At 37.9% G+C, this 138,534-nt stretch overlaps 22 protein-coding genes and 1 pseudogene across 28 annotated transcripts in view; 9 read left to right on the top strand and 14 right to left on the bottom strand.

Annotated features, from left to right (window-relative positions):
- Positions 1-8,716, bottom strand: part of LOC126796871 (F-box/kelch-repeat protein At1g57790-like) — an 8,873-nt gene extending 157 nt beyond the window's left edge. The window contains 4 exon segments of the mRNA XM_050523588.1: positions 1-462; positions 464-864; positions 6,079-6,239; positions 8,400-8,716. The exon segment at positions 1-462 is cut by the window's left edge and continues 157 nt beyond it. Of these exon segments, the coding sequence (XP_050379545.1) occupies positions 1-462; positions 464-864; positions 6,079-6,239; positions 8,400-8,716 (1,341 nt within the window).
- A 698-nt stretch (positions 8,717-9,414) lies between these two features.
- Positions 9,415-11,040, bottom strand: LOC126799697 (uncharacterized protein At3g28850). Its single transcript, XM_050526944.1, has one exon. It carries the CDS (start codon positions 10,876-10,878, stop codon positions 9,721-9,723), a length of 1,158 nt encoding a protein of 385 aa, XP_050382901.1. The 5' UTR covers positions 10,879-11,040; the 3' UTR covers positions 9,415-9,720.
- A 7,608-nt stretch (positions 11,041-18,648) lies between these two features.
- LOC126798265 (uncharacterized) lies at positions 18,649-20,147 on the top strand. Its single transcript, XM_050525180.1, has one exon. The coding sequence runs from the start codon at positions 18,718-18,720 to the stop codon at positions 19,594-19,596; it is 879 nt and encodes a 292-aa protein (XP_050381137.1). The 5' UTR covers positions 18,649-18,717; the 3' UTR covers positions 19,597-20,147.
- A 3,677-nt stretch (positions 20,148-23,824) lies between these two features.
- On the bottom strand, positions 23,825-26,166 carry LOC126798266 (alpha carbonic anhydrase 1, chloroplastic). The gene is made up of 6 exons (XM_050525182.1): positions 26,011-26,166; positions 25,466-25,677; positions 24,910-25,019; positions 24,613-24,715; positions 24,193-24,375; positions 23,825-23,978 (listed from the first exon to the last, which is right to left on the bottom strand). The coding sequence occupies exons 1-6, from the start codon at positions 26,084-26,086 to the stop codon at positions 23,850-23,852; spliced, it is 813 nt and encodes a 270-aa protein (XP_050381139.1). The 5' UTR covers positions 26,087-26,166; the 3' UTR covers positions 23,825-23,849.
- A 1,847-nt stretch (positions 26,167-28,013) lies between these two features.
- On the bottom strand, positions 28,014-34,962 carry LOC126798757 (uncharacterized). 2 transcript variants are annotated; one of them, XM_050525806.1, is made up of 13 exons: positions 34,609-34,962; positions 34,276-34,340; positions 33,908-33,980; positions 33,759-33,777; positions 33,228-33,347; positions 32,040-32,109; positions 31,683-31,726; positions 31,567-31,608; positions 31,294-31,353; positions 31,017-31,084; positions 30,597-30,654; positions 30,351-30,457; positions 28,014-28,574 (listed from the first exon to the last, which is right to left on the bottom strand). In XM_050525806.1, exons 1-12 carry the CDS (start codon positions 34,893-34,895, stop codon positions 30,365-30,367), a joined length of 999 nt encoding a protein of 332 aa, XP_050381763.1. In that variant the 5' UTR covers positions 34,896-34,962; the 3' UTR covers positions 28,014-28,574; positions 30,351-30,364. The 2 variants fall into 2 exon arrangements, with proteins under 2 accessions (XP_050381763.1, XP_050381762.1); XM_050525805.1 differs by lacking the exon at positions 28,014-28,574 and having other exon boundaries at positions 30,086-30,457.
- Positions 34,963-54,232: 19,270 nt separating this feature from the next.
- Positions 54,233-54,810, top strand: LOC126799914 (uncharacterized). Its single transcript, XM_050527174.1, has one exon. It carries the CDS (start codon positions 54,266-54,268, stop codon positions 54,746-54,748), a length of 483 nt encoding a protein of 160 aa, XP_050383131.1. The 5' UTR covers positions 54,233-54,265; the 3' UTR covers positions 54,749-54,810.
- A 1,832-nt stretch (positions 54,811-56,642) lies between these two features.
- Positions 56,643-58,846, bottom strand: LOC126799633 (heme-binding-like protein At3g10130, chloroplastic). The gene is made up of 8 exons (XM_050526870.1): positions 58,588-58,846; positions 58,386-58,472; positions 58,219-58,289; positions 58,013-58,114; positions 57,804-57,908; positions 57,542-57,677; positions 57,135-57,244; positions 56,643-57,018 (listed from the first exon to the last, which is right to left on the bottom strand). The coding sequence occupies exons 1-8, from the start codon at positions 58,790-58,792 to the stop codon at positions 56,941-56,943; spliced, it is 894 nt and encodes a 297-aa protein (XP_050382827.1). The 5' UTR covers positions 58,793-58,846; the 3' UTR covers positions 56,643-56,940.
- Positions 58,847-61,049: 2,203 nt separating this feature from the next.
- On the bottom strand, positions 61,050-62,659 carry LOC126796870 (putative B3 domain-containing protein Os03g0621600). Its single transcript, XM_050523587.1, has 4 exons — positions 62,564-62,659; positions 61,744-62,095; positions 61,534-61,664; positions 61,050-61,295 (listed from the first exon to the last, which is right to left on the bottom strand). The coding sequence occupies exons 1-4, from the start codon at positions 62,657-62,659 to the stop codon at positions 61,050-61,052; spliced, it is 825 nt and encodes a 274-aa protein (XP_050379544.1).
- Positions 62,660-63,786: 1,127 nt separating this feature from the next.
- On the bottom strand, positions 63,787-69,895 carry LOC126799004 (histidine--tRNA ligase, cytoplasmic). Its single transcript, XM_050526108.1, has 7 exons — positions 68,575-69,895; positions 67,978-68,157; positions 67,507-67,764; positions 66,912-67,046; positions 65,659-65,940; positions 65,086-65,226; positions 63,787-64,264 (listed from the first exon to the last, which is right to left on the bottom strand). The coding sequence occupies exons 1-7, from the start codon at positions 69,877-69,879 to the stop codon at positions 63,965-63,967; spliced, it is 2,601 nt and encodes an 866-aa protein (XP_050382065.1). The 5' UTR covers positions 69,880-69,895; the 3' UTR covers positions 63,787-63,964.
- Positions 69,896-77,794: 7,899 nt separating this feature from the next.
- LOC126797528 (1-(5-phosphoribosyl)-5-[(5-phosphoribosylamino)methylideneamino] imidazole-4-carboxamide isomerase, chloroplastic) lies at positions 77,795-81,319 on the bottom strand. Of its 3 annotated transcripts, none has more exons than XM_050524165.1 (8): positions 81,187-81,319; positions 81,040-81,101; positions 80,736-80,943; positions 80,279-80,364; positions 80,073-80,174; positions 79,618-79,751; positions 78,725-78,773; positions 77,795-78,252 (listed from the first exon to the last, which is right to left on the bottom strand). In XM_050524165.1, the coding sequence occupies exons 1-8, from the start codon at positions 81,281-81,283 to the stop codon at positions 78,076-78,078; spliced, it is 915 nt and encodes a 304-aa protein (XP_050380122.1). In that variant the 5' UTR covers positions 81,284-81,319; the 3' UTR covers positions 77,795-78,075. The 3 variants fall into 3 exon arrangements, with proteins under 3 accessions (XP_050380122.1, XP_050380124.1, XP_050380123.1); XM_050524166.1 differs by having other exon boundaries at positions 78,111-78,525; positions 78,722-78,773; XM_050524167.1 differs by lacking the exon at positions 80,073-80,174.
- LOC126797527 (pentatricopeptide repeat-containing protein At2g36240) lies at positions 81,312-82,971 on the top strand. The gene has a single exon (XM_050524164.1). The coding sequence runs from the start codon at positions 81,428-81,430 to the stop codon at positions 82,865-82,867; it is 1,440 nt and encodes a 479-aa protein (XP_050380121.1). The 5' UTR covers positions 81,312-81,427; the 3' UTR covers positions 82,868-82,971.
- Positions 82,972-84,142: 1,171 nt separating this feature from the next.
- LOC126796869 (uncharacterized) lies at positions 84,143-90,275 on the top strand. Its single transcript, XM_050523586.1, is given in 15 exon segments — positions 84,143-85,429; positions 85,770-86,150; positions 86,415-86,522; positions 86,608-86,726; positions 86,813-86,923; positions 87,026-87,105; positions 87,192-87,256; positions 87,887-87,976; positions 88,461-88,526; positions 88,806-88,915; positions 89,007-89,093; positions 89,177-89,240; positions 89,577-89,648; positions 89,650-89,721; positions 90,153-90,275. Coding segments are annotated over 15 exon segments (2,835 nt in total).
- Positions 90,276-91,227: 952 nt separating this feature from the next.
- On the top strand, positions 91,228-91,813 carry LOC126800483 (uncharacterized protein At5g03900, chloroplastic-like). Its single transcript, XM_050527853.1, has 2 exons — positions 91,228-91,401; positions 91,643-91,813. The coding sequence occupies exons 1-2, from the start codon at positions 91,273-91,275 to the stop codon at positions 91,790-91,792; spliced, it is 279 nt and encodes a 92-aa protein (XP_050383810.1). The 5' UTR covers positions 91,228-91,272; the 3' UTR covers positions 91,793-91,813.
- A 4,561-nt stretch (positions 91,814-96,374) lies between these two features.
- LOC126798284 (uncharacterized protein At5g03900, chloroplastic-like) lies at positions 96,375-107,818 on the top strand. Its single transcript, XM_050525203.1, has 14 exons — positions 96,375-96,803; positions 96,922-97,029; positions 97,113-97,216; positions 97,317-97,397; positions 97,517-97,589; positions 97,672-97,737; positions 98,521-98,604; positions 99,182-99,247; positions 99,599-99,741; positions 99,822-99,908; positions 100,007-100,070; positions 105,902-106,045; positions 106,895-107,058; positions 107,351-107,818. The coding sequence occupies exons 1-13, from the start codon at positions 96,432-96,434 to the stop codon at positions 107,036-107,038; spliced, it is 1,536 nt and encodes a 511-aa protein (XP_050381160.1). The 5' UTR covers positions 96,375-96,431; the 3' UTR covers positions 107,039-107,058; positions 107,351-107,818.
- A 575-nt stretch (positions 107,819-108,393) lies between these two features.
- Positions 108,394-111,792, bottom strand: LOC126799624 (uncharacterized). The gene is made up of 5 exons (XM_050526861.1): positions 111,566-111,792; positions 110,959-111,094; positions 110,139-110,867; positions 108,978-109,176; positions 108,394-108,585 (listed from the first exon to the last, which is right to left on the bottom strand). Exons 1-5 carry the CDS (start codon positions 111,640-111,642, stop codon positions 108,560-108,562), a joined length of 1,167 nt encoding a protein of 388 aa, XP_050382818.1. The 5' UTR covers positions 111,643-111,792; the 3' UTR covers positions 108,394-108,559.
- Positions 111,793-112,362: 570 nt separating this feature from the next.
- Positions 112,363-113,840, bottom strand: LOC126799493 (glucosamine 6-phosphate N-acetyltransferase). Of its 4 annotated transcripts, none has more exons than XM_050526704.1 (3): positions 113,736-113,840; positions 113,427-113,608; positions 112,363-113,010 (listed from the first exon to the last, which is right to left on the bottom strand). In XM_050526704.1, exon 3 carries the CDS (start codon positions 112,980-112,982, stop codon positions 112,521-112,523), a length of 462 nt encoding a protein of 153 aa, XP_050382661.1. In that variant the 5' UTR covers positions 112,983-113,010; positions 113,427-113,608; positions 113,736-113,840; the 3' UTR covers positions 112,363-112,520. The 4 variants fall into 4 exon arrangements, with proteins under 4 accessions (XP_050382661.1, XP_050382662.1, XP_050382659.1 ...); XM_050526705.1 differs by having other exon boundaries at positions 113,427-113,615; positions 113,736-113,828; XM_050526702.1 differs by lacking the exon at positions 113,427-113,608 and having other exon boundaries at positions 113,736-113,839.
- Positions 113,841-113,981: 141 nt separating this feature from the next.
- On the top strand, positions 113,982-116,404 carry LOC126799579 (iron-sulfur assembly protein IscA-like 2, mitochondrial). The gene is made up of 4 exons (XM_050526809.1): positions 113,982-114,275; positions 114,841-114,968; positions 115,099-115,207; positions 116,241-116,404. The coding sequence occupies exons 1-4, from the start codon at positions 114,093-114,095 to the stop codon at positions 116,304-116,306; spliced, it is 486 nt and encodes a 161-aa protein (XP_050382766.1). The 5' UTR covers positions 113,982-114,092; the 3' UTR covers positions 116,307-116,404.
- A 1,088-nt stretch (positions 116,405-117,492) lies between these two features.
- LOC126796650 (60S ribosomal protein L10a-2) lies at positions 117,493-119,675 on the bottom strand. The gene is made up of 5 exons (XM_050523376.1): positions 119,551-119,675; positions 119,102-119,321; positions 118,846-119,011; positions 117,823-118,028; positions 117,493-117,707 (listed from the first exon to the last, which is right to left on the bottom strand). Exons 1-5 carry the CDS (start codon positions 119,553-119,555, stop codon positions 117,654-117,656), a joined length of 651 nt encoding a protein of 216 aa, XP_050379333.1. The 5' UTR covers positions 119,556-119,675; the 3' UTR covers positions 117,493-117,653.
- LOC126796868 (NDR1/HIN1-like protein 10) lies at positions 119,574-120,821 on the top strand (annotated as a pseudogene).
- An 891-nt stretch (positions 120,822-121,712) lies between these two features.
- LOC126796651 (cytochrome b-c1 complex subunit 9) lies at positions 121,713-124,444 on the bottom strand. The gene is made up of 3 exons (XM_050523377.1): positions 124,213-124,444; positions 123,049-123,096; positions 121,713-121,921 (listed from the first exon to the last, which is right to left on the bottom strand). The coding sequence occupies exons 1-3, from the start codon at positions 124,330-124,332 to the stop codon at positions 121,871-121,873; spliced, it is 219 nt and encodes a 72-aa protein (XP_050379334.1). The 5' UTR covers positions 124,333-124,444; the 3' UTR covers positions 121,713-121,870.
- A 1,423-nt stretch (positions 124,445-125,867) lies between these two features.
- Positions 125,868-129,917, top strand: LOC126796649 (protein CIA1). The gene is made up of 10 exons (XM_050523375.1): positions 125,868-126,214; positions 126,301-126,447; positions 126,532-126,750; positions 126,853-126,917; positions 127,192-127,257; positions 127,367-127,438; positions 128,276-128,338; positions 128,541-128,616; positions 128,871-128,954; positions 129,484-129,917. The coding sequence occupies exons 1-10, from the start codon at positions 126,041-126,043 to the stop codon at positions 129,583-129,585; spliced, it is 1,068 nt and encodes a 355-aa protein (XP_050379332.1). The 5' UTR covers positions 125,868-126,040; the 3' UTR covers positions 129,586-129,917.
- Positions 129,918-130,629: 712 nt separating this feature from the next.
- On the bottom strand, positions 130,630-131,429 carry LOC126799921 (protein BIC1). The gene has a single exon (XM_050527184.1). It carries the CDS (start codon positions 131,277-131,279, stop codon positions 130,773-130,775), a length of 507 nt encoding a protein of 168 aa, XP_050383141.1. The 5' UTR covers positions 131,280-131,429; the 3' UTR covers positions 130,630-130,772.
- Positions 131,430-135,393: 3,964 nt separating this feature from the next.
- Positions 135,394-136,952, bottom strand: LOC126796867 (uncharacterized). The gene is made up of 3 exons (XM_050523584.1): positions 136,220-136,952; positions 135,916-136,127; positions 135,394-135,822 (listed from the first exon to the last, which is right to left on the bottom strand). Exons 1-3 carry the CDS (start codon positions 136,950-136,952, stop codon positions 135,394-135,396), a joined length of 1,374 nt encoding a protein of 457 aa, XP_050379541.1.
- Positions 136,953-138,534: the final 1,582 nt, after the last annotated feature.

The raw sequence follows: 138,534 nt of genomic DNA, 5'->3' as shown, positions 1-138,534 counted from the left end.
TCTTCCATCTTCGAGTGAGTATGATATGCAGTGCCTTCCATAAAAACGAATTTTAGAGAAGTAGATACTGTTTCTCTTTATTGCAGGTAGGTTGACGTTTGTAAGAGTTGTAAGGAAACTAGCAAAAACAGTTGCACCATCTAGGTTTCCTAGCTGTTCCCAGACCATATTTTTCTCGTCCAACTTGAACGCAATTGGATTTTCAGTAGAGCATGTATATATAACTAATATACTTCCATGCTTCTCAGACAAAAAGTTACCTTTCCACCAATTCTTAGCGAGAAATCTGTCAGGGCATTTGGGAGGAGGAACTGAAAGGACAGTCCAAGTTCGTTCATGTGGGTTGAATACGCCCACCCAACCTGTGAGGCTTTGACAATAAAAGAGGTCATTGCAGAAAACAAGCTTGTTCCAAATGCTACTCACAAAGGGCAAACGGTTTTGATATTGAACAGTAGTCATCCTCTTTTGCCCCAGGACGACAAGTTGAAATATTAACAGATGTGGAACTGACATGCTTTATGGTAAAAACAATACAGCTTGTAAAAGTTGGGGGAGCAGAGAATGCAACAATCTGATGATCCAAATCATATGTTGGTAACTTGACCTCGTCCTGAGTAAAAGGATTGAAAAAGAACGCACGGATATATGTGGGGTTGTATAGCAACAACCAACCATCTTTACTGCAGCATACTTTAGAGTACACCAGCTGAGGAAACTTCACAGGCTGGATTCTACGCTGTGATGGATCATAGAATTTGAATTTTTCACCATCTCTTGAGCAGAACATGAGTAATGGTGGTCTGTTGACTACCCGCATAGCATTGGCAGCTAAATGCCATCTTTTAGAAGAATAGACCGATGCTTGTTGTATATTACTTGATTTATTTTTACACTAAAATGTTTTATAAATAGGCTAATAAAAATACAATTTACACAAATTACCCCTTAATTAGCTCTCTTTGAATCAACCCTTAATTGGCTCTTCGAATCACGCTAACACTCCTCCTCAAGTTGGCGCATACACATCAACCATGCCAAACTTGCTAAGTGAGTCATAAAATGTTTTCTTAAAAACTCATTTTGTGAGTATATCGGCAAGTTGCTCTTCTGTATGAACAAAATGAAAGCTAATGATTTTGGCGTCTAGCTTCTCCTTTATAAAGTAACAATCAACCTCCACATGTTTTGTACGATTATGTTGCACATGATTATGTGAAATATCAATAGTTGTCTTGTTGTCACAGTATAGCTGCATAGCACACTTAGGTTTAATACCCAAATCTTGTAGCAAATTTCTAAGCCATAACAATTCGCACACTCCCTGAGTCATACCTTCATACTCTGCTTCAGCACTAGATCGAGCTATCATCTTTTGTTTCTTATTATTCCACGTAACAAGATTATCCCCAAGAAAGGCAAAGTACCCTGATGTGAATTTCTTATCTGTAATATTTCAAGCCCAATCTGCATCTATGAAGCCATAAACCTCAAGGATATTATTGTGATTAGAAAACATTACTCCTCTCCCTGGAGTTGACTTCAAGTACCTCAAAATCCTTACAACAGCATCCATGTGGTCCACACTGGGATTATGCATGAACTGACTCACTACACTTACTGCATACGCAACATCTGGTTTGGTATGTGATAAATAAATCAGGCGTCCAACTAGCCTCTGATAACGAGTTTTTTCAGTAGGCACTTGATCTGAATACTCTGCTAACCGATGGTTCTGCTCAATAGGAGTATCAATGGGAGTGCAATCCAACATACATGTCTCTGTTAGTAGATCAATGATGTACTTCCTCTGACACAGATATATACCATCACTTCTCCGGGCTACTTCAATGCCCAAGAAGTACTTGAGTGTACCTAGATCTTTCATCTCAAACTCTGTGGCTAGCTATTTCTATAATCTATCCACCTCATAAGTATCATTCTCAGTAACTACCATATCATCAACATATATAATTAGGGCTGTTACCTTCCCATGTTGGTGTCTAAGAAATAATGTGTGGTCTGAATTACTTGGTCTGTAGCCAATTTTCCTTATGAATTGTGAAAATCTTCCAAACCAAGCACGAGGTGACTGTTTAAGACCATACTTGGAGAAGCGGCCACATATCTAGGCGGAAGATCCATGTATATTTCCTCTGTAAGTTTTCCATGAAGGAATGCATTCTTAACATCAAACTATCTAAGTGGCCAGTTTAAGCTAACAGCAAAATAAAGCAATACCCGAATAATATTTATCTTTGCAACAGGTGCAAATGTTTCATCATAGTGTATTCCATATGGCTGGGTGAACCCATTTGCTACTAGGTGTGCTTTATACCGGCTCACTGACCCATCTGGATTATGTTTCACTGTAAACACCCAACGACATCCCACAACCTTCTTGCCATGTGGTGGAGATACAAGCTCCCAAGTATTGTTCTTTGGTAATACTTCCATTTCTTCCTCCATTGCTTTCCTCCATTTTGGATCTCCCAATGCATCCTGCACTTTGTTAGATACGATACAATAGATATTTGATTCACAATTGATTCATATGACTTAGACAATATTTTGTTAGACATAAAGTTTGCCACATGATACTTAGCTTTAGCCTGAGGGGTAGGTTCATATTTTTTTGTTGGTTGACCCCGAGTAGACCTATTTGGCAAGACATATTGTCTACTATTAACTTCACTAGTATTAGCCCCAATAGAATGACTAACCTTAGTTGAGTGATCTTCTGTACCAGGAGAGCATTGGTCAGGTGTATAAACAATAGTACGGGAGACATGAGGGGCAGTTGTGTGTCATCTTCGAGTACCTGAATCTCAGGAGTGACTACATCAGAATCATCTAGTGGTGCCTGTGTAGCGGACACATTGGTAATCTCAACTGAACCGGTCACCATATCGACTGGCTCACTTGTCTCCCCCTCTCCATGATATAGCTCTTCAAAATATGAATTCTCCCCCGGAAGAGCAGTATCAGAAGAGGTAAAATAGTTCATGTCCTCAAAAAAAGTAACATCCAGAGTGACATAGTACTTCTTGATAGGTGGATGATAGCACTGGTACCCCATCTGATGTCCACCATACCCAAAAAACACACATTTAACTGCCCAGGCATCTAACTTAGACCTCTGATGTTGTGGAAGATGGACAAAAGCAATAGAACCGAAAAGAGGGTAATGAGACATGAGATACAAGCACCTCATATGAAACTTTTTCCTAAAGGACACGAGATGGAAGACGATTAATGAGGTGGGCGGAAGTTATGACAGCATCACCCCAAAGGTATTTATGCATATGGGCACTAAAAAGAATACACTGAGCCATGTCAAGTAAATGACGATTTTTCCATTTAGAAACTCCATTCTGCTCAAGTGTGTAAGGACACGTTGTTTGATGAACAATTCCGTGTGTGTTAAAGAACTCCTGAATGACACGATTCACATATTCCCACTCCCCCCATTATTAGAACGAATAACTCTAATTGTGGCATTATATTGTGCTTTGACAGTGGTATAGAAAGCTTGAAAAGCCGAAAAAACCTCATCTTTAGTTTTAAGGGGAATAATCCATGAAAAACGTGTGCAATCATCAATAAATGACACATAATACCGCATTCTTGACACAGTCGACTGTTTGGAGGGTCCCCAAACATTAGAATTAATTAATTCAAAATGAATAATACTTTTATTAGAAGTATTAGGGGAAAAAGTAGATCGATGACTCTTACCTAAAACACATGTCTCACTACGTAAAAAAGACGCATCCACACTAATAAATAAAGTAGGCATTCATTTTTTCATAACACTAAAAGATGGATGTCCTAAGCGACGATGCCATAACCAAACTTCATTTAGCTTGTCAGAAGTGGAGATTAAAGCGGTCCGGGACTGTGTCCCTGGTTTCTCCCCCGCATATGTCGGATCCAAATGAAACAATCTGCCCCTTAGATATTCCCGACAAATTAACTCTCCGGTGAGAAGATCCTGAAAGATCACATACATAGGAAAAAATGTCACAGAACACTTTGCGTCATTGTTCAATTGTGTGACATATATCAAATGATGAGATAAAGCAGGTACATATAGCACATTGTGAAACTCTATTGTGGGAGTAATACGAACTGACCCTTTCCCTAATACGGGGAAAGCCTCACCATTAGCATTAGTAACATAGAGTACTAGTAGAGGGGACAATATGGTAAAATAAGATTTGTCAAAAGTCATATAATCAGACGCACCAGAATCAATAATCCATGTATCAAAACCAACAAAGTTAAAAATATTTAAAGCCATACTAATTTTACCACGACCAACTATGGATATGGTAGGTGTTGCTCCTCCTGCTGTATGATGATCATGTACAACCACACCATAGATATCTCGTTCCTGGACGAATTAAATAGCTGCTTTTGCCTTGGGACGATAATTAGGCCTCTTAAGCCTAAGGTGTGGATACAACTTCCAACAAGTCGTACGAGCATGGTTAGTATCATGACAATAAGAGCAAGGAGGGCGGGGCTGATTCCCGAAGCCTGGTGGTGGTCCTTGCTGATTAAGTGGAGCTGAAGTTACCTCTTGAAGGGGTGCTCGAGATCTAGCATGAACAGTAAGACTCGAAACTTCAACTCGTGCCTAATGAAGACTCTCCTACTGGGACTCATCCTTACAGATATATGTGAAAGCTGTGATTAGGCTAGGGGGTTCGGCCTTTCGGAGTAATTCTCCTTTCGCACTGTTATGCTTTGCATCAAGACCTTTCAGGAAATGGTTAACTCACTCAAGCTCCTTCTCTTGTTGGTACCAAACAATATCCTCCTTATTTTTGATCATGCAAGGATGTTTCACATCAATATCAGCCCAAATATTTTTTAGTTTAGTGAATTATTGCGCCACCGGTTGCCCATCTTGTTGCATCGCCAAAGCTGTGCACATTAATTCATGAACATGTATGAAATCAGAGTCATTACTACGCAGTGTCACATGTCTCCACCAGATCAACTATCTCTTCATTCATAGCTTTCCACAAGACCATCATCGTCGTCCCACTTAGTGTAGGCAACAATATCATCTATACTAGGAGCCTTAGTTATTCCGGTTACATGCCCCATCTTGTTCATTCCTCAAAGATGAGCTGTCATAATTCTCTTCCATTTACTGAAATTAGTCCCATTGAGTTTGGCTCCCCCGAATGAACTACTTTCAGAATTCTTGACAGATACTTCAAACTTCTGAATGTCAGTAATCTGAGAACTTTCTTCGTCATTTCCAAAACCCATTGTAAAATAATCAACAAATTAGTAGTTATGCAGCGGAAACAAAAACAAAACTGAAAGGAACCTGCCTCGGGTGCACTTGAACTGTCTATGGTGCACTTGCACTGGCGGTTCACTCGTACGGTCGATGCACTTGTACTATCGGTGCACTTGCACCGTTGGTAAATGTGCACTGATGAACAAAAAAAAGGACACGAAACCGGGTCGGGCTGATGCCTCCGCCGATTCTCGAAGCTCCAATCCCAATGGAAATGCCCGCTAGGAGATCGAACTACACGCCTCTGAGTCAGCTCCCTGTCGGCAGAGGCTATGACTGGGAGACCGGAGGAGACTACATGGTGGCAAATCGGATCAGGAGCATGCATGTTCTCGTCCGTCGAATTGCAGCAGCAGTCGAATGGGAGCAGCGGCGGAGGAGTGCGTCATTCGGGAGTGCGCCGGTGTGACAGAGGCAGTCGACCTAGCCAAGAGGGAGGTGGCAGGCGGGTTTGCTGTGTGGAGACGAGGTAGCTACCGGGGCCGGGTGTGGGTTTGCTGTGTGGAGAAGACCATGGTGAAGAGGTGATCCTTCGATGAGGTCACTGCTGCAAAATACAAACCCAGAAAAAACAGGGGATGAAAGCAATGGCTATAATGCCAAGAAGAATAGACCGATGCTTGTTGTATATTACTTGATTTATTCTTACACTGAAATGTTCTATAAATAGGCTAACAAAAGTACAATTCACACAAATTACTCATTAATTGGCTCTCCTTGAATCAAGTTTTAATTGGCTCCTTGAATCACGCTAACACATTTGCATACACCAGATGTTCGAATATTGTCATGTAGAGATAAACGAGACACCATGACTTCCAAAAGATCTTTAGGAAGCTCTGACCAAGTTTGAAGCTCGAACTTTTCGTTAGTCATGTTTCTAGCTCTTCTTGTACTAGTTGACGCTGTTTCAGTTAACCTATAGCATAAAACTGTTAGTGCTAATAATTAACACATAAAACTCAGGATCGGTCAATTCATCAGAGAATGAGTTGCAAAATATACATTATATTATAATATTAGAGAACCATCATCAACTTCATATTCAAATGCCTTTTATTGCAAATTCAAGTTATGTTCTAAGGTGCCCAAAAGATCTTAATTAGCCTCATATTCTATGAAGCATGGATATGGGAAAAATTGGGTAAGTCTGTATCGTACCCGTGTCAGATACGGGTACGGTCTGGATACGCCATATACACGTATCCATGACCGAAAAAAACGTATCATAACTATGTAGTGTAAAGTCAACTCAGTGAATACGGTCCGGACACGATTTAGATACGTTTCAGACTCTTCACAAAGCTAATAAAAGGAAATTTTAAATTGGAGATGTAAGAGTAGAACTGGGCTCACCTTAAAGGATGAATTGAGTTTACTGGAACTCCAAAATGATGCCGAGGAGGAAGGAGAACATCAACGGTGACACGGCGGTGGTGAAAGGAAACTCGAGTTAAGCATCAATTAATGGAACTGAGGGTAGAATCGAAATGAAAGGAAGAAATAGAAATTAATCTTACCAGTAATGGCCTGAGAAGATCGTGGGAGGCATGGAAGCTCCGCTCTGCTTCACTCACCAATTTGGAGAAAACACGAACAAGTGTATGGTTTGCTGGTATGGTTGGAAAGAAAAGATTGAGATAGAGGTGGTGGTGGGAAAATGAAGTAAAGAGGTTGAGATCGTCTTATAAGATGCAGGGTAGTTTGAGATCGTCTAATCAGGAGCAGGTGTCAATTTTATGATGGAGAAGCTTGAGGGTAATAAGTTGGCTACATATATATATAATGTAAAGGGTAGAAGGGTAGTCTAGTAGATGAGCTCTAGTAGATGAGCTGTCCTTATCTTCTAAATCGGCAGAGCCTCATAGTAGCCTTCATGATGTCTCTTTGTAATCCATTAGCATTATATGAGTGCTTGATCATAATCCCCTATTTTTACTTGATCTGACTAATTGTTTCAATTAATGCTTTCACAATTTGGTCTTGTTTTTATTGTTTTGTGAAGTTGTGGTTATCACAATGTTGTTCTGTCCGGTTGCCAATTCAGACCCATAATTATGCTATAATTGAAAAATATAGCTACCAATCCTATCATAGCCAAGTAGTCATTGCAATTGATCCAAGTCATCTAAAAAGACAATCTTAGAGGGCTAGTTGGGCACTGTGACCTTTCAACAACTTGTTTTATGCATAGCTTTTGGATGTATTAAGGCTCATTTGCCTACTTGGGTGATTTGAAAGAGTAATTAGTCATTTAATAGTCTATTCTCTTGTGTTGAGCACGGACATACCCAATTTTTCCCGTATCCATGCTTCATAGGATTTCATGAGTCAGACTTGTCTTGGCGGCGGTGCTAGGGAGTGCTGAAGACATTGATGGTGGTTCGGTGGGAGAGAAAAGTGAGACTCTCTCTCTCTCTCTCTCTCTCTCTCTCTCTCTCTCTCTCTCTCTCTCTCTCTCTCTCTCTCTCTCTCTCTCTCTCTCTCTCTCTCTCTCTCTCTTGTGTAGAAGAGAAGAAGAGGAAGTGATGACGTGGCCATCTTGACATTAAATAAATGGATTTTAGGTTGAAAACTTGGGCTCGGGTCAAAAAGAGAGAAGATTTGGGCTTCTCCCAATTGGTTTTGGGCAACCCAAGACTAAAAAATAGTTTTAGAAAATTTTAAATCAAATTCTAGAATATATATATATATATATATATATATTTATATATTAAACCATATTTTACAAAACGTATCTAAAACGCTACATACTAAAAAAAGCGTATCCCCGTATCATGTCGTACCTGTACCCGTGTTCCGTACCCATACTAGTGCATCATAGCTCATATTGCACCAAATTATCCATCACAGTATACTAAGCAACAATATAACCCCCTATCTCACAGAACCCATGTAACCAGTCCTAATGATTAGTCTTGATTTTAACAACCTAAATTGCTTCAAATTCTCTAAAACCCTTAGTTCAGTTTCATTTTCAACAATTAAACATTTTTCCCGACAAGTGTAGTTTCAAAATACTTTCTAAAACCTACGACTGATCAAAATTAACATTATATACAATCATCTCCAGACCAACCAATAAATCACAGCTGAAAAGAAACAGAACCAAATTGATGACATGCGAATCGCAAATGTGAAGTAGAAAAAATCAAATCTTACAAATTGAGCTTCCTCCTCCTCCCACTCCCAGTCATGATGAACACCCAGTTGCAGCTTCCCCCACAGGCAGATAGGGGAGACAGGAGAGATGAGAAGAGCTGCGAACTGTGGGAAGCTATTTAACCACTTCCCATTACTGCACGTGTAATTTGATCCCTCAGGGTAAAATAGGGGAGCAATGCTCTCCAAAATGTCGCAGTATAGTTTTCGGAATTTTGAATCATGAAAATACATGTGGCAGGTTCTTATTGGGCATTCTTATATTTCTTTAGGGTTTTGCAGAGACAGTAAACTGAGGTAAAAGATTAATTCAAGACAGTAAAAACTAAAAACACGGGTCAGTGAAACATGAATAGCGTGGTTCAAAATAGTCTTCACATAAGCGGGAAAAGGGCAGGAATGTTACGTTCACACCAGCCTATGGACAAGTTAAAAGCATCGTAAAATCCCAAAGGATGGCAAATGGGAATGATCTAATTTTTCAAGAGGAAGAAAATTGCAAACCAAGGAGGGCTACACGCTTTCAATTTCTTCTTCGAGCATAATTTTCTATGAAGTTCCAAGATAAACCATGAGAAACATTCTCATTTTTTAGACTAATCCACGAAGACCCCCATACTTGTAACAACCGGCTGTGGAGGATAGAAAGACTTCTACTGTTCTACATCACAAGGATACCAGAATTTGAGTTCTCTAAGTCATCTTTCTTGTGAAGGTAGAGAGCCAGGTACTCTGGACGATCGATTTGCAATGATTCCGGTGAATTAGAGGCAGCTGGAATCAATTATTAGCTACTAGATTGGTCCAATAAATCCGGTGAAATGGGGGCAACTGGAATCAATTGCCGACTTTCTAACAGAATGCCCATAAGAACTAACAGAATGAGATACATCACCCAAAAAGAACCGCATCCATGTTGTTAATCAAAAATAAATAAAATTTATAAAGAAGCATAAATAAAGATACAATTGTCATCAACCACATTGTCATGTATAGAACACAAATCAGTCTTACCGAATTAAAGAAACCAATTCTAAGTTGCCAGGCATACTGCAGAAGAGGCCCTAAAATCAACTTTAGAACCAACCTACATTAATTTCCTAAACTGAAACACCCTGCTGAAATGCTGATTCTTAGTTCAAAATCCTTGTTCTGCCTTCAGAAACCAAAGATTACCCGAAACATCCTAAAAAAGCTCAAGCAAGCACTACTCAATCTGTCCATTTCATTACACATATTTAGCAACAGAGTGGGCAATGAATCAAACCATTCTCATTGCACTCATCGCATTTGACCATCTTCTTCTGCCCCTCATCCAAAACCTTGCAGCTTCCATTGCACTCCACGCACATCACAAACCTCATTCCAGCACAACCTTGGCACCCAACAAGCGCTTTCGGAATCCCATCGAACAAAACCCCAAGCTTCCCTTCCTCTTCCAACTTCACAATCTCATCAGCTCCACCAATCAACCTCCCCTTTACAAACACAAGCGGCACTCTAACATCTTTGCTCCCCATTAGCCCCCTTATCTCCTCCTTAAACCCCGAATCCATCGATATATCCCTTTCGAGCACACGAACAAGGTGCGACTCCACAATTGACCTCACATTGTTGCAATCCTCATAAGTCTTCCTAATCCCCCTCAATGTAGTCGTGTAAATCACAATCGCATTTTCGCCAGCAGGAGGGCATTTCTTCTCAAACAACTTCAGCATAGACTCCGAATCTCGGTTCGAATACCTCATCTTTCGTGTCTTAGGCGAAGGCAGGACAATCCTCTTGATCTGCTCTTCCTCTTCAGACAGTTCCTTCTCATATTCAGCAACCAGCTCCGGATCAAACAGGGGACTAAAACTCTTCCTCCTGCATGAATCACTCCCAAAACTCCTCCTTTTCGCAGAAATCGGAGACCCTTTCACCACCGGACTCAGATTCAGCGCCTTCTTGCAAGAATCCTCCGCCCCAATATTCGACTTCACCCCACCTTTGGGACTATACCCTCTCCCCACCTTATTCTCCTTCCCCCCAACTCTTCTCCCCTTCATCGGCGACCCAAACTGGTTCAGCAACTTCAACGGACTCCTCGCATCAAAATCCGCGAACCCCCGAAGAACAGACCTTGACTTAGGACTACTCTTCTTCACCGGCACCGCCTCCTCCAGCCCCTCCATCAGTTCCCACGCATTGATAACCTCCGGATCTTCCTTTTTCGGAGACAATTTCTTGAAGTTCAAATTCTCGGAAACAACAACTGGGTCTTTATCCAGACTGAGAAGGCCATAAGTGCTGGAAGTGAGGGAGACCACATGGTTGAGGCACTGGCCGGCGCCGTGGGTGATAATCACTTCTTCTCTGAGATCATTCTTGAACAGTTTGGAAGAAACACAGCCCATTTGAGTCTCCGATGTTGTATGTGGATTGTTTGGTTTCGGTGATTGGATTCCAAGGAGTAAGGAAGGAGAATGAGTGGGGAGGTTACTACTTTTTCTCTGTGTCTCTCCAACGGTTATCTTCTCTGGTTTTTCCAACGGGCTTCAACGGTCTGAAAAATTCGAATCCTGATCCAGGGGATTGATTCCGATTTTTGTTTATTAGGTTTTTGTGCCCGTTACTTTTTTTTAATTTTTTAATTTTTAATTTGGCCCCATTTTCCTTGTGTTTTGCTCGTTGCTTATTTTCTATAATAGAGAGAGAAGAGAGTCAAGAGACACACGTAAGAATCCATTATCTTGCTCTTTTATTTGAACCCAAAACTATTATCTTGCTCTACATAAGAAAGGTTGCACCATATCATTACAGAACATGTATAATAAGATCGAGTGCATATATATGATTAATAATCACTAGACGTTGTATGGTCAACTAGCTAGGATTGATTCAATTTAATTCTCTAGGATTCAAATTAGTGTTACCATGTACTTACAGGCATGTATAGAGAAGTAGACACAGCAATTCAAGACCCAATGGCTTCATATATGCTGGACGAGACTCCATCCAAGGACGTATACAAGTAATTCAACCCGATCTTATTCCGGTGAATCATCATGTCTAATTGATGAGTCTCACAAATTTGCTAGCATATATGGTAGCGTGATGAAATCTAGAAATCCACAGATCATTTGAGTTGGATGAAGATGATACCTTATACAGTTATACACTTCTTGTCATGCACTCACGCTTATATGTCTTGCAAGATCAATATATAGCTAGCCTATATCCAGCAACATTCGACACAACTATATCATTATATGCGTCTTTTTCTTTTGTTAGTGCCTTGTTGTAATGTTGAATTTGCAATAACATATCATGATTCTTAGTTTGAATGTTAAATTACATATTTATAATGCATGCACACAATTACTGGCCGAGTTTCGTACGTATCTTAAATTCTTAATTGATTTGAAATCTTTTAAGTTGCTTGACATTGCAATGGATTATGAATTTATGATGATGTTGGGAACGACATTGCACCTGGAGTAGTTGGTATAAACATAATCAGGAGTGGATAGAAAGATATGCAAACAAAAACAAAGGGGAAAAAAGGGATTAACTAAAGAACTGATCTTATATCACACGAGTCTTAGGTTTTCCAAAGGTCCCAGCATTGCATGATGTTTAATTTTCCTCAAGAGTCGTTTTCTCCTTTTACGAATAGCATAACCATTTTGATGTGAAACACATCCGCAATATATGAATGCATGATGGATCATCTAGAAACCTTTATGATACTTGTGGTATACTTGATGCGACGTACTGTATAACGAATGTTCTTAAAGTGTAGTGTGCCACTACGTACTTTTGACGTATGTGCCTGATCGAGAAACATCATGTTTGATATTCGATCTCTTGTTCTCTAATTCTTAGGGTTAACAGTATGTACCTTGCTGTTGTTAAACTCTACGTACCAATACGAGTCAAGTTATCATGCATGCATGTCTTATATATTCAGAATACACTTTATATGTTACCCCCGACTACTTAATACGTACTCGGATGGAAAAAATCTCAATTTAAATCTAGTGTGTACGTACATGATGAGTCCCCTAGTCCCTACCCCGTGTTTGAAGCTAAACGTTTTTGAAATTAGTATTGAAGTACTAAACGTAAACGAGCTCGACTATCCTAGTTAATTAACTTCACCTTTGACCTCAAGCATGTCGGCCAACGTATCACAAATTCACAATCGATTAGTATAACATGTAGTACTTTGTTTTTTTTTTTCATAAAAGAATAGAAAAAACCATGAAGTTGGCAAGTTTTTCTCAACTTTCTAATTGTATATCCATCTGTGTTTTTCAAATGCACAATATAGAACCCTGAGGGCCTGAGCAGTCTAAGCAGACAAACACGTTGCTCCATATTCGTGTTCCTAATTAAGAGATCAAAGAAAAGTAATTGATGGTTTAATTTTTGTTACTGCATATGCATGTGTTTGTTCTTATACGGAGCACAGTAAACTAACATAGAGACTAGCTGATCAAATTAATTACTTTTATATATAAAGCTAAGCTTCGAATTGATCCATCTTCTGGAAGAAAGAAGATATGAAGACGAAGCTTCATGATGTATCATTGCTCAAGTCACGTATAAAAACTTAATTCATAAATGGCGGCTTTCTTCTGCTTTATTCAGATTAGGGCTCATAACCCGGAAGAAACCATTACGTAATATCTTAATCTTTAGGTCTATTTCTTCTTCGTCTTCATCTCATCTCCAAAACCAGAAAGTCTTCTACGACACCGCACATCGGCAACTTACAGACCCCACTCGTTCAACTTTCCATTACTATAATCTATTGGCTCGGCCGGGTTTAGTGCAGCTCTGGTAAGCCTAATTTTAATTAATCCAGGCACTAATTAAGGATTAAGTCAGCTATTATTAGTAATTGTTTACCCTAGCTAAAATAACTTGATGCTTAATCATTGTCTACATGAGGTAGTTAATTATTTAATTAAGCTGGGGTTTCAACTTTCATCGTATAGGTTGTTACGTACTCATGCAGTTACTCTTGCAATTAAAAAGTTTCTCGTGTTTCTTGTATGTATCTTGAAATAGTATATATACTCGAGATCTATCACATAAATAATGAATTTTATTTTCTATATAAACTAGAGAGAATCAGACGTCAATTGGTAAGTTATACTTTTAGATGAGAAGGTCCCAAATAGGGGATTTAGGTTTAACAACCAGCTGCTCACTCTCTCCCTAGTATATTTGGTGGTTGATTATATATTTAAGTAGTGCTGGGATTAATTGTTCAGTTTAATTTGTAGTTTTCCCTTTGGAGAAGACCGCCTTCTTTCACTCTTATATATTTATGAGGAGACGATCGATACATTGCCATTGTAAAGCAATATATATTATGTATCGCGCGTCACGTAGGTTCGACCGATCATACCAATCATGTAAGCTTTAATTTTTTTTGGTATTGAAATGGTTGCTCGAACACCGTGATATTTGGTAGGTTATATATATTTAGTTGCGCAGCATCTCAAACCAATCTTGGGATCTTTATAATTATTCCCTAAAGAACTAGGGTGGTTGCGAACCAGTCCATATATAGTTGTTAGTTATTGCTGGAAATTAGCTATATACATTCTCTTTACTAAGAGCTAACATTCGATCTCCTGATTGTTCATAAGATATATACGTACAGGAAGCACATGAAATTTAAAAACCAATAAACATATGATTATATATAGTACTACTGATCAACCTCTACCAATCAATTGAATGATGGATGACGTACATTTTATCAAACATCCACGAATCCACGATCGGCTAGAAACCCTTGAAAGCCTGAAGGTACGTTTTGTCATTTTTAACTACTGTATGTGCATCTTTGGTGTTCATTATTTTTAATTAACTACTGCTGTTATACGTACGTCAAATGTCATTCAAGAATTCTTACGCGCGGTACCCTAATCATGCTATTGATCAATTACTTAGTCGATTAACAAAATTGAAAAAAAATGAATAAGTAAGGGTAAATAGTTGTAAAGGAGTAATTTCATCGATCGACTTCACCGACTGAATCATGTACCTACGATTTTACGTACATAAAAAATGGATCGGAAATAAATAAGCAATGATCCTTATATGTGTTCTGATGATGTGATAGTTCGATCATATATATGCAACATGGCAAACTACATGATCGATAAAATTGAAGGCAGACATGAAAATCTAACACATGCAATCATTGATGGATGCTCGTTCAAGTAAATTGGTTATATATGCCACTAATTTTTTCATGATTCTGATTTTCCCTGATTTTAGGGCAACCATATAGAGATCCATGCCATTATGCCACAAATCGACCAACCATCTCCATCCCGGGCTCACTCCATGTTTTAGAGATTTGTCTGTTCATCATATATAGTTAAAGTTTTCATACACATGATCGAGCTTGTACCCTAGCTAGCTAATATGTTTACATACCCTGTAGTCCTGTACGTCGTGTTCTTTCATTTCTTCCTTTTCTTTTTCACCCTAGCTAGCTAAAAAAACAAATTTCTTAAAATTCTTTCAATCAAGATCCTCATTTCAATGACTGTAAATAATCGTGCTTAATTTGTTTAGCTGAACTGCAGAGCAATCCAATTGTCATTATCTATAAGAAGGCGGTGGCATATATGTCCAAGCAGCTCAAATCTATTGGAGTTAGCCCTGGGAACAACCGGACAAGATTGCACATCTGACTTGAATTGCTACAGTTGTTGAAAAAATATATATATATATATATATTGCGACTAGCTGTCATGGATTATAGCTGCCATGCCCATATATATTTGCAAGATAGAAATATACTTGAAATTGAACTATTGAAATGATCATGCAAGTAATCTTTTGATTCACCTACCATTGCTACAATTGAAATGGTTGAATTGATATTGTTGAAGAAGAGAGATCCACGTCTAAAATATAACAAATAATATATAACTTGTAAGTGAATGAATAATACTTAATTGTATTAAGACTTTTTGAAATTAAAACTCAACACCTTAAGGGTGGTTAAGTTAAGATAATATCGGTATATTGGTAATCTATGAGCCACGCTTGTCTCTGTTCAACATGGTATCAAAATGAGTCATTCTCCAATTACTTCTCTAACCATATGGGGATTCCCCAAGCATTATGTATCCAAATTTGGGTTCATCAAATTTCATACCAAGTGTTCGCAGTGGGTCTTGGACTGTAGTGCTGATTTTCAAAATGGGAATTAGAGTAAACCACCAAATCACATATACCAATTTCCGATGTGGAAATTGGACCGAGCAAATTACACGTACAAACCTAAAAATGGATGAATAATACCCAATTGTATCGAGATTTTTTAATTTAAAACCCAACACCTTAAAAACGGTTACGTTTGGACAATATCGGTACGTTAGTGATCCACGGGTCACGTTTGTTCATGTTCAACAGATATCTTCTTGGAGTTCAAGTGCAGTAGTTTCATGTTTATATATTGATCTTTTATTCAAGTTATTTGTATCCTATATATTAGGTACGTACTTACTCCCGATCCGATCCTACTGTGAATAAGCTAGTTTAGGTCTTTAGGAATACAAACAATTAAAATATTATCGTCTTTGATGCAAACCTCGTCTCAATTGTTATAAATTTTCATGCAGCTGCAAATTCTAATAGAAATGTTTATGCACATTCCATTCTAAACAATTCACGATGATGATGCACTTATGATATATGAGTAGTAATGTAGTATCCTATGAGCCCCGATTCTTCGAAATAATAGTTCTGAGTTTTGTTCTTCCGATCTTTAATTTTATAAGTAAAGGAACTAATTTAGGTTGAATACTCAACTCAAAGCTTCCGTAAGCAGATCGACCTTAATTAGTAAGAATTGATGTCTCAAAACTTTGTAGTGAAGTCTCTGATATCTTGCGTTTCGCTTCCTGGTAGATGGCATTTGTCTACATCAATTTATGCATTGATCGCTGATTAGAAATTAATGAATGTTTTAAAATGTCCTATTAATTCCGACCAGATTTAAGAGATTATGTCTTTGCGGCAAGCTAGCTAGCTATTTTGCAACCATTTATCTGTATAGATACGTAGGGACGTCATGGATATTGTCATATTTCTCAAATAAAATTTAAAGTCGATGATGAAGTTACAAAAACAGTATATATCTTCTTATCTTGTATCTTTTACCTCTAAATTTCGTCATTATGTGTGTTGCTCTCGTAGGTTAAATCACAAGTCAAAAGTTTATTACCAAGTTTACAAGCACTATATATCACGCGTTACAAAACTATTATCTTTAACTAAGGATCAGTGTTCTAAATATCGGGATATATCGGGGATATATCGGTGATATTTAGAAACCGATAGGATAAATGCCATATCGCCTTAATATATCGGTCAACTCAAAATATCGGGTCAACATGCGATATATCGGGATATATCGGTGGATTTTTTTTCGTTTGACTTTTTTTTTGGTGGACTTTTTTTTTCCGTGGACTTTTTTTTTCGGAGACTTTTTTTTCGATGATTTTTTTCGTTGACTTTTTTTTTGGTGACTTTTTTTCTTGTTATTTTTTTTCGGTGATTTTTTTTAAGGAGACGATGTCGTTTTGAGGAATTTCAACGCAAATAGACAGAAGGTGATTTATGAAGATGATTTTATCTCAAAAGATGAGGATGAAGATAATGGAGAAGATGATTTTGACTTTGATTCTGATGATGAGAGAATTTATAATGGATGAATGCATAATCAATATCTCAATCTATCTTTTGTGCACCTATTTTTGTTCAATTAGTACTTAGTAGTTAATATTATTTGGTATATTTTGAATATTTTGAAGTATATGTTTATAAATATATTAAATTTAAATTAAAATTTAATAAAAACGATAAATCTGATATAATCCGATATATCTCGATATATCCCCGTTATATCCTTATTTTACAAAACCGATACGATGCCGATAACCGATATTTAGACCATTGCTAAGGATTACCATTATTGCTGAGATTTATCCGGTATCCAGAATCCATACTTTTATAACCCAAATTGGACTTGATAGCCAAAATAGATTTTTTTTCACCTTTTTACCCTTTTGATATTAAATAACTTTCAAAAATTAAGGACAACCATGTCAAATTACATAAAAGAAAAAAAATTAAAGAAAAAGAATGAAAGAATATAATCTTATTTTACAACACAACACATTTATCTCTCCCCCACATTTTCCATTTTTCTCTCCTCTCACATTAACTGCTAAATTTTATTTTTCACACTCATATGGTGTGTGTGTTTGGGGCTAGTTTTAATTAACTAAAAGAAGAAGTGAACAACCCCGCAAATGAGTCATGTCCAATTATTGATCGAGGAAATCGAGTGATTGATAAAAGTTGCAAGGTGCAACGTTCTAAGCTAAGTCGTGTACGTACGGGAACAAAAAACAAAATATGACATCATATGTATCAACATGCACGTGGTAAATTTACGGAACTTTTTAGTACGAAAAAACCAACATGTATGTTCATCCATTAAATATGTAAGAAATGAAATCTTGATATAATGAAAGATAAACATTATGGACTGAATAATTTTACTGTCAAAATACTATGCTCTATCAGTTTCAATTGTATCAACAAAAGAAGAAGAAAAACATTTAACTCTCACAAATCACAATAGAAGACTAGCTTCAAAACCATATATGGTCACACTAGCACAAAGGCATCAATGCGTAAGAACTGAAGTTGTTAGTAACAATTAACTACTGACTACCTTCGCTAATCTTGCTCATCAGTAAGATAACTAACAACTCAATGCAAGCCGATTTGAAGCCAAGCTAAGCCGATGCCAATCACATTGACTTAAACATAGACTTCCATTAATTTCTCTGAGAAATACAAAAAACAAAGTCGTGATTAAAGCAATAATCTCGTACGTAAAGCAAATCAATGTTATTATTTTGACGAACCAAAAAAAAAAATCTCTCCTTTCTACCCCACATGGCAGGTAGAAGAGTCAACCGGTTAAACAGTAAAAAAGGTAACCCGAAAAATAACCACTCCTTTCTACTCTCAAGTCGAACCTTCCAAAAAAAAAAAACACAACTACCGCTCTCCCTCTTATATATAAGAACCCTTCTCTTTCACACCCACCATCTTCTTGTTCTTCTTCAACCTCCTCCTCCTCTCTCTCTCTCTCTCTCTCTCTCACTCACATTTTCTCTGCTCTTTAAATCACCGGCGACATGCCACAAGTCGATTTAGAAACTCTAGTAAGCGCCTGCGCCGGCGGTTCCATAGACCGAAAAATCGCCTGCGAGACCCAGGCCGATCCTGACCGACCGGAAGACGACGACGACGCCAACCCCGACGAGCCGGTTTTACATGCGGATTTCCCGCCTGAGTCGTTCTGGCTCTCCAAAGACGCCGAGTACGACTGGTTCGACCGGAACGCCTTCTTCGAGCGAAAAGACTCCACCAAAGGAACCAACTCCAACTCCACCAACCTCCATCCCAACTCTAACAACAACTCCCAGCGATTCTCTATAAACTTGAAGTCCAAGGCGTCGATGATTGGCCTCCCCAAGCCGCAGAAGACAAACTACGCCGATACGAAGCACCGGAGGAACTGTAAGGCCGTCAATGGGAGGTTGTTCCCCAAGAGATCCGGATCGGTTGGGAAATCGACGGACGGGTCGATGATCGAGCCGTCGTCGCCCAAGGTGTCGTGTATGGGGAGAGTCAGATCGAAGCGCGACCGGAAGCGGCGGTGGAGGAACCGCCAGCAGCGGTCGATCAACGACACGTCGTCGTCGATGGAGAAGTCGGTTAAGCCGGTGGAGAGACGGAAGTTCGGGTTTCTCGCGAGTTTTCGGGGGCTGTTTCGACACGGGAGACGTGATAAGTCTAAGGGTGAGAAGCACGCGCCGCTGTTTGCGGACTCGCCTCCGCGGCGGAGCAGCGTGGCGAGGAGGGCGGCGTTCGATTACGAGACGGCGTCGTGCGACTCGCTGCCGAGGCAGAGCACGGAGAGCGAGCCACCCGGTATTGGCGGGATGAAGCGGTTCGTGTCGGGTCGGAGGTCCGGGTCGTGGGTCGAGGAGCACGGCATCGACGTTGCGTAAAAGAAAGCGGGCCGGGCTCGGGAATCGAGATTTCTAGATCCGACGGCGATCTGTGGGGCCCCCGAGAGCGGACTCGGAGGAACGAAGCAAGGCGCGTGCGTGGTTGTCGTGAATGGCAGGCAATGTACGTTGAAACCTCCGTCAGGGTTTGAGGTAAAAAGGGTCGCATTTTACCACAGTACCGTTTTCGATACATTTCGATTTTCATTTTATCAGACTACATATGAGGTTTTGTAAATAGATATGTTTTGCAAGTGAGCATGCAGTTGTAAATTTGCTTTGTAATTTTGGGTAGTGAGAAATGCCGGGTAATTTAGAAGTTTTAGATTGGTGTGAGAATCATTTTTTACCATAAGATAAATATATGCAGACACCAGCACAGTGGTAAAACCTGTTTCTGTCATGTGGTCTTGAAGGGAGGTTTTCTCGCCTACCGCAGTACAAGTCGAGTTGTCTTTACTCGCTTTTTAAGATATGGATGCTTTTCTTCATTATTGTACTAAGGGGTCATGAGATGGAGATGGAAATGGAGACCTAACCTTTTAAAATTATACTTGGCATTTTTTATTTAAAGCAGAGGCAGAATCAATTGCCTCATATACATTCTTGCTGTTCTGTATATGGTCTGCATATACAAAAGAAAAAAGATTTTAGTAACACAATATTCCCACAATATTAGTGCCGACTTTCATACAATTTTTTTAGCGAGTCTGACAAAAATCTTATGAGTAAAGATGATACTCATACCACATAGCTCAGTATCATTTGATTTAATTACTGTAAGTTTTTTTTATATATAAGAGATTGTCGGTTCGACTAGTTCTGACTGACGACAGATTCGTTGTTTCATATTAGTTGTTAATTTAATAAAATAAAAAAAATGATACAGCATTGGAAAAACAAAAGATGGTAGCAAACTTGTAAAAATGTGCTCATACCCTCATAGGGCTCATGAGTAGAATTGATGAATATAAATGCCCCATAAATCGCCATTCCTTTTGGGCTACAAATGATCAGCATATCACAAGAGACTCGATTCTTCGTTACAAATGGCATGCCTAAAATGTTCCAACATGTGGAAAATTCATATTGTATTGACGTTGATAGCAAAAAATGATCGAAAAAATGTTATAAGAAAGCGAACAAGACATGACATGTGAACGTTTATTTACTAATTGCAGCCTCATGGATGATATATCCCTCTAATATCATACGTTTTTAATGACTTTTTAACTCTGTTCCAATTGTTGGAGCTCAGTTTCATGGCTTAATCATCGCCTGCAACAAGTCACCTAGTTCTTGCGGCGAACCACCAATTAGTACCCATCATCACTCCCTGTGAATAGACAAAAACATCTCACTACCACCCCGAACCAGACCACCACTCACCGAGGAAATTTAAGCTAGCCGAGCCATAACATCATACATCCATGAGGCCGGAAGCCACCATCGCCGGGCGGATGCCCTCAGACCAGCATTATAACTCGCATCGTGTTTTTCTAAAATTTAAATTCCGAAAAAGGTTTACTACAAACACTTAATTAGTCTCTATGCTAATTTTTTGAGTAATAGTCTCTATGCTAATTAGTAAACTAGTAGATTGTCAAATTGTCACACATTTGCAATGCACCGACACAAACCCATATTTTCCAATACGACTCTTCTTCTTGTTTCTTTTTTAAATGAACAAGCATTTGAACTTGGAACATTATATGATTTTATTGGACCTAGAATGTTTCGTTATCTAATTATATAATGACATGACAAGATCTACAGTGTAAAAGTAACCATTCCAAGAGTTCCAAGTTGTTTTAAACATATATACTGAGAATTTAAGTAACCATTCCTCTAACTCTTTGTGCTTAAAATAAAACCATTCCTCTGATGTGAAGTTTGTACAGTGTCTAAATTAATAATTTGAAGACTTTTGGAAGAAAGCACCAAGATGTTTATATCATTGGGTCGTAGAATTATGGAGTTTGCCCAGTCTGGTCATCTATTTGGACATTGTGCTCTGTTGACTCGAAATGTGAAGGTGGAACAATTCACAATTTCATCTGAGATCATAATCACTCTCATTGAAAATGTCCACCCTGCCAATTAGTATAGAATGTTATGTGAGTGGAAAATGTTGATCCCAAAACTAAGTAAACCAAACCTATTCACACGTTTTTCAACCCTTTTGAGTCCTCCAACCCACATTTTTTCTCTTTGTAAACATTCCACTTGCTTATTAAACGTTACACTATATTTGTTTGTTTGGGTTTTCGTTGAAATAGACTTAATAAGTCGTAATTCAAGATATTAAAAGTCGCAGATTAGTGTTACTATATTTTAAAAAATGAAACAGATGCTCCGTGAATTGCGGAGTGTTCTCCAGAGACAAAACCAAGGTTTGGCATCATGAGCGGTGGGCTTCTAGCTCTTTTGGTCAAATCATGGCGAATTCGTGGAGATGAGAGCTAGGAGCGGCGATGGCTTCTCAGGCGAAGCCACATAGATTTCAATCTAGTTGCTTCAAGGACCCCGATTGGGTCAAAAAACTAGTATTCAGGAATGGAGGAAGACCGGTTTAATCCAGGGAAGATGATTCTACTTCTAGTCGGAATCAAAGATGGTTGCCATGCAGTGGCCTCAGAAATGCCGGGGTTGCTGGTGAGAATGACCATGACATTGACTACTCTGGATTCGAGGTGGTTACCGCCAAGGAAGATGTAGGTGCTTCGCAGGCATGGAAGAGACACAAGCCTACTAGGGTTTGGATGTGGGCTCGGGCTCCTGGGCCTGGGTCTAGACTCAAACTTAAGTGGGTTCAATTTGGGGATTGGGTTTGTAGGCCTGATCTCCAAAAAACGTTGTTTAGCCCTGACAAGGGTAAATGAGTCGATTAGATCTCAGTGTCCCTCCTAAGTTATGCGGGGTGAATCATTTTATTTTACTCTGGATACTATTTGTTGCACACCAATTGAGGTCCTAGGTAACGATAATATCTTCTACATGAGTTTAATAGACTGCTCAGTTCATCATTGCTAGTTTAGGTTTATTTGTGCGTAATCTATAATGAAAGTTACCTATCATGAGATTAATACTTCTATCGGGTGGTTTTGTTACCACCTATTTTATCTAGGTTTAAGACAACTTATGATGTACGTGTCTTTTGGCTAATTAATAGAACTATCTCTTTCTTAAAAAATAAAAAATATTAAAGTCGCAATTATAATCAAATTATACTAACCTCTCAACACAAGCTAAAGTGTGTGTCGATTTGCTTCTACTCTTTCTGTTGTCTCTGATAGAGCCTGTAGGAGAAAATGGATTTTTATGGTCCTTTTACACTTCCATTATTTATTAGACAAATGTTCTCTAATTAAGGGCAATTGGGGTTTGAGGATCGTCCATTCTATAAGGCTGCCCTAATAAATAAAGATGTGCTCCATAGGACACCTAAATAGCACACTGGCATTTCGGTATAACAGTTTCAGGTGATCAATATATTTATCCATTGTACTTTGTGTTCTATGACAATTCAGCCAGTCTGTTAAACAGCATAGATGATCGAATCCAGTTGCTATAATTGTATGACCAAAATTAGGGAGGATAATTAGGAGTTGGAGTAGTTGTCACTTGTCAGATTAATAATTAGTCACACAATTGGTTGTTTTAGGTCCTGAATGCAACCTTTACATTGTCAAAACTGAAAGGGAAAGGCATCCACCCCAAACGAACACCATCCCGGCTGTATCATACATTTCATGTTGAAATGGATAGATGTATATAGATGAGGTCGATTTTCTTTCAAAGTTTCAAACATGAATGTTCTAGCTGATCACCCTGTCATAATGCTGACATATGTTCATCAAACGGTCGATTCAGAGGTTGTACAAACATAATTTTCACTCGCTAAAGATGATATACTGTTTCAATAAACATTTAAAATGATCGATAAAATACATAAATTTCAAAAATCGCTATTTTTGTTTCATTTTCTCTGAAGATGATCTTTGAGAAAGAAATTAATAGACTAGGATTATGTGATCTCATTGCTTACTAAGCCTAAATGTTTCATTTAAAAAAAACCTACAGCTTAAATCAGTAGTTATATATCAACATGAGCTAGAGCGAAGAAAAAAAAAGTTGAGGCAAGCATAAGCAGACTTATTTTTTCTCTTCTATTCATCACAAAATTAGTGCACTCATTATTGACATATTATCAGCTAGATATGGTGATCTCTATCAGTACTTATACTTCTTTTCTAGCTAAGCTCCTCGAAGAGCTCAATTTTGCGTCCATTAAGAGGCTGCAGTGGTCTCGCGTTGTTCTTGTAATCCACTCCCAGTGGTGCTCTTATAGCCTCTACCTGAGCCTTGGAAATGTACCTCACCTGCACATATGTTCCATGACTTTCATTCACACTACAGTTGTATATATGAACATTATCATGTTTTCTGAGTTCAAACAGGCAATCTGCTAGCCGCGGCATTCTACAGTAGTAAATCGATACTAGTAGTCCAGATGCAGGTCTGTGTTTATGGTGCTGGACTGTTTTTAAGAGAGCACTTTTGATATGTGCTACAAGGAAATGAGTAATTAGGTACCTTTCCAAGGATATTCCAGATGACATTCTCAGTACATGGAGGAGAAGAGAGAGAGCCAGCATATCTCCAATATTTGCGTGTTCTTTTATCAAACTCCTTCATGTCTATATGTCCGAGGGGGACATGAGCATCCTTATCTCTTCTACATACCTCCTCGTTCAACTCTGCCAGCTTATCCTTGATCTGTAAAATCATCAATTGTAGTTATATACGCCCAATTTGTGCAACTACTATAATGTGAAAATGAATCCCTTGCATCCTTGTGCAAATTTGGCATGCGGTTTAGTGTAATGGAATAAAGTTTACCATGGAATCGTCATGTGAAATAATATTCAATCATTTGATTAGTACATGGCTTGTATCCAATGGTTTTTCTTCTTCATTTAGACAACTATTCGCCTTAAAACTATATATATGTACCTGAGAGATGAAGACATCTTCTTTGCCATATTGGAAAAGAACTGCAACAACTGCGATGCTATTGTCATCTGCCAGGTGAACTAAATGAAGCTCCGCTGGAAATCTGTAAAACACAATGAAATGGCAAGCTCAATAGTTTTGCTTGTATAATCACTTCTTTCTTTTCCGAGACTTACTGCTAGATTTCATCTGTCTGTAGTACCCTTATGTGCTAATCTATTCTTATTTGTAATTTAAAGTATCAGTAAATTAAGAAAGAGAAGCTTGTAGGCAGAGAGACACAGAGCGAGCACATACTGGACTCCATTAATACGATGTTCAGAGGGAGTATGCCAGTGCAGCTGCTTCAGGTTGTAGTTCTTACCATCTATGACAAATGTTCCGGCAATTTGTCCATCGAAATGCACCTGCACACAACAAAATCCGTCCCAAGTGACAATATCAGGGAATGAGGATTGCAGTACACACTTGTTGTAAATTAGGGTGCTAATACCATGTTAGGCAACCACTAACCCCAAACGTCTAAGTAGTACTGGGAAGGACAAACACTGTACATCGATATCAAGCAAAACTACAACTTGTGGATCATATAAAAAACAGAACCTGTATAGGTGTGGATGATGAGAATGGTTACATCACCACATTTTCAATCTGACACTCCACACAAATCAAGAATCCATGGATAACAGTTATGTTGTCAGTCCAACAGTCACCGACTTGTAATATATATAGTCAAGTGATCACCTCACCAATGGAGTAAAAGAAGTTTCTAAAACATAATCCTACCAAAATAGCAATATTAATAGTTTAACTATAAGATGCACAAATGATGGAGAAGTTGAGGAACAAGTACCCCAATGTTAAAGTTATTGTTGTATAATGTGGCATTCAACGCAAGGTAGTTTCGGTTTAATGGCTTGAAATTCCTCATAAGAACAAACTTGTCCTTGACAAGGTTCAATGGAGACTGCCTCTTTCCATTACATGCTGAGAAATATGGACCCAATCTTCCCCATCTCTGAGGTCCAGTTGTACCCGAGTAAGTGAATCCAAGCGACTTCACCTCTGGTGCATAAGCAGATATGCATTCAAACAGAAATGATTAGCAACAATTTCAATCATTGTTTTTTGACAAGAATTAATGAACTCAAACTCATTTAAATGCATGAAAGATAACTCAACACAATTGACAGCAGAATTCCAGCAAGCTTAGTCTGCACTTTACAATGAGAATTGGGGGAGAAACTGATAGAGAAGATTGAAGAAAACAAAAGGGAAAGGAAATTACAGTTGTATAGATTACTAAAGGTAACTAAGAGCTCAAGAAGTTGGACATGAAATATGAACTTGTGCATATGCTAACTTGCTAAAAGGGTCTGAGGGAGAGAGATATCATACCTTCTACAAAGCAAGCTGAAGAACCAACGATCAGCAATGTCACCATGAGCACCAACAGTGAAATTCTAGGAGCCATTTAATCAGTTCAATGAATTCTAACTTCTAAGTTCGTCCGACCTTTAGATCGGAAATCAAGGAAGGGTGGCCGGGGCTAAGTTTTGATCCAACTTGTGGGGTTTTGCTAGAGCAGTAGAGTACCTAAACCACTCCTGTGCTTATGATAGCCGTTATAACTGGACACTCCTGGAGCACCTTACATTATATGTCTCTACCTATTTATACACTTTCAGCTAGTAAATATTCTATTATCTACAGTTGATTGATTGGCTTGCTAATTAGTGCTACACTACTAAAATGTGCTTAATCAAAGAGTTAAGATGTGTCTGTCTCCTTTGTTCATCTATAGTGGCCTTAAATGTAAAGCATATACGTATCTTTTCCAGTTTTGAAAAAGACTTGGCAAGCAGAAAGCGGAGACAGATCGGATTGCAATATTGCAAGTTCATGATTGTTCCGGCCTTCAGCCCTGAACTGGTCCTCTAGGCTCTAGGAAAGGAGAAGCAACTACCTCCCTCACATCCTACCGGGAAGGCAATTCATCGAACACATTTACATTCACCTCAGGAAACATCCCACTTGCTCCAACATAGATCCACCGAAAGCCATTGGCTTCTGAACATATTTCACATTTGGATTCTATGGTTGTCTCAGCTTGCTAGATGTAAAACAAGTAGTCACAACTCAAAATCCAAGAAAAACTCAAATATGGGTTGGTCCTTTTGGCTTATTTTAGCACAGTTGAGCAGTCATGCTTGAAAAATGATGATAGTAATCATGTAAACTGGAGGCATTTGCGTTAATAAACTACTCAGTGGCATTCACGTTAATAATTCGGAAAACATGGGCTCTCAGACAGAATCCTTGTGAACAGTACCGACCTATAGCGCGTCTAATATATAGTAAATGAATACAAGGGTAGGACATAACGTCTAAATCGAAAGTTACTGTAACTGTTGACATAAATTGGGAATTATATGAAGAGCTTCCGCTAAACCTGTTTGTTCAAATGATGGAATTAGTATGTTTACACACTCCTTCATGCATATGGATTGGACAAGATTGAAGCAAACATGGTTTTCTTAGGGACTAACAGTTATACCACTACCTCTGGCCCATGTGCCTCCATCATCCACCATTTTTACTGTGTTTGTAGGCAGCATGATGATATTGGCAATATAAATAGGTTTGAGTAGCATCTGGCATTCAAATCCTAGGAAAATAATCCTATTCCGACACTATTTTGAGCAGGCTTCTAGTTTCTTCATCCTCCAATAATGTTTTAATTGCATTGTCTAATGTAAGTTTACATGATGCAACTTCAGAATATCTTCAAGAAATCTCCACTGATATGGGCAATGGTATCAAATGGGGATATCCTTTTATCCCTACTGATGGTGTTCTGTTAGCCAAGCACTAAGCGGTTCCAAAGCTCAAGTCATTGGCTACTAAAAATGAGTGCTCAATTCTAACCATAACGAATGGTCTACTTTAGCGAGAGAGACCGAAAGATTCGAAAAAGGAAGGATGTGCTCTACTAAAACTGCAGAAGTCTCTACAGCCACGGGGCTTAACCAAGTTTTAGGAGCTGAACCAAATCTCCATCAATTTGTGTGGCTGAGTTTAGGAATAAGTTCCAACAATTTATGTAAGTCATAAACAAAAAATCAGGAAAAACCAGTAACACACAAAGTGAAAGCTTTTCTGTAGAAGCTTCATGATAGAGAACACAGAATAAAGAAGAATGTGACTAGCAGATGCCCCTACTCACATTTGTGGACCATCTAACACAGATGACTAAACCAAACACAATGGCTAGAGCACCAAACACGATTGCGATCAACAAGTGCTTTTGCACACCAGAATTTATCACTAAAGTCATGATTGAATCAAAACAAAAGGGAGTAAGTTCAAGAGAGGATTGTGCTCTTGATGTCAAGGACCATGAACCTACAATAATAGCGAACCTACATCCCCAGTTTAGACATTTGCTAGGACATGATGAATAGCCAATTCAGATTGGGTATCATGAACATGTTATCCTTTGCTAGGAGAGCACAAAGGATGAAAGGATGTCATTGTTCCTCAACAGCTTAACCCACACAAGCCTAAAATACAAGGCTATATGCACATGTATCCATGTATCACCGGTACAAACAATTATATGCTCAAAGCCATTCCCCCTTCAGCTTTATTCTTCAAGACAAATACTACCTTCCATTGCTACACATGGTTTGGTTCCCAACTCATGGACACCAATATGCAAGGCTATGTCCTGTTCTGGTGCTTGTGATGGGTTTCTGGGGCCAGTTCAGAAGATATAAACTAGGTCTGGTCCCTAGTTCAGAAGATGAGATCTTTAATGTGTTGTCCCTTGTTCGGAAGATGAGATTTCTAATGTGTTGTCCCAACAGCCCACCGAAATAATTTATTTAGTATGGAGATAAACATATGAAATATTACAATAGACGCTCTTCTATATCCCCTCATCCATTGTGATTCTCAACCTAAAAAGGAGAAAAAATAGGATCCTTTTAGCTATGAAGTTCAGATGCTGGATCTATAGATTGCTGCAACACACAAACAGACTCTAGCCAAGCTATCTCCATACAGCCTACATCTAGAACATAAAAGTGACTATAAAGACAGAATAGAGAGATAGCAAGACAGTATCAAACAAGCTCAATTGTTACCTGCCAAGACTTGAACAGTTAAACACTGCAAATAATCAGAAAACTTAAATAACTAACTATTAAGTCTATTAGAAAACAAAACAAGCACCGTAGAGGTAAAAATGATTTCAAATGTGTAGTTGAGCGCATACGATAAATGTAAAGTAATTAATATTCATTATCCATTATTTTAGAGGATAATACCTTAAGTATTATAAGATATCTGTAAGTTTAGTTTAGTACTGGCTTTGTATCTAATTGCCTACCAATCAGATACTTCATGGACATGAAACATTAATACATTTAGAACTAAGGCAAGGAGTTCCGAAATGAAAGTGAAAAGGAACAAAAATGCATGGAAACAAAATTAATCGTGATGAAGAACAAAGCAAACAAGAATGCATGACGACAAAGAAAGCCACAATTTTCCTTTTAAAATGTTGCCCGACAATGATGTGAATGACTGGACTGGACATACAAATTGAAGCTTGTTTGTGTAAGATAAAGTGAAGAATCAAATGCTTTACTGACCATCACAACTCACAAGCACTTGGATTCAAATCTCTTTGTGAAAGGGAAGTGTCTGGTACTCTGGTATTATCTCATGATCAATCATGTAACATTCCCAAGTTGCCACAAAAAATGGCTACATTAGTGGTTAACTATTGACAACTCTTTTCTTCTCGGTTTCAAAACAGAGATAGAGATTCTTCAACTTAATACAGGCTCCATTTAAATATACATCAGTCACCTATGTCTGACGTCTGAAATAAAATGACACTCCTCTTCTGGTACTGCATTCTATTTTAGATGAACTTCAAAGCTTGGTTTTCAATCTTCCGCTAAGTCAAAAATTTTGGTGTTTAATTAAATAGAGGAGAAGTTATAGCAACAACAGTTCCCTTGGGAAGGCACCAGTACTCACAAGATCTAATAATATCAACCATATTCTCAGGGAGAGTTGCGGAAGCATACCTCATTGGCTCAGTCCTATGTATTTAGGGGTAGGTATGAAGATATCTATTCCTAGAGTCAACAGTGAATGCAGTGTATAGTTTTTCTTGGTTAAGTAAGATTTTGCAGCATCCATTCTTGTCGGTTAATATTCCTAATCAAATAAGTTAAGGACTGCAACTCTCAGCTAACAATGAAAAATACCTGGTTGAATTACTTCTACAGTTCTACATATTCAAGCAACAGCATTTAAAAATTTATTTCACATTACAGAGTGAACATAAATGAAAAGGAATTGTAATAACCAATACGGAAAAATGTAAAGGAGAAATGCCATGTTTTTTTCTTTCAAGAGCAGCCTAGCTATCATCCCTTTCATAAAAAAAAAGTAAGAAAAATAAAAAGCAGCATATCATTTGCCAACTGAACATCAAGTTCTATTACAATTATCTTCCTCGGAGGGAACTACAGTACGGAAAAAATTTACTAGTAAAACCTAAGATGAAGTCGGGGTTTAAGCAAAGGCACTTTATTCTACTAGAATTACATCTAAAAATCTGTCTACTCCGGTATGAGAGCAGGGCAAATATATATACTTATATATGTGATAAAATATACAAAAGAAAATTATTAAAATGAAAAGAGAAACCCACATGCCTTTAATATATTGCTCATGGAAGAGCATAAGTTGCTTTTAGATATTCGATAATTTCTGCACTTTCAAACATTTGCACCCCAGTATTGGGATCTTCTAAGTAAGGTGCCTGTCAAACACCATTGATATAAGGTTAGTTTTTGTCTCTTCTCACTACATTGTACATACCACACAGAAGTAATTTTCATCATCAGATGATCAAAAATTCAAAATCAAACTTCAGGCTGACTGCATAACATTTGAAGTACCTGAAAACGTCCGGTTTTCTGATATAGTATCTGTCGTTTTGGGCTGCCACGTGCACAGCTGAAATGAGGAATTGATATTCTCTCAGTTACAAATTGTATACCTTTGTACAAAAATACAGAAACAGATTGTACTAAAAATAGGGGCTAAACAAAAAGCTCCCAGAAAAGGTGGCAGATTGCTTCACATCAGTATAAGCCATGAGGCACATGCAAATATATTTTACACCACAAACGAAAATATTATTATTCACTTATTCAGCAAGTTTCGAGATAAGAGGCCTGATAAGATTGCAGAGGTAAACATGATAAGCCCCTCAGCGGGAAAAGACATGGAACACTTTTTAGAAGACTGAGAAATAGATGATCACACCGGACTACCAGAGATAATTATAATATCAAATAGTCGATGCTCAAATTTACCTAACGTATAAGTGAGGCAGTTCCAACTCTACGAGGACTTCACGTACAAGTTTGCAGAAAGGCGATCCCTAAAAGTGAAAAAAATTTAGAACTAGAACTCAGGAATCACGAGTGTTTGTACAGATGTACCTATGAGAGAAAAAGTTCAGATAATGGTTGAAGCAGTGTACATATCTGTGAAACAGATAAAGTCATATGCATCTAGTATCTACCGAGGGACCTCATCACAAAATTATGATCTAAAGTTAAGCTACAAAGATCATCACAGTAGTATAACCTCGTACGCCCATACTTCTAATGGTTTCGGTGGTAGTCTTGATGGAGTATAGATACTTCCCTGAATAGAGAGAGAGAGAGAGAGAATACACATCAGACTGGTTAAAGGAGTTTATAATAGGATTTGCATATAGTAGCAAAATCTCTATGTACTAGCATATTTATTCCATGAAGATAAACTAGTATATGAGAAACAATCTTGGAGATCACCCACTAAGGAAGATAAGTTTTAAAGAAAAAGTTGGCATCCTAAAAGCAAATGAAACAATCTAACCTTTCCTGACCGACCAAGCAGAGCAAAGCCGGCAGTCAGAGTCTGCAATAGACAATATAACTAGTAATCTGAACATAGTTTGAGAAAACCTACTAACAAAAGAGTCAAATGCTAACCGTCAATAAACCAAGTGACAATGCAATAGGAACATTTCCATCACCTGCACACAATTTTTTTTTGGGGGGGGGGGGGAGTAAATAACTATTAGGAGAATCTGAGATAAACGTCAGATAAATGATAAGAAACCAAAAAGAAACAAAATTGCTAAAAGTCAAAAATAACTTCCACCAACAAATAAACAAGGGAAAACTGATCATCATGAATTCATGAGAGTATAGAAAAGCCAAATTTGTAAAAATTTTCAAAAGGCCAGTCTCTAATTCCTTTGCAAAAAATAAAAAAAAAATCTGTTGCATTCAGAAGCACTAACATGAGAAAACATATCAATCATAGTCAAATATGTGATCACATACCATACTTCCCAACCAAGTACTTGATTATGTCATCAGATTCGTACATTGAAACTCCGGTGTTTGGATCAACCTGCAACCAGACACAAAGTTTTAAGCACAGCTGCAACTCTAAGCCATTGCAAAAATCACAATAAGCTGAGAAAAATTATAACATTCCAATAGACATAAGAAGAAAACTAGAGACTTATGCTAGAGATTTATATATATATATATAGAGGATCAGGAGCGGATGTTTGCATGGTGTGGATTTGCCAGTTCCGGCGACCGGCGACACACAACGACAGTGCGGATAGTGCCGGCCATGCTCCTCCCCTCCTGGTGCTCCTGTCTGTGCCAGTCGGAGCTCCAAAGTCGGCCCACGGCGACTAGAATCTGCAAATTTCTAGAAATTTCCCACAAGCGTGAAATTAATAGATTCTGGCTACCGTGGGCTGGCGCTAGAGCTCCGGCCAGCACTAACGGAGCACCGGAAGGAGGGAGTGCGACGGGCACCATCCGCGCCGTCGTTGTGCGTCGCTGGTTGCCGGAATCGCTGACGTCTGCACTTTTGGTGCACTGCAGACGTCCGCTCTCTAACCGACATATATATATATATATAGAAAAAAACTCTAAATTTTAATATTAAAAAATTGTGAAGGTTCTTAGCATCTTTGTCAGAATGAAATTCAATGCGAAAAGCTTGAAAGAAAATCTATATACACTATATTAACAAGTATTTCTATGTATAAAAGATTTATCTAATTATGAAGTTTATATATATATATCTATATATATATATTCCTACATGTGTGTTTATTCACTATCTGCCTCCACCCTTATCTTGGACATATTTTTGTCAGCTTTTGACATAAATGAATTTCAAACGAGGACAAGATATTCTAAGCTTATCTGAAGCTATTACAATAAAAAAAAACATAATAATTTGATTAATTTCATAATGGAAAGGGTAGACAGACTCAGAGGTTGAAGAGCACTGGAGAAACTGGAGAAGAGAGGAAATCTATATAGTGAAATTTTATGAACAATAGGGGAAGCTATTTAAATCCAGTCTAATTTCCAACAACCACTGTATAGAAAGGAACGAAAGAAAAAAAGATTGCTCTTTCTTCAATATTATTTTCAGTTGTTCCCCACAGAAGAGAAGATAAGCTAGGAAACCAGTAACTAGAGAAAGCTATGATATCTGACCATGTAAGGGAACTGCTTTTTTCCGCCCATCTCCCCAACCTTTGGACGGAAGTTTGGACCATTTCTTGGGCACGGATAAAATATAACATCAAGGTCCAGTACTGCAACAATTTCCCTAACCTGCACAGACTTAGAATGTCATACAACAAAACACAAAAAGTGCAACAGTTACAGTCAGTGATATACCACCATTACAATTCTCAATTGATAAACACATGTTGAACTCCAGGTTTAAACTACAATATGTTTGTGGACCTTAAACACCAGAAAAACACAGTTTTAACCACCATGTTGACTATCAGAGCACTCTCTTGGTTACTATTTGTTCTATCAATATGCCCAAACCTAAAGGCTTGGTGTAAAATTAAACATCTAATCAGATTTTATTCGAAGTTGGAACGCATTTTAACATGATAGTGTTTATGCATATGAATGGTTTATGGAAAGAATTCCAGTGGAACATTTTGTTTCATCAGGTATTATATGAAAAATCTTCAGAAATAAAGATAATTCCTTTGTTGTTCAAGTTACCTTCCGGCAGAATGGACAGCTGTACATCATCCGTTGTAATTTGTACATGTGGAGAGCAAATAAAAATACATGCAGTCAGTTTTATGACAGAATAGATCAAAGAAGGGGCGAGGGCAAGAAAATTTATTTAAGTAAGGGAAATGAAATACCCTTCAAACTCGTATATCTCAATAGGCTTCTCAGGACGGGGTCCTAATTTTGAAGTTTCCTTGACCTTGGAATCTGTCATATGAATAAGGAAAAGGAAAGCTCTTGAAACTGATAATCAGGTGATACTGAAAATTACCACTCTTTTGGTCATTCTCTTAAAAGGCTAATATACAATAAAACAAGACTTTATAATAAAATGTTTAATGCATATGATGGATCAAAGTTCGATCAATTCTCCACTTCATTATAGTTACTCCCCCTTCTGATTGATACTTACACTATCATTATTTCACCAGTCTACATAAACTACAAAGATCAATTTCCATCAACAATGCCATAGCAGGACATTAATCAGATTAGCATCTACCATTAAAATCGAGAGCATACTGGTCTGAAGGAATTTCATCCTTTGAAACAATCGAAAACGAATACCTGCCATTGTACATCCAAAAATTGAAACATAGAATGTCAGAAACCAATTAAAACATCTACATTTCTACATTATAAACGGAGCTTAGAAACCTAGAGGCAATAATTCAGTAATTCTAGCTGATTGAATCATCTACCTTTCTACACCCACCTACTTTCTGTAACAAATTAAGGAAAAAGGAACTCAATTTACTACTAATACAAATAAAACTTACTTAAAAGAAGAAGATGAACAAAGATGAGATATATGAGAAAGATAAAAGGGAAGTACCCAGAAACAAAAACGCCACAACCCAAACGAAAGAATATGGCAAGAGAAGCACCCAAGACGTCCAAAGTCTTATCGGGTCGGACTCCGAACCGCTTGGGCTCCGGAGGCTTGAAATCGGGTGGAGGAGCAAATGTTAAAGGTTCAGTCTTTACTTGAACTGAGCTTGTGGGTGTCTCTGGGGACTCTGTTGTGGCTCTAACAGACAATAATCTCCTGCTGGGTAGTCTCCTGGGGCATGAAAATGGCGGGAAAGTTGAGGTGGGTATCAAGTTTAGAGCTTTAGCCATGGTTTCAGAAGAGACAAGTAGTTGCAGTTGGTTACTGTAACTCCCAACTCTTGAAACACATTGACTGGTTTTGAGACTATGACGGGCTATGCTTGAAACAAATTTCTTTTATTCTTCTTTCATTTATTTAGAAAAATGTGATTGGTTAGTGTGTAGCCATGTGTGGGTATGGTTATCTATCAAAGACATGTGATTGGGTAGAGAAATCATCCTTGTGCATAAGAAATGAGGATCGTGTCTATTGTTGGTGGAAATATCTTGAACTCAATGTGACAAATGTGATACTTAACTTGTGCACTTGTCAATTCCATTCATTTTCCAGTTTTGAGGGAAAGAGAAATTGAAGCTTGTTGTTTTGCATTTGAGGTTGCAATGGAGTTTTCCTCTTCTAATCGACCTGCCCTGGTCTGCTTCTTGGGGCTGGACCAGACGGCCAGACCTTGTATGGTAGTACAAGCTACCCTACTCTTTTCTTAATTTATTGAATGTTTTGGTTTATTTAGCTTTGGTAGATTTTGGGAGCAAGTGAAATGATGGAACTTGGACATGATAATTGATGATCGGCCAATAAAAAACGAAGAAATGAAATTGGAGAAACACAAATAATGGTTTGAAGTTGCTACTTGCCGGAAGCTTAGAACTTGGAACATTGATTTTAGTATACCAAAATGAGGTTCTATGCATCTGCACAGCTGCGGATCTATGTCTTCCAATTTGTTTTTCTAATTTTGGTGATACTCTATTAAATATTTATCTTATAGCCTCTTCTCAGATATATATACATTTCTAAAATTACGAAATTCAGAAGTTCTGGAAGAGGTAGATGAAACTTTAGCTCCAGGAAAGAGTTGGCACAGTTGGGATGAATGAGCTTTGCACCAATTGCATGTTCCAATTAGTAATATGGAAACTGACCCAAACTTATGGAAAATCTAGGGATCTTTCTAATGTCAACTCTTCCCATTAGGAAAGGGCTAGCTAGCCGCCCCTGGCCTCTTTCTTGAGTTAATTGCCCCTAATTCATAAGAATTCAAAGTCGAAGCCCCTGTGCTGGAAGAAACTCGCACAGTTGCACACCCTGTTCTTCAAAGCAAAGTGCATCCCCTGAATGATCGAGACGATCGATTAACTATATACTCCTATAATAACAATCCAATTATAGCCATACTAATGGGGCGGCTGACTTGGTTGCCACACCAAGAGTATCAATCCATGATAGATTAACATCTTCAATTAATAAAATAATTGCAACTTACAGATCGAGATCATTGCGTTGTTATTAACATTCCCTTCAAAAATGAACTGTTATAAACGTGTAGATATTTAAGATTCTATGGTTGGCATTTGCGAAATGCAGGTATTTAAATTAAGTTCTATGTATTTCAGGAGAATTATTATTGTGTGTGTGTTTTAACCTATTTAGGTTTATTTATTGGAGTAGATTATGTTTTATGTAATAGATATAAATCCATGATTCATCGGGATACTTTGTATGTAATGCCTATATATAGGCCTCATTATCAATTAATAAAGTGTTCGGTTATGTTCCATTACGTTGTTATTATTATTGTTTCTATCATACTCGATCACATTATCATACACTTTGTTCTAAAGTGTCTGAGCGACGATGCCACCACCAGAAAAATAAACCATAGCCCTTAAATATTATGCCCCGGCACCCTCTCTTCCTTTTGGCATCGCCGAAAAACAATTTGTTGCCAGAAAAGCAAAGAAAAAGAAAACAGTGATCCAAAACATAATTGCTATGGGCACCCAGAAATTGTTCTAGGCACCCCATCTTCTTCACCAACCCACCTCGCCAATCTGGTTCACTCCGTCGCCAAACCCAGACCATCAACACAGGATCATCAACTATCCTCCGGGCGTTGTTGCCTCAGCTCGTTTTTCAGGATCTGTCGAGGCCGCCCTGAAGCCCAGAACGCCGACGTCTCTCTAGGTCGGCGTCTTTCGACCTCATCGTTGTGCAGCTTAGACTTCTCGTCAACGTCGACGACAAACCCGCTCCCCAAATTGGAGCTCACACGCTCGTCGAGCCTCCTCCATGCTGCAGCGCCACATCGTCCTCAACATGGATAGCAGCCCTCCCCCGACCCGAATTCTCCAAATTCGACCTGCGTCGCTACGTTACACCGACCCGTCTTGGATATGGGCCCTCTACTAGCCCAGCAACTCCTATTGGGCCTCAGCCCTCCCGAGCCTAATGGCCTATTTGCTCTAAACTCTATTCTTTTTCCTTTTCTTTTCCTATTTATTGATTTTTAATTATTTTCATTACATGTTTTAGTTCCTAACTAAGTTTCACGTGCTCGTATAGGAAAAATGATCACTTGTCGTATCATGTGATGACATACATGTTAGAGATGGACGCTATTTTTACAATCTGCACCTTGTTTCGAGCATATCCTCAAGAGATTTCTATGTCATCTATACGAAGATTGAAAAGGACTCTAGCTAGCAACTTTTCTGCATTAAGTTTAATTTGGAGACTCTCTCAATTAAATGCGGTCTATTTGGCAGACCTACAAGTGAGTTTTTCTGAAAGTTGTTGTTTTTGAACATATCTATATAAATTATCGGGCGCTATTAGCATTCTTCAAGTCTCTTTTCCGGCCCTTCTTACAGCGCCGATGAGACCAAAGAGGGATGTGATTCCAAAAATAGAAAATTCTATGGGACACACTTAAAGTGATTCAATAACCGTCTATGACGTTGTTTTACCATAGTTGACTTTGATGAATGCTCCACATTCCAGAAACACAGGCCATTTTTGGCACATGTATCTATATCTATTGAGAGAACTTTGGAGATGGAAACGTAACATTTTACCATTCTCAAGTAAGAAAATTTAGTTAGCCTCAGGCTAAGGCTACGCCCGATCCGATATACATGATTTTGTTGCTTCGAATTTTTGATTAGTCAATCTATTTTGACTATGTTTTCTGCTTACTATTTTTCAAGTATGACGTTGGCATTGTCATGTATCTTACTCGACTTTAGCTTAAGTCGTCTATTAGAATTGAAAGCTTGTTTGTGTTATATTAAAGATTGACATATTCAATAAAATTTCTCCTATTCCTTGTTTACAATATGATCTCGTGAGAATTTTATTTGCCTTAAAGCTAGCATGAATGGTCAACGTATGCAACTGCATGTGGTTCTTAAATTGGTCATTTTTGGGTTACATGGGACCTCAATCGTACTACATTGTAAATTTGGCACTTAACATTTGGAAAACGAACCTCGGAATGTCAAAGTTTGACATCGTTATGATCTCTAGCGTTTTCGGCATGTTCCGAAACATTTTGCCGACGTTTTTGGCCGTTTTGGCCGCCTTCCGGTCTATTTATGGGGTTTCTGGCACCACTGCCCGGTTCCTGCTGGAGATTCTTATTGAATATGAAGTCCGGCCTCCTAACTGGCCAGATTCCGGCCGCTGACGACAGATTTTCCGGTCACCGGCGCCACCGGTTTTCCGGCGATTCTTCGCCATTTTCTCGTTTTTTTGCCAACATATTTCCAACATTCTTTGTTGAGCGTTTTTCCGCTAAACTTTCATTTGGTTTTGAGTTATTTGGACATGGTGGTTTTCCGGTAATCTCCAGGTCGTTTCATCGCTTAAACGATTTTATTATTCTTGGTGACCACCCGCACCAATTGGATAGTTTTTACCACCCTAAATGTTTGGTATTCAACAACTCAAATACCATGTTTTCCAACTCTTAAGTTGAAGAATATAGTCCTATTGCCATGTGACAATTGATAGGATTTTCATTTTGCTTCAATCTCCATTCTTGCAATATCTTATTGCGTATTGTTTAGAAACAATATGATGTTGACTCTCTTAATTTTATTATGGTGAAGTCTCCTGAGAATGTCAAGTGTCTTGCTAATTGCATAACCACCCACACTGTCCTACAGCTCATGTAGTTGTTTTAATCGGATCTCGTGCAGAGATTGTGTTTTATATCATCATGCATTGCTAAGTTTTAAAAGCCACACATGCCAATAAATTTCATTTGGATACTTATGTCGAGAATGAAGAGGAATATCTTTGTCAAAAATTCTAAAAATTAGTTGTCTGAAGCCATGAAGCTCCGCCACCCGGCAGCCCCGCATCCCCTGCAACCCTGCACGGCCCCTACACAGCTCCGCAGGCCCCCCATGCACGGCCTCTTGACAAACATGCTTAATTGATTACTCTTATTGCCAATCTTCTCATGTGAAGGCTTCAATTGAGCATAGTCCATTCTTACAACGTATTCAAGATAACATTTGTGGACTTATTCAATCAAGAATGTGGATCTTCTAAGTATATTATGGTATTTGTTGAGGCAACGGCACGTTGGTCACACGTTGCTTTGTTTTCCACAAGGAATGCTTCATTTGCTAAGGGTTTAGCTAAGTTCATCAAACTATGGGTTCACCACCTTTCCATCATTTCTACTATTTTTGATTGGATTACGTTGGAGAGTTCACCTCCAAGACATTTGATAATTTCATTTTGCATATCTATTGGGATCGTCGTTGAACATATAATTCCTCATAGGGCTCATCAACGGGCCGGGTTGGGTCGGGCCTTAATAAATTTAAATAAGTGACGGGCCGGGCCGGACCAGGTATTTTCACAAATACGAAGATCCAAGCCCGCCCACCTAAAGCGAGCCGGGCCTTGCGGGCTTGTATTAGAAAAAAAAAATATAATACTCTAATTTAAGGGTTTGAAACAATAAAATAATTATTAGAAAACATTATAAAAAAGTCACAAATAAATTTTAGTTTCAAAATATTGTCGATCGACACCAATAGATATGATAGATATATATATTTAGGGACCCTGTAAAAATTTCATCCAATTCGGAGCTCGTTTAACCGTCGGAATTTTTGGTCAACAAAAAAAGAGGCGTTTTCACATAATAAAACCTCATTGGCCGGAGCTTTACCAAATGGTTTTCCTCATTGCGACCACGTACGATCGGTGATAAAAATTAGGTGATTTCAAATACGTAAACAACTTTCCGCATTCGCATCTTAGTAATGGGTCCCTCTTAGGAAATATTAGTGTTGTTTTTGGTTTCCGGAAATTCCGACGGTCAAACGAGGTCCGAATTGGATGAAATTTTAAAATGATCATGAAATATATATACTGATCACATCAGATGGAGTCGATTGATTCCGAGAAGTTTCCTACATATAGTCACTTCATAATGTGATAGTTTTATTATAAACCTAATATAAATGTTTTAATACATTAGTGGACACTTCGGCAATCGGCAACTCCAATTTAAAATATGATCGATTGACACCAGTAGATGTGATTGGTATATATATTTAGGGAACCCGTAAAAATTTCGTCCGTTTTGGATATGATTTGACTGTTCGCACCAACGGTCAATTAAAAAATATGCGTTTTGACATAATTAAACCCCATTGACCGGAGCTTTGTCAAATAAATTTCTTTAGTTCGACCGCCCACGATAGGTAACAAAAATTAGGTGATTTCATATATGCAAACGGCTTTCGGCATTCGCATATTTGTAATAGGTCCTCGCTTATGACATATTAGTGGTGTTTTCGATTTACCGAAAATTCTGACGGTCAAACGAAGTCCGAATTGGATGAAATTTTTTACAGGGTCACTAAATATATATACTAATCACATCGGCTGGTGTCGATTGATGCCGATAAGTTTCCTTTATATAGTCGCTTCATAATGTGATAGTTTTATTATAAACCTAATATACAGGTTATAATACATTAGTGGACACTTCGGCGATCGACAACTCCAATTCGAAATTGGGTTGATCGACACTAGTAGATGTGATCGGTATATATATTTAGGAAACCCGTAAAAATTTCGTCCGTTTTGGACATGGTTTGACCGTTCGTACCAACGGTCAACTAAAAAAGAGGCGTTTTGACATATTGAAACCGCATTGACAAGAGTTTTGCCAAATATATTTCTTCAGTTCGACCACGCACGATAGGTAACAAAAATTAGGTGATTTCATATATGCAAACGACTTTCAGCATTCGCATATTTGTAATAGGTCATCCCTTAGGGCATATTTGTAATAGGTCATCCCTTAGGGCATATTAGTGGTGTTTTCGATTTACTAAAAATTTCGACGGTCAAACGAAGTTTGAATTGGATGAGATTTTTACAGGGTCACTAAATATATATACCAATCACATCGGATGGTGTCGATCGATTCTGACAAGTTTCTTTCATATAGTCGCTTCATAATGTGATAGTTTTAGTATAAACCTAATATAAAAGTTATAATACATTAGTAGACGCTTCGGCGATCAATAACTCCAGTTCAAAATATGGTCGATCGACACCAATAGATGTGATCGGTATATATATTTAGGGAACTCGTAAAAATTTCGTCCGTTTTGGATATTGGTAAAAAAAAACGTTTTAACATATTAAAATCCTCATTGATCGGGGCTTTGCCAAATAGGTTTCCTTGGTGCAACCGAACATAATCGGTGACAAAAATTAGGTGATTTCAGATATGCAAACAACTTTCGGTGTTCGCATTTTGGTAATTGGTCTTCTCTTATGACATATTAGTGTTGTTTTCGGTTTACCGAAAATTCCGACGGTTAAACGAGTTCCGAATTGGATGAAATTATTACATGGTCACAAAATATATATATCAATCATATCGAGAAGTTTCCTGCATATAGTTGCTTCATAATGTAATAGTTTTATTATAAACCTAATAAAATATGTATGTATAATATTTTATTATTTTACGGGCTTTTACGGGCCGGGCCTCGCGGGCTTTTGGCGGGCCGGGCCTCACGAGCCTTGCGGGATTTTGTCGGGCTTTCTCGCGGGCCGGGCCGGGTAAAATCTCGTCGGGCTTGCGGGACTCCGCGGGCTTTTCAGATCTGCGGGCAAAATGATGAGGCCTAATTCCTCATGTTCATTTACAATACGATCCAGTAGAGCTCGGACTTGATTATGGGTACTAACCTGCCAGTCTTTGCATGAGGATATGTAATGATGTTGCATGCAGCGATACTTATTCGTTTCAGACCCACAACTTACTAAGTGTTTAGTGCGTACCAGATAGTTACTGGATACGATCACAACGTTCTTTTCACTAACGCCTATTTGGTTAAGTTGTTAATGTGCCTCAATTTTCGTATCTCAATGGGTCTACATGAAACAATTAAGTATTTTAGTGGGTTATGAATCACCAACAGTTGTCCACTATTTCCAACCTACAACCGTGGATCTCTATCCTGCGATATTAGCAGACAATCACTTGTTAGGGGGAGATATGAAATGCTCTCATTCCAGTTTTAACGCCAGGAATTGACGTGGTGTGACACTATTCTCATTAAGATCATGCACTGCTCTGAGTAAGCAAGAAGTGCAACTCATTATCGCCTTCCAGAAAGTCAAAGATTCGATGCTCAATGACTTACCGATATTGCGAAAGTGACGAGATCACAAATAAATGTTGTGATGTGCCGGTAAGGTTGGAACTCTCGAAATATTGGGGAATTTCATATGAGCTAGTCCTTGCACCGTTGGTACCATCCCTGACAGTGGGAAGGTCTGGCGATGGCACCACGTACACTATGGTGTTGTCGATGCCCGTGATATTGCACCACAAAACAAGAGCGGCAAACACAAAGATGGACTAGTAAGGGTCATAGATTCGGTCTTGGATCCTACTCGGAAGAGGGGGAGACCATCAAATTCTCTGAAATAAAAATCAGAAAGAAGCGAGGTGCGTAGACACAAATATTTTGCCCATCATCAAGAGATATTCTCTGAATATATATATCAACTAAGTTTATGTGGGACGCTACAAATTCCTTTTGTTGATGTCAGAGAGCAAAAAAAATCTCTTAATTGATCATATAAACACACACGTGTGTTAATGGACTGATCTCCCATGATTGATGATGTATTCGCTTATGCTCTTATTCTGTTGTAAAGTATCAACGATAAATAACTTGACCGAAGTGGAAAGAATCAATACATGCTGAACTAAACTTGTTATGTTAGTAATTGTTCGTAAGTGTAATGAGAAAGATGAAGTCATGCGATATTTGCAGGACTTATGATACAAAGATTGCGTCATTATCTTAGTATTGACCACGATGAGTTATATTCTCTCGTTATGGATATAATTACTTTCCACTACTTGATCAGTAGTAGTGTCCATGAATTATGATTTGCAGCATATGATTGTGGTCATATCATATCTATAAAATGGATCTTGACACAAATATGAAAGTACCCGAGGGACCTTAATTGCTCAATTAAATGACTCCACACCATGGAGAGCTTATGCGATCAGATTACGACGTTCGAGAGAACATAGTACAATTGGTTGCAAGAAGTCATACACATATGTTCATATGAAAGCCAATTTTAGACTCTCTATTCCGTCAAGTTAAAGATGATGAAGAATTTCAATGAGTTATAGATTCATATATGTTATTGTTGGGACACTATTGCTTTCATTATGATGTGATTAACTATGCGTCTATGCATCGTCATTGGACATGAATTGTTCTTTTGACATGGATTTAGTTCTATACTTAGTGAACCAACACAAATCATATCCACATTAACGCCACTAATAACTCTAACAACATCAACGTACGCTTTGGTGTAGCAGTCGACACTAGCAGCATAGAGGATGCGTACAGTTCAGTCCTTCATTGGTCAATTCCCCAATTCCATTATGAAAGACACATTGAATGTGACAAATCAGAATCTGTCCAGTTTCGTAGGTCAACTTCAACGACCCCTACATGATAGCTTACTCAATGATATGGTGAATTTGGTACTGTTTGAAATGTCTATGTGTCTACTTTCCAGGGATACCAACCATTTGTTCATACTTATCTTATTGAGTGAGTTATGGTCATTTTAGCAAAGTATGACAGTTCTGTCCGAGAATTTGCAAGTCAGTCAACTTCGACAGAGCACTGTGAACTGCTCTAGTCTATTTAGGTCGTGCACTTTATGTCACTGGAAAGCCATGGGTGTCTACTTTCCAGAACATTTTACGGTTCACTAATACCTATTGTGAGTGAAGGTCATTCAACCCAAGAATCTGATTTTCATTGCAAAACTCTTGTTTTGAGTTGTTATGCAATCTTGTTTCCAAATATCTAAATTTGGCTACGTATAACATGTATGATATAAAGATGTATGGCTAGATTAATGATTAATCATTAGCCTAAGACTACTTTTAAGAAGGATACAATGAACGTTGTATACATTATTATCTATACTCCATGATTATGACACTAATGAAGGGGAGTTGTTTCATAGACTTTAGGGGGAGTGTACTTCACATGATGCTATCAAATGTAGACGGTATGTTGTGATTTTTTTCTCCTTCGATCAAGCTTTTGTTTTTCACCCAAGATGTTTTTATTTTGTTTGATAAAGTTTTACCGAGACAACAATGTGTGCACCATGCAATCTAGGCATGCGATACAAGGGGGAGTGTTCCGGGAGAATTATTATTATACCCTTGTGTGTTTTAGCATATTTAGATTTCCTTATTGGAGTAGATTATGTTTTATGTAATAGATATAAATTTCTGATTCATCGAGATACTCCTTATGTAATATCTATTTATATGTCTCACTATCAATCAATAAAGTGTTCGGTTATGTTCCATTACGTTGTTATTATTCTCGTTTCTATCATACTCGATCACTATGCTCAATTTAATTTAGACTATATTACAACTAAATCATATAGCATAATTAATGCAACTTAATGATGAACTTTGAGGGGAATGTTCGGCCATGTCACATAGCATGTCCATCTCATCTCACTAATTATAATTCATCAGAGAAAGGTACGGTAAGGTCTGTTAAAATTTTGTGTATTGAGTTCTAATTTGCTGGTCTAAAACTAATTGTATCTCAATAGGTTCTTCAAACACCGTTAAAACTCACAAGAGCATTGCCAATTAACTAGGTGACATTGTAGTAATACATTGCAGACGACACGTGTCATTCCAGGAGACCTGATTTAAGGTTCGTTTGATAGACTAATTCTCTTTAGTACGTGACTCACTGTTAGCTTAACAATCAAGGTCACGAATAAGTGAACACAAGTTAACAAATAAGAATTAATCGGTGAAAATTTCTTCTGGAGCGGCACCGTCCAACCAGTAAGAATTAAGTGTCATGATTCTTACGCGTGCATGCCATGTCAGCCGACCATATACTTGTCCCTGAGACTAAACTGTACCTAGAAGCCCCAAAGTAAGAAAACATGGGAGGGAATGTTAGAGAAAAATTGACCACCTTGCTGCTAGCTTACGCATACGCTTAGCTATTCTGAATAGCACAATAGATCGATCGATACTACATTTGAGGACATTTGAGACTATATACTACATTCCTACGTACACGTCCGTCTATAATCCTATAGAAGTTTAAAATCAGATTCAAAATAGAATGTGAAAAGAATACTGTTGTTCTCTGAAGTCTACTGATCGATGGAGAAAGCAATACAGTCGCTTTTCCACTTGGGGATGTTTACGTTCTTGAAAGACAAGCTAGCTTTCCGACCGGAAAAGAGTTCAGTTAACAATTCAAATTGCATTATTTCTTCTTTCAGAAAGGATCGAGAATTCGAGATATCTAATATAATTATTATCATATTCAACCAGCATGCAAGTAACTATATAACTAATGATGCCCTACAATCCAGAACAGAGAAGTCTGAGAGAAACCTGTCCAATTCTTCGACCAAAAGCAAGCATGCACATACAGAGATAACATAAAGTATAACAGTGAAAGTGCACATAAACATCAGGCTGACATAATGCATGGCACCATACATACGAGCTTACGGTGCTTACCCTCAGTTAGGAGAACGAAGATAAAAGGCTACCAAGGTCATGATCGAGCAAAGAGTTCAGGTTGATTACGTACTTGGTTGCATGCCATATTAGAATATCATCTTCAAGTTTCAAAAAGCATCGAGTAGAGATACGACAGAGATTTTGTGTGATCTTCATCATTTATCATATCCATCTCCATGGTTTATTTAATTAGTTGGAATATAAATCTTCTCTTCCTCTATCCATTATTGCTTCTTTGTGAAAATTATTATATGTACCCGGTATATAGTCTATGTGGTGTAGCTCTTTAATATTATTGATCTATTTTTTACTGTGATTATTTCTGATTGATTACTCATATTTAAATAATATTTTTCCTTTCACCGCGTGTATGTTTATCATACTATGGAGTAATATAATTGGTTTGGTATAATCTTGCTAAGTTTATCTGCGCTTAAGTAGTTTATATTTGATATGCAAAGAAATGACATTCCAGTGATTCCACTATCTATAAATTTGTTAAAGGAAAAACATTTTTACCTCATTAGTGTGCCTTCGTCAAAATAACTGACGGAAGTAATTAGGCAATCAGTTTCGATATTTATCTAATTACGGATCTAAATTATGTAACGAATCAATTAGCGTTTATTGTCATTAAACTGATTGATACATTTCCATGTAATATTTCCCCTATATAAGGGAGTGTTCCTAATAATACGAGTAGACCAATGCCGTTTCACTTTTACACGTTATCAGCACTCTAGCTCTATTCTGAGTTTTTAGAAAAAAATAATAATAATATAGCATGATGATATCGAACCACGCTATGTTGCAGAATGTCAATATTGACCTAAATGGAAAGACGCAATCCATGTAGAATTAGATTCACTGGCAAAAAGACAGGTATTTGGTCCAGTAGTGCTAACCCCACCAAGTGTACAAGCATGTAGGACATAAATGGGTATTTGTCAGAAAGCGTAATGAGAAGAACGAAGTCCTAAGGTACAAGGCTCGCCTTATGGCACAAGGTTTCTCACAACGCCCTGGAATTGATTATGAGGAGACATACTCTCCCGTAATGGACGTCATAACGTTCCGCTACCTTGTTAGTTTGGTAGTTTCCGAAGGACTGGACATGCAGCTTATGAATGTGGTGACAACATATCTCTATGGGTATATATATATATATATATATATATATATATATATATATATGAAAGTGCCTGATGGCCTTCAATTGCCCAAGTCAAGTGACTCTAAACTATAGAGTGCGTTTGCAATCAGGTTGAAACACTCACTTTACGAACTAAAGTAATCCAGGCGAATGTGGTATACCCGTCTAAGTGACTACTTGATTGGGAAAGGATATAAGAATAATGAATTGTGTCCCTGCGTATTTATAAAGAAAACAAGTTCCGGATTTGCTATTTTAGTTGTATATGTTGATGACATGAACATAATAGGTACTCTTGACGAAATAAGAGAAACCACGAGCTATTTGAAATCCAAATTTGAGATGAAAAATCTTGGAAAAACTCGGTTTTGTCTAGGCCTTGAACTAGAGCACTGAGCTTGTGGGATTTTAATCCACCAGTCTGCATATGTCCAAAAGATGCTAATGTGATTTAACATGGACAAAGTGCACCATGTTAGCACTCCCATGATTGGTCGAAGTTTGGATGTAAAGAAAGATCTGCTTCGCCCACATGAAGAGGATGAAGAGGTATTAGGAGCTGAAACTCCTTACCTAAGTGCAATAGGCGCATTATTGTACTTGGCCCAATGTACTCAACCAGATATTGCATTCTCAATGAACTTGTTAGCTAGATTTAGCTCAGCGCCAACACAGCGTCATTGGAATGGTGTCAAAAACATATTTCGATACCTAAAGGGAACCATTGACTTGGGTTTATTATTTCCTTACAGCAAGATATGAGGATCCTCAAATGGAATTGCAGTTCCTAAAGAAAATGTTGATGACAAAATTAATATCCCCTACTCTGAAACCCCAAATAATGTTTTGGTTGGTTTCGCTGATGCTGGGTACCTTTTTGACCCACATAAAGGTCGTTTCCAAACTGGTTATGTATTCACTATTGGGAAAACAGTGATATCTTGGAGATTAACCAAGCAAACCCTTGTGGCTACCACTTCGAACCAGTCATAGATTACTGCTCTACATGAGGCGGTTCGTGAGTGTGTATGGCTAAGGTCCATCATTACTCATATTCGAGGAACTAGTGGTTTAAGTTCTACCACTGAAGAGCCTACGTGCATTTATGAAGATAATGCAGTTTGCATCGAACATATGAAGCTATGTTATATCAAGGGTGACAATACGAAACTTATATCTCCAAAGTTTTTCTATAATCAGCAATAACAAGCTCTCCTCAAGATTCAAGTGAACCAAGTTAAATATGAGGAGAATGTGATAGATCTATTTACCAAGTCATTGTCTAAAATTACGTTTGAGAAACATGTAAAGAATATAGGAATGCGAAAGCTTTCCAAACTTCCTTGATGAAAGTAAGAATCATGAGGAGGGGTAGACTTTAGGGGAAGTCTAGACCCACACATGTCATTAGTGTGTTGTATTCTTTTTCCCTTCAGCCAAGATTCATTTTGTCCCATTAGGTTTTATTATCTGGCAAAGTTTTTGATAAGGCAACAGTTCACGCACTACTATGTCTTTGACTTGACATGCGAAGGAGTGTTAAATGAAAAACATTATTACATTATTACATTATTACATTATTAGTACGTCTTCGTCAAAGTAACTGAATGAGACAATTAGACAATCAGCTTTGATATTTAGTTAATTAAAGATCTAAATTATGTAACGGATCAATTAAGGTTTATTGTCATTAAACTGATTGATACATTTCCATGTAATATTTCCGTTATATTAAGGGAGTTCGTAATAATAAGAGTAGACCAATTCCGTTTCACTTTTATAAAATTGAATTTATATCGAAGCAATCTGTGTCTTCTTCTGTGTGAAGAGGCGGAGGCTGGAGAGAAGAATAAGGGTGGTCTTCGAAGAAAACTTACATGGTTTAGTTCGCTAAGTAAAGCTTTCTAAATTCAACGTACTATAGTCATTATCAATTAAGGCCCTTAGTTTTATTCGGGGAGAACTAAAAGGATGACACTGATCATGAATACATTTAAACTACATACAACTACATAAAAACACATATTAGTACTGCAATGACATACAATATGTACACGCGCACACAAACAATACAATACAATACAATATGTCTTTCTCATGATTTTCAATCATACAAACTCAGTGCACGTCCGTCCCACCAGTCAGATTATTCCATCAAGGAAGGAAAGTAAATATTTTGTGTACTGAGTTATCATTTACTGTAACTAGAATGTAATTGGTGAACACGACCATTCCACTCATGACTTTCTCCACACAAATTTATAAGAGCACTCACGCGTACGCTTAATTAGGATGTGTAGATTCATCTGTAACTAATAAGGCTCTTTCAAAAAAATATTGACTCTTAAACTTGCTAGCTAATCATCAAGGTCAACAATAACAACCGCATCGATAAGATTTTCTTCTAGGGTGGCACCGTCCAACCATTAAGAGGCAAGTGTACGTTGTGATCCTCTGTGCGTGCCATATCAGCCGACCTATATATTCGTTATCAAAAATTCTGAAGCACAGCCGACCTATATACCCGTTATTAAAAATTATGAAGTAAATTTGTTGTTCATCTCTATCATGCTGATTTCATGCCCACCATTATATGTAAATACTAAATATTTTTTTTCTCAATAAATTTATAACTATAATATTATAAAAGACACTTTACATTTATTTAGAATAATGAGTGTGAAATAAACATAATAAGGATTTTACCATCACTTAAATACCGATCATAACCAAAACACCCCCTATTAAGCTCCTTATTAGACAGCCCCGGCCACGTGGTGGGGTTAGAACTGCTCGTGGTCCTCAAGACTATCTAAAAGACTGAAGGCTCAAAGTAAAACATGGGAGGGAATGTTGGAGAAACTCGATCAGCTAGCTTAGGCTTAATTACGTACATATTCTTAAAAGAACAGTAGTCCATCTATATAGTAAACTAAGATCAGATTCCGATCAGAATGAGAAAGGAATACTGTTGTTCTGATCTAAAAGTCTACTGATGGAGAGAGCCATACAGTTGCATTTCCACTTCGGGACGTTATCCAATGACAAATTTTTCCAAAGTGAAAGAACTCAGCCAACAACTCAAACACGATCTTTCTTCTTTCAGAAAGAATCGAGCTATCTAATATTATATCATTCAACTGCAGTCTGTGGCATGCATATAAGTAATTATGCTAATGATGCCACAGAACCCAGTCTGGGAGAAAGTTAACCTATATATCTTGTTTCTTGAAACTGAAGCAAGCATTCTTCTAAAGACAATATAACGATTAACGATTAACGATTAACGACACCATAAGAATTAGTGATCCTATATATATTAGCTTACCCCTACGAGAATGAAAATGAAAAGCTAGGTCTTCAGATCGAGCAAGGAGTTCAGCTTGATTACGTAGCCTTTGCATGCCATTCTAGAATATCATTTCGATCAATTTTCAAAGCATTGAGTAGACGACAGAGATTTTGTATGATCTATACTCATCATTCCTCAAGTTTACTTTATTAGCTGGAATAGAAATCGATCTTCCCTGCTTCCTCAAGGAGGGAAGAGCCCGTTATTTTGTTGCCAAGTTTGTTAATTTTACATAGACCCTTCCACTATCTATTGAATCTACAACGTAGTAAGCAATCTTCATCAAATAGCTTTATCTAAAGGAGATGGCCGGACAGAAAAAAATAATAATAATTAGGATTGTCTTTGAAGGAAACTATATGGCTAGTTTACCAAATTGAAAAAACATTTCTCTTTGGCTCTGATACTATGCTTAGGTGGGACTAGGTTGGTTAATTGAATTTAGGTTCGAATTTTTTTTTTTAGTTTTTTGTATGCACCCTAAGTGGGGCTGAAGTGGCTGTGTTTGGCTTTTCCCATTATCGGTGTTATATACTTGTAGGTTGGGAGGTAGTTTCTTAGTCACTGGTCCAAAGTTATTTCCATATCGTGGTTATCTCTTTGTAATTAGCTGATATTTTGTTCTTGATCTGTTTTAATAAAACGTTGTCGTGTCTCTAAAAAAGATAAAGTATTTCTGAGTTCAAATGTTGCCAATCCCCTCTCAAATCTCAATGATCATTTTATTATATGTTGTATCTCTACCATGGCCCTCTTAGTAATTTTTCTCTCCTTATAATATATATATATATATATATATATATATATATAATGGTAAACTGATCGATAAATTTACTAACCGATATTTCATGCTTCCCATCTATGGCATTGTTTATTATGGTACGGTCGATCAATGATCGACAAAGTCACCACCAAGCATGCTCATAAGCATTGTATTCCCCCAACCAAAATGGTTCAAACTTCCAAGCTATTCCAGACAGCTACATCCTAGGTAAGGTCTTAATCGTTCAAACAGTTCGTTTCTAGATTTCTATTCAAGGGTGCTCAATAGCTTTAGTTATTTGTGTCTTTTTTTTTTCTTCTTTGAGAAAGAACTTACCGTAAGAAGCATGTAGGGCAGCAAATATTATAACGTCAAAAAGTAACATGTATAGGTGTTGTGAGGAACCCTATCATTCCAATACAAAGGTGAATTACTAGCATGCATGCCAAAAATTAGCAATGGACCAATGGCATCACCAACAAATTAAAGTTAGCATCCTGAAACGCATATCTAAGAGTAATAGATTCAAAACTAACAACTAGGTCTCTGATGTCTTACACTAGTTTGATGAATCTCTAAGGTGGTTTAAAGCAGTCATTCGTTACATCAATCACTAATAAAACCATAAGCTGCTGAATAAGCTATTGGCAAGGTTAGTTAAAAGAAAATGGACATCTTTAGTCAAAGAAACAAACCGAAATAGAGCCGGGTGTGTTCAGTGAAAGAAATTGCCTTGTATGAACTCCAGCAGCTCATGTTCAAGATGGGATCGTTTGGAATGATAATCAAGTGCCCTAGAGCATAGCCTAGAATTTACTCACTGCTTTCAACTTCATTGTCCAAATCAATTGCAAGTTTGTGACCACACAAATTGCATTATGCCATTAACCCATTAAGCAACTTGACCGGGTCAACTGTAAAATGAACAAAATTAGCGACATGATTACCAAAACGAAATTTTATTAGTTGCCGAAACAATATTATGTGATGCACTACCTGAAAATTTCACAAACATTTTAAACATTGTCGAGACTCTAATTATTTTCAAGTCAATTGTAAAATGATGCAGATTAGTTCATCTGAAGTGTCGACATATGATATATTAATCTCAAGAGGATACTTCAATAAATCTGCACAATTTGATGAATTCAAGAAAGACAGTCGCTCCTTACAACATTTATCAAAGTGTAAACTAGGTGGAACTAATCTGATGGGTGTGTGAGAGTACACGAGCGAAGTTACCCGAAGAGAAAAGACAGTTGAGTTGCTCATGTTTATAATTTAAGATTTTACTTGTTTACCGTTTTCAGTAATCCGATTTACACAATAAATATAATTTATTATGGTATTTAGGTAATAAACTTCTGATTGTCCTTTTTCTATAGATAGAGTTTTTGAAGAGGCTTTCTCTAGATAAAGTTGATATGTAGGGATGGGTAATGCTGCAGTTTGTAACTTTAAGATCAGTCATTGTCTCTAGTTGCATGTATCATGCTTCTGTTTCTTGAAAATTCTGAGAAAGAGTGCCCCAACTTTCTAGCCATCCACTAGTAAAACCAAAAAACCAACATTTTCATATCTCAAGCTTGCGTGTTGACAACATCACACAGCACTACTACACACAAACCCACTGCCTCCTCCTCTTCTTCCTCGATCCTTCATTCTTTATAAATCTCTCTATAATACTTATCCCCATGCCATGATTCATGCCCCTCTGAACCTCTCGAGTGGGTTTCGATCACTTTCATTGCTGCCTCATAATGGATCCATCATCTCCTACATAATTCAATGTCTGAAAACGACCTAATTCTTCTTACAAATCACAACACTACCATTTTGTGTTTATGTTTTTACCCCTTGGCTTTTGGCGCAAGCAGTTAAAGAAATTGCAGGTTAACCTCACTGAGTTTCAGTGCGCATCTGAGCCGTAGACGGCAGAGCAATGGCGAACTGACATGTAACCGTCTTGATAGGGATGTTTCGATCAGCACGTCATGGCCTTTAACACTAGCATAGCCTACCAGGTCCAACGTTCTCATTTAGGAAACAACAATTTGATTCAAACTACTTCCTTCTTTTCACAAAGCAGACCAATCTGGCTGATATAACTGCTGATCTGCGAAAAATAAGAAAAAAGGGTCCCTCAGTATATATATTTCTTTTCTGGTAATGATACTACATTCTAAAACTAAAGACATGTACTGATCCTCTGATATTTAACTCCAAATCTTTAATCATATATCAAAACAAAGTCATATTAACATGACAATGCAGTCGAAAATATAAGTAGAGGATCATATTTCACACACCCGACTCAATATACTACAATTGCTAAGCAGCTACGCAAGACTTCAAGAGTAGTTAATGCCACGCAAAAACCTGGTCATTTTTCCCTTTAATTCTGGTTTAAACTCGTTAAAAATCTTGAGACACGAAATAGTTTTTGGTAAAGAATAGGAAGATGCCATTATATTTAGGCATCCACACACCATGGAGGGAGGGCAACTGTTTCTATGATCTATTCCATCCAACTTTACCGACCTCAATAAAGCATTTTTGGAATTAACTGCTGGAGGCAGCTACAGCTGAAAACCAAGGTTGCAAAAAAGTGGTCAACCAAAGGACAAATATATAAGGCATAGTAGTCAAACACTGAGCTTTGTATAGTGGCCCTACTGGATCTTAGCTGATCTTTCCCTGTTCTGCATGATAGAGTAGTCTGGTGAAAATCCAATTTAGCCCAAATGCAAGGTACACAATACTGAATTGACTCATTGTCTTTTAACTCGTTGAGTCAAGTCACACACCAACTAAACCACAGCCAAAATACAGATTTGTGCACTAAAATTGCTTAGTAGTAATTAGTAAACCTATTTGTATGTAAACTACATGGTGTGCTGATTACTACTTTTTCTAACTCACCAACTTTTCATCCACCCATCTTAAGCGTGTATAGAAAAGCTAGAATTACCCACTTGAGTTATGAACTCTTATATTCTATCTTGCTAGTTGCTACCCCAATATGAATATTATGAAAAAATCAGACAAATGGGGTCCAAAGACAAACAAGGTATATCTGTAATATTGATGAAGTATGAGGGGAAGGTTGTAACCATCTCCTATATATAGCACTCTTGTTCCCACCATCTTCATTCCCTCCCAACTGTTAAATTTACTAAAGATTTGTCACCAAGCTTTGATAAAACAGAAGCAATGGGAAATTGCTTGGTTCTGCAACAAAATGTTACAAGGATAATGAAACCAGATGGGAAAGTCCTCGAGTACAGAGCATCCATAAAAGCTTACCAGGTGTTGTCCGAGTTTTCTGGCCATGCAATATCTGAGACGACTCCAGTGTACCAGCATCTCCGGCCAGATACCAAGCTGCTCGGTGGTCGCCTGTACCATCTTGTACCTCTTCCTTTGCCATCAAAGAAAGCATCTCAGAAGAAGGTGAGGTTTTCAACTGATCCTGAAGGTGAAGCTCAACAAGAAACAAAAGTTGTAAGGATTAAGCTAGTCATAAGTAAGCAGCAACTTCAGGAGATGTTGGGTAAGGGAGGGGTTTCAGTTGATGACATGGTTTCCAGGATTCATTGCCAAACAACTGTAGATACGATGACTGACAGCTTCGACAATGATGGTACTTGTGAAGGGTGGAAACCTGTTTTGGAAACCATACCTGAAGTAAATTAGCAGTAGCCTGTCCTTTGTTATTATGCACACTACTCTAAAAAAAAAATAGCGCCCTCTCTGCTTGAATGTTTTTCTGTAGGCTAACACACACATATATGAACAGTGTATCCATGAATGATATTGCAAAAGGGAAAAAAAATTAGCTTTTATCATCTTCTTCTCCAACACAAGTGCTTATAACTTATAAGTATCTCTCATTTTTTATTCGGTTATAATTTTTTCTGCAAGTAATTCAAAATCATGTCCCGGCATATCTCTGAAGCCCCAAAGAGGGCAACTGATTTATATTAAAAGAGCACATAAATGAATCAACATCACACATACAGAGAAAGATTCACGACTGGGAGCCATAACACCATAAAAAGTTCACAGTATATTGTGTCCATCCAACACTAAAGAGGAAAAGGAAGTCCCAACTGACTACAGATGCCAAAACCATGTTACAGTTTGCCATTTCACGGTGAAACCCCCCATAAACACGAATATATGACAAGACTGTGATGTGGCAGTACATATCACAAAAAGGTTAAGAAAGCAAAAGGAAAGCGATTTATGCATTGATGGAAATTTTGCTTCTGCCAATTTCCTTACCCAAACTGTAGAAAACCTTAATGGATTTTTGTGAACATAACTTCTCTTCTCCATAATTATTACATATATGGTGGTGCAGCTAGTGCTCCCACATCATGAGAGCATGGTGCTAGTTCCCATAATCGATTAGCGGGTACTCTTAGTCAACTTGCTCTAGTAAAATTGCTAGTATATGTGTTCTCGTGGAAAAAACTCAGGATCCATACCTTGGGCTATTCTTTAACCAACACCAGTACAGTTAGAGAGCTCTGTAACTGCTGCTTAGGACTGTGCTTTGCCAATCCCATCCACTCACACTGAGTCTCCTATTATCTAAATCCAATTATCTGCACAAGACAGTTAAAAAAAAAGCACTCGATTCGCTTCACAAGAAACCATGAAACTATTTCAGAACAAGATTAAAGAGGCCAAATCCATATATATTGGTAGTGGCACTGTAGTCATCTGATCCTCGAGTTACAAAAATTCTCTCAGAACAAGCTGTTTAACAACAAAGGAAACCCTGATACAATTTACATAACACAGGAAACAAAGGCCTTGCTCGTCACAACAGAAGTTTATGAAATATGCAATCAAGTAATTGAGTAACATAACTATAAGAAGTAATTAGTGTGGTGGTTGGCCTTGACATAAGTTATAGCCTATAGGAAAGACAAAATGATTTTTTGTTCATTCAGTAATTATCTGCTGGTAATTAAGTACAGAGAACTAGAAAGTACAAAACACTATATCTGTATAAATGAATGGTTGATTCAATGATACTGCAAGTATGGAGAATCTCTTAACCCAGGTTATCCATCCCAAGTATGCTACTATTTGACAGTTTGGAATAAATATTTTCTCTATCACTGTCAGAATCAGGTTGCCACAGCACAAACATTGGTCCCCTTTTATACAAAACATAGAAAGAAAAAAAATCCTGGAAAAGGCAAACACTTTATATTTCTTTATAGAAAATGCTTCTGTTATTGGATTCCAAGTTTGCTGTATAGTTTACCAATTTATGACATGTAATTTTCTTTGACTAAAAAAGAAAACAAATAAGATCCATTTTGGATCTCAGTGGATGGTAATATATTCAAGGTCCACTATGTAAATTATGTCCACTCAGATGCCATTAGTAAGTTTCGCTTCCAATAGAAAAGACTAGAGACTAGTTTGTAGTGGCTACTTTCTGACATGGGTATATGCTGTATCATATGCATTTCAAATATTAGATGTCTATCAAGTTAAACAACAAAAGTTAATGTGAAATTCATTTAAATGAACAATGTAAAACTAAAACAGTACTCAAGCGTTTATTTACCAAGTGCCCGCTTGCAATATAAGCTTGCTTTACATATTACAATTTCACAGATTCCAACAAACATATAGTAGATAATACATAAATGAACTGTTCACCCCAAACATACGCTTGTCATTGAAACATAAGATAGGTATGTCATAAACTCATAATCTTTATGTATTTCCTAATCCTATATGCTGTATGATATTACATATTTTAATTGAGAAGATAACCAACCAGCTGCTTCAGTTTCTTTACAAGAGAGCAGTGTACGATCGACTGCAAGATTCTAAGTTTTTGGATAGACAATTAGAAACTATATATCCTCTTTACTTTCAACTTCCAGACTGATCTCATTACGCCGTTGAAATGGAAGCGTAAATGGTGGATTGTACTGCAATCACAATAAAAAGGGGAAAAATATAACTAAAAGTTCAAAATACAGTGTGCTGATACCCTGAAATAGGTTATTCCGACACTTTCCGTCAATGATTGGGATAATGAACTCACCTGTGCAATTTCCACTGGAGTGCCCTCCTTCACGTGGTATTGTCTATCATCTTTCAAAGCTTTCCTTAACTTGGATTCCCGTTGCTTAATTTCCTCATCAGTGACAAAACCTGATTTACATCAGGAATATAATAGAATAATCGTCAATAAGCTGTTGACAACTGTAGACTTTTTTTAGCGCTAACTATACCTTTGCAATTCAAGCTACAATTACTATGAAATGTTCCATGCAATTGGGGTATAGTATCTATATTCGAATTACAAAACCAAAAAACTGTGCGAAATCGCTAATGCTCAGATACTCGCATAAATACTTGGATAAGCATTTGAATACAAAAACTCATGTATAATCAGCAACATTAATTCAAATTTATGCATATAGCCAATAGGTTACGGAGAGGACTGACCAGAAAAGGCAACAACTGCAACTAACTTCCTTGGAACCTCTTTGATCTTTACAGATGGATCTTTAGGCAATGGCAAATTGGCACCATATTTTGCGGGCATGACAAAAGACATTTTCCATTTTTCTTCATCTTCCACCTATTACATATTATAGTTTCAATTGGCCACAATTAAAGGAAGAAGATTGCTTATAAAATCATATAATCAAATGCAGTCTCCAAATAGTACTTAGTACTAACATAGGAAGCATGGAGAAGAATGTACCCTCTTTGTTATCACTGGAGTTGTCATTTCCATCTTCTCTCCATCAGACTGAACTTTACGCGTAAAAACCGGTGTGGTCATTTCCATTGTCTCCTTTGTGGTATTCTGGAAAAGCAGACGAACAAGGTATCAAGTGATTCATTCAGAAAAACCATCATTAGGACAACATAAAAATCCTTACAAGTATAAGTGAAGAAACGTCAAAGTACCTTACCAAACAGGTATTCAGCTAAGACATTGAACGATTGCGAAGAACCATTGAAGTCAAAACCAGTCTTTCCAGGCATCGTTGCCTCTGCTATAAAGTAAGGCTGGTTTCACACAATCACAACAACTGAATTGAGAAAATCACACAAAACCTTAACATATAAAAAGGTCAAAATCAACTAAAATAGTGAACTTTGAAAAGAGGTACCTCGACTTCTCTAATCTCATACTGGTCTCTCCTACTCAAAACTTTAAACTTCACCGTCTCCAAGTCCGGAACTAATCCAAATTAACACAACTAAATCTCAATAAAATGCATATATAAACGCATTAACACTCTCACTAGGAGCAAAAGTGGAAGCAAGGAAGCAGTACCTGACATGAGAGCTTCCTCGAGAGACCGAGCCTCGAATTGCTTGGGGAAGACGTACTTCGCCGTCTCCGTAGCCAAATCAAGCAAAACTGCAACAACAAGAACAAGAAGTAACGACCATATGTTACAGCCAAATTGGAATTGGAACCAAATTAAGCCTGAAATTCAAGAAAAATTAAGGGGAAATCGGAATTGAACATGTACGTCGCTGCGAGACGGCGGAGGCTTGGGCGGCGAGAGCGGCGACGAGTGAGATTCGGGCCTCGAGAGCGGACATAGTCCTTTTTCGCTGCACGGCGGGGCGATCGGCGGCCATGGAGATGGTTGTGGCGGTGAGCGGGTTAGGGTTTTGAGTAAGGGTTTTGGATTGGGGTGGCGGAGTGAAGACTGTGGCTTTGAGAAGAAGCATTTCTGTGGTTTTGGAATTTTGAATTTCTGAGTTGCAGAGAGAAAGAGGAGAAGGGGTTTTGGGTTGGGTCGAATGTGGTGGTGATTTTCCCGGGAAATTGTACTTTTGACTTTTCATATTGGCCCTCTCAATTGTTTGTATTTCCGATAATTTCCTGATAGGATGAGTATTTTTGTAGGTATGACCCCAAGTTGGTACTAGTTTGGTCACTAGTACTCTTCTTTACTTCTTTTATAGGGCACACATGTTTTGTATTTTCTGCCACGAAATGAAAAGTTCCAAGTGAGCACAACATGATATAAAAGGCAACCCCTGATTTCCATGATTTCCTGTCATGTTCATTTTGTTTTAGATGTGTTTTAATAAGCTAGCTAATCAATGATCCGAATAACGTGTTTGTTTCCGCATGATTTGTAGACGTGTTGATATCAATACGCACCAAATATGAAATATTGAAGGAAATTAAGCATATTTATTTTGTACACCACCTCCTAAGAGTATTTAAATTTCTTCTGAATGTGACCAGTAGATATGTTTTTTGAAGCAATGTGGTCGAACAACTATGAAGGATTATCGTCAAATTACTAGTATCACTCATTCGAAATATTTGATATTGAGATCTACCTATCTTGTATTATGTTCTAGCCGATTCGCCATCATCAAAGGGTTGAAATGCTCGTGTTCAGGCACAATTTTGAGCTAGAATTGTAGCACGCAAAAATCACAGGAGCAAAGTACAAAGATTCAAACATCCGCAGCTTGTAGTATTGCACTACCATAACATGTATAGTAGGTTTCTAGTATATGTCTTCATAAGAAGTTTTAGTTCTGTTATGTCACTCGTGATTTGATCTCCAAGTGTGTATGTTATATTGTCTATCAGTAGGGTTTGAAAAGTTTGTTGCAAATGATTTTTTAGGTGATAGCAAGTAGTCTAATAGACTTGGTACCATGGTTTTGTGTAACGGGACTGATGTGAGGTAGTTGTCCAAATATAAGTAGTACAGGTTGGCATTCTTTCCAATTTGTATGTATGGCTGGTACGTTTCATATTACTAATGACAATTTTATCAAATTGCACGTCTCAAATAGATTAGAGTAAATGGCTTGCGATTGAAAGCTTTTGGATCAATTTGGTCGGAACTTCAAGCATTCTGCTAGTACAGTGAAGTAAGAGGTTGGCAGCTAGAAGCTAGAAGTCCTACACTTGTAGTCTTGTACGAAATTCAGAAACAAAGTTAAAATTCAATATGCAGAACCTGACTCCAGTTGAGGGTTTGTGAATGGAATATTTTGGATCGATTTGGTCGGAATCTTCAGGAGAAAATTTCCAAGGTGGTTGACTCACATACACACGTCTATTATTAACATGAAAGTTCAAGAAAATTTCTATCTGAAAATTATTGAAAAAAGATAAGTATATGCTATCTGGTGCACATTCTTCACAACACAACAATACGTACTCGAGAAAGGAATTTGATATGAAATACATACTGGATGGAAGCACTTATAATTGTCCGGCAGGGTTCCTTCCTGAAATGGGATTGTAATGTCTATGTTAAGCAGCTTTTAGTAAACTGCAGCTTTTTAATACATTTCTAGCTTTTTAGAACTATCCTGTTATTGAAGTTTCATAGCTTTTTAATACTCCAGATGAACTTAATTTGCAAAATCTTCCACTGATTGATTATATGATAAAATACTGGTCACTCCTCACAGTTTTACAAACTCGATAGTTTACTCATCTAAGTTTCAATTTCAACTTAATTTTCAAATTTCTGTTTGCAAAAAAAAACAACTTAACACTCAAATTGGATGGAAAGATGACGGAATGATCAGATTACTCGAATTTAGAAAGTATAAGGAGTGATCAGTCGAAATTGAAACTTGAGGAGTAAACTGTCAAGTTTATGATAGTTTGAGGATTGACTAGTATTTTATTCTTGATTATATATATGCACAACTGCAGTCACACTGACATAGTTAATGTTGCAGTGTTGCACAGAATTGAAACTAGCTGGTCGGTAGTCAGTATATACTTATATATGAACAGCCATTCTTCTCAACTTAATAGCAAAAAAAGTAGTACAATTTCCATATCCTACAGAATAATGCAGAGACAGCAGAATCAAATTAGTTTAATGTCTTCTCTACCTCAATGTACCAGAACAAGTGCCCTTCGAACATAAACATACCCATTAGACTAAACCACATTAGGAACTACTACCGAATTAATGTAGTTAAACTGACTCAGAACTCAAGCATACATCTTCGTAATAGAAACCTTCAGCACTGCAATCTCATTTGTCTTTGAGATCAGCTCAAAGTTACAGACATCTCCCTTTTGCAGTTTGTTCTGGCTCGCAAATTGTCTCCAACCTCCACTGAACCTACTAGATTTCTCATAAGAATGGATCCAGTTCACATTCCAAGGCCTGCTTCCAACTTTAAGCGTTACGTAGTCTGGCTTGTGCATGTTCCTCATGAAGCTCCTTGGTGTGAGCTGCAAAAGTTGGATATAAAAGAGGTACATTAGCCAACTCTGATACTGAAACTTTACTCCTAGACATCATTTCAGTTCTTCTCAAATTTTGAAGAGTATGGCAATTGGCAAGACTCTTCTTTTGGTTTCAAAGTTAAACCAATATATAAGAAGCTAGGACTGCCATGCATACTGTGTCAGAATCTGGAAAGAAAATAGTATGATAGATGCATCAGTTTATTGGGTTCATGTTCCATACCAATGGTCCCTTGCTCAAATGAGTTTCAGACATCTCGACACTGAAGCAAGGATTTCCAGAACTGCTTGTGGTGGCTACATTATTACGACGTCTTCTTCTCTTTGACAATCTTTTTGCAGAAGTGGATTCCCCTGAATACATCAACAAAATGAGTGAAGACGATCTTCAAAAACTTTCTAGTAAAGCTTTTCAGTTGATAAGGAAACTTACTAGGAGACTCAGTCTCAGACACCAAGCTCATTGTAGTAACAGAATCAGAATCAATATTAATAACATCATGATCAACAAGAAGACCGTTACTTTCCCTGGCCCTTGACATCTTACTGCAGTGATCGTGTCCATAGATTTCAACTAAGAACTTTGCACGTTCAATGTAATGAAACACTACAAATTCATCAATTTTTAAACGATTTCCGACTGAAAATTGGTTCCAACCCTTTTCTAAGAAGAGTTCTCCACCAAGCCCCTTCACATCAACAGGCCAAATTCCGGAGAGACTATGAAGAAGGCACCGCTGAGGGACCTTCCCTTCAAAGTTCTCGCAAAACTCTTCGGGGATTTTCTGCGAAAATTTAAATCCCACAAATGGTCATGAAAAGATTTATAAGTAGAGAGCTTCTACATACACATAGAGCATCTGCACCAGCAGTTATGCCACATAGTTGGAAGATAAAACTGAAGTTGGCATATATGTTGTCTATAGTGCATTAGTGCATAAGCTAAAGACTACCGGCTACTGACTACTGAGTATATAATCCAAACACAAAGTAGCCTATGATCAGCAGAGATGTAAAGTTTGATCAATCATGTATTGGTCTAAAAAAACTCCTTTGTTTCTAGTCATAGCTCTTTCTTGAACAGTGAACAGCTGATAATTTTACACTCTTTTCCTTCTAAAAAGCATCATATAGAACACTAGAAACTGAAAAGTACATGTAATTTCTATTTGTCAGTTTGCTTTAGAAACCTGTAAAGGTCTCAGCTTTACAAGAGAAAGATGACAATGAAGGAAAGGACTGAAGAAACTTACAAGCATCCCAACTCTTAGAACAGAGTCATCAACACATTCATAAAAGCCTGGAAATTTGGAGTATCCATCCTCTGTTCTTCTGCTGCAAGAACCCATCAGAGAGTTGATTTTGCAACCTATTTATACTCCTTGTGATCCGAATAAGCTTTGCTGCTCTGGGGAAAAAGCAAGAAACAGCAAGATTCAAAGAAAAAATGAAAGTAGATGAAAGCCTAGCGAACCCAACTGAGCAATATATACAAAGAAATACAAACAAGTGGAAAATGGAACATGAAACTAATAATGTTAGTAAATGAAGCCATTAAGAAAAGCTGTAATGAACAGACTATCTGAGAACAAGGACATAGTACCAAAAACTATTGGTTCGAACATAAATGCCTTTGATTTCAGAAAAAATTAATACATATAAATGCTTGAAATTTTTTACATCCCAACTACCAAAAAAGCCTGTCATATAGAGTAAAATCTCTATAAATGACTAATTCCGGGACCGGAAGAAATTATTACTTTAGCGGATTATTATATTATCGATAAATGAATAATTTATTATTTTACATAGAGTTTTATTGTTATTTTATAGAGTTTAGTCTCACTACTATATCTATTTTTAACTAGAATTTTATATTTATTCACTTTTCAAATTTAGTATAATTTCATGCCTAAATGTAACTTTTAATGATAAGTTTAAATAATTACTTTCCTTAATTTGTATTATGAATTTTATTCACTATTTTTTTAATATTTGATCAATTATTAATTATTTTAACTAATTTTTAAATTTTATTAAATTAAATATTACTTTATATATTCAATGAGCCATAAAAAGATTTAAAAAAAATTATTATCTCATGCATTTAACGAGGTTTCTAATAATATACACTAGTCGGGACTAGAGAAAATTATTACTTAAGTTAAGTTATTAATTTATTAAATATTTATTTATCGAGGTTAGACGGTACTAATCTTGAATTAAAATAGTACTAATTCTGAAATACGAATAAGCTTAATCAGTTCAAAGCTTGTTTGGTTTCTCAATGTGTGCCTGCATCATCCTGCCGGTAAAGTCCTTCATATATTGTCTACCCTTTTCTAGTGTCAAGTTGGTCTGTCCTTTTGATTCTGTTTGATTCTGCATGTACTACTATCTTTGTTTCCTTCTCGTCCAATTACCGGTTTATGCTTTCATATAATACCACCAGGGTCCACAGATCTAGGAAAGCAGCAACATAAAATTATATCTGAACAACTTTAACAAAACGATATTTAACATCTTCACCATAATGGGGTTGCTTCTTTTGCAACCCAAACGTTACGAGTAGATTAGAAAGGGCTACATAAACACACAAAAATGTAGAAAGGGAATCAGGCTCGAGGTTCTTCTATGCATACAAGACGAAAGTATCATGCATCCAACCGTCTCTTAAGTTCTTGAACAATGTCACTTCTTTGAATTACAACGTCTTTCCCAGCTGCAGTGTCCCTCAATCTCACAACCCCTTCATTCTGTTCCTTTTCATTCACAATTATCATCCAGGGAATCTTAGAGTCCTTTGCTCGATCAAAGTGCTTTGTCATTCTCTTATTGATCAAGAATTCTGCTGGCACGTTGGCCTTCCACAACTCACCTGATAGCTCTGCTGCTAATCTACAATTATCCCATAATATACTCACTAGGACCTCTGTCTTGGTTGCCCGGGTTGTCTGTAATATATACCAACACATACATATGTGAGAACAGATCGTGCAATGAACAAATAACAGTTTATGAACATTTAGCCAATTAGCCATGAGTAATGACAGACAGCCAAAGCATATACTACGGGTAGATTATCAAATAGTCATGCGATTCCACACGCTGTGACCATAAAAGTTGGTTCAAATCCCAACTTTTTAGAAATCAAAAGAAAAGATAAGAATAATAATAGTATAATATTAATAAAGATTGTCATCTGACTTGCCCCATGAGTTCATGACCAGTAAACAACGGGTTGTTTCATATTTCACTAGCCTAACCCACCTCTGCCACCACCACTTCTATACCGGTATACCCCTATTTGCACCACTCAAATTTAGTGACTAATTAATCTTCAAGCATGTAAACGTATATACCTATTTCCACCACTGAAATTAAGTGACTAATTTATCTTCAATCATGTAAACATGTGCAACTAATGCAAGCAGCTGAGTATCATTACTTCAATAGAAGTTTGGACAGAAGTTGGGACTTGGATCAACTATACACCGAAAGCTCAGTGAGCCGATCTCTAAAGTTCAAGGACAACAAGGTTCAAGAGACATTAGTTAAATCATCCCTAATAATGTATAGCCAAGCAAATTCAAGGTTAATGTCAGATTTATAAAAACTTCTATTAGTTTTTACCCCATGAGAGATCAGGGAATGATAGGGATCTTCAGAATAGAGAAGAGTTGTCCCTCAAATTTGAGTTATAACCGAACATTATAAGTTATCCAAACTATAAGTGGGAAATTTTCATGTTTAGAGAAAACAAGCCAAATGTCACCTGATTCTGGTCTTTGTGAGTCTGCTCCATAATAGCAAATACTCGCTCAATTCCAAGGCTCACACCAACTGCTGGAACTTGCTTTGTACCGAACATACCTATAAGGTTGTCATATCGTCCGCCAGCCGCAATGGAACCCATCTGTGACAACCAAAAGTTTATATCATCCGTGAAACACAGAAGTTAATGCCAAAAATATAACATAGAAGAACCTTTACTATGACTTGCATTCACTTAAACTAAAAACTAAATTGATGCACTGTTCCTCTTGTAGGAACATAAATTGTGGAAGAACTCACAAAATGGGATGCCACTGCTGTAATGGCGGGGCTAAATCAGGATGATATGGCAGTAGCCTTGGCTTTCAAATTTAAATCAACTCCTACTTTTCTTATTTCATATGTCCTCAAATATTCTTTTCGAAGGCATCATCAATTTTTTTTTTTTTGGAATGTCAAACAGAGCAACATCATATTGATTAGTGGAATGTCACAAGGCACTTGTCAGGTGATATAGATTATACAAGACATATAATGAATGCAAAGAAATTCCAAATGCCATACATAATTTTACCTGTGCGCCGCCCTTGAAAACAGCTTCATATATGACTCCAGTATAATAATCAAGACCCCTTGCAAGACTCAAGTCAAACACTACTTTTCCAATACACTGCGAACTTTCCAAACATTCAAACAAGATCTGCAGGTCATCCAAAGCATCTTTAGATGAACTGTTCTCCAAGAACTTGCTGCCCTCCTGTTTAAGCTTAGATAACAATTGCAAAGGATGTCCTCGCTCTTTCACAAAAGTACCTATTTTGTCAGCAGTCTCAACAGTCAAACCCTTCTCCTCAACCTAGAAACAATAATACATACCAAACACAAAACCTCATAAGTCCACATAGGAGAAACAAGTTAGGACTAAACTAACTAATAAAAGCACAGTAGATTATAGGCCTACATAATGAATATGAAGAAAAGCACACACAATGAAAAACAAATGCATATGCTGAAGGGAACTAATTAAGGAACTAAACTGTTTCTGGGGCAAATGAGAATTTCTGATGGTTGAAGCATTGACTAAGATAAATATCCTCTGGGGTCCATACTCAAATATTAGTTTCAAAAGATTAGACAGATAAAGGACTAAACACTATATTTCATGGTTGGAAATTGATTGAGAGTACTTAATATAACCAAGAAAATACCAGTTAGGCAAGAATTCAAAGTGAAGAAGCAGAAATATAACAAACAATTAAGTAGTGTACTTTCTATTTGTTAAGGTGTTTGCATACAAAGCTTTCACAAATGTTTTCGTTTTTTACGCATGTGATTATGCAGTTTTATTAAGCTTTACTTGAAATCAGGAGCTAAATTATCTAGGTAGAAGATCATGTATACTTCCTGGTCCTACGTATTGCATGGTAGAGTACCCGTTATCTCTTAATATCTTTAAGGAAACACACAGTGCCCTGCCATCCATTAAAATTCATCCAATATATCAGCTTAATATACTCTTTTTTTTGCTTACTAGGGTGCCCGGATCTTTAACCCGACCCAACTAATCCCTAGGCCTCCCGCCTGAGCCCACAACATTATGGGAAACTGGGAACTGTAGCAATTGCTATGGTAGAGGGTGAATCCCAGACCACTTGGGAGCAAACTGAAGTGTCTGACAACTCTTTGGAATTCTTTGAAAAGAGCAAAGACAATAAGTTGACAAATGACAAAGAAACTCAAAGCAAGAACATGTAAACCACGTGAACCAAGACATAGATATATCAGCAAAGCCCATGATGTGGAATACATATGATTTTGAGACTTTACCATTTCTTTTTTTATTTGCTCAAACGACTGCTTGTCTAATTTGTCAATACTGGAGCATATAGTTCTGAATTTTTCAGGAGGTACCCCACATATTTCCAACATTCCATCCAACAACTTTCGGTGATTTAACTTAACCTGCGAAAGAAACACCAACAGGAAATTATAGATTATAAACTTATGAAGTATCTAGTGTATAAGGCAATTCAAAATCTGAATCAAACTGAAGATAACTTATCAAATTCGCACATCAATTACAAGGTGAGGACTCAAATTATGTGGAAGTTCATCACTATATAAAGATGAAGGATATTTACAAACATAAAAATTTATAGCCATATACATAGCAATGAGAAAAATGATTTGCTTCAACTCTTTCTACTACTATCAGAACCTTGCAATAATGCATCATGCTTTAATGTATTTCCCACTCAAAGCTTTTTATTAACCATAGGATTAACACAAACCATATCAGATATCAGTGACCAATAATTATCTACAAGGAGCAGTGGGACTATTCAGTTCTTCAACTTACAAAAGAACCTTTTCTAGAAAATGATGCATATCAAAGGAGCAAGCCTTGCTTATAAAGAATTACCTCGTACTCCCCAATATTCAGCGCATCAAGAAGTTCTGTTAGCACATAGACAGCCTCAAAATCTGAAACCATGTTATCACTTTGCCCAGCAATATCAAAGTCACATTGGTAGAACTCACGGTATCTACCCTTAGAGGGATTGTCTCTTCTGTAGACCTTTGCTATTTGGTACCTTTTAAAGGATGTGATGCCATTCATAGCAACATACCTAGCAAATGGAACAGTCAAATCATATCGCAGCGAGGAAAGCTCTCCTCCCTGCCAACAATTCAAAACAAAAGGCACATCAGATGTGCAGACAGCAGTCTTTGGCTAAATATCTATAAAGGGTTCTACAAAGTTATACTTCCACTCCACTTCACGTTGCATTTACATGAAGCATGACAAGCAACAAAACTCAGCAAACAACTTAAAAGGACAGGATTTCCGGTCTTCTATTAAATAGGGAAAAGGTGAGATGAAGATACTTACCTGGTCAGCAAGATCATAAATCAATTTTGAATCTTCCCCATATTTGCCCATGAGAGTGTCTCTCAGTTCAAAAACTGGAGTATCCAGGGCTGTGGCTCCATGCTTCTCAAACACCTCCTCTATTATAGAAAACGCTTTCTTTCTTATTGTCATTTGTTCTTTCGCAAAGTCACGAGTTCCCTAGCATGCAGAATAATAAGTTAACAGTCAGAATGCTAGTAATTCCACTCACTACAATCCAAAAAACAGTATCAAAGACGAATAAAAATCCGGCAAAGGCAACTGAATCTACTAACAAGTTCATAATATCAGAGAGAGAATCTACAGACAAGTATCATAGTTGTTAATAGATTGAACTTCTTTGAGAATCTATTAAACCTAATTCGATCCTGCTTTCATACAAGATATTTTTGTCAAACAGAGGATAAGGTCATAGTTGCCAGAATTTACAAATTTCGAGGCTAGATACTAATAACAGGCCTTCCCATATTGAATTTACTCTTACTAAACAAAAGCATCAATTTTCCTTATCTCCAAACCATCAATGAAACAAAATCTATCCGAAAGAAAGCGTTTGAGTTCCAGTAATGCAACTACCTTTGGAAGCTTTGGGAGTCTTCTAGACTCATTGCTTTCTACAATCTCCTTCACCTTGTTCAACAAACCATCAAAATCAGAGCTATTTGGGTCCAGAAACAGCTCCTTAACCCCATTTTCCAACAACTCTGAACCATCAGTAGCATTTCCTCCTCCCACACCCTGAAGCCTATCTCTAATCAACTGCACCATAACAGACGTCCCCTTCCCCAAAACCACCTTCTTCTTCTTCTTCCCTGCTTTCGCATTCTCTTGTCCCTTCTCTTCACCACTCAACTCTCCTCCCTCCAGCGCCACAAACGCTACCGTCGCCTCCAAAGACACAATCTTCCAAACAAGCTCCATCACCACATTGACTCTATGCGCAAACTTGGCATAACTCTTCTCATCTCCAATAGCCAACTCCATAACCAACTTAGTCCCACCTCTTAACCTCTCATCACTACTAGTACATTGCTTCCCAAACCACTCCACCAACCTCTCGCTCCCAACTGCCTCCAAATCCAACCTGGCTCGCCGGAGACTGCTACTCCCCAAGTCAAACAGCGCCATTGCCAACCCCAACAACGCTTTCCTCTCCGACTCAGCGCTCTGTGAACCGCCGGAGTTCAGCCTAGCTCGAGTCACAGCATGCAACGATTTCACCTCCGTTCTCAGGCCGCCGTGAATGTTCAGAATCTCCGATACAGCTCCGATCTCAACTTTGCCGACTAACTTGGAACCGTTCAGCAAAACCTTCATGTCATTAGCGACTCCCTTCTCCTCCTTCAAACCAAAGCCGTCGCCGGCGTCAACCGAACTGAACCCCGCCACGTCAGCCCTCAGCGCCTCGCAAGAGAGCGCCGCCACGGCGTCCGAGATCGTCGAGAGAGCCGCGGACTGGCGGTCGAGAAGCGCGCAGACGCCGTACAAGGCCGACGAGTCCTTGAGGTTCGCCAACGCGAGAGTCTCCTCGTCGGTCAAATCGAGAGCCTCCGAAGCTCCGATGAGTAGAGAAGAGTTGGAATTTAGGGCTTGGGCGATTCGGAGCGGGAGAAGCTGACGGATGCCGGTGACGGAGAGGAGCTTGGCGAGGAGGACGACGAGGGAGGCTCTGGATTCTTCGACGGACGGGGAGGGAGGGAGGAGAGAGAGGAGGTTGTGAGGCTTGACATTAGCGGCGGCGGCGGCGGTGGAGGAGGGGAGCCTGTCGAGGGCGGAAGAGTCGATGGTGACGCGAGCGAGGGAGTTGGCGACGGCGTAGACGGCGGAGGAGGAGAGAGAGGAGCCTTTACCTCCGATTCTCATGAGTGGGAGGTCCGCCATTGTAGAGCTTACTGAGACTAGTAAGGTCCCTTGTCCGCCGCTAGCTGTATATATGCACTCGAGGGTTTAGCGAGTCGGATACGTCAACTGGGCCGGGGAGACTTGAAAATGTTTCTTCGTTTTCTTTCTGTCAAAGTCTAAAACTCATCTAAATAAATAATTTGAGACCTATAAGACCACTATTCTGATTCTCATCTATTATACTTGAAGGCCAAGTTTCAGTGTCTTTAAAAATATAATTTACTCCTTAAATTTGATTTTTAAGACTTGGGGTTCAAGTTTGAATGCTGGACCTCTGTGTTTTCTATCTTTTTAATCATCTTATTCTTTTCAATGCATTTGTTTATAAATTCGAATAAAGGATCTTCAAAAGAACACACATAAAACTGCATGCAGAAGCAAAAATTCTCGTTCAAACCAAAATGTGTTCGGGGGAGAAATATATAATCAGTCTGTGTACGTAGGAAGATTGAAAATCCAACAGAGAAACAACTCGCTTGACTATTACATTTCCAAATAGATCTCTTCATCACTGCAACATCATTTTCAACGTAAGATGGTACCAGTTTGCTCTTTAGTACTATTTTCTGCTGATAACCAGGGGGCATCCACATATGCTTTGCAGTTTGCACTTTTCTGGCATGACATGTCTGAACATGAAAATTTGAATACATGATATATATACTCATACATGATTTATGTACGTAACAGGTTATCAAGTCATGTTGTTTCAGCTTTGAATGTGTTTTAGTTAGGGACTTAGGGGTAGCAAAAATGAGCCAAACAAAACCGAACCAAGTCTTACCAACCGAACTAAGTAAGTTGGTTACTAAGTATTTCGGTTACCAAAACTTCGGTAAGGTAGTACCGAACCGATTTCTTTAAGTTGGACAGTAATGGTAATGGTTTTGGTGAAAGTTTATATTACCGTACAAACCGAGTTTTTTTATTTTTTATTTATTATTACATATATTGATCTTAGTCGTTGATATATCTCAAATTATGGCTCGTCAACGGGCCGGCCTTACAGGCTTGTATTAGAAAAAAAACATAATACTCATATTTAAGGGTTTGAAACAATAAAAGAATTATTAGAAAATATTCTTAAAAAAAGTCACAAATAAAATTCTAATTTTAAAATATTGTCGATCGAAACCGATAGATGTGATCGATATATATATTTAGGGACCCTGTAAAATTTTTGTCTGTTTTGAATATGGTTTGACCATCTGTACCCATGGTTAACTAAAAAAGATGTGTTTTGACATAATAAAACCTCATTGACCGGAGCTTTGTCAAATGGGTTTTCTTGTTGCGACCACCCACGATTGATGACAAAAATTAGAAATTAGGTGATTTTGAATATGTAAACAGGTTTCGATATTCGCATCTTGATAATGGGTCCTCTCTTAGGGTATATTAGTGGTGTTTTTGGTTTACCGAAAATTTCGACGATTAAACGAGGTCTGAATCGGATGAAATTTTTAAAATGGTCACTAAATATATATACCAATCACATCGGATGGTGTCGATCGATTCCGAGAAGTTTCCTTCATATAGTCGCTTCATAATGCGATGATTTTATTATAAATCTAATATAAAAGTTATGATACATTAGTGGACACTTCGGTGATCGACAACTCCAGTTCGAAATATAGTCGATCGACACCAGAATATGTGATCGGTATATATATTTAGAGAACCAATGTCTAAAGCTCCAACTCAGTCCAAACTAATGTCTAGCACAAGAGGAGATTAAAGTCATCAATGTTACTATTCTATATCAGTCCTTGAATTTGTTAATTTGTTCATATTATGATGTTGGAGTGTTGGACAATACTGTGTAATCGCATTAGCATTTGAGGGATATTGTTGTATTAAGAAGCTCGGTCCAAAATTCAACTATGAACTATGAAGTTTGTTTAAATTTCTTTTGTAAACAAAGAAATTAGTCTGTGCCTTAAACTTAATTGGGCCGATAGCATATCTTGGTAGAGGCCTATTACCAACCGAAAATATCGGTATATCAAAAACTTGGTACAAAGGCTTAAGTGGTCGGTAATGATACAAATTTTCTCATTACCAATTACAATTGGTTGGTAGATGGTAATGACAAAAATGAATTGGTAATGTACCGAACTCAGTCCTAGTTTTAGTAACTACAGACTGCAGCGCAGGACCATCTATGCCAATAAATTTTTTACTTATAGCTAGACACATTACAGTTAGTTTAATCTCAGTAGGCATAAGTATGAAATAGTTGCATCACTTGAATGTTAGTATGCACTAAGCATAAAATATTGTAGGAAACTAAATGTATTCACATAATCTATGTTTTGATTTCCAAAGGCTAACTAAGTTTTATTTGCATGGGCTAACCAATGTTGAAAATTATCTTAAACGGAAGCATGACTATTGCGATTAATGGCTTTGAATACAAGAGTTGTCAGATTTAGTTAGTATTTAACCATGATGCATAGAGCCTAAATTACTTTGTTATTTAATTCAAATTATCTTCTTCTTTTTTTGGTAATGAAGAAATTCATTAAGAGAACATCCCAACAAGGCCCAATACAAGGGAAAATAAATAAGATACAATCAGCTATACCATATAGGAATAGCAATAGACTTTACGACTTGAAGACAACAAAAGAGAAATTCCAACGAAAGTCGCCGGAATAGAAACTACTTTGCATGTGGGCAAGGAAGGCCATCATTGCGCAAGACAAGAGTGAGGGATGGTGGTGGCTAGTTAGCCCATCGCAAAGGATCCACCAATCCATAACCAATCGTAGCAGCAGCATTAGCTACTCAGTTAGCCTCTCTGGGAATCAAATCCCATTTTACATCGGCAAAACTAGAGCTCTTGGATCGGATCTGCTGTATAATCAGTTGTGTATTCCAATCAACCTTTTTTCAATTTGTTCAATTTGATCTCCTCAATAACTTCCAAAGAGTCAGTATCCACCATGATATTGTGCAGGTGAAGACTAGCAGCAAGGTCAATTCCAATGAGAACAGACAAAGCCTCTGCCTCTGTAATCGAACCATTGATGCTCCTATCACAACTCCCAGCCACCATCTCCCTCGAATTGTTCCTAATCACCACACCAATAACAGATCAGTTGGGAAACCAAGAGGCATCAGTATTGATTTTGTAGTAATCAATAGGAGGAGGATTCCATGGATGAGCCACTTTAAACTTCTTGAGCGTCACTGCCGTACCAAACTCCCTAACCAAATTCACGGCAGTATGCATAGTAGAGACAAGACAAATAGGCTTCCTCTGATACACAAAACAACACCTACCTTTCCAAATACACCAACAGATGGCACTGATTAAGGTAAGATCAAAATCTGAATTCTTGCTCTTTTTGATACATGGCATAAGCCATTGATCAATTGTAGTAATGCTTTGCTTGTCAATTATAAGACCAAGTGGGGAGGAGAACCACACTGGTTACACCCATGGGCAAAGAAGAAGAAGATGTTCAAATGTTTCTTCTGCATCTCCACATAATAGACAAATAGGGCTAGTGTTGATGTGTCGCTTGTAAAGAATATGCATAATGTGGGCTGCCCCATTTAAGACCCTCTAAAGAAACATTTGAACCTTAGGAAGAGTCTTAATATTCCAGATGGCCTTCCAAACTTTTCTGTCAACATTATGTGAAGTAGACACACCATTGAAGCAATAGGAATAATCCCTTTGGTGTAACCAGTGATAACCAGAGGCCACTGTATAGATACCATTTTTATTGTGAGACCATAAGAAATGATCTTTTTCCCCTTCAACACCAATAGGAATACCACTAATACGCATGAGATCCCGAGGATGAACACAATTCATAATAGCACCAAGGTCCCAAGTTTTGTTGCTCCAATTGATCAGAGAGTTAACTAAATATGGGGGGGAGGGGGGGGGAGGTAGGGATATGAGCAATAACACGGATGCTAGCAGCATTAGGAAAAGGGAGCCACTAATCTTGCCATATATCAATAGAGACACCACCATTAACCTGCCAAAATCCCTCATTTATTAAACAGTCTCTAGCAGCCAGTAAACTAGACCAAGCCCAAGAAGTTATGTACCCTTTAGTAGCTCTCTCAAAAGAAACATCTGGGAAATAACACCCCTTAAGGACTTTAACCCATAAAGACTCCGGCTCAGAGACGATCCTCCAGCATTGCTTAGCAAGGAGAGTAGGGTTGAAGTGACGAAAAACACGAAACCCCACTCCACCCATTTCTATAGACATCCCCATGAACTCCCAGCTCTTCCATGGATCTTATTACCCTTCTCACTTTTTCCCCACCGGAAATTATTAATGATGAAATTTAACTCATTGCAAGTGTCAGTTGGGAGCTTAAAGCAACTCATAGGATAGGTAGGGATGGCAAAAACAATTGATTTTATAAGTGTTTCTCTACCAACCAAAGACACAGATTTATGTTTCCAACCCTCCACCCTTGTAGAGACTTTGTCCTTAAGAAAGGAAAGAGCTTCTCTCTTAAATCGACCTCATAGTGAGGGGAGCCCAAATAAACACCTAGATTAGAATCCTCCTTGAAATTCAAAAGCTCACCCATCAAAAGAGCCATTTGTCTAGGTGTGTTAGGAGACAAATAAATGCTGGACTTATCTATATTAATCAGCTGACCTGAAGCAGTACAATACTCCATTAAAATGCCATGTAAAATACTACAATTAAGTAGAGTACCTTTAAGAAAAAAGAGGGCATCATCAACAAAGAAAAGGTGGGATAAAATAGGGCACCCCATATTTAAGCAGATCCCCACCAAATTCTTCTCCATAACTGTTTTAGTGATTCTACAAGAGAGAACTTTGCTCACAAGTAAGAAAATGTAAGGAGATAATGGATCCCTTTGTCTTAAACCCCTCGTAGGCATAAAAAACTTCCTTGGCTTGCCATTCAAAACAATGGAGAAAGAAACCGATCGAACACAAGACATAATTAGCATAATCCATCTCGGATCAAAGCCAAAATAGAAAAGAGTAGCTTCTAGGAAATCCCACTCCACACGGTCATATGTCTTATTCATATCCAACTTGAGACCGAACTCATGATTCTCCCCTTCCTTCTTCAAGTTCTAGTAGTGGTACGCTTCATGAGCAATTATTAGGTTGTCCTAGATGAGGCGACCCGAGACAAATGCATTTTGATTATCCGAGACTATTGTAGGTAGAATGACTTTCAACCTATTAGCCAAAACCTTAGAAAGTATCTTGTAGGAATTGTTACAAAGGCTAATGGGGCGAAAATGTCCAGTCATCTCCGGAGTGGGAATCTTAGGAATCAATACAATATGAGTCTTGTTGAGTTCCTTCAAACAAACAATACCATTGATGAAATCATGAGAAGCTTGCCAAACAATTTTATGTACAATAGCCCAATACTTATGATAAAATAACCCTGGAAAGTCATCAAGCCCTGGTGCCTTTAGTGCTCCCAACTGATGGGTCGCATCACTAACTTCTTCAATAGACACATTAGCCAATAATTGTTCATTCATCTCCGTAGTGACAGAACTAGACACTCTGAGAGAAAATCCCTAGTTCCGATGACCATCAGATGAGAAAATGTTTTAAAATTGGGATTCAAATTCTATCCGTACACCATCTTCACCACATATCCAGTCACCATTTGCCCCCAAAATTTCAAGGATATGGTTCCTTTGTCTCATATGGATAGTAGATAAATGGAAAAATCTAGTATTTGAATCCCCAGATTTTAGCCACTGTATGCGAGAGCGTTGATGCCAATTACGCTCCTCCCTCATCCATAAAGTGCTAATAGAGGATTCCAACACAACTTGTCGATTCGCACTGGTTAAATGATTAATCTTCTATAGCGTATCTAACTCCAGTAAAGTCTCTTTAAGAAGAGCACTATTACACTTAGGAAACTTTCTTTTATTTCAGCACATAAACTTGGACCTGCAATTTCGGAGATTAGTTACCCAATTGGCCACATTAGACATAGAAACATCATCCTTCCAACAATCAGTAACTATCAATTTAGCATTTGCTTCCCTGCCCAATTGGACTCAAAATGAAATAAGGGCATTCCCCTTCTAATAATAGAGCTAGTACTTAAGAGAATCAGATTGTGATCAGATCCAATCCTGGTCAAATGCGTAAGAGAAGAATTATGCCACTTGAGAAGCCATTCCTTATTAACAATAGCCCTATCTAGACGTTCTTGCAAGACAACAACACCATTCTCTTGATGAACCCAGGTGAAAGCTTGTCCCTTGTACCCAATGTCTAGAAGGCGTCCATTATCCATGAATTCCATCCGAAAATTCCTACGATGATTAGGCCAGCAAGCCCCTCCCTCACGTTCAAAGTGATACTGAACCTCATTCAAATCTCCAATAATTAACCATTCACCATAGCAGCCCCTAGTTACATTCATCCAGTGTTCCCAGAATACACACTTATCTTCATTATAAGGTGGACCATACCACCAGCTAATCTTCACCCCTTGTTCACACTCAGGCCCCTTAAGAACAGTATTAATATGAAATTTGGAATAAGATACAAAATCTAATGTAACTTCATTCTTCCACCATAAACATAGACCACCAGCAATAAAGATAGAATCAACGAAATAAGAATGATCAAAACCAAACAGATCTTTAATATCCTCAAGATAATCCTCATGTTGGTGGGTTTCAAAGAGAAATACAACCACTGGCTTCAGCAAGAACACATCTCTCGCAAAGTTTGAATTGTCAAGGATCTCCCCATTCCTTGACAATTCCAAGAAAGTAGATTCATGGTTGCCGTGCGACTGTTATAGGCCAGCCGCCACGACCTTGGGGGTAGGAATCATCCCCCTTCCCACTTGATATCAGCAAAACTGATTAAATTTGACCTTGTATCAAGGTTGTTATTCACTAGATTTCAAGAATGTAAAGGTTTCATAACTAAACTGATACATAGATTCGTAATGCAAAACTTGATTAGCAAGTCACCGAAACCAAAACACTTTTTGACAAGCTTTTATTCAAGCTACTAACATCAACCAAGCTTCCAAACTCGATTAACACTGTTGCAAGTTTTTTCTAGCCTCGAGGGTACAACAAGAGCTTTTTAATTAAACTGAAGTCTGCACTACATATCAAAGCTCGCACACCAACAAATCATAGAAAGACTGAGCATGCCAAGCAACGACTTCCTTGTACATCCAAAGCACTACTAACGGTGTCACCGGCCACTGGCATAAGTGACAGGAATCTAGCACCCAAATCACATAGCTCATCAGTAATTTGCATATATAAAAATACCGTAATAGAGGGCAACAATTTTACTATGATCCACATTTTGCTCAAAGAATATTATCTAGTGTTCGAGTGCGCTCTTAGCTATGGCGTGGTTGTTCATCTGTTAGGGTTTCTTGAAGGCAAAGGTATAATCTAAACCATAATACCATTACACATCCTACAAAATACAATGCATACATAATTGTTCTTCTCTTAACAAGATGTACCCTTGTTTTACAAATATCCATCCGAATCACACTGCAAACTCATTTGTCATTGAGCTCAAAGACGCAGACATCTCCCTTTTGCAACCTGTTCTGGTCACAAATGTCAGCCAACCTCCACTGAACCTACTATGATTATCGGAAAAAAAAAACATCACATCCCAAGTCACAATTAAAAACCTGAAGCTTCACTTTGTCTGGCTTTTACGTGTTCCTCATGAAGCTTATTGGTGTGTGCTGCAAGCCTGCAAGGGTTAATCTAGTATGATCCCTGTAGTGGTAAGATAGAAGCCTCTTTTGCAAAGACTTCAGCCCAAAAAAGGATGAGTATCTTTACAGGTTAACACTAAGTCGGTACCAATATGCCCACTAGTAACCCTTTTGTGCTTATACCCAAAAATAAATAAATAAATTATTTAAACTTGTAATGCAAAACTTGATTGAGCTAGTCATTAAAACAAACACGCAGGACGCACCTTTTGAGGGGTACTAACACCATCCTAATCAGGCTTCAAAACCCAGATTCACAAGGTAATCTGTTCCAAGTTTCCAGTTCAACTTAGTTACAGACAATGCAACGTTACTGATAACTAAAATTAACCCGCCATTTCAAGATATATAAGCCACAACCAACTGTTCTCAGATGCTGCACAGGTTCACACACCAACAGACCACAAAGATACTAAACAATCAATGCTCCCTGCTGAGCATGCCAAGCAATGACTTCTTTGTACGGCAAGTTGCCCCCGAAAATATCCAAAGCGCTACCAACAGTAACATCCACACGTCCCAGTCCTGCTAGTTTTATCCTCTCTAAATCAGCCACTACCGTCACACCACCAGCATATGTTACAGGAATCTGGCACCCAAATCACATAGCACATCAATAATTTGCAAATTTGATAATATTATAATGCATGAAAGTTTATTCATAAAAAATAAAATGAACAAATAATAGCATGAAAATAACAATTTATAAATCTCAGTAGCAAGGACAACAGTTCGGCTACAACAGGAGTGCTTCACACATTTTGGCCTAAAGAGTTTTACATAGACCCGGCATTTCCCCAATTTTTATCAGCATTCGATACCAACTTGGTATACAAATGTTGGATGACAATTTTTTTTTTCTTTTGAGTTTTCTATTTATGAAGCATGCATGGTTTCAACGTGTATTCTGTGTTTGGTGGGACATATTGATGTGCAGATCAATAGGCAACAAACGTTTTGTAGCTATGACAAGATCAAGGGGAACTCCCGACAGGTTACCAACATAGTACGTAAAACATGAGCAGTTAGTGAATTCGTATATGTCGCAATAAGTTACTAACCGGAGAATTTTTGCCAAGCAACTCCACAAGCTCTTCATCAATCCCCAGTCTGCATATACAAAAGCAAATATAAGATAATCTTGACGATTAAAGAGCAAACTTCCTACAACAGGAAATCTCAATACTGAGCTACAAAACAGCTTAAGTTATTGAAATTTCAATATTAATACCATGTTCCAAATTGTCAGCATAGGACACTACTAGTGCCAAATCCTATGGTTGCAAACTTCCTAAATCAGGATATTTTGATACTGAGCTACAAAGCGGCCGCAGTTCTTATATAAAGTTTATGACTAAAATCACATCTGGATGAATATCAGGCCATAAGATATGTATACTTTCACAACGCAGGCCACTCATATCAGTCAACATTTCAAGACACAGAATGCCAGCCTATAGCAATATTCAAATCAGCTGCAATAAGCATTACAACTTCTGGAAATGGCTTCATACAGTCATTATGGCCATTCTAAGCATTTAGGAATAGCACTTTAGTAAATTTGAGATTAGAAATGAAGCTGACGTAAGAGAGTATCTCTGTATGTATGTTCAATCCTTCAGAATTGAAAGAATAATAAAAACCTTAGGTCTATGCATATTGCCAATAGGTCTACTGTCTACCTGAACAGACGCTTTGCTCGATAAAAAGTAAACTCTGTAGTAATTTAAGATTTGGAAATCATCAAATCTCCTCAACTACTCTAATGTATTGGTGAACTACATGTTCTTGGTACCAGAAAAAAAATGTGAACATACAAAGAACTGAGATTTTGCATAAGCTTCACATAAGGAATGGTTTCATGAGCATTTATTCGAATATATACATTTCCACACACTTACGTAAGTGTAGGTATTTTGGTGATAAAACATGTATGGCAATAAGTATGACTTACTTTTTCCCTTCGACGTCGACACCATGTACCAGAAACTCGTCTGCATAGTTGGCAAGGAAGTCTAATATGTCCTTGTCAAGATACACATCACTGAATTTTTGCCATCTATCTGTGACAATAGCATATTTACCTTCCTGTACATGAAACACCAGATACACAATAAGGTCCACATATAAACAGCTACTCGAAAGTAGATATTAATGAGCAGGTGGATGTGTGACAGTTGCATATTAGGCTAATTGTAAAAGACTAATAAACAGGGACTAAGAACACTCAGCAAAGAAAGACAATAGCTCTAATAATATGTGCACAACACATTCACTACGTTCTAGAATCAACCATAAAATGTGAGTCTTTCTATGGCTATAATAAGAACTGCTCAAGGAGACTGCTTAGCCAGCAAAGGAAGTGAACAAAAGGACACGGGGGCTATTAATTCTGGATTGACTTCATACCCTCTTTCTGCAGCTAAGGTCTAAAACAAGCCTTTCTTTTCCAACAACATGAACAAGATCTTTAAGCCTTTCAAGGTCCATTTGCCCGTTATTAAATACATACTGCACAAAGACCAAGCCAAGTTTACAAAAATGTTTCTTGATATTAGATGCTTTAAAAATGAATACATGGTTTTCAATTTTAAAAGAGGAAGAACAAAACTTACAGAGGTGACAATAACATGGCTAGCCCCTTCTTCTATGTACTGCAAAGAATTATCTGAATTGATCCCACCTCCTACTTGCAAACCACCTAGATAATACCAGTCCTCGCAGCAAGTTCAGCAGAGGAAAATCTGTAAGTTTTAAACATACCATCAACCATAGAGAATAAAGTGAAACAGCACACTCCCAATGCTCTACTAATCTCAGCATAGGCAATGCATAAAGAGAAATATGATGCTTTTTGAAAAAGTTGGCATCTCTTTGATATCAGTTTTCCTACACCTCACACAATCCTAGGTAACATTTTAATGAACCTAAGACAACAATACAACAAGAACCACTATCTCGGCATATATGAGGAATAACCCCTACAAAGACTGCTGCATCCATGGAAGTCCAAGGGTAGATAAAAAGCGAAAGTATAATAAATAACAAGAAGGAAGCTAGCTAAAGACCTACCAGGATATGCACGCAGAGCTTCAATGGCCGCAGCTCTACTCAAAGGGTCAGCTCCCAGCATTATCACATGTCCACCTGTAAGCCCATCTTCCTTATACATCCTTGCAAACTCCCCAGCCGACTTATCCGACTCGAAATTAGTCACCAGAGCTGTCCCATCCTCCTTCAAATCCGAAAGCGTCGATCCAACAATCTGTTTCACTTTCCCCTATACACAAAAACCCACATAACAATCTCAGAAATGCAAACAATACACAGTAAGTATCAAGTCCCCAAAAATATTCAAACTTTAGATCTCCAATACCTTGTGTATATCAATACAGGGTCGAAAACGAACAGCACAGCTTATGGGTACTCGCCTAATCCCTATAACCAAACAATAACAATGGGTTCCATAACATGATTGCAAAAACAAAGCTTTACAAACCAAAAGCAGAACCAAGAAACTTACTGAACGTTGCAGATGGTCTAGACCCATAAAGCTTCTTAGCCCCAAAAAGTAAATAGCTGCTCTGAAAAACAGTAGGACTGAGGCTCACAACTCTCATTCTGCTTCAACTTGGGGCATCTCTGTTTTGCTTTTCAGGTCTTGTTTTATATAACAAAAGCAGGGCAATTTGGTCAAACCATCTCTTCCCCTATAAAACCCAAACCATGTCTAAAACCAAACCAGAGATCCCATTGTCAATCTAATGAGGAGGTTCAGAAGACCAAAGGTGATACCTTTACTAGAGCCAAAGCCTCCATCACAACTACCACAACTCTCTCCAATCCCAAACCCATCTCTCCCTAAACCCCAACAAAACCCACCTTCCCCAATCCTCACTGTCTCCCACCACAACACCTCAAACCACACCCAACTCATCACCTTCATCAAAACCCACATCAAAAACCCACCTCTCACCCCCAAAACCCTCCTCCATTTCCTCAAGTCCAAGCTCCACCACCACCCCACCTTCACCCACTTCGACTTCCACGTCTTCAACTGGGCCTCCACCATCGACTCCTACCGCCACGACCACTCCACCTTTGAATGGATGACTCACTCTCTCTCAAACACTCACCGCTTCACCGAGCTGGGTTCTCTTCTTGAGTTCATTGCTTCCAACCCATGTCCCTGTTCCGATGGCATCTTCTCATGCCCAAGAACAGAGCCTATTTTCCGATTTTCGATCAGTGCTTATTGCAGAGTTGGGAGGTTGGATGATGCTGTTATGGCGTTTGAGTCCATGAGGAGACTCATTGATGGGAAGCCTAGTGTTGTGCTTTACAACATTGTGATTCATGGGTTTGTGAAATGTGGTAGGCATGATGAGGCTTTGTGGTTTTATGAAAATATGGGGAGGGATAGAGTTAAGGGGGATGTGTTTACTTTTAATATTTTGATTAGTAGTTATTGTCGAAATTCGAAGTTTGGGTTGGCTTTGGAGTTGTTTAAGGAGATGAGGGGGAAGGGGTGTAGTCCCAATGTGGTGAGTTTCAATACTTTGATTAGGGGGTTCTTTAGGGAGGGGAAGTTTGAGGATGGGATTGAGATGGCTTATGAGATGATTGAGTTTGGTTGTGAGTTTTCGAGTGTGACTTGTGAGATTTTGGTTGATGGTCTTTGTAGGGAGGGGAGGGTTGAGGAGGCTTGTGAGCTGTTGATTGATTTTTCGAGGAGAGGAGTGGTGCCTGGGGGGTATGATTATTATGGTCTTGTTGAAGTGCTTTGTAAGAAGAGGAAATCGAGTAGAGCATTGGAGGTTGTGGATGAGTTGTGGATGAGGGGAAATGTTCCGAGCTTGATTGCTTGTATTACTTTGATTGAGGGTTTGAGGAGGTCAGTGAGGATTGATGAAGCTGTGGAAGTGATGGAAAGGATGCTTGAAGAGGGTATGGTTCCTGATATTGTAACTTTTAATTGCGTCGTTCAAGATCTTTGCAATTTGGGGAGAACTGAGGAAGCTGATAAACTTAGGTTGTTGTCTTCGAGTAAAGGCTTGGAGCTAGATGGCACGGCGTATACCATTTTGGCGTTGGGGTATTCAAGAGAAGGGAAAAAGGAGGAGGGGAAGGTGGTAGCAGACGAGATGCTGGATAGGGGATTTATACCTGATCTTGCTACATATAATAGGTTGGTTGGTGGATGAGTTAGTGTACAGTTTCTGTTAGTTTGCTCAGACATGATATTTACTGACGACTTGAGTGCAAGACAGGCATGTTAGAGAGTAGAGACTAGTATCAGTGGTTGAAAGCTGGAAACATGAAACCGTAATAAAATGGTTAGTCTTTTTGGTGCGGTGGGATTTGGAGACAATCAATCAGCAAAGCCAAGTTAAAATGCACACTGCTCAGTCTTTGCTTATAATGGAGCTTATAGAATGCTGCATGATGGAAGTCTATTCGGAGCATACACAATGGGAATGGGAATACTTCATCATCTGTATGATTATGTGATGGACCGAAAACAATGCTTAGCCTCTGGATGTGTTTCTACAATCAGATACATTCATTAATACAGCAAGATTGGTTACGGTGGCCAGAGGTCCAAACGAAGGGCAGCCATAACAATTTGCCTCGGAGGTTCCCGTACCCGTACTTGTGCTTCATAAGTTATAGGCCTGGTGGTGCTGTCGACACATCAATGGAAACCCTGGCCTTCTTGCTATGCTCAATGACGCTAAGAACTTTTTGCAAGCTCTCACTCCTGATACTGAAGGTGATTACTTTCGAAATATATTTCCCTAAGGCTCCAAGGAAACTCTTTTTTAGGATAAGGATTCTCATTGAGGATGTACTATCCTCAATTTGGATAGTATATACCGGAAACTAACATCTTAATTCACAGTTTATTAACATATTATCGATATTACAATGACAAATTCATGTTTAATATATGGACTTGGACAATGACTTGCATATTGACACCAGCCACCAGGCCAGGGGGTTGCTGTGATGCCTTTATTGACATAGCTAGCTGTGCCCCTGGTTGTGTTGCTGTGATACCGGTAGCCATTTGATTATCCTAAGTGCCAGAGGCATAAGCTAATGCAATCTTGTGATCCTCTTTTAAACTCTATCCACTGCTTTCGTGGGTTAACGGGAAATAAGCAAAATAACACTTGTATATTGAACAATAATATCTATAGGAGAACAGTAAACGGGAAACCAAATCAGAGGGCAGAGATAGAGATTATCCTAAAGGGGAAAGAGGTTCAGAAAAGTCTTTCAAATCTGTGAGAGAAAAAATCAGAAAGATTTTTAAGAATGTCTTGACTTATTGTTAACGCTTCCCAGATAATCAGGCATTCTTCTTGTATAAATAAGCCACCTCCCCTTCATTGCCCTACACCAGATTGTTCCTTCCTTGTTCCATCGGACGGTTACTGTCATATAATCTGCTCCATTAGTTTGTTATAGTTCTTATGGCGACGCCATATCATTCGCTTTCCACCATCACAACTTCCATTGTCATACTGTCCCTCTTAGTTCTCTCTGACGCACGAGATAATGTCCCTCGCCATGGCGGTGTAATTGGCCTCAACATGATCCATCGTGACGCTCCATCTTCTCCCTTCTACAATGCTTCGTTAACTAAGTGGCAACGAGTAAGCAATGCCTTGCGACGTTCGCACGATCACATCAACCATCTCTTCCCATCAGAAGCCGAATCATCTGATCATCTAATCTACAGACCAGGACCAGGATCAGGATATGGAGAGTACCTGCTGAACATATCCATCGGTACACCACCAAGACCTTTTATTGGCATTGTTGACACTGGAAGCGATATCACATGGACACAATGCATGCCTTGCATAGAATGTTTTAAACAATACCTTCCTATCTTTGATCCAGCTGCTTCATCAACTTATAGAGTTCTCTCGTGTATGTCCGACGAATGTAAGTTGGTAAACGAAGCCGCGCCTTGTTCCAGTAATTCAAGCTTTTGTGTCTATGAAGCTTCATACGGCGACGGGTCTTATTCCACAGGAAACTTGTCCCTTGACACCGTTACAGTGGATTCCACTTCCATTCCCAACACTATATTTAGTTGCGGACATCATAATGGAGGACAGTTCACTGGGATTGAGTCGGGAATTGTTGGACTAGGACGTGGCAATGCGTCGTTCATCTCCCAGATAGGGGAGTTTGTTGGCGGGAAATATTTCTCTTATTGCTTGGATCCTAGTCCAATCTCATCAAGCAAGATATATTTTGGTCGACTCAATACCTCATCAGGTGCTGAAGTGCTCACCACCCCTTTGCTTACGTATGGCTATATCGCCTCGAGATATTACCTTGAGCTTCAAGGCATTAGTGTTGGAGCCACCCGTTACAATGCCACACATGATGATGAAGATGATCCAGATGGCAGCAGGGCCTTCAAGGGTAACATCATCATTGACTCAGGGACTACCTTAACATACTTGCCGGAGACTTTGTACGACGATTTCGAATCAGCAATCAGAGAGGAACTTAAAGATCGAGATCTGAAGGTGATGCAAAATCCGACTATTTCGTCACTTTGTTACTTGACCAGATATGATATTCTTCCCGGCCCCAATGTCACTTTCCATTTTAACGGAGCAGATGTGAAGCTAAAATATGGCAACATTTTTGTAAGGGTGGATGATGAGACTGTTTGCTTAGCATTCTCCAGTGGGAGCTACACGGGTATCTATGGGAATTTTGCACAGGCAAATTTCCTGGTAGGTTATGACCTAGTAAACAAGACCATCTCCTTCCAGCCAACTGATTGTACAACAGCTTAGCTACGATCATCGAGTGTTCCTAAATGTAACCAGTGATAAATTTAGTATCTCGCTTCAAGTTTATAATGTATCTTGTTTAAGCATCTACAACTTAATAGATGATAAAAATTTTGAGCGTGCATGAGCTCAATAACATGTTGGATGAGTTTAGATTGCAAATTTCAGTTCCTTATTTTATGTTTGTTTGTATTTTTTTTTTTTACCTTGACTTAAGTAGTAACTACGTAGTACGTACAGGAGAACTAAACCGGACTCTGAGACTTCCTAAGCAACCTAGGAGCCACAAAAGTCTCTCTTTGAAATCCGTCCATGGCTACCTACTTCATCACTCTTTCGCCAAACCCTTGCCGTCGTCTCCATTTCAAACCTTAACTCTTACCTGATCGTTTCCAAACCCCACCTTTCCCGTCCCTTGCTTGCCTCTAAATCTAGGGTTTCTGCACCGGTTGTCAGAGCTGGCATTGCCGCGATCAGGCCCGGCGGCGCCGTCGAGAGTGATAGGCTGTCTTCCGATGTGAGAAAGCGACCAATGGAAGCTGTGGACGCTTGTGGAAGAAGAGTCACTGTTGGTGACGTGGCGGGTAGAGCTGGGCTTAAGCTCAATGAGGCTGAGAAAGCTTTGCAAGCTCTCGCTTCTGACGCTCATGGCTTCTTGGAGGTACTTTTTTCTAGATTTCTACCCCTGTTTGGTGGAAAATCATGAGATTTAATTTGTTAGTAATTTATGTTATAATCCTGAAGAAATTGAGCAAATATAGCTCTTGTTTTAGATTATCTTGCAGATTGTGTTACTAATATACCATGAGACTACTAACAAGTTTAGGTTTTTCTGAAGAAATTGAATGAAAAATGGAGTAGCTCTTGTTTACTTTATTTTACTAAGTGTGTTAGTGAAGTGGTACACTGCTTATTGTATGAGTAGGCCTCCGACGAAGGCAATGTGCTCTATGTTTTCCCTGAAGATTATAGAGCAAGACTTGTAGCCAACTCGTTTATACTGAGAGTTGAGCCGCTGCTTCAGATGGCAAAGGTAGTAATGCTTGTATTAGATGATAGTTCAATCGATTGCTTTTAACGTGGGTTAGGAATCAACACTCATACGATGTATTTGGCAGGACGTGGGCGAGGATTTAGCCAGGGTTGCATTTGGTACTGCTCTGATTTCTTCCATTATTCTTGTTTGGACTGCAATTATTGTTGCCCTTCTTGCCTTAGCTTCCTCTGGTGAAGGAAGGTAATCTTTTGGGTATAGATTTCAACTGGATTTCGCATAATTTTGTAATACTCGAAGGATTGTTGACGATATATTTTTTATTACAGTAAAAGTAACAGTAGTGATGTAGATGGGAATTCTGGTGGTGGTGGAGATTTTGATTTCAGTGTCAATTCTTCCTCGCAAGGTTCAGGATCATGTGTGAATGACGTGTTTTGGTGACATTCGATCTGCTATGCTTGCTTCTTAAGTGCTGTAGAAGTATTCAGTTATTTTAGTTGTTGAGAAGAGTTACACATCCTTTATTGTTTGTCATTAAGGTACTGGGATCCCAGTTACTATAGGAAGAGACAAGGACAACGAAAAACAGATGCTGGCGAGTTGAAATTTGATGAATCCGTATGTGATGAGCTAAATCGTTCATTATTTTTATAGTTTTGTTGAAAAGGAGAGAAGTAACTATATACATGTTCTTTCTGTTTCATTTTTTCTCATTTGTGTTTGGCGATAGTGATCCAAATACAGGAGTAGAAGAAAGGAGATGGAAGACGGTAATGGGCAAGTACTAAGTTCATTTGAATGCATCAACTTGTTATTGGTTGTAGTTATATAACTTTTATTAAAATTAGAGGATTTATTTTCTCCTTAGACAACGTACAGTACACTTGTAATTTATTAGTAACTCTCGATTTCTGCCTCCTGTCAATGTATATGCGCTTACCATCTTAAAATCTGCATTTGTGAACTAGACTCAAAATTATTCATGCAGAGATCTTTAGAATGATTGAAATTCATTCATATATGTTAAAAGATACTTAAATGGGAAGAGTAGGTGTCTAATATCTTTTACATTATATCGTCAATTGACGCTTAATAATACTTGCAGAAGTACATTTCATTATTTTCTAATTTGTTGAAGAGGATAAAAAAGGATGAATATGACAGAAGTTTTGTACTTTTGTTATATCTAGTCATAACATCAGTATTCAGTACACTGTGCATGTATGGCAAGGTTGAATCTTTTTGTTGGGGAAGTTTTGTACGCCGAACTTTTCTTTATCTTTATGATTCAATAAACAATGTCATCTTGGACCTGTTATTTTCGATTGTTAATTATTATAATGATAAATCTTAATATTATGCAATAACAGAATCACTTATATATTGTTTTTCACCTGCAGATTGGGCACTACATATCCTCTAATGGTGGTGGTGTTGCAGCTGAAGAGCTTGCTTCCTATCTTGATATAGAAACTTCAGGGGAAACACCGGTCTGTGTACATACCCTCTAAACTTAAATCTTTTATGTGAAAGATTTATGCAGCTTACGCTCCGGTGATTGCTGTCTCAATTATAGTTCCTAAAATTTAGTCTATAAGATTTAGTAATTAAGCATTGTATCTGGTAATACTATAGCATAGGCAAATATCTTAAAACATGTACATATAAGATGTTGTAGCTTCTGGTGTGGAATCTTTTACATCTGCGTAAGTCTCATGTAAAGTAACTAAAATCAATCCCATACATGGTACTCAGATCAGTGTTGTCCAAATCTTTTTTGTAAATATATAGTCCACAGCTCCTGTATATATTACTTTTCCTTCATGTAATGTGTTTGTTTTCAAAACGAAAAAAAAAATCAGATGAAAGTTGAAACACTTCATGTTTTTTTTTGAAACACTCCTTTTTGTTCTTTTGTTGTTCTAATTATTCTTTATTCTGAAACTTAATATCTTTTTTACTCCATAAATTCAGGCTCATGACGCTTACATCTTACCTGTCCTTTCACGGTTTGAGGGTCAGCCTTTAATAGATGAAGAGGTATGTTTAACTTATGATTTAAATCGGTCTGGTGCCAAAGTAGATGTTTCTGATATCTCCATAATTTAATCAAATGAAAGATATATAAGAAAGTCTATCTCCTTTGAATGGTGAAATCTGCAAATTATGAGATAGTAGTATTTGTTGCACGGCATCGATGTTATTAACTTCTCAGCTTAATAACTACTTTGCTACCTACAACCCTTAGCTTTTTGATGGCCTAGTAAGGAAATATATCCTTGTGAGATATTTTAAAATAAAAAAATGCATATTATGCAGGGAAACATTCTGTACCAATTTCCATCTCTACAACACACAGCTAAAACAAGAACAGTGACACCGTCTGTCAGAAAATCTGGGAAATTTTTGAGGGAGAAATGGAAATTCAGGTCCTGTCCTGTCCTAATTCTATTTTCCTTTTCTAATTGCGCTGTGAGTTTCATCTGCAATGGAACTTAGCATTTAAGTTTGTCTTTTCAGTAAAACTAGCATTTCTAAGAGAGCAATGGTCGTGGGAGTCGGTGCACTCAATTTATGTGGGGTTATCATTCTTCGAGACCTGTTAAAGTATGTTTGGTTTGAACTTTGTCATTGCTTACTTGTGTTTGCCTTATGTATCTCTGATCTCACTACTCCATTCTCATCCCAAGGGATCCTGTAGTTGCACAAGATGCTTTTATCAAGTTTATTACAAGCATATTTCCTGTACTTCAGGTATAAATTAATTTCAATTATTTGGCTACAAATATCCTACTTGTATTTCAGTATTTCTGTATAATTTACTCAATTCTACATATTTTTGCATTTTACTTCTGTAGATATTGGATCTGGATTTTCTTATGAACAATTAATGTTCAGTTGCTAAAGATTTGTGAACTTGGTCCTAAGATGCATGATCTGTTTAGTTAACAGATGAGAGTTTTAGTTTATGGCTGCTCAACTGATCTCTTAGTAGTTGAAAAGACTGAACTTCACTGAATGATTACAAGTGCATTATCAACTCAGCAGAATCTAATGAGTTTGATATCTCCTCGAGAAACTATCTTGCAGATTTATGCTGGTTTCTTCTTTCTGATTCCTCTGTTGCATTGGTTTGTCTTGCTTAAGACAAACGCTGGCCTAAAAAAAAAAAAATCAAGCCAGGCTGCAGTTTGCCCGAGACATTGAATCGCTTAATCCCTCAGTAAGACAAAAGGTAGCGCTTTGAACATTGCCCTTTCTCTATCTATAATGCATGCTGAGGCAAAGAAGCCCTGCTTCCTTGATTAAAACTAGCTTTCTCAAATAAGGCAGCTTTCTACTTGTCTGAGCATGATTTAGAATGTCTGCCACATCATGCAAAACATATTTACTTCTATATAATTTGTTCTGACTGCTCCCACAACGCTGATATACGGTATCAGTAACTGCAGGAAACATAGGTTCATGTGGTTAGTAGTCAATAGATACTGCTCCCATAAAGTTGTCTTTCCAAACTCGAACAACACCCATTCAAGTCATTGTGCCTTCGTCTACCATTTTACTGGCCTCATTATAGACACAACTGGTGAGCCAAGCTTATTGATCGACTTGTTTCTACACTGTTGAACAAACATTACTTTCTTTTACATGCTTGATTCTATTCAGCTCCGCAGTGCTCGGGAAATGACTCAAAGAACTGTCATAGGGCAGGACAAAATTGTTTATACCTCTAGCAAGGATTTGGTTGAGCAAGAGTTGGATTGGAGGTCTCGAAAAATAGACAAGTGAATGAAAAAAGCAGACATACTTAGTATGTTCTTCTGGTAAGATCTTATTTCTCTATGACTATTCTAATGCACCCTGTTTTCATTGTAAAATTGTCTAACGCCAAAATGTGTACTCGGTTCAGGCTCAAAGACATTTAAGGGGACATTAGTGATCAACAACTCTGACTGGGAGACTTTACACTATTCTCCATTAACACTATCCTCGGAATTAAGTGCTTGATTCTAGAATTTTGGTGAATTTCGATATAGGAGAACTAGAAGCTTGAGACAATATATGCATGCCATTTTTTTATAAGGTTGAATTTTATCATTCTTTCAATCGTTACCAATCCTAAGAACCCTACAAATTTCATTGTTTTTATATTACAGAACAAACTTCTTCTTGATCAACTGGACACATTGATCTGTGCCCCAAGTTGGCATAGGCAATTGGTTGAAAACTATGCCTCATGCTGCAAACAATGTTCTTGTGTTTAACTATGTCTACTGATTGTGTTCGTGGTTTTAAATTGTAATTTTATTTAATTGAAAAAAGATTGGACTTATTGATAGAGACTTACAAATTCGTGTTGTAATGCTGAGTATTCAATAAAAAACAATGGTAAAGTTCCATCCATTTTCTCTCGTCATAAGGTTTCACACATTGCTCAATATATTGTTAAAATTTCACCGACAATATCATAAAAAAGATGCTACATTTTTACTGACCCTTAATAGTATTGTAAAAAAGAAAAAAGACGTGAGGGCAATTGTATAATTTTGTTAACAAACCTGAGTTAAAAATAGATAAAATGCTAGATTTATACACCGTACAAGTCCTCCCCAGGCAGACCAATTGTTACCAGTTTAATCTCGATTGTTTACTTTTGACTCCCAACTAGTGAGTGAGAGAGAGAGAGAGAGAGGCTCTGAGACTTGCTCAGCAAGCCAGTATGGCCTCCATGGCTATCCTTATCACCATCATCTCCATTTCAAATACCGATGTCAGAAAGCGAGCAATGGAGGCTGTCGACGGGTCCGGAAGAAGAGTGACTGTTGGTGACGTCGCCGGTAGAGCTGGGCTTCAGCTCACTGAGGCTGAGAAAGCCTTGCAAGCTCTCGCTTCCGACGCTCACGGCTTCTTGGAGGTAACTATTTCTAGAAACTTCATGAGATTTTTTTAGTGATTTATGTAATTCTGAAGAAATTGTGAAAATGTAGCCCTTCTACTAGATTATTTTGAAGATTGTGTTACTAAAAGTCATGAGATTTGTTAGTAGCTTATGTTTCGCTGAAGAAATTGGATGAAAAATGGATCGGAGTAGCTCTTCTTTCGATGATTTTACTTGTGTGTTACTGAAAATGGTAGAATGCTTATGGTTTAAACAGGTTTCCGACGAAGGCGATGTGCTCTATGTTTTCCCCAAGGATTTGGTTGAGCAAGAATTGGATAGGACGTTTCAAAGAGACAAGTCAGATAGAGAAAAGGCTACTACTGTAGTTAAGATCACACATCTCTTGTATAAGGCACTATGTTAATTTTCATCCTAAAATTGTCTAAAGCAAAATGCCTACTTGGTTCAAGATTTTATAACTTGAGAATTTATGGCCTAAGTGTGAAAATATTTCTAGTATGATTTTGGTTCTACTGATAGCGAACTATTTCACATGTTTTGTTTAGTGTTTAACAACTCTAGCTGAGAAACCTTTACACTGGAAGTCTCATTTTGGAAACTGTTAATGCACCCTTGGTGCCTTGGTGGTGAGAAATTTAGAGAAATAACCATATTTTGATCACCAAATTGATTTATAGCCTTTTTTTTTTATACTTGTTGAACACTAACCAAATTAAGAGTGAACGAGACTACAATACCCTTATAAATAATTATAACCTTAGAAAAATCAAAGTAAAGTAAAAAGTCTTATTTAAATCTAAAAAAATAAAGATATATTTAGCATAGTCAAACACTACCCAAACTAAGAGCCAAATTATATCATCTCTCTATTGGTCTCGGCTATTAATTAACTTCACCATCTAAATCGAATCAAAGTCAAACACAGGCTTACCACCACGTTTCTAGGGTTATTTGGGTTTTGGTTAGCAAATTATATAGTATGAATGACTAGCTATACAATTGAGTCTTGGTCTGCAACCTAGCCGTATTATTGCGTCTCAGTTAGGTCTGTAAGTAGGTTCGAGCCGCTCGTGTTCAGTTCATTTTCAGCTCGTTTAGCTCGAGCTCGTAAAGTTAAATGAGCCGAGTTTGAGCTCGATATTAAGCTCAACCTTAAAAATAAGCTGAACTTGAACAATAAGTATTTGGCTCGTTCGACTCGTTTAGCTCGTTAGTTAGTTCGGACTTATTAAGAACTCGGCTCATTTATTAATTAAGCTTGACTTATTAACTTTATAGTATATATAAAGTATAATTTTAATATAAGAAATAATATTAAAAATATAATATCAGTTCAAAAGAGCTGAAAAACTTCTTTATAGAGTAATTAGTTAAAGACTTTCAGATCAATAACGAGTTTGATTTGTTATTTGTAGTTTATTACAAATAAAATAGATTTTGTGTGATGCTATGACATTAGATTTTAAAATTTCCTTTTAATTTCTAAATTTTAAAATTTTAATTTCATATGATTTAAGGCGGCTTAATTCGAGTTCAACCTCATCTAATAAAATGAGCCGGTCCGAACCCAGCTCAAGCCTTTTCAAGCCGAGCTGAGCTTGAACATGAAGCACAAAAATCAAATTTTAGCCCGACTTGAGCTGAATAACCTAGTATTCGGCTCGATTCAGCTCATTTACACCCCCTAGTCTCGGTCACCATCATTAAAAGATAATGACTTCATGATACATCAAAGAAACACCCTCTCGTTTGCAAAGAGAATAAGATGGATACAAGAAAATGCGAGACTCCATAATTTGTCCCAAAACCTCGCAGTCTGGATGTCAACTTGCTCCTCATAAAAGGTTCTTGTACAAAACAACTAGCTAGTCTCCCCACATCCATTTAACAATGGATCAAACATTGATGCTAAAATCAAACATGATGCATACTATCAATCGGAATACTCTTGAAGAACCCTAAATAAAACTCTAATTTATTTTTACAAAAAACTTGCAGAGAATTTCTTGTATCTAATTCTCAATTATAACTCAATTCTAAATTAGAAAGCAGTAAAGATTACTATATACATATACCGTCAAGATGGTATTTCTATTTTTGACAGAAACAGTGGTAGACTCATAGAAAGGTCTATTCGCTTGCTTATGCATAGAAGCAAAAGTTAGAAGCTAAGTAACACGGACACGGATACGAGCGTTCATATTGGACACGATTCGATACGTAGACACGGCATATAGAAATTTTTTTGGACACGGACACGTGGTGGACACATTAATTGAATATTATTTTTAATATATATATATATATTTATTAAAAAAATATTTTATAAATTTGAAAGTATTTAGAATTTTAGATGTATATATATGTCAAAGTGTGCATTAAAATGATGAAAACATAATTTTTTAGAATGACTAAGGACTGGATTCGAATAAGTACCTTGGATAACCAAGGTTCGAATCCCACCACAAGCATTTTTATTTTTATCACGAGTTTCTCTCCTTATATATATTAAAGTGTGCATAAATATAACAAAAACTGAATCTGTTGGAATGGTTGATGAGTTGTTGAGTGCTTTGGATGACCAAGGTTCGATTCTCACCATAAGCACTTTCACTTTTATTATGAGTTGGTGCGTGTCCGCGTGTCCGATTCGAATACTCGCGTGTCCGATTCGGATACTCGCGTGTCCGGGCCGTGTCCAAAGTCAGTTCGCATGTCCGAGCGTGTCCGTGTCCGTGTCGGACACACAATACGGTGCCATGAGCACGTGTCCGTGCTACTTAGGTTAGAAGGAATAGAAGTCAGGGAGAGATGAAACGGTACAAGGGTATAATGGTCTTATTCACTCGATCTTATTTTGGTTAGTTTTCAACAAGCAACAAAAAAGATGGTTAAAAATCAATTTAATGATCAAAATATGGTTATTTCTCTAAAAATTTCTCCTTGGTGGTTGCTACGTACTTGCATTTGTTAAAATGGTTAATTCCTCCTATGGTACCTAAAGTATGGCTACTTGGACAATTTAGTACCTGATATATGAAAATAGACAATTTGGTACCTGAAGTTCTCATTTGTAAGTCATTTTGGTATCTCTATCAATTTTGATCATATTTTTAGGGTTATTTTCTAGCCCTAAACTCATTAAATTCACATTTTTCTTCATTTCTTCCTATAATTGCCTCTCTTTGGAGATAATTAGATTGATATATCTACTCAATTTAACATCTACTTCGCATATATCGAAAATACATTTTTTTCTTAATATACTTATTGTATCCTAATTATTTTATGCAAAGGAAATAAATTGCCTTTATGCAATTGTAATTTTTTATTAATATTTTTTTAATTACTTATAATTAAAATTAAATTAGATTGATAGCTACATTGTGAAAACTTATATACGTAAATCCAAGGTACAAAATCTCCCCGATATTTCCGATATATTCTCCGATATCTTCATTAAAAAAACGATATATCTTAGGGGTAAATATCTTATTTTTTCTCCGATATATTCTGCGATATTTCTCTGATAACATAAAATATCTCCGATAACATTTGAACCTTGCGTAAATCATCACAGATACTAAGTGAATGAGTTATCAAATTTTTAGTGATAATTTGGAGGTATTATGAAAAAATGAAGTAAAGTAGAGATAAGATGACGGAAATAACCCTGAAAATATGGTCAAAATTGACATAAGTACTAAAATGGCCTAAATTTGAGAACTTTAGGTACCAAATTGTCCGTTTTCATACATCAGGTACTAAATTGTCCAAATAGCCAAACATCAGGTACCATATGAGGAATTTACCCTTGTTAGAAAACCTACTTATTTTGTGGGGGTGTAGCTGAGAAATGATACATTATTTGTAGTTTACAATTTAAATTTTAGGTAGGCAAGCCATCTCTATTTGTAGAGAGTTTTAATCATCACAGACGGTTCATGTTTATCTGTTTTATGGTGCTGAACTGCCAAATTAGTGCAGGTTACAATTGACCAAAATGTCTCTCAACTTCCGAGAAGTCCAGTGATTTGTGTGCTTAACTAATACATGGAGTCCCTACAGTTAAAGACTAAGGGCTCATTAACCTGGATAGTTTGAAGTCGATGTATTGAAATAAATTGAAATACCTTGTAGCCTTAAATATATTTAAAATCAGCCAGAACCAAATGATTACCATAACTCATTATGGTGTACTTGATGAGATTTCTCGATTCGGATGTAAATTTATAGTTGTACAATTTGATAAACCGGTGTTGTAAGTTCGATCATGACCATATCATGTTTCATAATTGGAAACTTTGAATCCAAAATGACAACGGGAATCAATCTTACGTACATGAGAGTCCAGTGCAAAGTTTTACAATTTCTTGAAGCTAATTGAAGAATGTAAGGTCATCAGATGGTAGTGCCTGTAAAGTTTCAATGATTCTAATCCAACCAAGGTTAACATAGAAGAAAAAAGAGTTAATATAGTTTGGATCTGTGTTAAACAACGAGACGAGTTTTCAGGTGTGGTTGAGTTGGTAATAGTCTTAGTGTAAAAACCCTCATACCCAAGTTCGGTTTACACATGCACTAATTAGAGTTTAAATCTTGATTTATTCTTTGTGGTTCGAGAGAAGAAGCGTTTTGACATGACTCTTTGGTGCGGATTAGTCTATGTGTCTAGAAAGTCTTTTAGAATATCGATATTGATCATATCAACAACAAAAAAGTGAATCAACTTAGTTTCAATTTTTCAGTCTCATAATCTAAACTTAGCTCAGAAATTGATCAATACCCAAACTACTGACATAGAGTGACGAAGCAGCAAAAGCACAAAGTAGGAAAAAGAAATTATGAAAAGGAAAAATCCAATAATTTAAATATTTGTTGAGAGGGCAAGACCGTAAATTGCGTACCATGATCCCCACAGCCAAAAAGCCAAGGCTCCAATTCCAAGCCACTCAGGCTAGCGCTGTGTTTCTCTCATGGCCAGAAATACTATCCTTTAAATTTCAAGCTTCCCAAAACCTCAACTCTCCTCCTCCATATCCATGGCCTCCATAGCCACCTGCTTCACTCTCCCTCCAAAACCTCACCCTCGTCTCATCTCCAAACCCTCCCTCTTCCCCATCCGCCCCTCCACTTCTCCTCCTCTCCCTCCCTTCTCCACCCGCCTCCGCCACTCCCGTCCTTCCCTGACGCTCGCCAGAGCCGGCCTCGACGCCCTCACCGGAATCAAACCCGGCGCCGCCGTCGAGAGCGACAAGCTCCCCTCCGATGTCCGGAAGCGCACCATGGACGCCGTCGACGCCTGCGGCGGGAGAGTCACGGTCGGTGACGTGTCCAGCCGAGCTGGGCTGAAGCTTAACCAGGCTCAGAACGCCTTGCAGGCTCTCGCTGCTGACACTGAGGGCTTCTTGGAGGTAGTTATGCTCCGAAAAATTTGATCTTTATTTATAGACTTGTTTTGTACATGATTCCTAGGAATGTGTAGGGTTGTTCAGTGAGTTGAAACTGGATTGTTTAAGATGGTCTCAACAGGTTTCGGATGAAGGCGATGTGCTTTATGTTTTCCCCAAGGATTATAGGGCCAAGCTTCTTGGAAAGTCGTTTCGTATGAGAATTGAGCCTGTTTTGGACAAGGCAAAGGTAGTTTTGTGGAAGTTGGTTATGTATTTGTTGTGGTTTGTGTTTTTTTGGGAATTCGCACTGAGGTGATGGTTTTTTGGTAGGCCGGGACAGAGTATGTAGCGAGGGTGTCGTTTGGAACTGCCCTCATTGCCTCTATTGTTCTTGTTTATACTGCGATTATTGTTGCTCTCTCGTCTAGTAGGAGGTGAGTTTTTTCTTTTTTAGGATATGGCTGGTGTTTTTATTGTTGAGCTGTTTTGTGGGTACTGACAGGTTGGTTGATTGTAATGATTTGGTGGTTACAGTGAGGATGACAACCGTGGACGACGTGGGAGATCATATGACTCGGGGTTCACTTTTTACATGAGTCCTGTTGACCTCTTTTGGTAAATTTCTGTTATACTTGTTTCTTAAAGTAAGCTTTTCCTAGTACTTTGGAGGGTATAAATATAGATCATTAATTTGTTTTTCAGAGATTTGTACTAATTTTTATTTTTTCTCTAAGGTTCTGGGATCCATATTACTATCGGAGGCGGCGAGTGCAATCCGAGGATAGCAAGCTGAAATTCATTGAATCTGTATGTGACGAGTTTTATTTAATTTTTGGGTCCTTTTGAAGTTTCAGTTCACTGTGTTGACCCTTTGATTATTGTCTTCTAGATCTTCTCATTTGTATTTGGAGATGGCGATCCAAATCAAGGAATTGAAGAAGAGAGATGGAAGTTGGTAATAATCGAGCACTGAGTTTAGTGGTTCGTTGCTTTCAGCAGTTTTTTTTCCCAATGATATTAGGTTTCTCTTTCACTAGTGTTCACATTAGTTTCAGGGTCAGTCTGTCTCCCAGTTTTATTCCCCCCCCCCCCCAACTCAATTCTCAAGCTTTATCTGATTTCCGTCGGTAGTTTGATGTAAATTATAATATTCATGGCTTATATCCTTCCAGAATGTAATACTTATCTATAAAAAGGTGGTTTAAAAATTTACTCTAGATTCTAAACATTCCTACTTATCATTAATGCTGAATTAAACCTAGTTGGAAAGACACCTTTAACTCCATATAACTCTAGTGTTGCCATTCCAAAAAGGGAAATTAGGAAATTGTGGTTAAAACCAATTTCAATTGAAATGCTATATGATGTGAACTGGAGAGGGGTGAAGATAATGCTCTTGTTGATATTTTATGGAAGCTTTGTTTTATCACAATACACACAATACATATTGTTTCACACTAGTAAGAACATCAGACGCCTTTTGCACCAGAACTTAAAACAGATTTATACTTTTGTTGTTTCACTAAAACTGTATAAGAATCACACGTGCTGATTGGAGAATTAATATTTAACTGTGTTTAAAATTTCTAACTGTTATTTTGAAGAATTCTTGAACTTTTTTCTTTCTTTTTTTTTACTAATGAGAATGGTTTTACTTTCTTAGACTAAGAGAATTTACTGGAACCCTATCATGTATCTAAAATGCAATGGCACAATTGTCTATGCAACTGTCATGCAGATCGGGAAATACATAACCTCCAAAGGTGGTGTTGTTGCTGCTGAAGAGCTTGCTCCGTATCTTGATTTAAAAGGGGGAACCATGGTAAGCATAGTTTTGAGTGTTGACAAGTAATTTTCTTCTGCTTGTGGTTCTAGTATTTATTTTACTTCAAACTGAGAACAGATGATTTGTGTAATCAGTAATAGTCTATCTCCATCAATAAGTATAAGTCAATTGAACACTATTAGCTTGATAAGGCTGATCAACATTGGCATATTTGGGAAATTCTTGCATGCATTATCATTTCATGATGCTCTTGTGGTTCATGAGAATTATTATTATTAATCTTTGGTGTGGAAGTTGAATTAAATTTGCAGATTTTTCATGAGAAATTGAAATTAGAGTTCTTTTTCTTGTGCAGAAATTTTCGCATTTAACATTATAGGTAGTCATTATCTTTATTTCCTTGAAAGGAGTGGAGAAGTCAAAGAAAAGTACCCTTTAAACATAAGTTGAAGGCTTAAAGATATATCTCTGTTGTTTGACTTCATGGCAGCATTTCAATCAAATGTTTATGGGCTTGTCAATTTTAAGCTTTAATCCCGCTTCCTTGAAGAAGACCTAAACTTTTCCTCTCTGACTTGATATATTTGACAATTAAATTTTCTGCTGATTTCAGGATGATGAGACGTACATCTTACCTGTTCTTTTACGGTATGAGGGTGAACCTGTAATAGATGAAGAGGTGTGTTTAACTTTTTCAAGTTTAAAGAAATGTTTTTATTTTCTTTATGCATTACATAATGAAATAAGGAGAGCTGCAAGATTTTGTTTCTTTTTATTATGACCAGTTAATCCTTGCAAATTATGCAGTCATAATATAGCTAATACTGGTTGATGTATGGTTGTTCCTCAGTACTCTTGTACTGAAAATCCATAAAGCGTGCCATCCATGACTTTCTTAATGGTTATACTCTTGTATTTCCATAAAGCTTGACGCCCATGACTTTCTTAGCAGTTCTACTTCCTCTTATTTATCGTGTGATAATGTATTCATTTCCAAAGTAAGAAACAAACATTGCCTCCTATTATGCAGGGAAACATTCTCTACCAATTTCCCTCTCTACAGCGTACAGCATCTTCACAAAGAAGTGGAAGGAAAGAATATGTAGGGAGAAGATGGGCTGATTTTGTTGTTGGAGTTGATAAATTTTTTAGTGAGAAGAAATGGCAATTCAGGTCATTTTTGTACTTTGTTTTTCCAATTGTATTGTGAGTGTCACTTGGATGTCTAAACTTAAAAGGATTATCTTTTGCAGTAGTACTAGCATTTCTGAGAGAGCACTAGTTGCGGGACTTGGTGGACTTAATTTATTTGGGGTTATCATTCTTGGAGCCATCTTAAAGTATGTAGAATATGAATTTTGTCATTGCTTAGTTTTTTTTTTATTTTTTATTTTTATGTATCGCTCTGATGTCCCCCATTTTCACTTCTCATATGAAGGGATAGCACAGTTGCACCAGTTGGTTTTATTAAGTTCATTACGAGCATATTTCCACTACTTCAGGTATGATTGATTTCGATTTAAACAAATCTACTCTTTTGGTTCAATATGTATATTGTTTGTGAGATAGTTTTTTGTTTAAAAAACATCACCGCTGCATATTTACCAGAAACTTTCAATTACCTTCTGGTTTACTGAGAAATTGGTGTGTTTTGTTGTGTTTTTGGCTCGTTGATGCATGTTGGAGTTAGGATTCAGTAATCAAATCCAGGTTTAGAAAGGAAATAAGTTAGCACAGCTTTTCTATATGTTTTAGGAGAGTATATCTTCCAATATTCTATTAGGATTTGTGTTAGGTTTAGTAATCCTAGTCCATATTGTATCAAGCAGCCCCTATTGATATAAATAGGGCTGCATGGAGGTTTTTAGACACAGAGACAGAAATCCTAAAGGGAGAGCTAAGGGTGATAGAGAGATAGGAGCTAGACAGGGAGGGGTTAAGGTCTACAATAAGTACTTGTACTTAAATTCTTCAGTACTAGTAAATCTCTTAAGAGAGATCACAGTGGAGGTAGGCTTCAGCTGAACCACTATAACTTTGGTGTGTTTCTGTTTACTCTTCTTTGCTTATATCGCAAGTAACTATTAAGATCTAAAGACGCTTATAACAACACGTGGTATCAAGAGCTGGTTTATTTTGCGATGTCGATTGGCAAAGGAATGGCTGAGGCAGGAGAGGTGAGAGCGTCCATAAAGCTATTCAATGGCAAGGACAACTTCACGCTTTGGCAGAGGAAGATGAGGAACGTTCTGATCCAGCATAAGGTTGATGTAGCTCTTGAAGCATCAAAGCCTACATCAATGTCTGATGCAGATTGGGCAGAAAAGTGTAAGATAGCAAAGAGTTGAATTGAGTTGCATCTTGCTGATAATGTTGTGCTTCAGATCGGAGAGGAGCTGACTGCAAAGCAGGCATGGGACAAGCTGCAAAGCGTTTATATGGGTACAACCATCAGCAACAAGCTACTTTTGAAGGAACAACTCTTTGGCCTCAAGATGGAAGAAGGGGATGATCTTACTGATCATATATCCAAGTTTCAGAACTGCATAATTAACTTGGAGAAGGTTGGGGCAAAGATGGGAGATGAGGACTCGGCTATGATGTTACTACAGTCTTTGCCATCATCATTCAAACACTTCAAGACCACCATGATATTCAACAAAGAGACCATCACACTTACAGGAGTGTGTGAGAACCTGGAACAATATGTCAGGATGCAGAGGGAAGACGATAATTCCCAAGCACGAGGACTGAGTGTCAGAGGGAAGGAGAGAGGAAGGTCTAAGAGTAAAGGTGGTGGATTTGAAGACAAGGGCAGGTCTAAATCCAAGGGAAAAGGCAAAGAAAAGAAGAAGGATGGTTGCTTCGTATGTGGTTCACCCGACCACTGGAAAAGAAATTGCAAACAATGGAAGGAGAAGAAGGCGCAGATGCTTGGAGGAAGCTCCCAGTCAGCCAATGTCGTTATTGGGAATGATAGCGATGATGGAGAACTCCTTGCAATCTCAGCCAGCTCCGGCGCGCCTAGACATTGGACCTTGGACACAGCCTGCACATTTCACATGTGTGCACACAGAGATTGGTTTGACACATATGAAGAGAGGGACACCGGATCAGTTTTGATGGGGAATGATTCACCAAGTAGAATCATGGGAATCGGCACAGTAAAGATCTCAATGTATGATGGCATTGTCAGAACATTGGGAAAGGTCAGACACATTCCACATTTGAGCAGAAACCTGATTTCTCTAAGTCTATTGGATAGGGAAGGATTGTGGTATAAAGGTAACAATGGAGTGCTCAAAGTCGGAAAGGGTCAGTTGGTCTACATGAAAGGTGTGTTGCAGCCTGATAATATGTATAAACTCACAGGTTCTACAATAGTAGGTGGAGCATCAGTTTGTACGGAAGAAGACAAGACTGAGCTCTGGCATAAACGGCTAGGGCACATGAGTCAAAGGGGGCTGCAAGAATTACATAAGCAAGATAAGCTAGAAGGCATAACGAGTTGCAGCCTTGACTTCTGCAAGTATTGCACACTCGGTAAGCAGACCAAGGTATCATTCAAAGTGAGCAGCAGTGAGAACAAATCCAAAGGAGTATTAGACTATATTCACACAGATGTTTGGGGGCCTGCATCAACAAAATCGTTGGGTAAGGCCAGATACTTTGTCTCTTTCATAGATGATTTTTCAAGGAAGGTTTGGGTTTACTTTATGAAGTCAAAAGATGAGGTCTTTCCAAAGTTCAAGGAGTGGAAGGCTGAAATCGAGAACCAAACGGGCAGGAAAATCAAAGTGTTGAGAAGTGACAATGGAGGTGAATATATAAGTAATCAGTTCTTACAATTCTGCAGGGATGAAGGCATTACAAGACACTTTACTGTTAAGAAAACTCCCCAGCAAAACGGTGTTGCAGAGAGGATGAACAGAACTCTCTTGGAGAGAGAAAGAAGCATGAGGCTTCATGCAGGGTTGCCTGAAGAGTTTTGGGCAGAATCGCTTAATCATGCTTGTTACTTGATTAATCGATCACCTTCAAAGGCTATTAACTTCAAGTGTGCAGAGGAGGTATGGTCTGGAAAACCAGTTGATTATTCCAATTTAAGAGTGTTTGGATGCAGCGCCTTTGCGCATATTCCCAAGGATGAAAGAACCAAGCTGGAACCAAAGTCACTTGAATGTGTGTTTATTGGTTTTCAGAGAGGAGTAAAAGGTTATAAGTTGTGGGATATAATCAATGAGAAAAGAGTGCTCAGCAGGGACGTTGTTTTTGATGAGAAGACTATGCTGTTAAATATATAAGCTAATAGTAAGGAGGAGAAGATGACTGTTGCTGAAAAAGATGAAGAAGCAATCGAGATATCATTAGCTAAACGATCAGTTGAAGATTCTCAAGCTCAGGTGGAGCAAGTAGGGAATGATCAAGTAGCCATTGAGGAACCAGAGCAGCAACAACAGTCACCAGTTAGGGCTCAGGTGGAGCAGTCCCCACGTAGGGGTCAAAATCCTCCCATCCCACAAGAACCTGAGCCAATGAGGCGAGTCATAGCACTTGACAAACCAAAGAGGAATTTAAAGAAGGTACAACGGTATGGATTTGAAACCGAAGAAGATGTGAGTCATGCTCTGACCATAAGTCAAGGTGATCCAACTACTTATCAAGAAGCTATAGAAAACGAAGAAAGGGAAGGTTGGATTGGTGCTATGGCAGAAGAGATGGAATCTCTGCACAAGAATTCCGTGTGGGAGCTGGTTCCTAAACCCAAAGAAAGAAAACTTGTTGGCTGCAAGTGGGTGTTTAGGAAGAAAGAAGGAATACATGATGATGATGCCATAAAGTACAAAGCACGTCTTGTGGCAAAAGGGTATTCGCAGAAAGAGGGAGTGGACTATGACGAGATTTTCTCTCCGGTGGTCAAACATACTTCAATACGGTTGTTGTTGTCTATAGCAGCTCAGTATGATATGGAGATTGAGCAGATGGATGTTAAAACTGCGTTTCTTCATGGGGACCTCGAAGAAGACATTTACATGTCGCAGCCGGAGGGTTTTGTCGAAACAGGGAAAGAGAATCTGGTTTGTCGACTAAAGAAGTCTCTATATGGACTCAAGCAATCGCCAAGGCAGTGGTACAAGCGTTTCGACACATACATGCTGAAGATAGGCTACACAAGGTGTCAATATGACTGCTGCGTTTACTACCATGTATTCGAAGATGGGGAGGTAATTCTACTACTACTGTATGTAGATGACATGCTGATTGCATGCAAGGATATGTTGAAAATTCAGAAACTTAAGGAAAAGTTGGGGGCTGAATTCGACATGAAGGATCTAGGAGCTGCACAGAAGATCCTTGGAATTGAAATAAGAAGGGATAGAAACACAAGTGAAATATGGCTGTCACAAGAGAAGTACATTATGAAGGTACTTGAACGGTTCAACATGGATGAAGCTAAGGTTGTTTCTACCCCATTAGCTGCACACTTTCGGCTGAGTGCAGAGCATAAGCCATCAAATCAAAAGGAGATTGATGCGATGAAGAATGTTCCATATGCTAATGCAGTAGGGTGTCTCATGTATGCAATGATATGCACAAGACCAGATTTAGCTCAAGCATTGAGTGTTGTCTCTAAGTATATGTCAAATCCGGGAAAGCGTCATTGGGAAGCAGTGAAGTGGATTCTGAGGTACTTAAAGAGAACTAGGCAGTTTGGAATCAAGTTTGAAAGAAAACAAGAAGAAGCTTGTGTGGCTGGTTTTGTTGACTCTGATTTTGCAGGAGACTTTGATAGAAGAAGGTCTACAACAGGTTATGTTTTCACTTGTGGTGGAGGGCCTGTGAGCTGGAAAGCAAATCTTCAAGAGGTTACAGCTCTATCTACTATTGAGGCAGAGTATATGGCGTTGACAGAAGCTTCTAAGGAAGCTATTTGGTTGAATGGACTGGCAGGACAGTTTGGTATTCACCAGGAAGGTGTGGTAGTGAAGTGTGACAGCCAAAGTGCCATACATTTGGCGAAGAATCAAGTGTTTCATGCAAGGACAAAGCACATTGATGTTCGCTATCACCGGATCAGAGATTGGATAGAAGCTGGATATATTATTGTGGAGAAAGTTCACACAAATGACAATGCAGCAGATTGTCTAACAAAGCCAGTTTCTGTAGAGAAGTTCAAGCACTGCTTGAACTTGCTTAGTGTCACAACATGCTGAGTTGTGGTGGAGCACCTCCTCACTTGAGGTGTGATGAGGCAAGAGGAGTATTGCCAAGGTGAATGATCTTGGAGGTTTGTTCAGGGTTACTTCAAGAGATACAAGACATCCTGAAGGTTGCAACAATCATTTGGTATCAACTCACCAAGGTGGAGATTGTTGTGTTTTTGGCTCGTTGATGCATGTTGGAGTTAGGATTCAGTAATCAAATCCAGGTTTAGAAAGGAAATAAGTTAGCACAGCTTTTCTATATGTTTTAGGAGAGTATATCTTCCAATATTCTATTAGGATTTGTGTTAGGTTTAGTAATCCTAGTCCATATTGTATCAAGCAGCCCCTATTGATATAAATAGGGCTGCAGGGAGGTTTTTAGACACAGAGACAGAAATCCTAAAGGGAGAGCTAAGGGTGATAGAGAGATAGGAGCTAGACAGGGAGGGGTTAAGGTCTACAATAAGTACTTGTACCTAAATTCTTCAGTACTAGTAAATCTCTCAAGAGAGATCACAGTGGAGGTAGGCTTCAGCTGAACCACTATAACTTTGGTGTGTTTCTGTTTACTCTTCTTTGCTTATATCGCAAATAACTATTAAGATCTAAAGACGCTTATAACAACATGTTTGCTTTGAGGAATAGTGGGTACAATCCTGGATTCTGATAATGGCAGCAGCTACTTGCCTGACAGACCACATTCTCATATTCTGGCTAATCTAATTAGTTGGTGACATTACTCGCATATGAGATGTCCTCTAATCTGTTTAATTTAATTTTGTCTGTGCATACTAAAGTCTGATTTCGACTATTCCATTTCATACGATCATGAACAAGTGGCCATCTTCAATGTGATAGTTTTGATAATTTGAAAACATGGAATATTGCATGTTTTTTGCAATCAAGTCCTATAGAAATCGAATCCAGAGCTGATCAGAGGTTTGGGTCAATTTTTAGTTGCTGAATGATCTGAACTACTGTGGATTATCTTGTAGTAACAGAAATGCTGCCACTCAGCATTCTGTGGAAGATCAGTACATATTGCAGATATTCCAATTTGTGACATTTGATTAAATCTGCAGCATCTATTGGGTTTGCACTTATCCTTTGAAGCATTTAATTTGCAGATCTATGCTGGTTCATTCTTTGCAATTCCTTTGGTCCGATGGTTCATTGTGAGTAAGACAAATGCTGACATAGAGAAAAGAAATCGAGCAAGATTGAAATCTGCTCGAGCCCTTGAATCGCCAGATATCTCACTAAGGCGAAAGGTACTACTAATACTTCTATAAGTTCTGCACCTGCACCCCTTTGGATTTTGATTAAGAATTGCTTTTCAAGATCCCCTTCTTGCTTTATAACTATTGACAACACGTTGCAACCTAGTGTATTTGTCCCTAGTTTACTCTTATTGTCAAAGTACACCCATACTTGGAAGAAATTATCAATCTACACCCCAAACTTGCAATTGCTTCAATTTTCTCGTAAATTTGACAAAAATTGCCCATTTGTGCTCCCCTGTTAATTAACGTTTTCCAAATTCCAACCCATCTTGTGTTATGCGATTTCACCCTTATTTAAATGTTATGTGCTACATATCTAATTTCTAGTTCATATAGAGTGTGATTTTGTATTTGAATGCACTTTACTGTTGTTGAAATAAATATAAGCTACTCTCCCACCTCATCTTATCTTTTGCTTTTTCTTTCTTGAGGAAGACATGTTGTAAAACTCAACTGCCACAATGCACATACTCTAATGCTTATTTTCATTTGTTTCTAGACATTAAAATACATAAATCTGATAATGTTGTACGTGTTAGCTAGCTATTAGACTGAACCTTAATATGGATGACTCAGAGAAATATAATCCAACTGCTCAGTTCCTTTGCTGAAAATCATTTTGTAGCCGACATACCTGAGTTGAAGTTTACACAATGATTTGTACTATGTTAAATGGAAACATCCTTTACTTGAGTTGTTGGACATAAAACAAAACTATTTTCATTGGCCTCGAAAAAGCAAACTGGAATAAAGAAAAGAGAACGAAAGTTAAGACATGATGAACGTTTCTTCACTGATAAAAAGCAGACTGAATTTTTACTGCATCATGTTATTCAGCTGCTCAGTGCTCGGGACATGGCCCAACAAACTGTCATAGGACAGGATAAAATTGTCTATAGTACTGACAAGGATCTGATTGAGCAAGACTATGAGGCCCAAGATTGGGATAGAAGATTTCGAGAGATAGAGAAGTCAGATTGAGAACAGGCTGATGTTTCTTGGTAAGGTTTCTTGTGGGATGCAATTTGTTAGTTCATTCGATTAACCACCTGTGATATTTAGTTGCATACTTGCAAGTTCTAAGCTCTATTCTACTTTGTACTTTAGTTTCAGCAATATGGTACATATGCTTGCAAGCATCTACAAGTTCCTTTATTTACCTACTGCTTGTTTAAAGAAAATAATTGGATCCAAAATAATTATCATGGTCAGGAAATGAGAAATGCATGGATTGTCGCAAGCACATCTGTTCTATTGCTCTCTTACTTCACTGATTAGCCGATTCAATTGCAGAGACTACAGCTACAAGTTCCTTTGAGGACATGAGGCTTCACAATTATTGTTGTAAAACCGTCGCACTGGGAGTTGTATTGGGCAAGCTGTTGATGCAACCTTGGAACCTGCAGGTTGTTTACGTGCTAAAATTTGTGGGGGTACAGCCAGGAGTCGCACCTTGTAATATAGATTTTACGTGGACAACATAACCATTTACAGATGTGAACTTGAGCATCAGAGGGCTCATATATATCTCTTGGGAGTCCCTGACTGCAAATAGTTTAACATATTGGGAGCAAAAAGGCTTTTAGTGCCACTGAAATTACTGGGAGGGCCAAAGCTAAGAAAGTGATGATCCTAGCATACATGTACTTCGATTTAGGGAACCAGTAGAACATTGATAATTAGAAACAACTGCATCATTGTGTAATGTAACTAGATGGTTTTGGAGATCGTTTTCAAATTATATGCAATGACAATTGGGGTTCCTTGCTATCTCTATCTTTTAACTAGAATAAATTGCTGCATCTTACTACAGTGGAGGTATGCGAATGGGAAGAAGTGTCGGCACATCCAAATTAGGTGGATCTTCCCTTACGAGTCTTTAAATTGCAGCAGAGCATGAAAGTATGCTCCCTGCTGTCTATCCAAAGGGATTCATTTCACTTGTTTCGGACCAAAAGAAAAGAAGAGGGAAAGGAAAATAATTCCCATAGCATTGGAAAATTGGTGGGAAAGTGGTTTCCTCCACACCCCATGAAATCACTTTCCCATCATAACTTTCAACTTATTAGACACAAGGGTATTCTGGGTAAACTTATAGGGTTTTTCTTTACATTCGTTGGTCTTTCCAAACACAAGAAAAGAAATTTAATGGGAATTCAAATTTCTCATGACAATGGAAAGAGGAAGGAATTTATTTCCATTCCTTTCAATTCAGAAAACCATACGAGGCCTAAACGTAAAAGGTAATCAAGACGCTGGAAACCATAGTAGGACACTGGCCCTGAATGTCAAAGGCTTTCCATACCAACGCTGGACATGAAAGAATATTCAAAGGATATTTACATATATCAAATGCCCCATGAATTCACACTTCCTTTGAGGACTGATGTGGGTAACTGCATCTAAACAAGTTACAACAGTCGGATGCTGGAAATAGTAGTCAATCCCATGACTGAACTGACAAAGAAGACCCTAGAGTGTACAGACCCGACAAACCAATGTTTAAACAAGATGAGACACCAAAGTACCTGCACGAAGAGTATATCAATAACCTGTATTTAGAGAAAATTAAACAGTTTCTAAAAATGATGATTATGATTCCAGGGTAATATCTTTAAAATAATCTATTTCATATGGTGTTTCTATATAAGCACGTGTAATGTAAGTCAATATAGGCTGGTTATAGTGAAACCATTTCTACATGCATTCTTGCTATAAAGAAAACTGATGTCATCGTAGCATAGCAGATGCAGTGAGCAAAGTGGTAGCATGATAATCACTTGGTTACATAAATTTGCTGTGACTAACAATACATTAGTTTTATTTCAAAACTTACAGTTCATTATATAAAATAAATATTATTTGACACCTTTTTTTTTAATATAAAAATTAACGTAACTAAAAGTGAATATTTTCTTACCAAACGTAAAGATCCCCAATACAATTATCAAAACCAACAGAACAGCATATCTCTGGACTTGGATGCGATAAGGTGATCTTTGGTATCTTGCCCTAATTACACCAACCCAGGTCTGCAAATGCATAATCTTTGTTCGAAACTGCACCAGTAATACATTGAAATTTCCGTAACCATTGGCTACCCACATCCACTGATGGCCCTGCCAGATACAAGCAAACACCTAAGAATTTCGGCTGAAGATTGATTCGTCACACCAAGACCAAGTTATCCACGATTCAGAACATCAAGCTGAATCAGAGATAACCTTGCATCATACGACATATTAATCTTAAACTCTGACAGAAACAAAGAAGCTTGTAATGCCTTAATATTATCTCAATAGTTTACCAAAGAATATGGACATGACATCAAAAACCTAAAGGGTCTCTTTACTTTTTAGGAAAGTAAACTTGATTCTTGGATACTAATTTCAAGAGTAAGAAAAAGAGCTGCCTACTAGTAGAATCATTTATTGTGCAAGCCATGATACTTATTCAACTGTATAAACTCATTTATCTGTGACCATTTTTTCTTTCCTTAATTTTGCCATTTACTTCCAGCATTCACATAAGCAGAACCTTCCTAGTAGAATGAAGAATAACAAGAAATATAGTGCATCACTGTATTAGAGTCCATGAAACGTTTGTTAAAAAGTTTGATTAAGTATGTCATACGTCCATGAATCCATCATATCAGAGTCCAGTTGGTGGAGCTTACCCAAAACAGTATTTCCATCGGAAATGTACATTTCAAAATTCTGCTGGAGAAGCTCCAAAGCTCCAAATTATAGGTTCCATAAGAGTCTTTTACAAAAAGTATTTTTTTGGCACAATTTTTTTTTAAAAAATTTGGTTTGATATCTCATAAAAGCCTTTTACAAAGAGATTTAAGTTTCTTGTTTCCTATATCCAGAAACTATTGCACATAGGCCGTAGAGCCAGACCTTTCCACCCTTGTTAGTATTTTTCTTTTTATTTGAAGAAAATCAGGAACATGACAATTTTTTCCCATAGTGGGCCCAGAATACTGGCCTGGAATTTTCCTGGCTTTAACTAACCTTAGGCTCTTAGCTATATCCAAGAGAACAAAATTATCATTTGGCACTACAAGCAATCTTATTACCTGGGGAGCATGAGTTACATCAACAGATGATGGTGAATGACTTTGTTCTTCTCCATCTTTAAATCTCTTTGTATAATTCCTAGTGACCCTACTCCCATATAGAGTCCATATGTTACTCAAGTACCTATATGGATTTATTCTGCTCCAGACACCTCTCAACTTGTTCTTGCATAAGAAGCTTTCTGCTTTGGCTTCATCAGCCTCCAGATCCCAACTACCACCTTCACGATTTCTATTACAAGAGGTCTCTGTAAATTCAAAACCTGACCTCGTATTAGGAGAAGAACTAACTTTCCTCAAGTAGTTCTCCTTCCTAGAATTAATATTATGGTCCACATGCACTACTCCATTCCTACTAAAAGTCTCAACTTCTTTGCTTTTCTGCTCAACAATCCCAGAAGTACTGTCTTTAGCACTAGATGATGTGGTTGGATCAAAAAAACTTCTCAGGATATTACTGTCTTCTCCATCATAAGAATCAGAGTGCTGTTTGAAATTTCCCCCCGAAAGAAACAATGCCAGCCCATCTCTATCTTGTTCATTTAACTTGACCCATTCTGTATTTCTCACTAGCTCTCCTATTGATTTCCCCTCCAGGCTCTTCTCCACATAAGCTATTTGTTCCCTAATGGCTCTGATAAATTGCTTGTGCCTTGAAATTACATCCCCCCTTATATGGGATTTGCCTGTCATAGCCGAAAAGCTGACTGCTCTTTCAAAATCTTCCAACTGGCATGACAGAGTCACTAAAACCTAACTTAGCATAAATAAAACAAAAGAACTCAAGAAATAAAGAGTTGACAATGACAAAAATTACCACCTGCCACTTTGCCGTTTCAAGTGTTGTTGCAAGCTCACGTTTATGATAATCTATCGAAGCATGCAACTTTGGGTCCGGAAAGTCATCTTGAACAAGACCCAGCTCATGCAGAAGAAACCGGAAAATCGATTCCATCCTACAATAAACACCACAAAAACACAAAAATCCTTAATTACAAATAATGCACAATCATAAGAAATTTCATATAATGCGAAAACTAGAAGAACCAAGTAGAACAATACCTCAAACGAACTAATATATAAGTATATACATGAATGAACATCTTATGATTTGTTATCTCTAGAAATCAACATTACGGATCAGAAGGGTATAGTTCCCCAATTGTGAAAGACAATGTATCTTCCAAAAACAAAAGCAACAACCTCAAATAAAACAATTCAGGAAATCAAATATTCATGCACCACGATTCGTACAAAACTCACCAAGTTACTAGAAATGAAAAATCTCTAAAGTTATGAGCTTTTCAGGTATTTTCTGATTGGTTTTTCATCTAAAGAAAATTCAAAGCAAGGTTCTTTATGGTTTCCAAAAGCAAGAGAAAAACTTGGAACTTTGAATTAAAATGAAAAGGGAAGAAGAAATGAACCTGTCAGCGGAATCTTGAACAACTTCAGCTGCTGAAAAAAGAGGGTCTGATTCCCATTGGTGCAAACCCGAAGCCATTTCTTCTTTGAAGAAAAAAGATCGAAATTGAAATTTCTAATGATATAAAAAGACCGTGGCTTTCATATGGAAATGATGAAATGGGAATTGGGATTAGAAGGGTTTAGAGTTAGGGTTAGCTAAGTTCTGGGAAGGCGTTCGTTAAAAGGTTGGGACTGAGATACCATTTTCTGGTGAAAAGCGAGTTTGTAATGTAAAAGAGGATGAGAGTCTCATAACCGAATACACCAATTATCTTCTACCACGTGGCATGAATTGTTAATTTGCCTTTTTATTTATTTTTCAGAAGCATCCATCTGCTTCACTTTGAGCCTTGATGAAAAAGAAAAAGAAATCTCATTTATAACCTCAAGATAATTTTATTTGTGAGGTTGTGAGTTCAATTCACAAAAGAAGTAGGAGTGTATGACATGGTAGAACATGTTTTTTCGCCAGATTGAGAAAAATCAAATGTCAACCTAACTTAATCCCAACTCATTCCTGAAAATGAGGCTCAAGATTTTGCACCAGCAGAAGTTGTCGTGTTTTGCCATGGTGCAGTGTATGAAAAATGCATACTGGTACCAATGTACCATAATAGTTGTGAGAGAATGACCAAAATCAAACAATTGATAAAACTACCAAAATACATCATTAGTTTGATAGATATGGCCATAGCGATTGTTTATAACATTGGAGCTTTCACTTCCAACTCTTTCACAAGGTTAAAGACTTAAAGGAGACTAGAAGAACATGAAAACAGAGAATTATCAGTCATATCCCATCTTGGCAACTCATATTCTCTTCATTACATGATGATGTTAATTAGGGTAAAGTTATCAGATCATCATTACTCAGAAGTATAGTCCTAGAACAAACTCTGAAGATCAAAACACTTATCAAATAAAGTACTTCACCATCTGAATTTCTTTCTGCTTGTAGCCACATTTCTCATAGAATGTTTTATTATCAACACTGCAATCAAGTATCACCTTGTAACATCCCACAGAATGAGCATAATTCGTGAGGGAATTAAGAATTTTCTTCCCTAACTGCAATCCACGAGCATTGGAGTCAACCACAACGTCTTCAATATGCGCAACTTTACCACAGTTCCTTATAAACTTCCTTTCAATGAACACACTCCCAGTTGCAACAATCTTCCCAGAGCGATCATCTTCTATAACAAACACCTGATGGTCTTCAGCACGGGACTGAAGCTCCATGAATTGATCTTCGAAGTCTTTGTCAGACACAGAATCACAAGTGGTTAGCTGTCGCAGTAGTTCTATAAAGCCCTTGCTTTTATCCGAGAGCTCTAACTTTCTAACTTGGAATTTCTGTTCCTCACTGTTTGCCATCTTCTCCAATCCAAGCACTTGTTACCAACTGAAAGATCAAATCAAATCAAAACTTAAAGTCTCAAGCACGCGAAACAGATACTTATATAACAAGCCATACGAGTGGCATACAATACCACCAAAGGGATTGTTTGGTCCATGAGAATGAACATTAGCAGTTTAACAAACAAAGAACAAAGGAGCGGCTACTACCAAGTAAGAATGTCCACTCCCCTCAACAAAGGCTTTCACATTTTACACTATTTTTTCATCCTCATTTCGTAAGGGAAAAAAAAAACAATCTTCCAGGTTCATCAATTAGATATTTATTAATGAATTCCATAACATTTCTGAGTCAGGTTGTATACCTACATCTTCAATTGGAAACTGATAGCTTATGGAAGATAAAGTCAATTAGAAATTAGAATGATGTAGGAAGAACAATATATTGTCATTGGAATGAACCTTCAAAATGGGTGTCCTTCTGTACCAAGTCTACTCAATATCATTCCATTCATCCATTGCAATTGTAATGTTTAATGCAGGAAACAAGCATCTTCTGTCATCCAACAATGGAATGATCCCATTCCCATTCTAAGATCCACTGATTCCAAATGGATTTCAAAACAAGATTCAGACTTTATGAGCTGCAAGCTTCAATTGGGTTTATGAGTCCATAATTATGAAAATGCAATTGCAAAGTACAAAACTGAAACCCATCATTCCTTATCATTATTAAGGAAGAAATAATTAACAGTACAAAACCAAAATTACCTCAAAATCCAAACTTTGAAGGATGAGAGTGGTGAATTGTGATCAGTCTGATCTGGGTTTCTGCCCTTTGTGGCTGTAGAAGATCCGCCAAGACTAGTCTGCTTATTATTCCTCAGGTCTGGTATATAAAGGTGAAGGCTTTTTATATAGTTACAACTTACGTCTTACAAGGTCAGAAATGGAAAGCACGTGACTTTGGGCGTTGGGCACGAGCCTTAACCCGTTTGTGAGGAACAAGTACCGACTTGGCGAGAGCTGTCGACGTAGGAAGCCCAGAGACGCCAAAAAGCTTCCAGCTTTGTTGTATTGAGATTGAGATTTTGATTTGTGATACGAGGATTAAGCAGCATCATTAGCATGGCTCCGAGGACTTTGATTCTTCGCCGGCTGACGGCGCACTTTGCCGGTCGAATCAGGCAGAACCAGAGGCTTCTCACCTCTCATTTTTATTCCTCTTCGGCTTTGCAAGAATCACAAGGCCCCTCTTCTTCTTCTGAACCCAACTTGGACGGCGTTCACATGACCGACACTTGTATTCAGGTGCCCTTTCTCTTTCTCTATTTCAGAATTTGATGTATGGGGAATTTTGGGCTGTACTTAGTTTTGGGTTTTCGATATGGAATGGTATTCTAGTTTAGGGGTTGTGAAGAAGTATCTAGGTTGCTTCATTTTTGTGATAAGAAGACGAAATATATGTATTGAGGAGATAAAATGAACTATTTTTTCTCATCTTGTGAGGCCAAATTAAAGCTGCATAAGGCTCAATGCATTGTCTGCATACTAGTTTTTTGTTTTGTATTGATTCAGTTATGCTAGATTCTACATAGAGCATGAACTCCTGTGTACTATTGGGAGATTGAGAATTTGCATCTTGGCTATATTGGTGTTGTTATGTGCTTTATCTTCTTGAAAACATCTAGTTAATGATTCGAGGTGTTCATCTACTTGTTTTTTAAGAAATCAATTTGCCAAGCAGCTTTATTGTAGAAATTGATGGCACCTAAAACTTTTAATATTGTTGTCAAGAAATGCAATTTTCTTATGTTGTGAGTTTGCAACATCGGTTTGTTTTGCTGACTTTGGCTTCCTAATGAATATGATATAGAAAATGAAACAATTGAAAGCCAGTGAAGAGCAGGAAAAGATGCTCCGATTGAGTGTAGAAACAGGTGGATGTTCTGGGTTCCAGTATGTTTTTGATCTGGTGGATGACAAGACCAATCCAGATGACAGGTATTCAATGTTCCCCTTCTTATTCTCCGTATGTGTAATTTTTTATCAAGTAGATAAATTTGCATCTGCTTATCATACACCAGCAATACATCTCTGACATTTTTTCTTCTTCTAATCCTCCTATTGGTAGAGTGTTCGAGAAAGAAGGTGTAAAATTGGTGGTCGACAATATTTCGTATGATTTTTTGAAAGGAGCAACCGTTGATTATGTTGAAGAGCTGATCCGTTCTGCTTTCCAAGTGAGTCATTTACTTTGTGTCCTTTGCATGTTAATTAAATTTGTTTTTTTTATGGCTTCCTTAGAAGGGCATGTGCATGTTGCTCCTCTGTGTTATACATGTTATCGGTTTATCCAACATGAACACTCTTGCTTTAGGTAGAAAAATAAGCAATAAACAATCTCTTCAGGACCAACTTTCAGAATTGTTGATGCTACTTAAATGACTTATCTTAGTGGCAGTGAGAGAAGTAAGATACCAGACAACTAGCATAGTGGTATTAAGATGTATAGAATTAAAGAATACACTTTAGCCCACCTTGACAGAGGTGGTGGATACACTGTTTATATTTCCGTAGAGGCATAGATTTTGTTCGAGTATTGCCTTGTTTGTCGCATCTGCTGTGTGTCCTGGTAGAGGCATAGATTTTGTTACGTTGGTGCAATCTGTTGTTTGTGCCCATCACTAATTTTGCTCAAAACGAAAACTTGTATAGTACGAAACCTGCCAACCACCTAAATTGGTAGAAGTATATCTTCAACCTCCAAGCAAATGTGCCACTGATTGTACTAGTTCAGACCTGCCGAGGAAAGTGCCATAATGCCTAGCTGTATTGTCTACTGATGCTTATGTTTTAGAATGTTAGTTTTGTCTAGATTTGACCAATTAAAGGCCTTGAACCAATCAAGTAGACTTTCTGCAAAACATAAGGCACACCATCTCTCTGATTAGGATAGTGCAGTCTTTTGCTGACGAGACCAAAGTACTAAAGCTGCTTAAAACAATTTATTCATCGAGGTAGTATATCCACACTTTTATTCTTTTTTCTTTTTTACCTGTATTCGCTTTGCTATATTGTTACTGGTGGTTGTATCATATGCTCAGGTGGATATACTATTTGCTTTCTTGTTTACATGGCTAGTTGCATATGGTTCTTAAGTAGCATCATCACAGCCGAAGGCTTCGAACCAAAAAGAGAAATTGTCACTAAGGTGTCAATTTTTTTCTTACAAGAATTCATGTAAAGCTGACCTAATTTTGGTTTCATGTTCAGGTGACAGAAAATCCAAGTGCAGTCCAGGGTTGCAGTTGTAAAAGTTCTTTTATGGTGAAATTATAGACTTGTACCATTATGCTGAGAGGACTGAACTAGATTCAGCGGAAATCAATTTTTGAAATAATGATTATTTTGACTACACTGAATACAGTTTTTTGACACATTAACTACTTCAACATCCCTTTTGTGGCACTATACGTCTGATCATCCGTCTTTTCATTAGAGTCCGAACTTAGCTTGGGTTAAATGTAATCTGTAATCTCTTTCTTTTTCTCTTCTTCCTATTGTTGATACTTATCACTGCCAACGGACTACTGACTACCATTTGCAAGTGAGAATCCGCATATCACCAAGCTGGAGATCACTCCCATGATCCTTTTTCCTTGTAATTGAATTGTTGAAATACTTGAATTGTTACACATAAAATCAGTATAACTGATGCTAGTTAATGAAGAGATGTTGTGTTTTGAAGTTAGAACCGAATTGGACTTGCAGCAGGTATAGATATATGCTTTACAAGGCTTGGTACAGAGAAAAACTGGGGTATTGGGAAACAAGAGTGAAAATTTTGCTTTTACTCCCCTTTGAAGGTTCGGAGCAACTAGATAATATGAGACATGGATTGTTATCAAATGAAACTAGGTCATATCTTTGAGGTAGACCTAGTTTCATGCTTTACTATAATGAGGAATAGTTTCCAATGTGGATCAATTGAGGACTCCTAAATAAAACGGTTGGATAACTTGCACATTTAATTTAAACGACACTCATCCAATACTTCATTTTTGAAAGTCCTCAACATATTGCTCTCGTTATAAGGTTCTCTAAGGGGTTATACATTTAGCAAGGCTGGGACAAGTAAAATGCATTGCATTGAACTAAATGAAGTAAAACAAATTGAAGATAAACCCGTGTACTGCATGCATCTTCAGCCCGATTCATCTTTGCTTCATTGCAGGAAATAATAAAACCCAGACACGCATATCTATCCAAAACTAACATGATGAGAAGCAAAGCACACATCCATAAACTAAACAGATTGTAGAACAAATAAAATCCGTTCAAATTGCAGTGAACTAATCTGAGGAAGGCAAATTGAATATAAACATGCGTTCTGTATGCATTCTCCGCCAAATTCATCTATGCTAAAAATAGTAAAGCCGTCATGGCAGGAAATTGTAAATACCGAAGATCCATCAAGAATTGCAAGTTTATGTAAAGAGAAACACAACCAAAAACAAAATAGACATTGAAGAACAAACAAGATCCCTTCAAAATTAAGCATTCACTTTAACAAAAATCAGTCTCCTTGTAATTTAGGCTAGGGATTTAAACTAAAATAAACAAAAAGGAGGATAATTTTGCTACTCTCTTCTTCCACACAAGTTCCTGCTCAAACATAAGGACTTTTTAGTAGATTCGGATTGCCTTGCCCATGGTGCTCTTCAAGTTCAAGGACCTCACCTATTTGGCATTCAGAGAGAAGATCAAAATTAGTGACACAAAAGTAAAGGCACTGATGAGGTATATTAAAAAAAAACCCCCAAATGCTTCAAGTCTAGTGTTGCCCTGAACTTACATTCTGCCAATTCTTCTTCAAAAGAGAAACCAAAAAATTGACACTGAGTTGCACGTTCTGGAAAATCTGCTTCTCCTCCATGGCAAGATTCCCAACAGCAACACCCATACAAAGAACCTTCTTGAGTTGGAACTTGACCATGGCTTTGGTTTCATTAACCTTTGCCTCCAGAGATTCCTGGTGACTCACCAGAGTAGGAAACTTACCTGCAATTTGGCAATCAAACAAAATTTAGACAATCATCTAGTTACATGTCATTAATTAAGTAATATTATAAACGTTGCAACAAACACTCTATTGACAGTTATACAATTGACATATAAACTATGTAGCACCGACACCGACACGGACACTGCGACACCGACACGGCGCGACACCGCGATACGGCAAATCTAAAAAACATAGATCCCGACACGGCGTCGACACGTCAATTTATATAAAATTTAATATATTTATTAATGCATAAAAGAAATATATAACACATGAAATAATGTAAAATTACAGTTTCAAGTTCATTCCATTGCATAACAATTCAAAAAAATAAATATAAGGAAAGAAGAAAGGGAAAACAATGAGACTGCAATAAAATTTGAGTTTTTTTGTCTGTTTAGTTTTCATTTTCTGTTTTTATAATCTAAAATAATAACGTGACATGTCGGAATTATGATGTAGCGTGTCGGTCAAAGTGTCGGAGAAGTGTCAAAAAAGTCAATATTGATGACACGCCACGTGGAGTGTCGGACACGGTGTCGGGAAGTGTCGGGCCGTGTCGGAGTGTCGGGAAGTGTCGGACACTTTGACACTCCCACCTTAGAAGTGTCGGTGCTACATAGCATATAAACTATGGTAACAGGTAAACATGCATATATATGAAAAGATTTGAAAGCACTCGATATATAATCAATGTAAGCTCAGCATCTATACTTCTCTATTCATCACAACGGAAACTTCTAAACCAACAATCCACAAAACAAACATACATTGGAGCCCTAAAAGCTGCAGCAAGGGGTAAAGACTACTTGCCTGCCTTGTTGAGACCAGGGCCCAACAAACGAGGAATCTGCTTGATGACAGCTTCAGAAGCCAAGAAAGCATGATACTTCTTAGCAAGCTTTTTAACAAGCTTCTTGTTCTTGTTAAGCTTCTTCAGCGACTCCACATCCATGTAGGCCAATCCCATTTTCTCTGCCTGAAGAACACAAAACAGCATTTATAAGTCTACTCAACAACACATACACCCAAACAAATCACACACATACAAAACGGGTAAACGTTATACCTCTTCGACATGCTGGGCATCTCCGAGCATGCAAACCCTCAACTTGGGGCGAGGAATGTGGGGAAGCCTAACGGAACCACTGAAACGCTTGTCCTTTTGTGGGTCGTAGTTCTTCAAACCAATCTGCAGTTCCACAGTCTCAGTGAACTTCCTCTTCTTTGTCTCCCCATTGGTCTTCATCTGGGTGATAGCCTCTCTCAATGCCTCACTTTGCAGCTTACTGAGTCCCAAAACCAAACAACAACAATAAGCAAAACACCCACAAAAAACCTATCAATCAATTCAACAGCTTTTTCTCTAATCAACTTCTCAAAACCCCAGATTAACAGCCTCATCGTGTTAGAGACAAGAACGAAGTAACATAGAGTTCCAGCTTGTGATTACAGATTTCGAAACCCTAATCAAATATTAAGTAGACAAAAACAAATGTAGCTGAAAAATGGAAATACCTCATGGCGAAGTCGGAAGAGGGATGAAGACGGCTACAGCTGAGTCAAGGCAAAAGGGTGAGGGAGGCTGTGTGGGGTTTTTATATAAAGGAAACCCTAGTTATCTTACCACATCCTCCCTCGCACGTGCTTCTTCTCTTTTTCGTTTATTTACTCTGGAGCCCCCCGAAATATGGTTTTTCTGCACAAGTGCGCCCTTATTTCAGAATATCAACTATTGTCCGCACTCATTTACAGTATTTGTGAATTAGAGGAGAACAAAAAAAGACAAAGGATCGTAATCATCATATTGCTCGACAATAGCCCGAAAGCGAATTGCATCAGATTACGACGGCTCTTACAAATAATAGAACACAACAAATACGACTCAGTCATAGATCAAAGAAGAAAAAATTGTTCCGAAAGGACTTAACGGTCCAAATTTATTGTCACTTTGAAAAATTGTTAGTGTTAGTCTTTCAATTTCTATTGGTTGACATTTACTACGGTTTAAACAAAAGCTACATGCAGGTGCACCTCAAATTCGGCAGCTTGCAAAGATCGCCAAGACGCCAGAGATAATTTTCCATCTGCATGTATCTACTAATATAGTAACAATTTCAGACATTGGTTAGACCTTATAAAAAGGGAACACCTGTTGTTGCATTTCCAAACCCATTCCACATGAATCATGGCAAAGACTTCCCGGATGGCTAAAATGGTTGACCGTCTGCAAGTGCATAATCCTCCACATCTGTTTTTGGCTCGGAGCATTGCTATTCATTTTCTGGCTGATCTTCTCTCCCGACGAGCCTCGATTCACTATTACAAATGCCTCTCTAACCCAGTTTAATGTCAGCACGGGTGACAACAACACCGCTATGAATCTTCACTATCACCTCGCCTTCAACATCACCATCAGAAACCCCAATAGAAGGGTTGGCATTTACTACCACAACATGAAAGTATCTGCTAGCTACAGGAAGAACAAGTTTGTCCTCATGACTTTAACAAATTCGGAATTCTACCAAGGCCACAAGAACACAACTCTTTTGCCCCATCTGGTGCTTCAAGGGCAGCAGCAGTTGGTGAAATTCGGGAAGCGTGACATCTCCTAGTTTGACAAGAAAACTGCTGCTGGAATTTATAATATCAATCTGCAGGTTAGTTTTCAGGTCGAGGTCAGGTTTGCAAAGTTAAAGGGGAAGTTTTCGAAACTGATAACCAACGAAGACCAGCATGTCAACTGCAAGCTGAAACTTCCTTTCAATGGTTTCAAGGCTACAAACTGATACGATGGTGATATATTCGAGTACATCGGATCATAGTGAAAAGCGAGGAGTTAGGGCTGTACCTTATGCAATTTGAATATTTTAGTACATGTATATATATGCCCTTCTTAATTATAATTATCATACATATTTCTATCAATGACTATACTGTAGTTTCCTCGTCTCCAATCTGCCACTCTATTGTCTAGTTTTTGTGGTTCATAACAATTTCTCTATATAACAACCTCGCCCAACATCATCTTCAGAAACTCCAACAAAACGATCGGCATGCACCATATATCGAGATATCGAATCAAAGTGCCTCCAAGGTTCCAAGCTACATTAATTATCAGGTATTTCGGTTTTGTGGTCTTGACTGGTTCGGTACCATGTTACCAATTGACCACAAGAACAAAACCTTTTTGCCTCATTTGTTGCTTAAAGGGCAGCTGCAGTTAATCAAATTTGGCCAACAAGACATCCCAGTATCACAAGGAGACTATTGGTTTGGTAAAGGGATGTTAAAAGGCCAAGATTTTGACCCTGGAAAGCTGTGGTATGCAGTAATTCGAGTAGAAACCTGAAATCTCCTTGAGAGAGTGAATCATATAGATGCAGTAGTTTCAAGGCTAACAGGTGCAACCATGCTGGCATCTACTTTCAAGCATGGGGCTGCCCTTGAAGCTGAACTCCATATCACCTTGGTCTACCTATAGATGATAATTCTGATTACTAATCAGTAGAGACTTCTTTTCTCGGACGGTCCAGATGTTTTCAAACATCACCACAATTATTGCACAGTAAGCTCCATCACTAATTTATCAAAGGTAAGGAAAAACAAACCACTCCAGAGGGCGCAGGACCAAAAATAAAATGTTGGAAGCCAAAGACAACCAATGTTAAGAGCCGATGTAACGCACACGATTCAACTTAAAACTTATAGGTAAGTTGTATCAGCCCCATCTTTTATTACAAAAATGAGTTGCTACCTAATGCATAGTTGCATAGTTCAACTTGCAGGAATCAACAATAGATATTGAAACAGAGAAAACAAAAGAGTTGATACAAAATTACTCATCAACTGGTCTTTGCCCCAAAACGGAGATGTCCTCATATCGTTTCTGCATAAGAAATGCAAGCACCGATGTCAGATGTAATACGAGTATAGATTTCTGGCAGAAGCAATGGAAAATAAGCTGTCACAAGTAAATTCATATTGACAATGCTGTCGACCCCTTACCAACTAGTACGGAACAAAACTCAACCACAAAGAAGGTAAAAAGAAAAAGAAACACATGTGACATGTCCGTGGATTTAGAAAGCAAATCCAACAGAAATCCCTTGGCCCCACATATATTTCTCTGAAAAAAAAACATTTCTCTCCCATATATCTACTATTAAACATGCAACTGTGTCAGGATAATCTCCGGCCATCTATGTTGCACGGATACGGACACGTGTGTCCGTATTCGACACGATACGATACGCGGACACGTCAAAATCTCAAGTGTCCGACTTGGACACGTAGTGGACACGTTAATTAAATTTTATATTAATAATATAGTTTTTAAAATTAAAACTTAGTCAATCCACATTCAAACTAGACATAATTCTAGTTTTCCTGTCATCTAATTTGAATGTTGTTATCTGCAGATATTAAGTTTCTAAGTTCCAATAAATGTTCATCATTTGATAAATGTTCATCACCAGGCACCCAATTCTCGGAAACTTCCAACGGAGGAAAACGAATGCGGTTGTGAAGGCTGGATGACCTAATGTTTATGTTTTTTCTGTTTTTCTGTTAAATCTCAATTATACCCCTGCGTGTCCTTGTTATTTTCGTGTCCAGTCCGGACACACACGTGTCCAACTCGGACACTCACGTGTCCACCGCGTGTCCAAAATCAGACACGCGTGTCCGAGCGTATTTGCGCGTGTCCGCGTGTCCAATACGCGTGTCCGTGTCTGACACGCAATACGCGACCATTTTCGCGTGTCCGGCCATGTAGCAACAGTTTTTCTTTAGATGGAGAGAAGAGGTAGAAGCTACTTATTATAAACCTTCGCAGAATATGTACCATAGGTAACACATACAGGCACATATAATTAAGTGTTCAAGCCCACATATTTCAATAATCAGAAACAAAATTTTCCAAAAAAAAAAACACACATTCCATACACATAAATAAAGTGCATACAAACCACCAAAAAGGAAATATATAGTATAATTAATTAACAGGTGGCATACCCCGACATTATTGTACTCCCACAGCTTATGAACTCCAATATCCACAGCCTGAAATCAGCAATTCAAGTCAATGAGAACTTTGATATTTCATCTTAATCCCCAAAAAAAAACAAATACAGATCAAATAGCATTGAAATGCGCATAAAAGAAAATTCAGCAAAAAAGAAACAAACTTCAGTGGAACAATCCCAAACAGAAATGATTATGTATGAAAGAATTCAAGTCCAGTCACCATTTTCAAAAGACATGTCATTTATTCTATCCCTCCAAAATGTAAAGACCTTCCAGTGAGCAGTGGAGCATCTACACATATTCCTAATCAAGCAGACAAACAAGTCCAAATTATGCACAGAGGGCTCAATCCACCAATTATAATCCAAATCACATGTTTACAGAAAAACACAAGTAAAGAATCCAGGTATGCATGCCAATGTGCTCCAGTATCAAGTAATTCATGATCAAACTTGTCATCTTAGCATGCATACTATGCACAGAAAACTGAAAATCTTTTCTTTTCCTGATCGTATCTGCTTTGGAACCCGTATCTCAATAACAACACAGCATTCAGGTGTCTAATAATGTTGTCCAGTTTGAGACCGCAAGTAGTTGTGTGGGAATACCTTATTTTGCCTGGTCATCAAGAAACACTGTTTCCCATTCTAAAAAGTAAGTGTAAAGTTCATCATCTACAACAAGAAGAACTCCGATTCCAAAGTCAAACCCTCTATAAACAACTCCCAAAGCAACACAAAAGCATTGCATACCTACCTCCTAAAAATTTCACATTTCTCTTTGCCTCTGTTCAATTCCCAAGTCCCTTAGCACTGCCTACCCTAATGTCCTAAAAATGGCCTAGAGCTTAAACTTTGATCCAACCTAGGAATTCCGTGTCCCAAGCTTTGCATTGCAACATTGAGGATTCATCACTACATCTTTTTCTACCAATCCAATGTGCAACTTCATAGGATATCATAATTTTTCAAACAACACAACTAATCATAGTATAATTTTTCAGAGATTTCATAAACCAAACAGTAATATCTGAGCTCACAGAAAACCCTAATCCCAAATCAAGCAACTCCGAATGTCTCAGATAATTTCATTTAAATTATAGCAACAAAATCAGTGGGCGGAGAAGCCATGAGGTAAGATCTGGAGGCTCACCCGCTCGCCGAGGAAGGCGCCGGCGATGACGAAGGTGACGTAGACGGAGTTGCGCCGCATGATGACTCTGTAAAGACCTTCGAAGAGGCCACCCCCGCTTCTGCGTGCTGCTGATTCCATCGCGATTCGTGCCTAGTCTTTGCTTCGGATCTGAAAGCTACGATTTGCTGAGAGAGCTCTGGCAAATAGACTCCGATGTGTTTATATGCGCTCTGGACAAATCGGGTTTCTGAGCTGCTTTGGGCCTTATATATATATATGGTCATGGGCTAAATGGATTAATGGATGTGTTGAATTGGGAGTTTTGGAATTTCGATTTTAACTAATTTTAACCCATTTAAGAAAAAAAAAGGTCGTTATTGGTCTGATGCTTTCTCAAAAAAAGAAAAAAAGAGGTGGTCTTTTTGGAGATATTTAGATGACCACTGAAAACCCCGAACAAAACACAGTGGATAGTCTTCTTTGAAAAAAGTTGAAGCAGTGAGCAGCAATATTCTGTTCTCATGGATTGTGTCAAACCCGCAAACCCACTTCATGGATTGTGCAAAATTCTGTTCTCATGAGAAAATGAACAAACACGAAGTCTTAAAGCTAAATGCAAGACAAACGTGAAGGTCTAATGGTTTCACGCTACTATTAAACCAACTCTCACCATAGTTGCTTCAAAAGTACGTAAGTCATGGTCTTTCTAGAAAAATGTATGATGAATACAACTTCAGAAGTAGGTCGTGGTGTCGTCCCAACAATTTTGATTTGGATCCTCCATAGTTCATCATTAGTTCTTAGCATTCCAGTGTTGGTCGTCACTGGTCTTTGATGTTGGTGGGGACGGTGTTCATGGAGTCATTTTGCAGGCGGGTTGCTTGATCTTCACCGTCGTGTCTTTTGACACCATCGTTGTTGGTGGTTCTTAGTGACGATTTTGATTTGGTTTTGGTGGCTCTGCATATGATTTCTTAAGGTTCGATCTCGCCTCCTTGATTGGGTCCTTGTTCCTTTAAATCAAGGAATAGCAGGGGTTGTGGCACTTTTTCTATTCTGTTGGTTCAATAAAGTGCACTGCCTTGGTTGAATAATAATTGAGCGACTCAACTTGGTGGTGCCAATGTCTCGCCCTTTGTGGGCGTTGTTTCTCCCTTCGTGGGCGTCGAGATTTGGGTTTAAAATGTTCTGATTGTGATTGGTAAACGCCTTGCTCGAATTCAAGCTGCATAAATGCTCGGCGTAGTCTTGTTATATCAATATATTGTGTATCTTGGCCCTTGTTTTTCTTGTTGTGGTGGTAGATTACTAGATTTCTCTAGTGCTCCGTGTTTGTTGGAATCTCATACAAATCTCCAAGTCCGTGGACTCCAATTACAAACTCGTTGTATTCAAGTTTTAATTAAAATGAAATTAAAAAAAAAAATCAAAATTTTCACGAACACATAAATATCGAAGTTTATTTATTCAAATTTACATGTAAGAGTACAATACTTTTAAACCTCTAGGAACTCGAGTTCTATTGATGTACTCTACTAATCAAAGGGTCTGAGTACATCATTGTACACCATACAGTAGATGTTGAACGACTGGCAGGGGCTGTCATTTTCTGCACGCAGTGGTGGTGATGGTGGTATCCAATCGGCCTATACCGTACGGCCGCGCGGAGGATAGATTTTCCCTAATCAAAGAAAGCCCTACCCCAACCAAATCTCCCTCCTGAAGTTATTGTCAAAGCGGGTACGTCACCGGCAGTCAAAACTCACGCCGACCCTCCTCCAAACATTGGTGTTCACCACCCTCTTCCCCTTCCTTATATTCTCTCCACCCACCAACACACTTCGACATGGATACTCTCAAGGAGATTCAGAAGCTCGAAGGCCACACCGACAGGGTCTGGGGCCTCGCGTGGAACCCACTCTCCGGTCTCGACGGTCACCCCTATAAACTCGCCTCTTGCAGCGGCGACAAAACCGTCCGTATCTGGGAACACAAACTCTCCAACTCCTGGGAATGCCAGGTCTTCCACCTTAAACTCTTGTTCCATCTCAATTGTCTTGCTTTATTTCCTCTTACAAAATCGAACTGAAGTTTCTGGGGGTTTAGGCAGTTCTGGATGATCCGCACACCAGGACCGTCAGATCGTGCTCTTGGTCCCCCTCCGGTAAGCTCCTCGCCACCGCCAGCTTCGACGGCACCACCGCGATTTTCCAGGACGTTGGGGATGACTACGAGTGCGTCTCCACTCTGGAGGTACTCGGAAAGGCTGTTGCTTTGTGTTGATTGGTTGGTTTTAGGATTTGGGTTTTGGTTTTAATGTTGGGTTTTGGGGAATAGGGTCATGAGAATGAGGTGAAGAGTGTGTCTTGGAATGCGTCTGGTTCTTTGCTTGCGACTTGTGGGAGAGACAAGACTGTGTGGATATGGGAGGTGTTGCCTGGGAATGAGTTCGAGTGCGTTGCGGTGTTGCAGGGACATACGCAGGATGTGAAGATGGTTCAGTGGCATCCCAATATGGATATTTTGTTTTCGTGTAGCTATGACAACACTGTCAAGGTAAAGGCTTTGCTGAAAAGGTTGCTTTTTGAGGATTATGTGTGCGAATTGAGACTAGGAGGTGTAGGATTTTATGTGATTGAGTTACGTTGTTTCTTGTAGATATGGGCAGATGATGGTGAGGATGATAATTGGGCGTGTGTGCAAACATTAGCTCAATCTAACAGGTACTAGGCTTTATCCTCTTCTATGTTCAAATTTATGCTTCGTTTCTTCAGAAGCATTATGTAATGTTCATAAACAAGTGTATGTTTTCTTTTTTTTTGAAGTACCTTAATCCAAAATAAGATCATGCTGATCAGTTATGTGACTTAGAAAGGGGTCAGCGTCTTTATGTGACCTAGGAGGGAATATGTTATGTATTTATTGGCCATTGTATCGGTAAAGTATAGCATTTTATCATGTTGTGGTCTAATTCAGTTTAACTGATGTTCTTGTTAGTGGTCACTCTTCTACTGTGTGGGCTCTATCGTTTAATCCTACTGGAGACAAAATGGTTACCTGCTGGTAAGGATAAGTATTCTGTCTTCTTAATTCCATTAATAAGAATCTGTGACAATCAGGAATTTGAAGTTTCGGTCTTGCCTAATCAACTAACAATGGACTGATATGGCAGTGATGATCTTACTCTCAAAATATGGGGAACAGACAATGGGAAGATGCTATCTTCTGATGGCTTTGCACCTTGGTGAGGAGCATGCTACAATTTTATGTGAATTTTTCTTTTTCTTTTTGTGAATCCATAAAATGTGGATTTGGTCTCTCATCTTTTGAATTACTAAACATGCATGCTACAATTTTATGTGAATTTTTGTTTTTGTTTTTGTGAATCCATAAAATGTGGATTTGGTCTCTCACCTTTTGAATTACTAAACAATTTTTCAAATATATTTAACCCTGGTCATCAGTTTAAGTTGAAGTGGTCATTGGATAAGAACTGGTGCACTTACGCCATGTTACCTACTAATAAGACTTATTAGAATTTGCAGTAGCTTGGTACAGTGAAGTAAACCAGTATTAAACCATACAAGTCTACAAAAATAATTGATTCCCACTCCCGACAAATGCACCCTTCAATTGTGCAATTGACATCACTTCAATGCATTTGGTAGGAATCATCGAAATTTTCATTAATTGTTAGGCTAGAACTAGGCTTTGTGAATATCAGGGACCATTTCCTCATTTCCATGAAATTCTCTTGCTCAAGGTTACTACTGCCAGTTCTACTATTGGTTGTAGGATTAAGTATGTTCTTTTAGATAGTGTTGATGCCTTCATAATTTAAAGTTCGTTATTTGTTGACTGAATTATAGTTAGGACATTGGCTGAGGTTGAAGTGAATAATGTTTGGTCTTTCACTGTCTGTTGGATGTTGATACCAATGTTCTCTGCAGCATGCATCTATTGGATTAGTTGTCAACTGAGCAAATGTTTTTTTGGTTGAGGATTGCTAAATTTATGATGTAATCCGATTCTGTTTTATTGTATTTCACCTATATAATGATTCATCTGTTGGTTTTGTCAGGAGCCATCTTTGCACTGTTGCAGGTTATCATGATAGGACAATATTTTCAGTTCATTGGTCAAGGTATGCAATTAAACAAGAAGTACTCCCAATATTTCTAGGGCTTTTGTAAAGTTTAAAATATCGAAGCAGCTAGATTCTACTTTCGGGATGACTAATGAGTAAAGTGTCAGAATCACTTTACTGAAGATCTTTCTTCAATATAAGATATTAGGTAAACATAACCACTTTGATCTGATATCTGGATTTTGGTGAAAAATTACAGGGATAACATCATTGCCAGTGGAGCTGCTGATAATGCTATACGGTTTTTTATGGAGAATAATGAGAGCAATAGTTTGGTATGCCATAATTTTTGATCGTCTCACACACTCACTTTTGTATTAGCATTCGTTCCATCAGTGAAGTGGCATTTTTTTTGGGTTGGTTCTGACAGTATGTTGCTAAACAGAAAAGAACTCTCGCTCTATAGCTTGTTAATGTTTCTTATGGCTATCCAAGAACCATTTGTGTTTTCTTCTGATTCTTAGCTTTTAGTGGCAAGCTGATTGAGTATTTTTACAGTTGACTAACTTGATTGTTGTTTTCATTACAGGTTGATGGGCCTTCCTTTAATTTTCTTCTCAAGAAGGAGAAGGCCCACAACATGGATATAAATTCGGTGCAGTGGAGTCCTGGGGTAAAGTTTCTCTCTACAGTTTGTTATTAGTTTGTGAGGTCATGTCTTCCCTAGTGAATTCAGGGAGGGCGTGGACTCGTAATTTAAACAATAATCAAGAATCCATTATTTTTTTTTTTTAATTGATGGGAAACAAAATCCCTTGGGAACTAAGTTTTGCAATTCTCTAACTGCTATCTACCTTGCTGCCACCCCTAACATTTACGTAACTCCCACAACATTGAAACACGTTACCTGCATGACTCATTACCAGCACCACCAATATCCATTTCTATCACCCATGCACCACCAGGCAACCCCATTATTGTTTGTCCATTTTTTTTTCAATGGAGCATGTTTGCAGCAGCCCAAATGAGATTTTACTTGAGTTATTTTTTTTTGGATTATTCAAATTTTACTGCAGTCTCTATACAGAAAATGTATTCGGTAGTCATGCTTGCTGGGTAGATTCTACAGTATATTAGTTTTCAATTAGGTAATAACAACTTCTATACTAACGTATTTCATGTATTGCTGTTAAATTCAACAGGAGAACAGGCTTCTTGCTTCGGCATCTGATGATGGGACGATCAAAATATGGGAGTTGACATCTGTCACGTCAACTGCTGAAACAACTGTATCATCTGTATGACTCAGTTATTAGTGTGAAATCCTTGTGAAGTGGATACAATGAATTTTTATGAGAACGGAGATGGTGAAGATTGAAGCTTAAACTACAATGTATAGGAGAACGAGGAAACGGGAGCTTTCTGCAGCTAATGACGGGACTGTTTAAATATGAGAGATGGTATCGATATGCTGCACTGCAGGACAAACCTATTCACCTTTGGTAGCGGAATCAAGCATGATTATAAAGGACCTATCATGTAGTGAATCATAGCGTCTATTTATTGTGTATTTCATTTTAGTGTATCTTTATGGGAATGAAGATAGTGTTTCAACTTTCAACCTAAATCCAATGGTCATCCGTGGTGTTCGACAGTGGACTATAAAAAAGTAAAAATTAAAACGCAGCGGAAGTAATTAAAATAATTTTATGATGACGATTTTATTTCGAATGATGACATGGAAGTTGAGAAAAGAGAAATAAATGTCGAGTTTGAGTCTAATACCGAAGGAGTATGAAATGATCTTCTCTAATTTGAGATTTAATTTTGCATTTGTTTTACAATTTAGTTTTTGTTCTAATATTTTTGTATGGACTTTGGACTTTGAGTTTAGACTATTTTGAAAATTAATATTGAGTATCATTATATATTTTTAATTTTATAAATATTTTAAATATATGTATAAAATAAATAAATATTTAATAATTTAAATCCGCCGACGCCGCCTAACCATTCAGGCACTAGAGGCATTAGGAGGTATGTTGTCCAACAACATACCTCCTAACACTTTTTCGAACCTTGCCTGATTAGAAATTGAAGATGGTGATTGATGATTACCATATAATTTATAGATTTTGCTAACAAGAATTCTCTTGCTTTCACATTCACTTCTTGTGAGGTTTGAACATGTTTAGCCACTCCAATTACTGGGATCACCATACTGCTGCTGGTAGAGGCGAACCTATCAATACAAGCTATTCTTCTGATAGAAGATTCAATCAACGATCTTAAAAGTTAGGAACAAATTATTTTGGGGATGACGGATGGGGGTTTACAAATGCATGCACTATTTGTAATTATACAATCACTCATTATTAACAAAATCCAATCACAAATAGGGTTCTCAGCTACTATATATTTGATGATTATCAAAAGTGATTTGTGTATCATAACAATCAAAGCCAGTATGAAGAAAGATTAATTTTACTCATCAACACCTGTTTTCTATTCTTATTCTGCTTGAAGTTCCTCTCCTTCCTTCTTCAACCAAAGCACTACGAGCTGACAAAATGCCATTAGGAAACAAAGAATCATCAAAAGCAGTACAATCAACCCAGTCCTTGAGAAACTCCTCCTGGCCCCATACATCCGGAATCCAGACCCGACCTGCCACCTCAAGCCTATGCTTCTTCAACCTCTCACGTCCACTATCTTCTGCTACTGCGAACACCTCATCACAGCCTTTACTGGCTTCTTCTGCTGCTGCAACCACTTGAGCTGAAGCTAGACCTAATATTGTGATCTCCTCATTTCTTGACTGAGCTGACTTGATCTCATCTTCATGATCTCGGTTCCTTTTCGGAGATGTGCTTCCTTGCTTGGCAGTATTATCATCTCGACACTGAGAGATGATGCTTTCTTTGGCCTGAAGAAATGAAAGAGAAGGACTAGTTTGATCGGGGGGTACAAAAGAAACTCGAAGCTGGTGATGAGCCATTTTCAGTGGCTAGCTAGGGTTGGCTGTTCTATCATGCAACAGTAATGAACGGGAAGCTTTGCTGCTATTGTGAGCTCCTTCAGCTTCTTCTTCTTCTTCTTTGCTCAACCTTTTTGGTATGCCCGATCGAGTTGTCCTCTAGTTTGAAGAAGGGAGCATACTGATATTATAGGTAGGGAAGGGAGTTGTTAATAATGGAATGCAGGAATGTGTGGGGGGTTAGTTTACACGTCCACCGTTCAAGCCTTTTTTGTATGATAAGTGACAAATGTACGTGTCTTGGTTCAGATTTTAGTCCAATTCGTGTGGCTGCTTACTTCTTGCTTAATACACACACATAAAAGATTAAAAGCAATAGAAAAGGAGAGCTACTAGGCTTATTATGTATTCTTAATTTCTTTTATAGCACAAAGAGAACATATATAATTAATCGATTTTTTTAGTGATGATCATATACATAGATACGGTAACATATCATCCTGAAGTTTGTTAAGTTCTTCATATATTATAGGGGTATACACCCAAAATTGTACACCTCTTTTAAAGTAAACTCACATTTAAAACTATGGATTACTTATTATTTAGGTTAAATTAAAAAGAAAAAAAATTATTTGGGTTAAACAAAAAAAAACTAATCCTATTTGGAATTACTAAACTTGCTACTATTCTAAACAAAATTCATTTTTTCATTAACATGTCCTTAATTGAAGCATTTAGTATTGATTTCAATCTCATCCTTAATTGAAGCAACTGAAATCAATACACGGGTAATATGAAGTTATGCAATCTCAATATATATTTTAAAATGGGTTTCTTAAAAAATATGTCACATTGGATACATGAAATTGGAAAAAAGTCTAGTAAGATTTGAAAATTTAAAAAAAACTCATCCAATTAAATTCCTTAAACCGTTGTCCCTATTTTTCTTAAATATTACAACTCGTGCCACTACGCTTTTCCACGTCTCTCTCTTGTCGAAGAGACTATACCTTCTCCAAAATTTGTTCTGATAGCCACAACCTCATTAACGTCAATGGCCATGACGTCGATCTACAATAGCCAAAACCTAGACCACTGCATGCAAGATCATCAGTCATTCTCTTCTCCAACGCTAGCACGGCAGCACCGCCACCCTCCAATCCTTCATCGTCGTTGTCCACAAGATCCATGAAGCCCCGACTTTTGTCAAACCCAGATCCACATCCCCGCTCATCCTCTGATACTCCCACCGTCAAAGCTCCAAAACCATATCGACATCGCCACCGTGCACCATCGATGTTTCCTAGGCCACCAACACCCTCATAATCGAGCCTGGCAACGAAATCCAAATCGAATCTGTCTGAAACTGAGTCACCATACATCAGAAGCGAGAACTTGACCTACTCTTCTTGTACGAGCTTCCTATATGGTGGTTGTGGTTGTGATCAGAGCGCCTGTGCTGGCGGTGCAGGGCTCATAAAAAAAATATAGATATGGATAACATGGGTGCCCAGAGCGATTTTCTGGGTGCCCACCACAAATATTAGGCTTTAAAAAAAATTGTTGTCACACTACCACAATGTCTATCAATCTAGCTATCACACTAACTTTCTACTATGACAGGTAGTGTGATAATTAGTGTGACAGACATTGTGATAGTTAATGTGATATGCAGTGTGGTTGGGGGAGTGACAACACATTATAGTCGATATTTGAATCGTATAAGTTGATTTATGAAATTCAAGATCACATAATAATAAACAAATGTTCGTTATTTTTAGTCATTCTTTTTCTTTTTCTTTTTTCTTCTTCTTCTTCTTCTTCTTCTTTTTTATCTTATCACAACATAGTCACATAAAACAATGTGAAAACAGATGTGATAGGGGGTGTGACAGTTAATGTGATATGTTGTGTGACAACGGGTGTGATAGGTAGTGTGACAGCGGGTGTAACATCGGGTGTGATAGCGGGTGTAACATCGGGTGTGACAGTAGGTACATGTGTGATAGGTAGTGTGATAACAAGTGTGATGGTAGTGTGACAACAAGTATGATAGTGAGTGTGACAGCGGGTGTGGTAGGTAGTGTGACAACGGATGTGACAGTAGGGTGACAACAAGTGTGATAGGTAGTGTGACAACATGTGTGACAGCAGATGTAACAGCTAGTGTGACATGTAGTGTAATAGTGGGTGTGATAGGTTGTGTAATAGTGGGTGTGATAGGTAGTGTGACAATGGGTGTGACCAAGGTTCAAAATATCGGTATCAGAGGATATATCGTTTTTCTTAAAAAGGGAGATATCGGATATATCGAAGATATATCGGGGATATTGGAAAAAAATATCGTTTCTCTTCCGAAATTATTTATTTATTTATTATTGAATTACATATAAACAAATACAATTATTAAATTTATCTAGTACCAGAAAGAGGCTCTAGGTGCTTGAAAAGATGCACGTTGGTCAATAAAATTACAATACTCTGCCCAAGACATACGAGCCATATAGTACGAATTGTAATGGTTAACATGATAGTCATATATCTCTTTTGAGCTACCAACAGTTTCTCCGAGAAGGGGATAGTAAGGATGAGCCCAACTCGATAATTGATCATAAACGTCTCCAAACTTACCATAATTGTAAGTAAGATGACCAGATTGATAGTTGACTTCATGTGATCGTTTGACATCCCACTGTGCTCTGTGCCTAAACTGATAGAATCAAAACTTACGGCAACTGAACTAACATCAGATGAAATACTTTGATCATCAATGACTCCTTTTGCCCTCCTCCTGCACCTATTTTGTTGTTGCGCACCATGACCGCCTGCTTTACATCCATGATTCTCATCTTGGGTAGCATGATCAAAATTACTTTCACAAGTAAACTACTCAAATTCTCCACCTACATAAGATTGTCCATATTTAAACCTTGTATCTCCACCACCTTGTTGACTTCCACCACTACCATCACCATTACCACCACCAGCATCATCATCATCACTCTCTGAACTATCTGGAGTTGCTACACCGCCCCACACACTAGGATTATCAGAATCATCTCCCGGGTCTCCAACTTCATCAGATAATACCTTGTTTACATCAATTCCAAAATCAGTTGCCTTTTCTACGACATGTAGAGGAGGGTTGCCATTTTCATCATCGAGGTGTGCATGCATAATCCAATCATGAAGAGGATCAATGCCATTCTGAAGTGGTTCACTAACAACATGAAGTAGATCAATATAGTTGTTTTCATTGATCACCTTATCCTTTACTCGTTTATCATGTAGTCGTAACTTCATATTGTAGTAGCAGTATACGAGTTTTTCCAACTTCTGATATGCAAGACGGTTCCTTTGTTTTGTATGAATAAGAGCAAAAATACTCCAATTTCTTTCACAAGCAGAAGATGAAGCCGTTTGTGCTAAAATACGCATGGCAATTCTTGATATGTTTGGTGCAATATACCCCCATTGTGCCCACCAATCAGCTGTAAATGAACTATAGTTGGTTACCACGAACTACATCAACTTTCATAAATGATGAAAATTCATATAAACTACAAACCTGAACTTCTGGTCCCACTTGTTTTTTTGCTAATGTTTGGCCAAATGATCCTTTTGCATCCTGAAAGCATACGATATGCATTAACCATTTGAAAATCGATTATACTAATTGTCCAATATTTTAATCTTTGTAATAAATTTAAAATTACCTCATCTAGAAAAGTATCCACACCACCAACACCGGTTCCGATTCTTGTATATTGTTCGAACACTTTACTAATTTCTTTAGAAAAAATTCTCCCATGACCGACCCCGGGTGTATAATGAAAATTTGGATTCAAGAAATGCGCTACAAATAAGAAACCAAGAAGTTACATACCATATAAGCTTAAAGATATAAATGTACTTAGAGATAGAGTATATAATTTTTAAACTAATACCTGTTGCATGCAATGGTTGGCTTAATGTTTTGTCCCATTGATTTTTAATGATGTCAAGCACCCACTGCTTTTCTGACATCTGCGATATTTCTTGCTTAACTCTTTGAAACATGTCATATAATATCGACATGGTCGGTTGGATTTCTGTGTCAACAATTCGAAGTATCTCATACAAAGGCTTATATATTTTATGTACCGTTTCCATACCATCCCAAAAACTCCCGTCTAAAATTCTTCTTTCTACCCTGTTGCCTTCTTTGGTTCTGCTTGCTGAATGCTCGATCCATTTGCTGCTTGTAAACAATGTTCTGAAGCTTGCTTTTATATTTTAAGATGCTATCGATGGAAATGTGATTTGTCGCAAATCGAGTTTTGCCTGGACGAACCAAATCTCCATGAATAATGCTCCACATCTCTGCTAACACCCAACCATGATTGTATATGTAATTAGTTACACTTTGAGCAATTTTAATGACATTAGCAACTGATTGTTTCTTCCCGATATCCTCGAATATCAGATCAATGCAGTAAGCAGCGCATGAAATCCAATACAACGGGTACCTTTTTTCCAATTCTCTGCCAGCCTTTTTAAATGTTGATGCATTGTCATTGACAATCTGAACAACATTTTATGGTCCAATCTCTTGGATAATGTTATCCAGCAAACTATATATATATGAGGCAGATTTTTTCATATGTGAAGCATCTACAGATTTCAAAAACACAGTTGCACCTTTGGAATACACCATGAAATTTATAATAGAAAGTTTGGTTGGCCCAGTCCATCCATCACACATAAGAGTGCAACCAAATGTTTCCCATGTTTTTCTATGACCATCAACATACCTTTTCATATCTTCATATGCTTCATTCAAACAAGGATCCAAAATTTCATACGCAGTTGGAAGCTTTACGCCAGGACCTATGTACAACAAAATGTTTCAATTATAAAAAAGTTGAATCAACCTATTACAAGACATATTTAATTGATCTATAAATTTATAGAATATTTACCACATTCGGCTCGATCTGACATCATCATCTTAAAATGTGGATCTTCAATTTTCTTTGCTGCAACACCAGCAAATATGAAAAAACTGGCTGTTGACTTTTTCACTCTATCTCTCATACCAGTCATAAATGATTTAACCATGCTTTGTTTTGGCCCAGTATCCTTGGGTGGCATTCGATTTGGAGGATCTGGAAACTGATATTGATAGGATTTTGATCGATCACCTTGTTGCCAACGATGACTACTACTACCACCCTTTGATTCTGATTTTGGTGGGAATCGAGAACTTGCACTCCTCATAAATTGAGAGTTATGACGATCTACAGTTGATCGTCTAATTGCCTCTCTATAACCTTCTCGTTCAGAGGGATGCACGTCTTCTGGATATTGATGTCCGTCATCATCATCATCATTGTATGGAATTTCTTGACTCCCAAGATAATCATTCCAGAGTTCTTCTCTGATATCTTCTTCAACAACTGTTTTTTCTTGCTTGGCTAATTGTTTTTTCTTTATCCATATTGTCACCTCATGCTTCACTTCTGGTGGTACTTTGTCACATTTTTTTACACTTTTGTGTGGATCGTATCCTGCTAAATGACCTTTCAATCTTGTAATTCCACCACTTTGAAAAGTGCTAGAACAAAATACACATATTGTGCCATTTCGATTTCCTTCAATAGGATATGCATACTTCCATGCTGGATCATTTCCCCGTCCACTACTACTTGCCATTATTGATCTAGAACATAACAATATAAGCCATCAGTTCAACATCAATAATTAGCATATAATTTATTACTTATCTTCTAAAACAAACATTATTTCTAAGATAAAACTATTTAGACAAAGAGATTTATACAAAACATTTACCTGAAATTTACAACTTATTTTCGTAAAAAGTACAAGAATGCAAATAAGCTAATGTTCTGTATGTGTTGCATGCTGCTCTTATATAGACATTGTCCAACAACAATGAGGCAAATTTAGTTGCTATTGGCATTCTTCCATAATGGGTTCACGGGTTGCTAGTAACCTATAAAGGTATGACTTTTGTTTATTACTTTCATATCACTAGTTTACGGATCATTTCCCCATCCACTACTACTTGCCATTATTGATCTAGAACATAACAATATAAACCATCAGTTCAACATTAATAATTAACATATAATTTATTACTTATCTTCTAAAACAAACATTATTTCTAAGATAAAACTATTTAGACAGAGATTTATACAAAACATTTACCTAAATTTTACAACTTATTTTCGTAAGAAGTACAAGAATGCAAATAAGCTGATGTTCTGTATGTGTTGCATGCTGCTCTTATATAGACTTTCTCCAACAACAATGAGGCAAATGTAGTTGCTAGTGTCATTCTTCCATAATGGGTTCATGGGTTGCTAGTAACCTATAAAGGTATGAGTTTTGTTTATTACTTTCATGTCACTAGTTCACTACTTTTGCCTAAAATCCAACTACATTTTGTTTCCTTTCTTGGTCTATATATTAGCTAAGTATCCATAGCTAGTTCCTACTTCTTATTCTACTATATTTGATTCACATCATTCTTGATTCACATCCATAAATTTTGCACATGGAAAATTTCAATATTATTATCATTCCATGATGGGTTCACGGGTTGCTAGCAATCTATGAAAGTATGAGGGAACTTCTAGGAGACAAGAATACAATGTGACTCATCTTTTCTTACTTTCCCTAATAGTTCTCAAAAAGAACACTCCTTATCTAGATATCCTTTGAGAGGATGTCAATGTGATAAAGATTACTACTCTTTCTATATTCCTCGAAGAGAACACTTGTTACTAAAATTACTCGAAAACTTACTCTTCATCTGGAATTTTGGATATTCCCTTATAACCTTCATGAGAGTGTGAGACTACATTGTGACCCTTTATTTTGGATTCCCTCAAGGCCAAAAAGAGCACTAGTCACTAATATGGCTTGACTTTTAAGAGTTAAGATTTGAACTTTCACTCCTCATCTCGATATCTTTTACCAAAAATTAAAAATTAGCCGATTGAATGACTACTCCTCTATTCTTATTTTTTATATCCCTCGAGGCTCGAGGTGATTAATTAATCAAAAACTCCAGGACAAGGAGAGTACGAGACATCCTCAAGTTGAGTTAAATTTTTTTATGTGAAAATTTTCAAATATTTCTCTAAAATATCGAAGATATGTCTGATATATGGTAAATATCAGTGATATTTTATGTTATCGGAGAAATATCGCAGATACGGAAAAAAATAAGATATTTACCCCTAAGATATATCGTTTTTTTTAAATGGAG

The sequence above is a fragment of the Argentina anserina genome, chromosome 6 (assembly GCF_933775445.1).
Source record: "Argentina anserina chromosome 6, drPotAnse1.1, whole genome shotgun sequence".
Taxonomy (NCBI): Eukaryota; Viridiplantae; Streptophyta; class Magnoliopsida; order Rosales; family Rosaceae; genus Argentina; species Argentina anserina.
This window is presented reverse-complemented; position numbering and strand designations above follow the sequence as displayed.

What these genes read in the sequence shown, in the direction of transcription:
- LOC126796870 (XM_050523587.1), bottom strand. Translation starts at nt 62,659, where the DNA reads ATGGGTTCTTGCAGCAGAAGAACAGAGGATGGATACTCCAAATTTCCA. An exon ending in GTCTGAGACTGAGTCTCCTA is followed by an intron (nt 61,665 to 61,743) that starts GTAAGTTTCCTT and finishes TGATGTATTCAG; the next exon opens with GGGAATCCACTTCTGCAAAA. An exon ending in ATTTGAGCAAGGGACCATTG is followed by an intron (nt 61,296 to 61,533) that starts GTATGGAACATG and finishes CAACTTTTGCAG; the next exon opens with CTCACACCAAGGAGCTTCAT.
- LOC126798284 (XM_050525203.1), top strand. Translation starts at nt 96,432, where the DNA reads ATGGCCTCCATAGCCACCTGCTTCACTCTCCCTCCAAAACCTCACCCT. An exon ending in AGTCCTGTTGACCTCTTTTG is followed by an intron (nt 97,398 to 97,516) that starts GTAAATTTCTGT and finishes TTTTTCTCTAAG; the next exon opens with GTTCTGGGATCCATATTACT. An exon ending in GCATATTTCCACTACTTCAG is followed by an intron (nt 100,071 to 105,901) that starts GTATGATTGATT and finishes TTTAATTTGCAG; the next exon opens with ATCTATGCTGGTTCATTCTT.
- LOC126799633 (XM_050526870.1), bottom strand. Translation starts at nt 58,792, where the DNA reads ATGCTTCTTCTCAAAGCCACAGTCTTCACTCCGCCACCCCAATCCAAA. An exon ending in CTCCGCCGTCTCGCAGCGAC is followed by an intron (nt 58,473 to 58,587) that starts GTACATGTTCAA and finishes TTGTTGTTGCAG; the next exon opens with TTTTGCTTGATTTGGCTACG. An exon ending in CTCCAGTGGAAATTGCACAG is followed by an intron (nt 57,019 to 57,134) that starts GTGAGTTCATTA and finishes TTGTGATTGCAG; the next exon opens with TACAATCCACCATTTACGCT.
- LOC126796651 (XM_050523377.1), bottom strand. Translation starts at nt 124,332, where the DNA reads ATGGAATCAGCAGCACGCAGAAGCGGGGGTGGCCTCTTCGAAGGTCTT. An exon ending in GCGCCTTCCTCGGCGAGCGG is followed by an intron (nt 123,097 to 124,212) that starts GTGAGCCTCCAG and finishes TGCTGATTTCAG; the next exon opens with GCTGTGGATATTGGAGTTCA. An exon ending in GGGAGTACAATAATGTCGGG is followed by an intron (nt 121,922 to 123,048) that starts GTATGCCACCTG and finishes TTTCTTATGCAG; the next exon opens with AAACGATATGAGGACATCTC.
- LOC126797527 (XM_050524164.1), top strand. Translation starts at nt 81,428, where the DNA reads ATGAGGAGGTTCAGAAGACCAAAGGTGATACCTTTACTAGAGCCAAAG.
- LOC126799921 (XM_050527184.1), bottom strand. Translation starts at nt 131,279, where the DNA reads ATGGCTCATCACCAGCTTCGAGTTTCTTTTGTACCCCCCGATCAAACT.
- LOC126799579 (XM_050526809.1), top strand. Translation starts at nt 114,093, where the DNA reads ATGGCTCCGAGGACTTTGATTCTTCGCCGGCTGACGGCGCACTTTGCC. An exon ending in AAGACCAATCCAGATGACAG is followed by an intron (nt 114,969 to 115,098) that starts GTATTCAATGTT and finishes TCCTATTGGTAG; the next exon opens with AGTGTTCGAGAAAGAAGGTG. An exon ending in TGATCCGTTCTGCTTTCCAA is followed by an intron (nt 115,208 to 116,240) that starts GTGAGTCATTTA and finishes TTTCATGTTCAG; the next exon opens with GTGACAGAAAATCCAAGTGC.
- LOC126798265 (XM_050525180.1), top strand. Translation starts at nt 18,718, where the DNA reads ATGCCACAAGTCGATTTAGAAACTCTAGTAAGCGCCTGCGCCGGCGGT.
- LOC126799697 (XM_050526944.1), bottom strand. Translation starts at nt 10,878, where the DNA reads ATGGGCTGTGTTTCTTCCAAACTGTTCAAGAATGATCTCAGAGAAGAA.
- LOC126799914 (XM_050527174.1), top strand. Translation starts at nt 54,266, where the DNA reads ATGGGAAATTGCTTGGTTCTGCAACAAAATGTTACAAGGATAATGAAA.
- LOC126798266 (XM_050525182.1), bottom strand. Translation starts at nt 26,086, where the DNA reads ATGGCTCCTAGAATTTCACTGTTGGTGCTCATGGTGACATTGCTGATC. An exon ending in TTCAGCTTGCTTTGTAGAAG is followed by an intron (nt 25,678 to 26,010) that starts GTATGATATCTC and finishes CTTATGCACCAG; the next exon opens with AGGTGAAGTCGCTTGGATTC. An exon ending in TCTGGAATATCCTTGGAAAG is followed by an intron (nt 23,979 to 24,192) that starts GTACCTAATTAC and finishes ACATATGTGCAG; the next exon opens with GTGAGGTACATTTCCAAGGC.
- LOC126799624 (XM_050526861.1), bottom strand. Translation starts at nt 111,642, where the DNA reads ATGGCTTCGGGTTTGCACCAATGGGAATCAGACCCTCTTTTTTCAGCA. An exon ending in GTTCAAGATTCCGCTGACAG is followed by an intron (nt 111,095 to 111,565) that starts GTTCATTTCTTC and finishes TGTTTATTGTAG; the next exon opens with GATGGAATCGATTTTCCGGT. An exon ending in ATTGGGGATCTTTACGTTTG is followed by an intron (nt 108,586 to 108,977) that starts GTAAGAAAATAT and finishes CTCTTCGTGCAG; the next exon opens with GTACTTTGGTGTCTCATCTT.
- LOC126796650 (XM_050523376.1), bottom strand. An exon ending in CCCTGGTCTCAACAAGGCAG is followed by an intron (nt 118,029 to 118,845) that starts GCAAGTAGTCTT and finishes GCCAAATTGCAG; the next exon opens with GTAAGTTTCCTACTCTGGTG. An exon ending in TGAAGAAGAATTGGCAGAAT is followed by an intron (nt 117,708 to 117,822) that starts GTAAGTTCAGGG and finishes AATGCCAAATAG; the next exon opens with GTGAGGTCCTTGAACTTGAA.
- LOC126796649 (XM_050523375.1), top strand. Translation starts at nt 126,041, where the DNA reads ATGGATACTCTCAAGGAGATTCAGAAGCTCGAAGGCCACACCGACAGG. An exon ending in ATAATGAGAGCAATAGTTTG is followed by an intron (nt 128,617 to 128,870) that starts GTATGCCATAAT and finishes TTTTCATTACAG; the next exon opens with GTTGATGGGCCTTCCTTTAA. An exon ending in CGGTGCAGTGGAGTCCTGGG is followed by an intron (nt 128,955 to 129,483) that starts GTAAAGTTTCTC and finishes TAAATTCAACAG; the next exon opens with GAGAACAGGCTTCTTGCTTC.
- LOC126800483 (XM_050527853.1), top strand. Translation starts at nt 91,273, where the DNA reads ATGGAGGCTGTCGACGGGTCCGGAAGAAGAGTGACTGTTGGTGACGTC. An exon ending in ACGCTCACGGCTTCTTGGAG is followed by an intron (nt 91,402 to 91,642) that starts GTAACTATTTCT and finishes TGGTTTAAACAG; the next exon opens with GTTTCCGACGAAGGCGATGT.
- LOC126799004 (XM_050526108.1), bottom strand. Translation starts at nt 69,879, where the DNA reads ATGGCGGACCTCCCACTCATGAGAATCGGAGGTAAAGGCTCCTCTCTC. An exon ending in AGCAAATAAAAAAAGAAATG is followed by an intron (nt 65,941 to 66,911) that starts GTAAAGTCTCAA and finishes TATTGTTTCTAG; the next exon opens with GTTGAGGAGAAGGGTTTGAC. An exon ending in TTTTCAAGGGCGGCGCACAG is followed by an intron (nt 65,227 to 65,658) that starts GTAAAATTATGT and finishes TGGTTGTCACAG; the next exon opens with ATGGGTTCCATTGCGGCTGG.
- LOC126798757 (XM_050525806.1), bottom strand. Translation starts at nt 34,895, where the DNA reads ATGGCTAAAGCTCTAAACTTGATACCCACCTCAACTTTCCCGCCATTT. An exon ending in GTATGCTCTCGATTTTAATG is followed by an intron (nt 33,981 to 34,275) that starts GTAGATGCTAAT and finishes TTCATATGACAG; the next exon opens with ATTCCAAGGTCAAGGAAACT. An exon ending in AGAAAACCGGACGTTTTCAG is followed by an intron (nt 30,458 to 30,596) that starts GTACTTCAAATG and finishes GGTGTTTGACAG; the next exon opens with GCACCTTACTTAGAAGATCC.
- LOC126797528 (XM_050524165.1), bottom strand. Translation starts at nt 81,283, where the DNA reads ATGAGAGTTGTGAGCCTCAGTCCTACTGTTTTTCAGAGCAGCTATTTA. An exon ending in TAGACCATCTGCAACGTTCA is followed by an intron (nt 81,102 to 81,186) that starts GTAAGTTTCTTG and finishes GTTTGGTTATAG; the next exon opens with GGATTAGGCGAGTACCCATA. An exon ending in TGCTTGGCAAAAATTCTCCG is followed by an intron (nt 78,253 to 78,724) that starts GTTAGTAACTTA and finishes TTTGGGTGCCAG; the next exon opens with ATTCCTGTAACATATGCTGG.
- LOC126799493 (XM_050526704.1), bottom strand. Translation starts at nt 112,982, where the DNA reads ATGGCAAACAGTGAGGAACAGAAATTCCAAGTTAGAAAGTTAGAGCTC.
- LOC126796867 (XM_050523584.1), bottom strand. Translation starts at nt 136,952, where the DNA reads ATGGCAAGTAGTAGTGGACGGGGAAATGATCCAGCATGGAAGTATGCA. An exon ending in GTCAGATCGAGCCGAATGTG is followed by an intron (nt 136,128 to 136,219) that starts GTAAATATTCTA and finishes TGTTGTACATAG; the next exon opens with GTCCTGGCGTAAAGCTTCCA. An exon ending in CAACTGTGTTTTTGAAATCT is followed by an intron (nt 135,823 to 135,915) that starts GTAGATGCTTCA and finishes AATGTTGTTCAG; the next exon opens with ATTGTCAATGACAATGCATC.